At 34.8% G+C, this 144,179-nt stretch overlaps 6 protein-coding genes across 9 annotated transcripts; 4 read left to right on the forward strand and 2 right to left on the reverse strand.

Moving 5' to 3' along the window:
- Positions 1–7,325: 7,325 nt before the first annotated feature.
- LOC105828696 (A disintegrin and metalloproteinase with thrombospondin motifs 3-like) lies at positions 7,326–8,888 on the forward strand (the record flags this gene model as incomplete). The annotated part of the gene is made up of 1 exon (XM_012667166.3): positions 7,326–8,888. A coding segment is annotated over one exon (882 nt), but the record flags the coding sequence as incomplete, so codon positions are not given.
- Positions 8,426–26,230, reverse strand: LOC105828697 (dnaJ protein homolog 1). Its single transcript, XM_036290485.1, has 2 exons — positions 25,950–26,230; positions 8,426–10,386 (listed from the first exon to the last, which is right to left on the reverse strand). Exon 2 carries the CDS (start codon positions 10,366–10,368, stop codon positions 9,313–9,315), a length of 1,056 nt encoding a protein of 351 aa, XP_036146378.1. The 5' UTR covers positions 10,369–10,386; positions 25,950–26,230; the 3' UTR covers positions 8,426–9,312.
- Positions 26,231–43,637: 17,407 nt separating this feature from the next.
- Positions 43,638–86,211, reverse strand: LOC105836181 (cysteine-rich protein 2-binding protein). 3 transcript variants are annotated; one of them, XM_036290627.1, is made up of 7 exons: positions 86,087–86,211; positions 85,246–85,864; positions 80,017–80,165; positions 59,675–59,890; positions 58,477–58,794; positions 44,535–45,059; positions 43,638–44,071 (listed from the first exon to the last, which is right to left on the reverse strand). In XM_036290627.1, the coding sequence occupies exons 2-7, from the start codon at positions 85,641–85,643 to the stop codon at positions 43,716–43,718; spliced, it is 1,962 nt and encodes a 653-aa protein (XP_036146520.1). In that variant the 5' UTR covers positions 85,644–85,864; positions 86,087–86,211; the 3' UTR covers positions 43,638–43,715. The 3 variants fall into 3 exon arrangements, with proteins under 3 accessions (XP_036146520.1, XP_036146519.1, XP_036146521.1); XM_036290626.1 differs by having other exon boundaries at positions 85,982–86,202; XM_036290628.1 differs by lacking the exon at positions 86,087–86,211 and adding an exon at positions 84,535–84,978 and having other exon boundaries at positions 85,246–85,387.
- An 11,178-nt stretch (positions 86,212–97,389) lies between these two features.
- On the forward strand, positions 97,390–97,874 carry LOC118646837. Its single transcript, XM_036290629.1, has 2 exons — positions 97,390–97,721; positions 97,804–97,874. Exons 1-2 carry the CDS (start codon positions 97,409–97,411, stop codon positions 97,860–97,862), a joined length of 372 nt encoding a protein of 123 aa, XP_036146522.1. The 5' UTR covers positions 97,390–97,408; the 3' UTR covers positions 97,863–97,874.
- A 4,717-nt stretch (positions 97,875–102,591) lies between these two features.
- LOC118646940 (proline-rich receptor-like protein kinase PERK10) lies at positions 102,592–103,101 on the forward strand. Its single transcript, XM_036290892.1, has one exon. It carries the CDS (start codon positions 102,592–102,594, stop codon positions 103,099–103,101), a length of 510 nt encoding a protein of 169 aa, XP_036146785.1.
- Positions 103,102–112,468: 9,367 nt separating this feature from the next.
- Positions 112,469–120,818, forward strand: LOC118647047. 2 transcript variants are annotated; one of them, XM_036291182.1, is made up of 6 exons: positions 112,469–112,911; positions 119,191–119,320; positions 119,390–119,707; positions 119,780–119,948; positions 120,036–120,139; positions 120,521–120,818. In XM_036291182.1, exons 1-6 carry the CDS (start codon positions 112,897–112,899, stop codon positions 120,757–120,759), a joined length of 975 nt encoding a protein of 324 aa, XP_036147075.1. In that variant the 5' UTR covers positions 112,469–112,896; the 3' UTR covers positions 120,760–120,818. The 2 variants fall into 2 exon arrangements, with proteins under 2 accessions (XP_036147075.1, XP_036147076.1); XM_036291183.1 differs by having other exon boundaries at positions 112,470–112,911; positions 119,214–119,320.
- The last annotated feature ends 23,361 nt before the right edge of the window (positions 120,819–144,179 follow it).

A 144,179-nucleotide genomic window follows, 5' to 3' on the forward strand; every position in this document is an offset into this window, starting at 1 on the left:
TGTAAGGTAACTTGAAGAAAGAGTAGAGTTTTGTGGCCGCACGAGGGCTCGGACCGACCGGCCCCGAATAATTGATACCGCGAGTACGTCCCTCTCGGACTACGCCGGAGCCGACAGTCATAGGATTAGAATCATTATTACCGCGACTTGTTTCCGCCATTAGTGATTTTGTCTTTGTTCGAGCGGAGAGCCTCGTCGGCCTCCCGCCGCGTATTATCAATTCTGTCGTTTCCACATTTTTGTGTCTATAATTCGTTTCTGTCTCTATCAGAGTAACACACGGGAGTTAATTGTGTACAGACGCATGGAGTAAACTCCTTGCAGCATTGTTACCGTTTTTTTTTACTATCAGTATAGAAATACAGAATATTCTTTAACTGTTTAGTAAGTGAGTACCGAGTCTTTATACGACCTGCCTCGATCCGACATCTCCACACCTTCCGTCTCAATAAGAACCACGCCACTCTACCGTCTCGAGAGAAAGAGCTACCGGCACTTGTAACGCTTTCTAGTTGGTTACCGTATTATCGTTGATTATTGTGTGGCGCGAGAAGTCGCGCCTGGCGCCCAACAATTTAGAGTATTGGGAAGTTACCGTTCTTGCAAGCTACCGCTATCGTATCGAGAGCCATCTCGATCGATATTGGGGGATACCGTATACAAGATACCGCTATCGTGTCGAGAGCAATCTCGTCCGATATTTTGGGGATACCGTCTATAAGTTACCGTTCTCGCTACGAGAGCTATCTCGAGCGAGTGGGGGATACCGTATGCAAGCTACTGATACCGTATCGAGAGCATTCTCGAGAAATACTGAGGCTACCGTTCTCATAAACTATCGTATCTAGCTAGAAGAGCGTTACTCGTTACTGTATAGACAGAGATTTCCGTTTAATTGGGCGTAGCCCCCTCGGATCTGGCGTTCCCGGGGGAAATCTACGTTGCAGTGTCGCTTTGAAAATTTTTGCAATAGTCAAAAGGAACTTATTATTTTTTTCCTAATTTTTTGTCAATTTAGCAACGTTTTTTTTCGATTGTAAACTGTAAAAAATTTTTAAAGCGATCACACATATATACACTAAGAAAAAAAATTGCTAGATACAAATAAATATTTCTTTGAATAGTGATAATAACATATTTTATAGAAAATCAATAATATCTATTTCAAACAAGTAATATTTTCTAAATTATAGAAAACTAGTATTTGTTTTAAATAAATATTATTGATTTTTTATAAAATATGTCATTAGCCCTATTCAAAGAAATATTTATTTGAATCTAGTATTTTTTTCTCAGTGTACTGATTCAATAATTGAAATATGAATATTCTAAAACTAAGAAAACTAGAACTAATTAAAATTAAATTACAATGAAAATTATTAATCAAATGTAATTTTATAAAATAAAAATGCATAATAGAGAAAAAAAATTATAAAAATTCCAAAAGTATTCAAAATGTTCATTTTACACACACACACACACATACACACACACACACACACACACACACACACACAAGAAGTGCAAGGGAGGATTCGCCCCCCCCCCTTCCGAACCCACTTCGTCGGTAGTGGTGCCCTGGAAAGTCGCAAACCCACTCAGCCTGTTGTGCCTATTTTGATCTGTGCACTATCGGGAATTTACTAAATCTTTATGTGTACTATCAGGAATTTAATAAATCTTTATGTGTGCTATCGGGATAATGCGCTTTTACTTTGTGCGCTATTGGACTAATATGCCCTTTTTACTGTGCAATATATATTGGGGTGTGTGCTACCGGGAATTTACTAAATTTTTATGTGCGCTATCGGGATGTATGCTATCGAGAATTTACTAAAACTTTATGTATGCTATCGGAATGTGCGCTGTCGGGATAATGCGCTTTTTACTTTGTGCGCTATTGGGGTAATATGCCTTTTTTACTGTGCGCTATCGGGAATTTACTAAATTTCTAGGTATGCTATGTGCGCTATCGCACCGTAAGCTAACGGGACCCTCCCGTATTTTTGGGGTCGCTGAATCCGAATCCGTTTTGCCCCATCACGTCAGGTTTCGTCCTTAATCTCAAAAAATACCTCAAAATCGCTACAACGGCCCTTTTCAAGTTGAGAAATAAAGCATGACCACCATATCTATATGTTTTTGGGGTCGCTGAATTCATTTGCAAAACGCCATCACGTCACCATTCGCCTCTAACCTCAAAAAACAGGAGTGACTCACTTGGACCAGTACAATTGGACACAGTGTAGATGGACACGTTGCAAACGGACACAAACTAATGTACACGGTTTATTTGGACACAGGAATTTTGTACATCGTAAAGTTGTACACTGCAAAGTTGTAAACCGTAAAGTTGTACACCGTACATTTCTATACACTTCTGTTTAGGGCACCTCTACCGACGGGGTGAGTGCGGGAGGGGAGCCCCCTTGCACCCCTCCCCCCGTGTATGTGTGGCCACGGTTACGGTGTACAACTTTGTGGCGTACAACTTTACGGTGTACATTATTTTGTGTTCATTTGCATTGTGTCCAAGTGAAGGCCACTCCTCTATCGACAGAGTAGGAGAGAGTGACGTATACAACGCAGGCTGCGCGGCACTGATGCGCGGTAGGACGCATAGTGGAGGAATAATTTTCCCCTTCGGTGAGACAATGAAGAAGGCATTGAGGGGAAACGCAATAAATCGGAGAGTGGCAATGCAGAGCTTCTACTGTACATTTTTTAAAAGATATACCTGTATACCAACACTTATTTACCCAGCAAACACAGAACATTGCAGCAACATTGCGGTAATGTTGTAATATTGCTGTGATGTTGCCACAATGTTATAACATTGCCGCAATGCTGCTGCTATGTTCTGTGTTTGCTGGGTATAAACTTACAAATATTTTGTTAAAATTTTACTTAAGAGTTCTTTTTTTAAATTTATTCTAAATTTTATTTATGTAACATATAGCATTAAAAAAAATTGATATCATAAATAAATGCTTGGGTAAATAAAAAGCAACAGAGAATAATCTTAGCACAATTCCCAAACAGCACAATTAACTATTTGTCGACTTAAAGATGCTTTTTTTAAGCAGACTTGAAGTCGACTTTTCAAAGTTGACTTTTTGTTGTATGATTATTTCTTGATTTTAATTGTCAATTGTAAGTCATTTATTTTCAGAAAATTAAGAATCGTGTTTCGGCAAGCGAAAAGTTGCCACATAACATTGGCTAAAAATTGACCTTTAATCGCCATAAAGTCAACTTTTAAATAGACTTCTCAGTGAACACATTTTATAGCGGCAATATAACATGGAAGTTACATGTAATGTAACATTGTTATTCTTGTGATATGTAGGTGCTATATAACATGGAAATAACCTGTTATGTAACATTTCCCAGATAACACACGGACGTTCTTAGGATGTCCTCGGGACGTCCAGGACGGACTTCGTGGATATCCTGAGGACGTCCTGATTTTATCTCAGGACATCCTCAGGACGAGTGAGTCCCAGATGCGCACAGTAATAAACGGACACAGCAGGCTGATTGAAACGGACACACACTAAACAGACACAGTAATAAACGGACACAGTAACAAACGGACACAGACCAAATGCGTATACTGCACATGCGCACGGACCAAATGCACACACGGAAAGTCGCAAACCCATGTGATGCAGTGAATGCTTTGCACGCACACACACACACACACACACACACGGGGGAGTGCAAGGTTCGCCCCCCCCTGCACTCACCCCGTCCAAGTCATTAACCTATGTGGACTTTATTCTGCTTGCAATGTACATGGATTGCATTTGGTCCGTGCGCATGTGCAGTGTGCGCATTTGGTCTATGTCCGTTTGTTACTGTGTCCGTTTATTACTGTGTTCGTTTATTACTGTGTCGATTTGTTACTGTGTCCGTTTATTACTGTGCGCATCTGGGACGCTCCCCTCAGAACATCCTAAGGAATAGCAAACGAGCGCCATTTTTTAATCCTCAGGACATCCTGAGGACAGTCCACCGGACGTTCTAAGAATACCATAGATTTTCTCAGGACATCCCCAGGAATAGCAAACAATGACTACTTATTGTTAGATTTTTTTTAGAATTTTTGATAAATGTATTGATTTTTTATAAGAATTGAAATGTTTCTCAGAAAAATTTAAAAAATAAAAAATTCCGAATAATTTAGAAAATTTTTAAATATTTCTAAGTATTTTTAAAAGTTTTTGAGAATAAAAAAAATTTTAACAAAAAATTAAAAGTTCATATTATTTTTACGATAATTTTGTAAGAGGAAGAAGACTATACATGTTTCAGCCAAGCGACAGTCGTACCTGTTAAAGCATGTTTAATTTCTGTAGCCGAGAAAATGGTTACCCATCCAAGTGTTAACATCGCCGACGTTGCTTGACTTCGAAGACCGTACGCATCATAACCCTTCATGATGATCCATGAGTACTTCTTGTTTATGCATACATATTTGTTATAGATCATTACAATAAATGTTGTCAGAAGAATGAAACATATATAGTTAACTTATATTTTTATAAATAAATATAAAGTTTACAGTTTTTTAAAATCATTTTTACATATGCGCGCAAAATAGCATGTGGAATAACTTATTAAAAACACTGTTTTTGTGCCGTTTGTATAAAATAAAATAAAAAAATTATTTAATGTCATCTTTTATAATTTTTTAGTATTGTTAATATGCCATATTGTTTCAATAAGTGTAGACATTCAATCTGACTTTGAAGTCAACATTTTTATACATTTGATTTTGCAATACATTCTAGAAATACGTACGATATTCAAAGATTTCTCACTTGCTATATTAATTTACCCGTCTTTTTCAAAAATTAAAATACGTCCAGAATGTCCCTGAATACTGTTTTAAGATGTCCTGAGAACTGTTTTAGAATGTTCTGAGGACTTTCAGGATATCATATTTTTAGAACATTCTATGCTATCTAAAATGTCGTATTTATACAGTTATCATATTTAAGTTTACCTTCAGACATTTGTAGCTAATGAAACTTTTTATACAATATTTTAAGAATAACGTTTTCAGTTGGAATACATATATCCTCAAGACATCCCAAGGATGTTCTCAAGACACGAGTAAAATTTTAATTTATATTAATACTATTACAGAATCTAACATTCTAAACTTACTTTAGAAATCAAATTTATACATAAAATATTTATATAAAATATTTACAATAATACAACTATTATATCCTGACAAGATCCCAGGACACCTAAGGATATTCAGGATGATCCTGAGGACGTCCTGTGCTATCTGGGTTGTTATACGCAAGTAATATAACTATTATACATCGTTTTAGTGTTACAGTTATGTAACAAAAATTGTATAATCGTAACATAACATGCTCGTATCAATGTTATTACGGAACGATGCGTCGTAGTTGAAGTACTCAGAAATCAGACACTATATCATCCTGAATGAGAGATCCATTCGATATTTAAAAAAATTATCATAAAGATAATGTTTTCAAAAATAACGGTTTGTCTACAAGTACTGTGCACAAAAAAATGCACAAAATCTAATTTCATCATGTATTGAACAAAAACAGGATAAATGTACTATTTAATTTTTCTTAAAATATATGATCTATATAATTAACCATATAATTAACCATTTGAACGCTTCAAAGTATTAGTGCTAAATAGATCGCAATTTCCAAATTATTAAAATTATGGAAAAAAATAAATTTAACAATGAAATTAATAAGTAAATAAATTAATGCTATTTATTTTTAATGTTTTGCAAAATTTAATTGCTTTTATAAAAAATAATATAATTGCGTCAGTTTATAACATATAGGTATATGTAGACAATAACAAATACCCATATCGATGAGTCAAATTGGCGTAGCAGATAGAGTAAAAGGTTTGTCATCCTAAGAGGTCCCGGGTTCAAAACCTACCAGCGGCAAGTAAGAATAAAATAAAATAATTCAAATTTAATTAATTAATAAAAATTTGTCCTAAATTTAGTATATGTAATGTTGATAAAAATAATTTTTAAAAAATAATTTTTATTTTATTTTTCTCTAGTTGCAGTTTAAAAATATCCGATTTAAGAAATCTTTTAGATATCAGTTTCATGATATCTTTCTGTTCCCAAAAAACGGCGCATTGGTTAACATTCTTTACATCATTATGTTATCTTTTAGAAGTCTCTTTATGTTATCATTTTCAGAAACAGAATATGCGTATCATGCGTGAAACGGAACGCATATAACTGTTGTGTGACGGTTAGATAACATGTTATATTGCTGAGTCGGAAATTATAACTTACATGTAAGTTACGTGTAACTTCAGAGTAATATAACCTGTTTTATATTCGGTTATATTGCTGTTACATTGCTACTATATGACTGTGTTCACTGGGTTATTAACAGACTGTAGTCGACTATAGTTGAGGTATTTGCCGAAGACAGGCCTTCATTTGCGCACAGTACAATTGGACACATTGTAATTGCCCACTGTGCTATTAGACACGAAACATTGCACACTGTTCAATTGCGCACAGTTTGATTGGACACTGTCCAGTTGCACACCATTTAAGTCGCAAACCCATGTGGTGCAGTGAATGCTTTACACACACACATACATACACACGGGAGGGGGGTGCAAGAAAGGCCTTCGGTCCCCCTCCCGCACCCACCCCGTCCAAGTCGCTAACCTATGTACACATTGCAAATGCAGTTATAATGTATGAACATTTAATATGCGTTTGATTGAAGGGTGTACAATTGAACAGTGTGCAACTGAACGGTGCGCAATCGAACTGTGTCCAATCGAACGGTGTCCAATTGAATGGTGCGCAATTGAACGGTGCGCAATGTTTCGTGTCTAATAGCACGGTGGGTAATTGCAACATGTCCAATTGTATTGTGCGCCATTGAACCTCTCCCTTTGCTGAATGCTAATCAACTATAAAGGTGTCTTTTCGCGCTGACGCTTGACGCTCATTTTCAGCGTGTAAAGACATCGCGTGACTGAAAATAAAGATACTCATTCGTCATTTTTAGTCGTGATGTCTTTTGACGCTGAAAATGAGCGCCAAGCGTCAGCGTGAAAAGGTACCTTATGTCGACATCTAGTATGACTGACATTTTCTGCCGACTGACTTGATAAACGACTAACAATCAACTTATTGCTGTTTGAATTATTGCCGAATAGATTAAAAAAAATAATTTTACAATTATTATTCAAGCATTCTTAAATAAAAACAAAGAAATTTGAAGTAACATATTACTATAATTTTAAAACTACTTGTAAATAATTAAATAAATTATTTATCACTAATTCTAGCCGCATTAGGCATATTCGATAAAGCTAATTCGTTTTGTTTCATTTCTCAAGGAACTCAATGCGCGTCCGACAGAGAATGTCGTGGTGGAGAATGCGTACCCATTTCCGAATCACTGGAATTATTTGAGAAGCAAAAAGGTAGTTGGAGCGAATGGAAAGAAGGTTCCTGCAGTAGCGGTTGTTTGCAAAAGTCCAAAGGTGCCCGAATCAGACGAAGATTTTGTGAGAATCAAAACCGTGGAACAGCAAAGGATTGCAAGGGACTGTATCACGATGTGCTCTTGTGCAAAGACGAGAAACTTTGCAAAAAAAAACGCAGGACAATTGACGAGTTTGCTACGTTAAAATGTGGCCTGTTCGGCAAGAGATTATCCAAATTGGATGGCACGGCGAAAGGATTGCAGGTGCCCCATGAAGCCAACAGGCCATGGATAGCTTGCACTATATTTTGCCGACGAAAAGACATTGCCGCTTATTACACGCCACGCATAGAATTAAATGACCTTGGCCTCAACCCATACTTTCCTGATGGTACATGGTGCCACACCGAAGAGGACCAAGAATACTTCTGTCGTCAGCATCATTGCCTACCAGAAAACTTTCGAATTGGAAAACAATTGTCAATTCATTGGTACAAGGATAAGAATGAAAATGAGGAATTAGGATCGCAAAACGCGCAAAATAGATTTGGAATTGCCGATCGAGTCATCAAGTACCTAGCGTCAGGTCCGAATGGTTTACCTTTGCTAACTTCCGTGTCATATGGTATCGCTTCTCCGTTCGGCGAAGATGAATGGGACGACAAAGATTACATAGAGTTACCTCCATCTGTATCCGAATTATCTTATCCCATGGATTACTAGAATTATTAATGTAAAATAAGAAAATAAAAACAAGAATTATGACAGCTATGGGACAAGATCGCTACAAGAGTGAAATAGACACATTTTCTTTCGATTCTTTGTATAAGAGATATCTCGAGATACAATAACTACATCCATTTTAGGTGTCCCGATATTATATTCATATTTTCATAAGAGTAGAACAGAGAAATTGAGGACAATAAAGAACATATATGTTGTATAACTTAATATTTTTTATATTATTTAGCATACAAATAATTAATCATGAAACCTAGGAGCAATTACGCAACGGGACGTTGGCTCGATATCAAAATCACGAGCCTAATATAATATTCGTCAGTTTGTCTTGCAATATTTAATGTAAACAAAAATTCTTTTTATTAGATAGTATATGTACGACAAAAATAATCTACAAGATTCGTTGCAATATCTGAAATTTTTGTTTCACCTTTTTTTCGTTCTTGATAATTATGTACTAAATACGTCACAAATATGATCTTCATTTGAATGAAACGGATGAAATTTCTGATATTGCGTTTACATTATATCTTACAGTTTTCACATACACACCGCATATATACCTCTAAGATACATGCATACACACACTCACGCATACATGAATATATGCCTAATATGTATAATGAAGAAAACAAAGTGATCCAGACAACAACCACATCAAATTAACGATATAACATTCTACAGTGTAATTTTATAATTTAATATGTTTATATTTATAGTGTTTACTTCTTACGTTTTTAGTTGGATTGACCAAACTATTGTATTAAAGACCAATCATGCTATATGTGACATCAAGTTACTAAATTTTAACTAAATTGAATATAATATTGAAGAAAAAAATACATATTTATTTGATTTCGCTTCTAAAAGCAAATCGCGGAAATATTTAATCGTTCTTGATCCTTTCCCGTCGCAGTTTCATCATTATCATAGTTAACATCGTCATTGTCTACATTGACATCTCTTCATGTACTAGAACGTACATGAGACGTATTTGTCGCTTTTGTCGATCAAGCCGATTAAAGATGTAAAATTGTGCTGATATTTTTTACGTTATACATGTCGTTTTTCGATCGATAATGCAAGCTCAATTGGGTAACGTGTCATATAATATATCCTTGGCGCTTTGCGTTAAAGTTTCAGGAAATTTGATGTCAAATGACACGAGAAGATCGCCCTTACGAGACGGTTCTTTGGGGAAAGGTAGACCGTGTCCTTGAAACCTCTTGACTGTATTAGGCTTGATAATCTCTCTCGTCAGATTCAAAGGTATCTTTTCGCCGGTTAATGTAGGAACTTCGATGACAGTACCGCACAAAGCTTGCTTCAAGCTCAATTTGCACGTATATCTAATGTCACTGCCTTCTCTCCTAAATAATGGATGCGGCTTGTCCCTGATGATAAAAACAATATCCGCGGGTTCCCTTCTTGGCGATTGATCACCTTCCTTCTGAAAAGTGATCTTAGTGCCGGCTTTCCAGCCTGGTTTTACGTTAATAGTGAGAAGTTTGTCCTCTTTTTTGGTGCTACCGTCTGGTTGTATGGCCCGTCTGCATATCTTCATCTTTTTGGTGCAACCTCGCATAATCTCCTCCAGGCTAATGTATAAATCGTGTTCAATAGCCGGGTCCTGAGCGCGATCTTTGCCGGTCCCTTTACCAGTGTTCGGATTGGCAAAGTTAAACGAATGCGATCTAAAAGCGCCACCTTGTCGTGGTGGTCCCATGCTGCCGAGTCCGAAAGGATCCATGTCAATGTCCATGTCGTCGTCGCCGTGGAAGGCAAATCCTCCGCGGTTACCAGCAAACTCGAACAGATTGTGGAAAGGGCTGGCTGAACCGAAGAATTGTGCAAATGTCGCCCTAGGATCGCCATGGAAAGTGTATGTGGTACCTCCTCCACCTCCGCCGGCCGAAGCGCCTCCTTTTAAACCCTCCTCACCGAATTTATCAAAGACCTCTCTCTTCTTTGAGTCCGACAGTACCTCATACGCCTCGGCTATTTCCTTAAATTTCTCCTCGGCGCCGGGACTTCTGTTCTTGTCAGGATGATATCGCAAGGCTAATTTTCTGTAAGCTTTTTTTATTTCCTCATCGCTCGCTCCTTTGGCTATGCCAAGTATTTTGTAATAGTCCTTTCCCATCTCCTTCGTCGTCCGTTTCTGAAACATCATACAAACATCTAACATCTATCGCATCAATCTACAATGATATAAATAAATTTCAAATTCCGAGACGTATTTTCTTTCTTTCTCTTTATACGTGCACAAGATGTTGCAAAAAAAATCGGATCACAAAATATCTGAAAAACTGTAAAATTTATATAAAAATGTTTCAAATAATGTTTGTAGAGTTTAAAAAGATCTATTTTGTTACATATGCGTGGAAAATTTCTATGCGTCTCTTTCAAAAAATCGTCATTTTCCCATGAAATTTTACACAAATAATTCATTATTTCATCGTTTTTGTCCTGCTACAAATAATGAAATAATGCATTCCTACACTATTGTTCGGCACGCTTACCTTGATCAAGATTCAAAAGCATTTGAAATGTGTAATTACAATTACACGGGAGCGTAATTACTAGGGAACATCGATTTTTTGAATGGAAAGTGACTAGACGTTTTCGATAATTTTTTTCACGCTGAACACAAATCTGATCTCAAAAGTTGCGTATCACGTCAGGTTTTTAAAAAAAATTGAAGTCAAAGTGTAAAAAAAATGTTTTTGCCTATCTTTGAGAATTTATAGCGGAAAAACCCTATGTGTTATTAGACTTCCAAAGGTCTGAAGGTAAAGTTTAAACTATGTACTTTTACGTGCATTCTTTATAAATTTGTTCACATTTACTGTTGAAACACTGTCAGCGTTTTTTGTTTCTATTAAATGATTTATTATTTCTATTAAATGAGAAGGTCCAAAAATTAAAATGAAATAATTTTAAATCCATACAAGGCATTTAGCCACAGAATTGATACTTCTATCCAAAGTGCACTACATGGAGGCGTCAAGATTACATTTCTCTTTTATTAAAAAAGAGAATAACATAGTATCAATTCTGTAGCTAAATGGTCAATCTTGTATGGATTTAAAATTATTTCACTTTAATTTTTTGATCGTTTCATTTATTAAAAATAATAAAACAATTTCATGCAATAGAAACAAAAAACATTGACAGTGTTTCTGTTGGTAATTTCTTGTTTAATATTAGGCAACAACTAGGTGGCGCATCTAAGTATTCTGAGTTTCTCTATGCTCTATGCTCGTGTGACGCATGTGTTTGCGTCTTCGTCATCTGACTGTAGTTTGGTGTATGCTCAACTCGTGGTATGCAACGTAAATTGTTTGTTCAGTTGTATAAAATCCCGCCTAATAAAGTTATTCTGTCCGTCATCAAACCACACTTGTGTTTCAACGTTTGTACCCTACAATACTGTATGCTTACAGTCACTGCCCAAGAGGAAATATACACAGTCTGTTACAACAGGTTATGGGCCCAGGGCATCTATCATAGATAAAGAAAGAGCAGCGTCATCATCATGATGAACAACGTATACGTAAAGATCTAAAAGCTCAATAATAAAAACGATCAAGTATGGCAATATAAGATACAGTTACGAAAGAAAATCTATAGGACTTGGTGAACAATGAACGGCCGGCAGAACCGGATGCGCATCTTGGCGCATAAATGATGGAAAGGCTAAGACTACGATCGGTCTCCTTGTCAAGAAACGTTAACGCACATTCGAGAAGCAAGTTCAGCGAAGAAAGCCTGGAAGAATCTAAAGAGGTATCATCAAAAGTCATCACTAACTAATAAGGTATTTCTCTTAAAGCGAATATGCAGTCAAAAATTAACAGAAACCAGTAATATGGAAGAGCACATTAATTTTATGCAAGGCCTGACAAATAAATTAGCAGCGCTAGGGTTAGGTTAGGTTAGGTTAGGTTAGGTAAAAAGCTAAAACATATGTGCAAAGGGATAAGTATATCTTATCTGGGGCTTAGCGCACCTCCACTCCCGAGCTAAGGTTCTGAACTGGCCTCGTCTGCCAGTACTAATAAGTTTAAAATAGGTACTATATATGTAAATAAATTATAAATTATTGGAAATTAGGGCAGAATATATCCCCGTAGTCTAAAAGATAGAAGAGCTAGTGCTCTATGGATTCACTTGATAGTTTTCCCGAAGAAATAGCTCTAATACCGGGAAAGCTATTGAATAGAATCCGAGGTAGAAGGGACGATTGGGTGAGAGTTTTAGTGGGTAGGCTACACTGGCGTCAGTTACGACTGAGAGCCGGTGTAGAATCCCACATTACCCGAGAGTACGGGCTCCCGGGTGTCTTTCGAAGATTTCTCTCATCCGCGCAAAACAAAAAAAAAAGGTAAAAAACTAAAGGACGAAATGGCAGTATTGTTATCGCGATATTGTTATGCAATCTTCCAGAATCATACAATAACCTAATAATAGCACTAGAGAGCAGATCCGAAAATCAATTGACAGTAAATTTCGTAAAAGGAAAATTAATAGAGGAATATTTACGGAGAAAAAACATTCGCGAAGTATTGGAAGAAACGAGTGATAAAGTATCTATGCAAAAATGCATAAATTTAAGAAGAATCAAAATAGCAAGAGCAAAAAAACTTAAATTGTTATTTTTGTAAGAAAACAAGTCATATGAAGGATTGTATGAAATATAAATTCTGGAAAGCAAAACAAGAAAAAGTAAACCAAGTGGCAAAGGATTCCAACGGCGATGAAGAAATATGCTTTCAAATGAAAAGGACGCAATAATTAAATAAAATCTGGTATATTGATTCAGAAACTACAAGTCATATGACTAATGATAGAAGTTTCTTTTACGTCTTTCGAAACTAAATATGAGAATATAAGAATGGCCAACAGAGAGTTAACAAAAGTCTGTGGCATTGAATCTGATAAATTAATATGTTTTGCTGGAAATAGTGAAAAGATAATTATCATGATAACAAATGTAATGTATATACCTGATCTTGATAGCAGTCTCTTATCAGTAAGTAAACTTGTCAAAAAAGGTTTTGAAGTTATTTTTAAAAAGAATTGTTGCAAAATAATTAAAGATAACCGTGTTAAAGCAGCAGCGGATTTAATATATAACCTATATAGATTGAAGACAACACAGGTGGCGTTAATCACAAGTCAGCAACAGCGTAAGAATTGTCAACATAATTGGCACAGAAAATTGAGACACAGAGATATCAACGCTATCAAGAATCTTGCAACTAAAAAACGCGACAGGAATTAAAATTACAGACTGCGGACTACGTTCTGTATGTGAAAGCTGCATAAAAGAAAAGATGTTACGGAAGACGTTCCCTAAAAAATCCAAAACCAGGACAAAGGCAATTCTTGACTTGATTCATACAAACGTATGCGGGCCAATGCAAACAGCTACACCAAGCAATAACCGGTACGTACTTATCATTATAAATGATTTCAGTAGATATACAGAAGTGCATCTATTAAAACATAAGTCAGAGGTATGCACAAAACTAAGCATTTTGTAATTCGAATGGAAACTCAATATAATAAAAGACCAAAAGTTATAAGATCTGACAGGAGAATATACAACTAAGAAATTAAGAGGTTTTCTTAAAACCAAAAGAATTGAGACGCAGTATTCTACAGTATATTCACCGCAATAAAACGGAGTGGCAGAGCAAAAAAATAGATCTTTAATGGAAATGGCACGATATATTCTAATAGATGCGGATTTGCCAAATAAATATTGGGGAGAAGTTATTGTCACATCAAATTATTTACAAAATAGACTTCCCACAAATGCAACAAAAGAAACACCATATGGAAAATATGGTGTTCAAACGGGAGTATTCCGTTTAGACATGTAACGATTGGACACGGCTCCATTGGACACGCACGATTAGACACGGCACAATTGGACACCGCATTATTGGACACCTCATTATTGGACATCATACGATTAGACACCGCACGATTAGATATCGCATTATTGGACACCGCACGACTGAACACCGCACAATTGGACGCACCCCCCCCCCCCCCTCTCTCTTCTCTCTCTCTCTCACTCTCTCCTCTCTCTCTCTCCCTCTCTCTCTCTCCTCTCTCGTCTCTCTCTCTTCTCTCTCTCCCTCTCTCTCTCTCCTCTCTCTCTCTCTCTCTCTCTCTCTCTCTCTCTCTCTCTCTCTCTCTCTCTCTCTCTCTCTCTCTCTCTCTCTCTCCCTCCTCTCTCTCTCTCTCCAGCCTTTCCAATTTACAGTTCTCTCTCTCTCTCTCCCTCGGGTCTACGCTCTCTTCTCCTCCTCCTCTCATCTCTCACGCTTCTCTCTCTCTCTCTCTCTCCTCTCTCTCTTCTCTCTCTCTCTCTCCCTCTCCTCTCTCATTCCTTCTCCTCTCCTCTCTCTCTCTCTCTCTCTCTCTCTCTCTCTCTCTTCTTCTCTCTCTCATCTCTCTCTATCTAGATATCTACGTCTCTCTCTCTCTCTCTCTCTCTCTCTCTCTCTCTCTCCCATGTGTTTGCAGATTTCCAATACAATTCACATGGGTTAGCGACTTGAACGAGATGGGTGTCCCCCTTGGGTGAGAAGGCCCCCCCTTGCATTTCTCCCGCGCGCGCGCGCGCGCGCGTGTGTGTGTGTATGTGTGCGTGCGCGCGCGCGCGAAGCATTCTCTGCACCACATGGGTTTGCGACTTTCCACGCAAAACAAGATGCTCGTAAAAATACGTATATAGACGTTTGAAATTCACTTTTTTCTGCCAGATATTTCTAAGATCAGATAATCTGTCATATGATATATTAATGTTTTTCACTCTAAGATTGTGCGGTGTTCAATCGTATGATGTCCAATCGTGCAGTGTCCAATTGTACGGTATCCAATCGTACGGTGTCCAATCGTGCCGTGTTCAATCGTGCGTGTCCAATCGAGCCATGTCCAATCGTTATGTGTCCAAAAAAAGGTCACCCTGTTCAAAAAAACCAAATTTGGAAAACACCATGTATTCAGTACCAAAGCATATATTCAAATTCCAGAACAACATTGTTGCAAATTAGATAAAAGAGCCAAAGAATTATTATTTAAAAGATACTCAAAAAAATCAAAAGCCTATAGATTTGTGGACAAAAAAATTAATAAAATTAAAATAGAAACGTCATTTTTCTTAATGAACTTCAAGCAAGTAAAGAGGATTATAGAATCAAAAACAAATACGTTCCAGAAATAAAAGGAAAAGAAAAGGAAGAAGATCAGCAGGATTCATTCACTGAAAAAAAGAACAATGAAGCCAACATAATATAAAGCCAAAAAGATCTGAATAGAAAAACAAAGGAGTGTCACCGGAACGTTTTGAATTTGCTGGAAAAATATCCGAGGTTAACATGTTGAAGCCGGAATCGTTTGAAGAGGCTAATACAGAACCAAATAGCAAAAAATGAATAGCAATAAATGAAGAAATTCGTTCACTTCAAAAAATCACACATGGGAGTTAACAGATCCACCAGAGGACTCAAAATTAATCGGATGCAAATGGATCTATAAAGTAAAAACAGAGGCTGATGAAAACATACGGAAATATAAAGCTGGATTCGTGGCGTAAAAGAATTTACTCAAAGATACGGGTATAGCAATGCGAGACTACTTAAGTCTTTGTATCGGTTATAAAACAAATACCATCAGAACATTGCTATCAACAGCAGAAAGAAGAAACATGATTATAAAGCATTATAATGTAAAAAATGTCTTCTTAAACGATAACTTGAAGGAAGCTATCTACATGCGGCAGCCACAGTGATATAAAGCTGGCAAGAATAAAGTGTGCAAGTTACGAAAGGGAATCTACGGTCTAAAACAAGCGGCAAGAGCTTAGAATAAGGCCCTGGACGATATTCTTCAAAAGACGAGTTTTAAACAGAGCAAAATAGACCCTTGTCTCTATATAAATAGTTCGAAAGATAGGCATACTTATTTAATTGTATACGTTGATGATGGTTTGATTGCAGACAATAGTAAAAAATTTATTACATATGTGGAACAAAATGTTCAACATAACTGATCTTGGCGAAGTTAACTATTACTTAGAAGTATAAATCGAAAGATACGGTGTTTTCTACTTAAACCAATCTACATATATAAAAAATTATTGTATATGTACAATCTAGAAGACTGTAAAATTTCGAGGAAAATACCGTTAGATGTAGAGTATGAAAAGATTAAAAATAAAAGTCCTTATCCAAAAAATAATGTAATATATATATCAAAGCCTAATAGGAGCGTTAATGTATTTATCAATATTTATTCGTTAAGTATTACTGCGAGCGTAGCAATTCAAAGTAAAAAATTACAAGATCCAAGACAGTTAGATTGGATATAAGCTAAAAAAGTGCTACAATATTTAAAGGGTGTGATTGATTATAAACTAAAGTTCGGAAATTTTAATATTAAAAAAATGAACTATTAGGTTACTCAGATGCGAATTGGGCACAAAATGTTTCTGATAGAAAGTCAAATAGCGAGTATGTATTTCAATTTAATGGCGAAACCATTAGTTCGACTTGTCGAAAGCAATCTTGCGTCGCGCTTTTGTCGACAGAAGCAGAATGTATCGCGCTGACAGATGCATGTCAAGAAGCTGTATGGCTTAGATACTTACTCAAAGATTTTGGATATATTCAAGAGAACCCAACTATTACTTATGAAGATAATCATGCATTAAGTTAAACTACTAATCATAAGTTTAGCAAGCGTACTAAGCACATAGATACTAAGTTTCATTATGTTAAGCATTTAAAAGACACATCTACATTAAATTATTGTTATTGTGATACAGAACATATAATAGTGGACATGCTGACAAAATCTCTACAAGTTGTTAAACTACGAATTTTGTTTAAGTATATAGGACTTGTAAACTAATATATTTAATAATCTAGATTAACCGAAATTGTTGAGGGGTGTTGGTAATTTCTTGTTTAATACTAGGCAACAACCAAGTGGCGCATCTAGGCATTCTAAGCTTCTCTATGCTCTATGGTCGTGGCGCGCGCACGTGCGACGTAAATTGTTTGTTCAGTTGTATAAAGCTCCCGCCTAATAAAGCTATTTTGTCCGTTATCAAATCACACGTCTTGTATTTCAACGCTTGTATCCTACGAATACTGTACGCTTACAGTCAATACTCAAGAGGAAATATACAGTCCATTACAACAGTTTCAACAATAAGATTAAACAAATTTTAAACATTTATTGTAATATAAAGATTCGCTACTCTTTCCATTATTTTTTAATATTAAAATATCTTTATTATACTTCTTTGTCTTCTATCTAATGTTATTCAAAATATTTAAAATACTTCACTATATACAGAATCATATTATTGAATATAAATCTTTATTTTTAATATTAAAAAGTGATAAATTTTCTAGTTTGTTTAAATATCCATTCTTATAATTGACGCATTTTCTATATATTATTACTTTTGTAAAAAAAGATAACCTTTTTGTTTAAAATAATTTCTTATTTCACACACTTGGTTGTGTCAAATGAAATAATTTTGTACAAGATTTTTTGGAGCGTTTTTTGGACACCTATAGTTAGCTTTTTCTTAAAAAGTTTTTCTGGACACCATGTCTCATTAAATATCTTGCATGAATTGTGTACGCCGCTTTTGTTCCATTAACAAGCTGTTTTGTATTCCCTAATAATTACATAAACAATTACATATTTTTTTAATTTTAAATTTTGAATCACTTCTTTTCCAGTGCTTATTAATATTCCTTATAATTAATTAATAGTTATACTAAATCGTACAGAACAAAAGAGAATCTTATTTTAATGATGCGGGTATGGACGAATTGTAAAAGATCTTATAATGATCTTATCTTTGCTGGCCGGATAGTCTTTTATCTTGCCTTCACTGACCAAATAGCTTCTATAACTTTCAAGCTTTTTATTACTCAAAAGTTTAATAAAAAATATTTTATTATACTCTGCGTAACCACGCACGCACGCACACACACACATGTTTTGAAGTTCTCAAGGTAAACTACAAAATTGCGCAATAAAAAATTTTAAATTTGACTTGACTTTGATGACGTCAAAATAATAACAAACTGAAAGGCTAATAAGTATAGATCTTTTTAAACTATACTACTTTATTTTAAAAGTTTTTTTTAAACTCTTATATTTTTTAAACTCTTATAATTTTTGAGATATTTTAAAGTCCCAAAATATTTCTTGTTTTTTGAGCCTGCATAATATTATGAAACATAAGATTATTAAAGAGATGCTGATGTTAGTTTTATCGATTAACACAATATTTATTTTGCACCTGGCTTTTTCTTTGTTACACATAATCTACATAATCTACATAATTTTCACTAAGTAAATACTTTCATGAATTGAAGTCAGTATTGATCATCATATTAAGGTAAAAACCGATAAAAAATTTTAATTAATTTAAAAAATTTAGAAAATTTTGATCATTTTTTGTTTTTGGCTAAAAAATAGATCAGACCCATATATGTATATATTATCATATGTATTTTAATTATAACAAAATTATTATATGAAATTTATATAAAGTGTAACTCAGGGTTATATATTTATCTGTAAAATAGTTCAAATTTTACATAATAAATAATGTAAACTGTATAAAAAATGTGACCTATGTAAACTATATCTATACAGGGTGATTCAAAATAACTATATGTCCTTGCATAGACGTATTCTTAGTAATATTCTGAGTCAATTTTTTCTTTCGCAAAAAATGATCCAAAGCTTAGATTTCTAGATATAATAAGAAATAGTTTACGTATCCTCGGATCGGATGCAAGAGATAAGCAGGGGTGGCACAACTCACCGCTGCTCGCGGGCATCACGAGCACTGCGAGGCGTCTGCTGCGCTCAATAATCGATAATCATCTCAATTATCTTTAACACAAATCTTTAATACAGATTTAAAATTAATTTTCTATCATCTAAATAATTACGTAGAATATTCAAATTGATTGCTAGAATGTCAAATTTTTTGCTCTCCGGGTCTCCGTGTATGCATTTCCAACATATTCTTCAACAAATTATAATAGTAAATCATATTAATCAATATTTTTATTGTTAAGTTGCCGCGTTTCCAGACACATATTCGACAGTGTTACCACACAATAACCAATAAAGTCAATTGTCTGCTTGCTTAGCTGAGCTCGATGTCAGCTGACATCGAGTAACTAGTAAACACGCTGTGTGTTCGTCGAGTAAATACGCGTTTCTTTCTTCGAATAATTTTGACGCGCCGAGTGATTAGTAATGTTTAATAGTTAAATGTTTCGTACTATTTTTTTGATGTGTAAATAAATTCGGTCAAGTGAGTGAACAGAGTGTGTGTGTGTGTGTGTAAATGAGTGAACCCAGCAAACACAGAACATTGCAGTAACATTGCGGCAATGTTGTAATATTGCTGTGATGTTGCTACAATGTTATAACATTGCCGCAATGTTGCTGCTATGTTCTGTGTTTGCTGGGAAGTGATAAAATGTAAGAAGAAAGAAAAAAAGACTTTTAATCCGATAAACTAAAGGATGGATCGTGAGAACAATCAATTGATTGCAAGATGGTACGTGCGTAAACAGGTTCAAACAAGTTCTCTCCCCCCTCTCTCTCTCTCTCTCTCTTTGTCACCTATTCATTTCTTCCTTTATTACATAATATTCGGGTAATTCAAAATACTAAATACCATCGTTAAAGATAATTGAGATGATTATCGATTATTGAGCGCAGCAGATGCCTCGCGGTGCTCGTGGTGCCTGCGAGCAGCGGTGAGTTGTGCCACCCCTGCTTACCTCTTGTATCCGATTCAGGATACGTAAACTATTTCTTATTATATCTAGAAATCTAAGCTCTGGATAATTTTTTGCGAAAGAAAAAGTTGACTCAGAATATTAAGAATACGTCTATGCAAGGACATATAGTTATTTTGAATCACCCTGTATAATCAAGGTTGAGTAGTAAGTAGTTAAAAAAAATTACAAGTTAAAAATAAAATTAAAAAATTAATATCTTTAACTTAATTTACTTTTAATTGATTTAATGTAATACTGTCGATACTAAACTAGTCAAGCGAGCACATTCTCTCTTTTGAAAAGTGTAGTGTTTAGACATTACAACGCCGTACGAAAAACTGACTGCACATGCAGCAGACCACTTCACTTGATGTCCGATTTGTTTCGAAAATGTTAAACCCGTCCTCTGATTCTAAAATTCAAAATAAAAAACCGCGTCCAAAAACAAAAAAGTATTTCTACGGAAGGAAGAAAATGAGAGAAAAAGTTTTTCAAAGAATCAAGCAAAATCTAACCTCTTTTGCAGTGTTACCACGTTTACTAACAAGGGAAGTGTCACAAGTGTCGAACACCAATTTGATTCTCCTTGAAATATGTTGCCAAACAAATCTAATAGACACGTATTTTTTTTATGCGCGGAATTTTATGTTTAGAGGGTGAAACACCCTTTAAAAAAATTTTTGGAGCAAATATCATCAAAAGTATAAGATAAAAAAAGTTTTTAAATAAAAGTTGTAAAATTTAAAGAGTACTTTAAAAATTTTTCAAATATTGGTTCTAATAGCGTTCTTTTTATCGACTCATGAACATTGTCCCAATATCATTTCGGATTTAACACCTCTAGATAAACATATTACTACTATGATTATACCGAAAAATACTACAGAGAAAATACAACCATTAGATGTTTATGAATTTAGAATTTGGAAAATTTTACTAAAAGATTTTCAGATATTGTTTTATTATTAGAATATAAGGTTGTAATAATGTAGCTGTAGTAAAATGTTCGTGGTGCAAGAAGTCATTATGTTTAAAACATTTCTTCGTTGAATAGAGGAGAAGGTGGTGTATGGCCACCCATTTATATTTTATTTAATAACTTCGTTAATAATCAATGTTTAGAGTTGAAATTTTACAATTATATTCATCAAAGTGTTGCTCATTAGATTTTCAATTCAAAGTTATAAAATATTTATTATGTTATATATTATTTATAAAACGATGCTGCATAATAGGCCGAAGAGAATGGTATGGCCACCAAAGAAATAATTGTAAAAAAATTGGTTTTGTTTAAAAAGGTAACATTATTTTGTTATAAATATATATAGATATATATAATAAGTTGTTATATACAAACAGGTGATTTTTATTCACATTTAATGGAAGTTATATAAAAATAACCTTATATCTAAAGAACCTTATTCATATAAAGGATTTAAAAAAATTAACAGCCTTAAATTAAGCCTTTAATCGATTTATCAAGGAATTTTGTCGATATAGAGATCTCGAAAGTGATCATATTACTAGCACACTTAAATGGCCATATTGACAACATCCTATATCATCGTTTAATTTTGCATAACTCGAAATATACACTGCCGAATAAAGAGTTAAATAATAAGAAAGTTCTAAAGTGTACATACATTTGAGTGATAATGCGATTAAGTTTAAAGAGAATGAGAAAGTATGTGTAATTAAATGTTAAAATGTACCTCAAAAAATTTTCGAAATTCTTAAAAGTAAAAATGCCTTATAACAAATGTTAACTGTTGTGTTTTGTCATATTAGCATTATATAACAATAGGCTACTAAACAAATAATATCATAAATAATTACTGGAATTCGTCAACTAATAACGGATATAATATGGATGGCCATATTATCCGCACTGGCCATATTACCACTTTCTTCTCTATCATTATTGCAATGAGTATAATAAGTAAACAATACAAAATATATAAATTTATTGTATAAATATTAAAAAATTATTTTATTCATAAATGTTTAGAAATTATTATGTAAATCACAATCTTCTTATGTAAATAAACAAAATGTAAAAGCATAAAAACGAAAATATTTTAAGAAAATGTTCATAAGATATTATAAGGAATAATGTACAAAAATAAGTAAAATAAAAAATTTTGCTAGTTTTAAAGAGAAATAATAAAAACTATCATAATTCTTAATATTATTAATAATTTATCATACTAGAATCAATTATATTGATTTCTATTATATATCTTCTTGTTTAGACGATAATTATTTGCGCACATGGGCACAGATAGCGTATATATGGAAACATTTATAATTAATTCTCGAAAATGATATTTCGTAATATAACTTTAATATACATGGTTAAATTTAGAAAAAAAACCTTTTAATTTGGCAAAAAATTTTTAATTTAAAAAAAATAGGGTGGGGTGCTTTGTTAAACAAAAATTAAAAATTTGTTTCTTTACAACTTCAAAGTTTTAAAACTGTACAACTTTTATTTAAAAAAATGTTTTCTGTCTTTTATACTTCCGACGATATTCGCTCCAGAAAAAAAAAAAAAATTTTTTTTTAAGGGGTGTTTCACCCTTTAAATATATAATTTCGCACATAAAAAAATACGTGTCTCTTTAATTTATGTGTTTCACAACATATTTTAAGGAGAATCAAATTGGCGTCGGACACTTGTAACACTTCCCTTGTAAGTCATTGCCGGCTATCTGTAAAAAACAATTTTATATTTTGATTTCTCTATTGCTAGTTTCACAGGTACCCAATTCAGATTTTTAAGCCCTTAAAATTTCCGTATTTTCTTTTATTTACGCTCTAGCTATTTCTATCAAGATCTAAACAGTAGTTTTTGTAAAATACAGAATTAAATGTAATTTCCCATAAGACCCCATGTTAAACGCGTAAACATTTAAATGCTCATAAATTTTCTGCCGCATACCCTAAATCCACAAAAAATCACTCGAATCATCTTTATGACTCTAATATCTATTTGTATATCAAGTTTTATCAATTTCTGAACAGTAATTCTAGTAACGACAGTACTACTTTAATTTTTTAATTTTAAAACTTAAGTATTTGTTCTATATTATATTCTGTATTATTTCATTCACAATAACTTACATATTTATATTGTCTACATAAAAAACATACGTATAAATATCATGTAAACAACACATTACAAATTATATACAAGGAGTCCGAAAATGATTAATTAATATTTTACAAAGTGAAAGAGGATAAAATTTTGAACTAAGAGTTTTTACCAATTTTGGCTCAGATTATTATTAACAAATAAAATTGATCAATCAGATGGCGCACAACCGGAGTATGCAGAAGCATAACGTTCCATGGGGCTCTATCAGCTTATCACACATTCCCCCAATTAAAATTTTATTTTAATTTTTTATAATAACCCTAGGGAATCACACCTTTATTTTAAATCAAGAAGAACGTTCTGGGTCAATTTGATCCCTTGTACTTTTTTATTTGCTCCCATTTCAAATATATTCATCTGATTAGCCTGAAAAAATTTTTTAATATGCTTCAAACATTTTAGAATAAACTGATATATATTGTTAAAGTATCATTAGAAATATTATATTATTAACAATTATTAAAAATTTATTTCAAAAACTATCAAACTACTTTCTTAGGCCTGCCAATTTTAAAACTTTTTTAAAAATATTATCGAACAAAGTCAATGTATAGGTGAAATTGACTCAGGATTTTTGTTATTTTCAGAATTAAAAATTCTTTTGTATATTTATGTATACTAATAATAATGTTTCACATATATTTTATATTTCAGTTAATTGTGTTAATTATATAATTAAATCATTTTATATCATAAATTCTCCGAGGGTTAATGAATGAATAAATAAATTTAAATTAATGAGTAATGAAGAAATAAACAACTAAACAAACAAATAAATAAGAATAAATACATTTATAAATTATTTAAATTTCTATTACTTTTTTTTTATTATTTATTTGTTTACTGTATTCATTCAATTGGAAGCGTGTGCTAGTAGGTTAAAATAATTGTTTAATTCAATTAATTCTCATAGACCCGTTTTTATCAATGGAGATTAACTTTAACTTTGGTTAAAGATAAAGAATAAGTTATCGATGTAATAATTTGTAGAAATATGTTGATGTTTATATTAATATCAATTTACATTGCACACATACATAGGTAAATTTGATCAGTAAAACTGATGTGGAATTACAACCAGCTAAAAGTTACTGAAATTTAAAAACTGTAGATTTCTTAGATTTATTCTTGTTTTTTAATGAGCAATACAAATTTTGAGTGAATACTCAAAGTTTAGCCATAAAAGATGCAAAGTTTAAAATTCATTTTAATTTAAATGAATAATTTCTAATGAATTATGCAGTATACATTTTTTTGTTACTTTCAGAATTAAAAATTCTTTTGTATATTTATGTATATTAATAATAATGTTTTACATATATTTTATATTTCAGTTATATGTGTTAATTATATAATTAAATGATTTTATATCATAAATTCTTACAAAAGTTCACAATTTTTCTTGAACAAGTTCATAATTTTGAGTTACTACATATCCAGTTACATTTTTGTGTGTAAAAAATTTGATTTAATTCATATAATATTACTTCCTCATCAAATTTACAATACCATAAAATGCAATTTAACATAAGAATCAAGAGCAAAGAAAAAAAAATTAACTTTTAAATTAATTAAAGAATTGTACTTACAAATTGTTGACCGACTCAAATGTAATAATAGAATATTCTATAAAATTTTATAATTTTGATAAGGGTTTGTGATGTGTATAATATATATATTATAAAAATTAATCTAAAAATTGATTTTCTTACTATATAACTTTCAATAACAGATTCTCAATGCAATTTATATATGTATAATTTTCTCTTGTGTAAAATTTTAAACAATGAAGACTAACAAACACGCGATCAATGGAGCATTCGATCATGTATCTATTTTCTTCTAAGGTATAAAGTATGAGATCTCTTCTGGTAAAGGCAACTCTTTTAAGTTTGTCTTAATATTGATATTCTAATTTGAGATATATTAGTTTAGATTTAAGAGTTTACTGTCTACTTCACGTGCACGCATATCACGTTTTCATTATTCTCGACATGATAAAACTCATGATATCGCGAAGGAAATAAATGAGAGATCGAACACGACATGGTCTCTTTGAGAGTTACGATTTCTCGCACACTCGCTCGCGGTCGCTTTTACAGATGTGCATTTGCACGCACGCGCGCGTGTGTACGTGTGCGTCCCTGCGTCTGTCCATAAAAGCTATGTCGTAATGGAACGGACACGGAAACGTGACGCGATTTGTTCGATCTGTCAGTGTCGCCGTATGAATTTCCTGCCATTTTTTTTTCTTTTTTTCGCGTCGAGTCTCGAGCGATGGAGAACGATCGAGAATACAGCGTTCCAACACACCCACGTACGTATCACCGTCTATTTCTGGCAATGATGACCACGAATACGCGACGAATGCGGACGAATATTCACTCGTTCGTGCGATTCGAGCTGCAACGCAAAAATAAATACCCCACCCTTAGATTGAGTTCTGTGTCGTTACCATCGCCGTATCGTCATCGTCATTGTCACCGTGTCGTAGCCATCATTTATCATTATCGTCGTCACCGTTGTCGTTACCATTCTATCTCATATTTTACGCGTAAAATCGATCGACGTGTCACGTGAGAAGATCTACGCACAAGATAAATATACGGTCGAAGGCGTACGTGATCGATTCGCAAATGGGTCGAAGCAACAAAATGCGAATTAACTCCGAAAATCTTTTCTCCTTATGCTTATAGTTTTACTCTTGCCACTTACTTATCTCACGTCGTATTCTATCCCTCGAGGGCACGTATATATGATTTGTTTAGCACAAAACACACAAGTTAGACAACTGATGAAGAACAATTGCCAAAAAAGTTCAAGCGAACCTCGACACTCTACCGCGTGTACCAAATTGCACTAAACTGTCGCGTAACCTCGCCGTCCATATATATATAAACCTTCCATCTACTAGCTTCCGGAACTTTCGAGAATGAATCGACACGAGCTCGGCCAGCTTTGCAGTGCTCAGCGCTCCCCAGCGCTCCCTCGATGACGTCAATTCTCCAATTCGCCGCGCGCCAGTTTGGAATCACTTTTTTCCTTGTAAGGCCGGATCTACAATAGGTGTAGTAAGCCTTATGCCATAAGAAATTGACCAATTATAATTGAATGTGAGAAGAATAATCGAATATAATTGGTTAACTCCTTATGGCTTAAGGCTTACTACATCTATTGTAGATCCGGCCTCAGTCTTCTCACATTCAATTATAAAGAATTAACCAATTATATTCGTTTATTCTTCTCACATTCAATTATAATTGGTCAATTTCTTATGGCATAACGTTTACTACACCTAGGGTGCGTTCTTAAATTTGCAACGGATGTAGCCAGATACACAAGAATGTCATTCTATCTTTGTTCAACTTTCCGTAAGTAACAAAGATGGAATGACATTCTAGTGTATCTGGCTGCATCCGTTGCGAATTTAAGAACGCACCTCTATTGTAGATCTAGGCTAAGCCCGGATTTACAATAGTGTAGTAGGCCTTATGCCATAAGGAATTAACCAATTATATTCGAATATTCTTCTCATATTCGATTATAATTGGTCAATTTCTTATGGCATAAGGCTTACACCTATTGTAGATCCGGCCTAAGGCCAGATCTACAACAGCGTAGTAAGCTCTAAGCCTTAAAAAATTAACCAATTATATTTGTTTATTCTTCTCACATTCAATTATAATTGGTCAATTTTTTATGGCATAAGGCTTAGGCTACAGTCCACTTGACGCTACAAATGTTTCAAAGCATTATTTGATTGGTCAATTCGTAAAAATCTTTGTTTCGATTGGTCAATTAAACGCTTCGAAGCATTTGTAGCGTCAAGTGGATCGCAGCCTTACTACACCTATTGTAGATCCGGGCTAATTGGTCAGTTTCTTATGGCATAAGACTTTCTACATCTATTGTAGATTCAGCCTAAAGCGAGGTCTACAATACGTGGAGTAAGGGTGCGTTCCCACCGAGCGCATCATGCGTCACATCTCCCTTCGCGTCCAATCAAAACGTTTCATTTTATTATGTGTAACGTCTCAGTAGTAGAATTCTGGGGCTCTATTCTTGAATTTATTCGCAAGAGAAACGTATTCGCAAATTCTGTTCTTACAGAAAAGTTAGAAATTTATTGGCTATCGTATGGCTATTAACCAATAAACTTACAACTTTCTGTTAGAGCGAGTATTTGCGTATACGTTTCTCTTGCGAATGACTTCAAGAATCGGGCCCCTGTAACTCGTTATCTCGTCGTTATGTGTTATAACGACAGTTGCGCAGATATTTTATATGGTAAAAAAGCTGCGCAACTGTCGTTATAACACATAACGACGAAATAACGAGTCACAGAATTCCACTACAGACGTAACATATGATAAAATATAATGGATGTTTTGATTGGACGCGACGCATGACGCGCTCGGTGGGAACGCATTCTAAACATGGAGTAAGGCCAGGGGCTCTATTCTTGAATTCATTCGCAAGAGAAACGTATTCGCAAATTCTGATCTTACAGAAAAGTTGGAAATTTATTGGCTATCGTATGGCTATTAACCAATAAACTTACAACTTTCTGTTAGAGCGAGTATTTGCGTATACGTTTCTCTTGCGAATGACTTCAAGAATCGAGCCCCAGATCTACAATAGATGTAGTAAGCCTTAAGCTATTAGGAATTAACCAATTATATTCAATTATTCTTCTCATATTCGACTATAATTGGTCAATTTCTTATGGCATAAGACTTACTCGTAGAGCTTGTATTAATGGAGGGGCCATTGCCATATGCCGGAGTCCGCGCGGGAAGAATCGACAGAGACATGAATATATTCTCATATATTCTGTCTCTTTTCGTGTTGGCATCCCCACCACTCCGTTTTCTAGAAGGAAAGAAGCGCCACACATACGAGCAGTACGACAGGTACGAGCGGGCCTTGGGCTGTTACAATTAGTATAAAAAATTTTTACATACGAAAGTAATACTGTGCATTCATTGATTGGCATGCATCTTTTAGATTCTAAATTATGTACCAATAATAAATGCACAGTGTTATCTTTGTAAGCAATTTTTTTTCGTACGAGAGTTCGAGAATCGGGCTTCAGATTGTATAGTTACGAACCTGTTCCCACACGAAAAAAGACAGAATATATCCACCTCTCTGTCGATTCTCCCCGCGCGTCGCGATGCACCAAAGCCCCTCCATTAATACAAGCTCTATGGACGGGATTTATAGACCGATCTTAAGCTCAAGCATTGTCTTAAGTCTAGCTTCGAGCCGACTTGAGACTTACTTAACCAATGAAATAACAGCATTGACGTCTCAAGATCGTGCTTAAGCTGGAACTTGAATAAGATTCGACTATGAATTCCGGCCTATGACTGGTATTCATAGTTGAATCTTATTTAAAGATCGTCTCAAGCAATGTCTTAAGATGCTAATACGACTCTGTGATTGGCTGATGGCATCTTAAGACAGTACTTAAGATGATCTTAAATATAAGATCCGACTATGAATACCGGCCTACGATTCCGCAGCTCTATTCCGCACCATGTGATTTCAGCCTTATGGTATATCCACACAAACTTGCATAAGCGCATAAGCATATGCATAAGGAATTCGATTAATCTATTTTCTTATGTTTTCTTATGCTTGTGACCAATCAATTTTTTTATGTATATGCTTATGCAAGTTTGTGTGGATATACCATTACGCTTACGCTGTTACGCTCAGCCAATCAAAGCAGTTTGTTTCCTATCGATGACATTGCTAATTGGCTGTATTTCTTACGCATACTTTATCGTTTTAGGCTACATTCCAAAACATCCTTTCCGAGGAAAATTTTACTCGATGTAATATAGGATACGTTACGTGTATTATATATTTCGAGTAAAATTTTCCTCGGAAAGGACGTTTTGGAATATAACCCTAGAATAAAGACGTAGGTCCAATGGAGATAACGTAACCATAACCATAAACGTAAGAAGTTGAAAGACTGGTAATTTATTAAAGAGTCTACAATGCCGATGAAGCTATCCGTAAAAGTTGATTAATTCGAACTTTTTTGGTTACAGTAACAGAAAGAGGTTAGATCCTTGGAGAGACGGAAATCCATTGGGCTATTAAGCTATTAAGAGGTTAGATTTATCTTACAATGGACCGCACAGAACACCGTTTAATAGAATTAGTAGAAAAATGTACACATCTGTACGATAAAAAAGTCCTGATTATAAGGACTATGAAGACTAGAACCAGGAGACCGAACTAAGCCTAATTTCGCCTCCAAAAGTGAGGCGAAAATCTGTCAGAAATGTAGTACCAAATGGTGGCGCTGGCGACAGTAATTTACCGGAAACAATATAGAGTATAACGACAAGCATTTAACAATAAATGCAAATTTATAATAAAAATCTTAGCAATTTTACATTTAGAGTACTCATCTCAGTTTTTTTATACCAATACAACAACTGCATACAGCCTAGCACCACTAGCACGGCTGATTACGATAAACATAGACTAGACGATTGTATCTAGAATTGAAATATATTCCGGTTTATCCCGGTGTACCAGCATCGTTAGCGCCACCATTTGGTACTACATTTCTAACAGATTTTCGCCTCACTCAAAACCACAGAGATCGGTCTGCTGGTTCTAGTCTTCATCCCAGCTAACCATTTGCTGCCAAATTGTCAGCAAACTGCTAAAAATTTCTTGCGGAATTAGGCTGCCAAAACCATGGCCTACTGTGTCCTTGAGTACGCCCCAATTGCAAGCAAAAATTGTTATCAAATCCTGATATCAAATTGAGTGCAACACCAGAGCAGATCTGTCACTAGCAATACAATGATTCACGCAGCAAATTGAGAACAAATGTTGCAACGTAAACTCACAGCAGATTTGCGCCAAATATGCAACAAATCTGTATTCATAAATGATGACAGATTGGCGACAGATTTGTCGAATCTTTTCATTTCTTTTTTCATCACAGTTATAATTTTATTTGAGAATCGATATAAGCAATCTCCTGGGAAGATTTATTAATTCAGGAGTAGGAACAGATTAAATAATTTACCCAACCCTCTCCTTAGCATCTAATATTTCCTATAGAGAGGCCTTAATTGACCTATTTTCTTCCTTTATATCGCAGGTATATCTATTCTGCAATTAATTTCATTAAATTTCTTTGTAGTTAAATCTCACTCCAAAAAAATGAAAATACTAGCAGTTCTGTATCATAAAAGTATAATGTGGCGGTCTTCCGTCACATCGGACTCCTCCGCAGGTGCAGCGAAGGAAGATAATTTTTGCTTACCTTAGTCGCGCTGCGAGTGGTCTTTATGTAGCGAGTCGACTGCATTTTACTCCCGAGAAAGTGAGCCGCCTATCGACGGTGCCGCACTTTTTATTGTCAATTTGACATTTCGACAGATCTGCTGCATTTCTGGTATCAATCTGTCGCGTACTTTGACACACAAATGTTGTTGCATTTCTACAGGCAATTTGCTGACATTGTTTGCACTTTGGTGTTTGTCGTCAATCTGTTATCAATACTTTCAATAAATCTGCTCGCAGTTTACTATTATTTTATGTATTCTGATGACAGACGTTACTAAATATTTGTTGAATATCTGCTAATAGTGTTTGCAATGACAAGATATGTTTCTCATTTGTCGCCTTTTTGGCAACAGAATCTGTTGCCAACATTTGTCACAGCAGAAATGGTTATAGGGGATAATAAGGACAAAGTAAAAACGCAAAATTCATGGCACAGTATTGCAAAATTATTGAATGCAACAGGTATGTATGTGTTATTACTGTTATTTATTTATTTAATTTATATAATGTACTATAATTAATTGTACACTTATTATACAGCTGCTGACTGTGAACATCGTTGGACCCAACTATGAGAACGTTTCACTCGTGAGAGACGAACGTTAAAAGCTGGGCTTCCATCTGGTTCAGAATCCTCGCAACAATTAACTGCTAGTGAGCTGTATAAAGCTCTACAATTTTTAGAACCTTACATTCAAAATAGAAGGTATGTTATTTTATTAATTTATGTATCTTTACAAAATTTATTATATTATGCACATTTTTTATATACTATGTCAATGCAGTTTGCTGAAAATACATATCTCTGTAGTTAAAATACCTAACAGAAAAACATACAAATATGAATAGAACCTTTTATGTGCATTTCTTAATTAAAGATAGTCAATAATACCATTTATAGAACATGATATACTGAACAATTTATACCCTATATGCAATAGAATAAATAACGCATATAAAAAAAGTATTTTTTAATTATTTCAGAACACGTGGAAATATATTTAAAAGAAGCTTATCTGACAGCTTGTTTGAAGACGTTACTACGTGGAAAACTCTAGAGGATGATCTAGAGATGTATTTGAATATTTGAAAAGTATCGAGAACAAAAGCAAAAAATGTGAAATGCCAATAAAAAATAATCTTAAAGAATCGGTAACTGATTTAACAAAAATAAAAATGGAATCGTCGAATGAAAATAATTCCAATTTGCTAAATGTTGATAAGCTTTTACTTTTACTAAAACAGACGTAAATAAAAAAGAAAAAATTGTTGTAAATCCCAATGAGAATACTTTGCAAATTGTTTCTGAAGCAGTACAGAGTGTGAAAAATCTATGTGGATCTACTGACAAAAGCGATGATATTTCCTATAACTTTTGCATGACTATGTACAGTCAACTAAGAAACATGTTAAAGAAAAAACAAAAAATTGCTTGTGCCAAAATTAATAATATGCTAAATTTGGAGTCTGACTCGGAGTAAATAGTATTTTACTTTTATTTTGTTTATTATTTTGTTTTTTATTATATACAAAGAATTTTTTTTGTTTTTTGTTTTTTTTTACCATGAGCACTGTAATAAATTTTAAACATACAAATTTTAAACATTGTGCTATTTAGTTTGTAGTTTATCCAATACCTAAAATGATTACTTATAAGTAACTGTAACATATATATTATGTACGTCAAGTATAAATTAGCATTTAGTAAGCGATATATAATTATAAAAATGTAATTGAGATTATCCAAACACTCGAGTAATTTCTGATGAATACTCAAAGTATTCCAAATAATAAATCGCTAAGTATTCATTGCAATGAACTCTTAAGAAATACTTCAATGTGAACTCATTGTGACTAAATCCTCAAGAATTCTTTATGTATTCATTTTTCTACTTCGCCAAGTATTCTTTAAAATGACTTCTCTATGAATACTCTAAATATTCCAAATAATAAATCGTGAGGTATTCATTACAATAAACTCTTAAGGAATACTTCAATGTGAACTCATTGTGGCTAATTCCTCAAGTATTCTTTATGTATTCATTTTTCTACTTCGCCAAGTATTCTTTAAAATGATTTCTTTAGAAATTTCTGTTCATCTCTGTTATCTGGATATATATATATATATATATATATATATATATATATATATAAACAATTTTAGATACGTTGAAAATTGCTTTTAAATTAACAATATTAAAACTTTCAAATTATCTCTAACGTAATTTTGTGCAACTCACACATACACAAATTTCTTTTTTTAATTTAATATCTTGTAACTTATGTAAAATATTACAAGTGCAATAGTAATTAAAATTTATAATACAATTAATAAAAATACTAATGTATTTCTTTCTGAATGTGTAATACTTGATATTAAAATTATTTTAAAAATTTTAAACAAAAAATTGAACATTCTGCAAAATAATGTCAATGTTTCGTAGCTATAATTAAAAATGTATTGAAACATTGGTCGAACCCAATATTTCCTTTTGGAAATCTTTTTCTTTTTTTTATGTAATAACAGCGCAATAATTATTAGTAAATTAGTAGCCGCAAGTATTTTTTTAATACGTTGAATATCCATAGTAACTACTTAAGTTTTTATACTTAGAGAAACACAAAGGTTAGGATGAATTAATAATACGGATAACGATTCGTTACGTTAAGATTACGGACTCTCATTGTAAACAATAGGTGATTTTGAATAGGATACGGTTATGGTTACGGTTTAAAGTTACGGATCTCTATTGGACCCGCGCCTTAAAACTGTTGTAAACATAGAGCTTGTATTAATGGAGGGGCCTTGGTACATCGCGCCGCGCGCGGGGAAAATTGACAAAGAGGTGGATATATTCCGTCATTTTTCGTGTGGAAACAGGTTCTTAACTATACAATCTGAGGCCCGATTCTCGAACTCGTATGAAAAAAAAATTGCTTACAAAGATAACACTGTGCATTCATTAAATGATACATAATTTAGAATCTAAAAGATGCATGCCAATCAATGAATGCACAGTATTACTTTCATATGTAAAAATTTTTTGTACTAATTGTAACAGCCCAAGGCCCAAATAGGTAGGCTCGTACCTGTCGTATGTGTGCTTCTTTCTTTCTAGAAAACGGAGTGGGGGATATCCAACACGAAAAGAGACAGAATATATGAGAATATATTCATGTCTCTGTCGATTCTCCCCGCGCGGACTCCGGCATATAGCAATGGCCCCTCCATTAATACAAGCTCTATGGTTGTAAATAAAGACCTTGTTGTAAGCATCTTACGGCATAATCGTTACTTCTACTCTTATGCCTTACTCCAGATTCGCGTACACTTGACCGGAAGTGAACGTTTTTTTAAATAATTGCTATATGTAATCGTTTGTATTAAGAGTTTTGAAATGCAATTAAAAAGGTTTGTGAGTCATTCGTTTATTTGTAATTAATTAATTATTTTTTTACCCGACACTTAGCCGGAATATATTAATTGAACAAAGTTATTATATGGAATTGTTTGAAATTTGTACGTAGAGTTATGAAGTTTGATTGAAAAGGTTTGTGAGTGATCCAAACACATTTTATTTAATTCGTGAAAGTTAGCCGAAATTTACTGACAATATGTAACGGCATGAGCATGTGCAGCGGTCACATTTGCATGCTCTGTAGGCACAATTATGCAAAAAGTGCGCGAAATTCAAATGTGTATGTATTTAATGAGAATCTCGAGCATCTCGTTTTGCGTGGAAAGTCGCAAACCTATGTGGTGCAGAGAATGTTTCGCATGCACACACGCACGCAGACACATACGCACGCACGAACGCGCACGCACACACACACACACACGCGGGGGGGGGGGGTGCAAGGGGGGCCTTCGGACCCCCTCCCGCACCCACCCCGTCCAAGTTGTTAACTTATGTGGACTTTACTTTGCTTGCAAGGTACATGGGCAATCCATGCATGTACATTGCAAGCCGAGTAAAGTCTCTCTTTCTCTCTCTCTCTCTCCTTCTCACTTTCCCTCTCAAGTACTACGTACACAAATACAATAAATATTATCACTTTTAACAACATTTCTAGTTTGTACTATTCTATTTCCATTTCGTGTAATTTAAATAAAATTTTAACAATGATTATTTCTTTATATTTTTATTATTAAACACGCTCGAAAAACAAAATTAGCGAAAATTATCACTAGAACTGCGATAAATAATCAGCACGATACTTTCTGTCTGAATGTCATATCGTGTTTAATGTTAAAAGTGTTAAAGAAATTGTTAAAATTTTATTTAAATTACACAAAATGGAAATAGAATAGTACAAACTGGAAATGTTGTTAAAAGTAATAATATTTATTGTATTTGTGTACGTAGTACTTAAAAGGGAAAGTAAGAGGGGGGAGAGGGAAAGAGAGAGAGAGAGAGGGAGGGAGAGAGAGAGGGGGGGGGGGGAGAGAGAGAGAGAGAGAGAGAGAGAGAGAGAGAGAGAGAGAGAGAGAGAGAGAGAGAGAGAGAGAGAGAAAGGTGTCTACTAAAATGTGTGAAATACTTATCCATAATGTTACACTCTTTGTAATAACACATAGAAAAATGCCCCCCTGTTGATGTGACGATTTCACAATAGTGTTGCGCTTCTTGCGTCGCGCTCTCGCACTTACCAGTTCTACAAACTCTGTACACAATTGCGGACTCCCGTGCGCACGAAATAGAATAGCACGCTTTCTTAAAAGAACGGAATTTATTCAAAGCACTCCGATACACGAGCTTGACAGCTCGAGAACCGACATAAACAACAATACGACAACGCTCTTTCCCATAGCAACGAGCTGACTCGCGTCCGGGCGACGCGTGCAGTACGCGTGCAACTATGAAGACTAGAACCAGGAGACCGATCTCTATGGTTTTGAGTGAGGCGAAAATCTGTCAGAAATGTAGTACCAAATGGTGACGCTGACGATGCTGGTACACCGGAATAAACCGGAATATATTCCAACTCTAAATATAATTGTTTAGTCTAAGTTTATCGTAGTTAGCCGTGCTAGTGGTGCTAGGCTGTACGCAGTTGTATGTTTAATATAAGAAAACTGAGATAAGTACTTTAAATGTAAAATTGCTAAGATTTTTATTATAAATTTGCATTTATTGTCAAATGCTTGTCGTTATACTCTAAATCCGAACAAAATTACCTTTTTTAAAAAAAGGTAAAAAAAGGCGCCAAGTGTGTGTATGTGCGCCCCTAAGAAAAAACCTATTATATTAGGTAAATTGTCTTATTGTCTTCTCTACGCAAATAATGATATAAAATAAATGCGCCAATTATAAGAATATTTATACAAAATTTATTTATTAAAATTTTTTATTAAAATATTTAATAATAAACGAGCTTGATAATCAAATAATTGAATGATTAAAATCAACTAACGGGATTATAGTGAAGCAAAAACTTGGCGTGCCCGGGTCGTTAAATCGCAATAAACCATTAATGTTAAACAATAAAAATATGGAAATTATTTGTACAAATAAAATAATGAAAAAATGATAACCCATCAAAAATTTTACAAAGAAAATATGTCAAGTACATAAACGCATTCGAAAATGGGACAAGATCAATACAATCAGACAAGTATATTTAAAAAAAGACTTAGAAAAATCTTATACAATATATTAAAAAATTATTTAAATTATTTGTACAAATAAAATAATAAAAATGATAACCCATCAAAAACATAAACACATTTAAAAATCGGATGAGATTAATTAGCCAAATATATTTGGTAAAAAGACTTAAAAAAGTTTTATAAAATCTATCTAAAAGTTATTTAACAAATGGAAATGTTATCAATAATAACTGATAATCAAGCAAAAACTGATAGATAGTAAAACAAAACCCAAGCCACATTAATCGCATTCTTGTATATATACTTATTGATATCAATAACATAGTCTTGGAAATATTGAAAAAATGCGACCCGGGCACGCCAAGTTTTTGCTTCACTATAATCCCGTTAGTTGATTTTAATCATTCAATTATTTGATTATCAAGCCCGTTTATTATTAAATATTTTAATAAAAAATTTTAATAAATAAATTTTGTATAAATATTCTTATAATTGGCGCATTTATTTTATATCATTATTTGCGTAGAGAAGACAATAAGACAATTTACCTAATAGGTTTTTTCTTAGGGGCGCACATACACACACTTGGCGCCTTTTTTTTACCTTTTTTTAAAAAAGGTAATTTTGTTCGGATTACTCTTTACTTTAGTTCAAATAAAATAATATTTTTATGCAACACACATTCTTTTGTAATTATGGTATTAATAGTTTTTTTCTTAGGAACGTACACAAGCATTTAGTACCTTTTTTAACTTTCTTTTTAAAAGGTAATTTTGTTAGGTATGTACATAGTATATATAAAAATAAATACATATATGTATATAAACACATTATTACACTGGAAAAAAAGTAATATATTCAATAAGATATGTTATTGCGGGCTGCCAATTACAGATATACTTAATACAATAATATATGCTATTGCAGTATCAACATTGTACTTGCATTAATAGCAAATATTATTATATTATTGTTGTTACCTGATATTCTTCCTTATTTCTTCTCTCTCTCTCTCTCTCTCTCTCTCTTTCTCTCTTTTTCTCGATATTTCTAGGCAAATTCATCTTGAAAATATTCATCGTTTTCATTATCAAATGATAAAAACTATATTTTATAATATTCAGGGAAAAACATACATATATACATATGTATATAAATATTATTACACAATGTTATTCTTTTCTCTCTCTCTCTCTCTCTCTCTTCCTTTCTCTCAATTTGACAATAACACTCTTTTTAACATACATTAATTATAATTTATTTATATGTATATATATGTGACTTACTTTATTTTATTCTTCTTACTTTTCCCTCTCAATTTTTCTTAACTATTAAAATTTTTCTTCTTTCTCTCTCTCTCTCTCCTTACCGATTCTTTCTTTCTTTTATCTATTCTTCTTCTATTCTACTTTACCTTCAAATACAGTGTTTCTTTCTCTCTTTCTTTTTTAATATATAACTAAAAATAAAACATGGCACAAAGTATATTGACTTATCTCAAAATAATTATTTCCATTAAAAAAATGAAAATTTTATATAATATACTTATCTAATTGTACAACAAATAGTACGTTGTACTATAATCTCCTACCGCAATGCGTACAGAAATAAATAAAAACTTGCTCGTCATTAACCTCGCACATCATTAATCCCGAACTGTCACATTATCGCCGTGAAACTCGCCGCGGACTCGTCTGCTAACGTCAAAGTATATTGGACTACGAACGCGCACTTCTCATCGGATCTACGAGACTTTTCTTATAAGAAATTATTAACCGTACGATTTACAGATATATTACTTAATATTTATTCTTTACTCTCACAAAACGATCATATCACGAATGACAGCAATTAATCAACATATAAATATGCAGTATATATTTTATAAGAAACTGTCACAAGTAAATCTTAGATTAGAAGAGCCCTCTTGTGTTGAATTCGTGTACTCGACAAAGACCGACGACGTATCTTAAATGAAAAATTTACATTTAGGACTTTGCGTCGCTATATCTCTGCTCGTAGAGCACGCAGAAGAAAAATGAAAACATTTTATTTTATAAATCAAACCCAAGCTTTCGATTGAACCTAGTTAGAACTCGATCGGTTAAATCGTTATTGAGATCTGATAATCTCAGGTGCTCGCAAGTCGCGTACTCGCGTAAATGTACGGTGGTCTCGCGCTGCGCGTTCACTTGGCGCGAGACACTACCGTGTCTCTTGATATTGTTTCCGGTAAATCACTGTCGCCAGCGCCACCATTTGGTACTACATTTCTGACAATTCTGACAGATTTTCGCCTCACTTTTGGAGGCGAAATCAGGCTTAGTTCGGTTTCCTGGTTCTAGTCTTCATACGTGTAACAATAGATTAAGCACGATGCGTCTTCTGCGATAATTATGCTTAAAGATTAACGTTCAACATCACGTATTGTCAATACAACTCTAAGTTTTCTTTCATGACGATAGAAAACTTAGAGTTTCTTCTATCTTTAATTGCATTATTAATTACGATAGATTTTCAGTAATTTATTTAAAATAAAAACACGAAAATCTAATTGATTTCTATTTTATAATCCATCACTTCTCTAAATCAAAAAGAACAAATTTAAAGAAATGATATCATTTTCTATCGTTCTCGCATTTTCTGTTAGAAAAGGTTGTTCCATTATTGCATCATTTTGATTAAATATGAAGAAATATTTATGAATATATCGTGTAAGAGAAAAGAGATAACGATGAGAGAACTCGATGTGGCAAATATTATAATAGACGGATAAAAAAAAACTATCAATTTGAGAATCAATCGTAAATTTATGATAATGATTTTACGAATTTTTATCAATGTTTTCATCAAGGATTTAACAGTACAATACAATTCGATAAGAAACAAAGTTAGAATTGTATGATACTGTAAATAAGATACTTAAGAAAAAGAAAGAATATATCGTCAATGTACCGAAAACTTTCATTAATTTACTATATTCACAATTATTAGAAATTAGATTATTTAAAGATTCCATAAGTTTCTGTCGCTTTCTCTCTTTCGACTTTCTCAGTCACAGAAGTTTATTACGGTTTTAATTTGTCCCTATCTTTACTAAATAATTTTGTCAAGTAATTGCGAATGTGCGTAACGACGCGAGTCTAAGCGCGGTGGGATGCGAGAGCGGCCATTGATGCGAGTCTAGACGCGGTGCGATGGGACGTGAGGGCGGCGAAGCACAGGCAGCGGCGCCGCTTTTCCTTCTTCCCCCCGACGCCGGCATCCAATATTTGACACAGTGGGCCGCGCTACGGCTCGAGCAGCTCGGCTTTTCCTTCGGCGCGCTCTCATTCGCACAATTTGAAAAATTAATACCTCGATTATTTGTAGACCTAACCCAAGACAATATTGGACCTTTATGTTCATTTCGATCCCTTCTACTTTTTAAGGAGAATTGACCTATGTGCTTTGGAACACCCTGCAGATTCACTGTTCGTTTACACTTGATTTATGTTCCATAATTAATAACGCTTGGCCGTTCCGAACGTAGCCATTTCGGACGTGGCCGTTTCGAACGTGGGCAAATTGAACTCCGTGCAATATTTCACGTGGCCATTCCGAACGTGGCCATTTCAAACGTGATCAAATTTACGCGTGGTCATTTCGAACAGGGTTGCCACCAGTCCCGATTTTTCAATCTTTGTCCCGCGTCCCGGCACAATAGCGGCCGGGACGCTAAAAGTTCCGAGTTTCAGAAAATGATAAAATTCGTAAGCAAAGTGCAATATGTAAAGAGAGCTTTAGAGGCTTCAAAGCCTTGTTTTATCATCTGGAATAAATAGCCTCTGATATCAGGTATAACTGATATTATTAACTTAAATTGTTTAACTGATAGAATTAATGTTGTTAATTTTGTTTTATTTAATTTTATTTTAAAGCCTTTATTTTAATGTTTAAATCATTTCTATGATTGTGTAATAACATGAAAATAAACTGATAAAAAAGAAAAAAAATGTATCATGTAAATAAACTTGTAAATATTTATCCCCCCCCCCCCCGCTAATTGAAAAGTCCCGATTTTTATTAAAAGAAAAGCAACTCTGATTTCGAACGTGGGCAAATTATATCCACTCGTGTCCATGTATGCGTGAGCGGTCATCTTGAGTATCCACTTTTATATCCGTCGGCATCGCTGAAACCAAATGCTGTCTCCTCTGATTCTTTACTTTGTCTTTGGTCCGGAGCCCGGCCCGGAAAAGTAACGTGGCTACTTCAGACATAGAGAAATAAACAGGAGAGAGTCTAACAAGGCAAGGGGTATTGACAGCGAACGGAAGGGATGAATAGACGCGAGACCCCAGTCAAATCCAAAAGTAATTATAAGGATATATATTGGATATTGTTAGAGATACTATAACAGAGATTTGCCAATGTGCCGTCTTGGGGTAAAACCGGATATGACGTTTTCGATGGCGGTTTATTTTGATTGTAAATGCAAGAATACAAAATATATATATTTTTATTTGTAGTTATTGATATTTAATAATCGTGAACAAAATAAATATTAAAACACAATATATTTAAAAAAAAGGTTTAGACATATTTTATTAATTTTCCCATGTAAGGTTAAGTAATATAAATTGATTATTAAGAAATTATATATTATTATACATAAATACAAAATAAATATTAAAACACAATATATTAAAAAAAAAGGTTTAGACATATTTTATTAATTTTCCCATGTAAAGTTAAGTAATATAAATTGATTATTAAGAAATTATATATTATTATATATAAATACATATTATGTTTATATACACATTATGTATTATAAATATAATTTAAGCATTGTATTTAAACTCGTAGAAAAATATGTGCAACCTCAGGTTTCTCTATGATTTTATATTCTATTTGGTAGACACGTAGACACTCTGTTTTCTTTTGACAGGTGACAGGTTAGGTCGGCTAGGCTTTCTCTGTCAGTTATATCTATCTTTCTCTCTCATACTTCCGGTTATACTCCAAGCGACGGGAACCAATCAGAAATCGTTAACGCATTGGCGAATCTCTGTTATAGTATCTCTAGATATTGTGTTTGACGTCATAGGGTATCAGGAGGAAGCGTCCCAGATGCGTACGATATAAAAGACAGGGATTCACTCTATCAAGATAGAAGAGCCAATCAAGTTTTTTACCTCGTCTCTCGCAATTTGCAATACCCCTCTCGCCCTAAAACTCCCTCCTGTTACTTTATTCCTCCATGACTTCAAGAGTGTAGTTTAATCTTCTAGAGTTAATAATCAGATTGTTCTTTGTCGCTACCACCAACATAAAGCATGGACTGTGCAATGTAAATCGAAACTAATTCCAACTATGAAAGGACAGCACGAATTATCAGTCAATTGTCTTTTTCTAGTCATGAAAAAACCGAAGACAAAGCTAATTAACGGCCATTGCTTTTTTTTCTAAATCTAGTTTAGCATACAAATAATATAGAAATAACGGTAGTGTCCAAGATGCGCACAGTAATAAACGGACACAGCAGGCTGAGTGAAACAGACACAGTAACAAACGGACACAGACCAAACGGACATAGTAACAAATGGACACAGTGCGAAACGGACACAGACCAAATGCGCACCGACCAAACGGACACAGTAACAAATGCGCACAGACCAAATACACATGGACCAAATGCACACGGACTAAATGCACACGGACCAAATGCGCACGGACCAAATGCGCACAGACCAAATGCGCACAAACTTACCACATGAGTTGCAACTTCTCAGGGCACCCCTACCGATGGGATGGGTGCGGGAGGGGGGGGGCAAAGCCCCCCTTGCACCCCCGTGTGTGTGTGTACAAAGCATTCTCTGCACCACATGGATTTGCGACTGTGTCCCTTTTGCACTGTGCGCATTTGATCCGTGCGCATTTGGTCCGTATGCATTTGGTCCGTGCGCATTTGTTACTGTGTCCGTTTGGTCTGTGCGCATTTGATCTGTGTCTGTTTCGCAATGTGTCCGTTTCACTCAGCCTGCTGTGTCCGTTTATTACTGTGCACATCTGGGACTCACTCGAAATAACGCAATCCATGCTCTAATAGCCTTTTTCGGGAGCGATTAATGACGTCATAAGGTCAATCACAGCCATTCTTCTGAACAAAAGGTCAGTTCTAGAGGAAAAGAACCTGAGACAAGTTAAGGTGCCTTTTTACGCTGACGCTTATTTTCAGCGTCAAAAGACATCACGTGACTAAAAATAAAGATACCCATTCGTCATTTTTAGTCACGTGATGTATTTTGATGCTGAAAATGAGCGTCAAGCATCAGCGTAAAAAGGCACCTTTAACCCAGGGCAGCAATCATGTAACTTTTTCCTTAGGACGTGAAAAGTTTCATGTAACTATCTTTTTCTATTAGTGTTAAATAGAAAGAGATAGTAACTTGAAACTTTTCACTTTTCACATTTCCGCCCTAGGGGAAAAATTACATGATCGATACCCTGGACCGGTCGAAAACGCCATATATCGATGATTGCTATAGAGCACTAAAAAAGTAGGTATTCTCACGTCCGCCATTTTTCTTCAAACTAGCAAGTAACTAGCATGTTTTACATATACATATAATACATCGCAATAACCTTTACAGTCTCAAGATCATAAATATCATGTCTTCGTTTCATTGTCGCATAAAGTTTGGTGCTTCCAAAGATTATTGACGTATATATATACAAAACATACCTAATTTTTCATGCTAGTTAGAAGAAAAATGGCGGACGTGAGAATACTCACTTTTATAGTGCCTTAATTGCTACACTGCTGCACTGATGCAATTCGGCATCGATCGAAACGCCTTCTTAAGCGGACAAAGCTAGAAACTCTGACAGGTTTCAAAGTAGTTGTTCAAATCGTTTTGGAGTTAAAGGAAATAATTCTCATTTGCAATTATGGCTGAAAAAGTCGTAAGAAAGAAAAAGAAACATTGTAATTTGCTCTTCTGCATCTCTAAGAATACCAAAAAACGTATTTATCACAGATTCCCGAATCATGAAGAAATTAAAAGATATTATCCCACAGTACATCAAATGATTTGCATTTTCTCTTTCCACATAGCACCTTACTCCATCACCCATGTATCCTACTAATTTACTAATTGATAATAAAAACATCATTTTTGCAACAACCAGTCATTGATGTTTGTACATGTGCGCTTTCATTCGATATTTGAACAGCTACTACTTGGAAACTCTCAGAGTTTCTAGTTTTTGTCTGTTTAAGAAGGCGTTTCAGTCGCTTAACATGCCAAATAAGTTAGAATGGAAAAAACAAAAAAACAAATATACATTTGTCTATTCTAACTTATTGCACCAAGGCAGCAGTGTAGCAACAAAGAACAAGCCAAATAATTATAAAAATGATTAATTGTTTATAATTATAAATATCTTATAGATGTCGAAGTTAAGAAAAGCACTAATAATGCACATAAAGGCAGATTTATTAATCAATGCTCAACAGATTTATTAAAAAAAACTTTTTGCTTATAATCACACTAAGATTATCTGCTTAAACGTAAAAATAAAGCGTGCTTGCATTCTTGCGAATTTGATGGCAAGTATTTGTCATAAAAGTCCTGAATAAATTCTTCCACCTTAAAACCAAATTTTTGGTACAATATTAAAGCAGAATTCGTAGCCGATACGTGTAACGTAACGTCTCGCCCCATGCAAGTTTGTATCAAATGATACAACATAAATGTGCCAATGCCAGACCTTCGCCATTCTGGGCGTGTAAAAAAAAAAGAGATATAGGCTTCATTAAAGCCAACGTATGGCACCAAAATTGCAAAACCTATGATTAACTTCTTGTATAGTACAACGCATGTGAAATCTGGATATTGCAAACATTCGGTCACTGAAATAGATATTAATGATAAAAAATCTTGATACATTAAAATAAATAAACCTTCAAATAGTTCCTCAAAACAACATTTCTATGAAAATAAGTTAAAATATATTAGTTTCGATAAATTTTACAATTATAATTTCAATTAATTTTTTAATTGGAAGTAAATTCCTGAATCAATTTTCCAAAACAGAAGATATAATTAAGATGATTATATATATATATATATATATATATATATATATATATATATATATATATATATACATCGATAATATTGAAAGATGTATCAAACTGTTACAATTTATACACGCAACTTTTTGTTATTAAAAAATGTTGAAATTTTGATGCAAGTTTTAAATCGACAACTTATTTTTATTAAGATAACGATGATTAAGACATTAAAAAGACATCGTTTTGAGAAATTATTTCCAAGTGGAATAAAAGTCACTCATCAAGTAATATCACTTACAATCTATACCAGGCCAGAAGAATTGACAACAGAGACTGTTAATTGCGGGAATATGTTGAGGTCTGACATAAGAATAATCGATGGATGCTCTGGCCGGCGCTTTCCATTGTGGATTATTTCTGTTTACTTTTGCACAAAGCTCTTCCATGATCCGCAACCATAACGGTTGACAATCGGTCGCTCTTCTTATAAATGGCTTCAAAAGTCTATTCGTGTATGGGCTGTGTACAGATGTAGGTTCATTGTAACCCTGCAATCTGTGCTCAAAAATACATCTTAAATCATCACTAAAAAATCGATCCAACACCCGATCGCTTTTCAATGGAGTCACGAAAGCTCCTGATTTAGGTCCAAAACAATCAACATCCAATAGAGGAAGTCTGTATTCTCTCTTCGTTTTTCGCACGGCTAATTTTCGATATAATCTTCTAATAGCAGTCGAAGCTTTGTCGAGATTATTTTTATCGATTCTTTGAAGCATATATATTTCTTCTTGACGAGTCATGCGTGATATTTCTTCTTTGTCTGGAATATATACATTTGTTACATATTTTATAAATGTATATACAATTATATATACACAGCAGTCAAACTGTTTGTTACTTTTGGACTTTTAATGCAGCCACTTAAAATAAAACTAGATCAGTAGTATTACAATATTAAATACATTATTAAATTAACTAAAAGATCCTCTTACACTAAAATATTTAAAAAATTTATTACTAAACATAGTACTTCAACCAAGATTTAAACTTAGCTCTTCCTGCATCGTTTTAAGTAACTGCGTTGAAAGTTTAAAAGTAACAACGCACAGTTCAAATAAACTAAAAAATGTACAAATTACACAAATAAGTATAATTAAGATCTGCTATAATTATTTATTTGCCTATTTCTACTTTTATTTTCTCTAAGTTTCTTTTTAGGTAGCATAACATATAGCATATTCATAGGATGGTTTAAAAATTTAAGAACAGATTTGGGCAATACAAAAAGACCAGAAATTAAAGTTACATTTGAAAATATTTTGATAACAATAAAATGACCACAGCTAACGACAATATTAGTTAACATTCTAACTTAAACACTTGAATAGTGAAACTATGTCTTCGAGGTGATTGCAAAAAAATCAAGTATATTTTTTGCATGTTTAGCAATTGTTTTTATTTTTGTTTTTTCTGTAGCAAAACAAATTTTATATCAACTGTGTCGCTTATCTAGCATTTGATTTGTGGTGTAACTGCAAAGTTATCAAATGAGACAGTTAATAAACAGCAATTGTTAAAAGCACAAAAAAATGAATTGTGTAAACGTTTATATTTTATAAATTTTGTCAGTTCAGAAAAAAAGTAATTATAATGACTTATTTTGAACAACAGTGTTTTTTTATTGACTTATAAAAAAAGTGACAAAGTAACTAGAGTTAAGGGAGTTCCTCTGCTCAGACCCAGTACAATAAGTAGCACAGGGGTTCAAGTAAAGAAAAATATTCAAATGACTATTATGTTGCCTTCTTTTTTGCTGTATATGATCTAAAGTTAATAATGATGAATATAAGAAAAAATCGGCTATAAAGTACTACCTTCATTACTAAAATAATTTTTTTAAAAATTGAGAATAAACATTTTTCACTATTATACCACTCTTAGATAACTAAATTCAACAATTTAAAATTCATGTTATATTACTAGCAAACATGTACCACACTTACATGCTGTATTACTTCAATTATTGTAAAATTTTTTTATCTTATTAATTATTTCACTCAAACGTGCATCGTTTCAAAAATTTAACAGTATTTTTCTGGACAGCTAAGATGTATTATTGTAAAGTTTCACTAACATCTGTTCATTACTGCTGTTTAATACGACAATAAAAACTAAAAAATCCTGAAAATTTGATTCCCATAGAAGCCCATGTTAATAAAATATTTAATATCTAAATAACTAGCTAGTTCAACTTTCAGAAATTTTGACAGTCAATTTATATCACAAATTTGAACTTCTCTACAAAGTTTCATGAAAATCTATTCATTTTGATTTAACAGCAGAACTCCCTTAAAGAAGTGCTCGTCAAACTTGAGGTCAATAAAAATTAGTACACATTATTAACAAAATTTCATATTTCATATTTTATAGATTTGGAAATCTTTCCAGAATTAAAGTACATATTAATATCAGTCTGTAAATTGGACTTTATATTGGGAACAAAATTTTTTTATGTTGATCTATTTATCGACTTTTTGGGTATGTAATCTAAATTTTTATAGAATGATTTTATTTCAATTAGCCTAACTTTAAGAACACATTATTTGTTTGTTGAGTTACTAATCTAGAAATTCGAATTTCATGAGTATAAAAGTGCAGATCTTTTATATCAAGCAAGTATTGTTACAAAGTGACAATTCCAGACATCACACTCAACTATATATATGACTTTATTCCGCGCTTCCAAATGGAGGGGCGGGGTGTTTTCAAAGGGGACCACCAAACCCCTTTACAATCTCCTCCTCTCTTTATTCCTTTTTACATTTTCAACATTACATTCCTTCAATTACCAATGTTAAACAATATATTTCTCTTTACCTCCCTTGCGCCCTGGCCATTGTGCGACCTCACAACTGTTTACCCGTCCTCCCTTTCATGCCCCTCTACCAAATACCTAGATCATACAATACTTGCATCTCTTCTCCCTCGCGTCCTGACCATTGTGCGATCTTACAACTATTTTACCTCCCTCCCTTCCACGGATCTCTAACAAACCTCACCTTCTACTCTCCTCTCTTTCCCTTCCTCTCCTTTCTCCCTCAATTTCTCTTAAAACCATCCCGACCCCTCTATACTCCCTTTCTCCTTTACCCCTTTATTCCCCTTCACCTTCTCTCTATCTTCCCCTTTTTCCGTCCCAACCAATCTTCTGTCCTTTACCCACAACCTTCTATTCGTTACCTCCACCCTTCTGCCCTTTACCCTCTCCCTTCTTGCCGTCTCCATAATCCCCCACCTCATCCTTCTCTTCCATCGTAAAATCCTCGTCCACGTCCACCCCCATATCCCTTTTACCTCCCCCCTCTCACCAAAATCTCTGTCCTCCTCCCCGGATATTTCTGTAATTAGCACTCATCTTTCCCCTCCTCCTTCTTTCCTCCACTCTGTCTAACACTATCCTTCTTCCCAGCACCCTTTCTATTATGCCTTCCACAAACCATCTTCTCTCCTCTTCGTCATCTTCTTCCCCTCTCCAAATCACGTTCGTCTTTCTCCTCTTCCTATCCTCTTCTTCCCATTTCACTCTCTGTCTATCCTTCCGCGTAGCCCTCTCTTTTCTTCTTCTTCTTTCACCCGGATGGTTTTCTGTCCCTCGCGAGACACAGTACCACTATTTAATTAGTAGTTGAAACCGCATTCATGGGGGTGGACTGCGGTCTTTAGATTAATACTTCTTCTGACCATAAAGTGACTTGCCGACAGGGGGGCCACAGATCTTCTCAGTAACCTGAAAGGTATCCCCTAGCAGAAACTCAACAAGATTTGACCTCGGTTAACAATTCATATCATAAACCAATATTATTATCTATAACAATATATTATATTATCTATAACAAAGCTGATAATGGCCCTAGCAATTCCTTTATTAAGATTGATCAATAAACATTCCATCGTGAAAGGTGCAAAAAGTTTGAGTCAAAAGAGTCTACTGTAGAGCTCTTTCCTAGGGTTTATGTGTGTATTTAGGACAAGCCCAGAAAATGTGGTTTGTCTTACCTTATCCATCCACATTCACAGGCCGAAGACTCAAGTAGCCCAAACTCGTATTTAGTCGCATTCGTGTAAGGATAATCAACAATTATTTTATTTAAAAAATACAGTATTGTTCACGCGTAAATTTAAATTTTGAAATACACTCTATTTTTAAACTGGATAAATTTTCCATGTAGTATTTCCCGGTACCAATGTTAATTTTACTCTGGAAAGCCTCATCATATCCCTCATATATTCCTTTTAGAGTTGAAAGAAACTCAGAAAAGCCCACCGTATTAAAGATCCTCTCTCCTATCAGGGCTCCATCTTTAGCTGCCATGTAAGCCTGCTCATTCCCAAGAATTTCCTTATGTGCTGGGCACCATGTAAATCGTATGTTAATATTTCAATTTCTTGCTTGATAAATTTGTAGTCTGATGTCTTCTAACCATGGGTTGAGTTTCTTAGTAAAATTTTTATAAATGTCTGTAGAAGAATTAATGATGTCTAGATTACTTCTAGAATCCGAGCATATGTTGATATTCATCCAGTTATTCTCCACGCCCATTTCAATTGCTTTATAGATTGCTATTGACTCGGCCGAGAAAGAACTCGTGTAGCTGTTTAGCTTATATTTGCAGGAAAGATCCAATGATGGTATACAAAAGGCACATCCCACCAGTAAGCTCCCATCTTCCAGGGTTGTTCTGGACCCGTCAGTGAATACAGTTATCTCATCCTCTGAGTCTCCATGTAAAGCAATAAGATTGTTAAATGCAAGGTTAGGGTTATTACATAACAAGGCCATCGAACCCGATCTGCAGTCCACTTCAATCTCCTTCGTAGGCGACCAAATAAGGTATGTTGGGTGGCAATTCCAAATATATAAGTGTCTTTCATAAGGCCGTACCGTAGGCCATCTCGATATGATAAATGGGATATTCCTTTTAGCTACTTTCCTTGCTTGTGACACTATATACAGATTTTTATTTCTGTTTATTATGGCATTATTTTTTAATTGGATCAACTTGCATAGATATTTATCGGCCTTGTGGCTGATCCTTCTTATTAAGCTTTTCTGATTAGAAAACTTCTATGATACCCGATTAGGGGTAGATCTTGGTAATCCCAATGCAATTTTATATACCTGGCAAAGAATATTATACAGCGTACGGATATAGGATAAACCCGCATTCATAAACCATAGACTTCCCCACTCCAGTTGGGCTCCCACAGTTACAAATTTTAAACAGTATGTCGGGTTGATTCCCCAGGTGGATCCAGATATCCGCTTTAGTATATTCGTATAACATAAAGTCTTAAATTTCAAATAATTGATGTGATTTTTCCATCTGAGGCCCTCATCCAATATTACACCCAAGTACCTGACCTCCGTTTCACGCCGAATCTCCCTAGAATCCACTGTCAACGTTTCCAAGTTGATTCAAGATCTTTTTCTGTTAAAAATAATGAAATGAGTCTTCAGAATGGAAATTTCCAAATCGAGAGAGCTTAGCCATTTCTCAATGTCCACGAAGAATGAAGACAAAGAGCCTTAATTTGTTTCAGGCCACCACCGGAGCAGATTATTGTAATGTCATCTGCAAATTGTATAGTTAGAAAGTATGTGGGATATGCCACAATATATCCTTCACGTAAAGGTTAAATGACAAGGGGCTCAATGCCGATCACTGGGGGAGACCTCTCTGAATCCATCTTCTATCACACCACAGACCTGACTCATAAAATCCCGCATCTCTGGGAGTTAAGAAATTTAGGAAATACTTTTTATACTTAATAGAGATTGGCAGTTTGTTAATTTAAGCAAACATGAGTTGAAGATTTACGTTGTCATATGCTGATTTTATATCCAAAAATAGGGCTCCAGAAACCTGTCCCCTTGAAAAAGCTCTGTACACTTCTAAATTAAACATGGCCAAACAGTCTTCGCAAGACTTTCCTCTTCTAAACCCGTATTGAGTTTTTAGAAGAATATTGTTTATTTCTATCCATCTATTAAACCTTTTCAATACTATTTTCTCCAAGATCTTGGAGGTATTAAATGTGAGAGATATTGGTCTGAAATCTTTTTTATGGTTCTTGGGGATTAAAATTACATCGACTTGTTTCCATTCAGCTGGAAAGGATCCGCACTCATTATTCGATTAAAAATTTCCAGCAGGGCCTCCCAAGCGTTTAATGGAAGCTTTAGAAGAGAATTAGAGATCATGTCCGGATGCGGTGAACTATTGATTTTAAGGTTGGAGATAACAGACTTCAATTCATCCATTCCAAAAGGAGCACCCAAGTCATCACTTAGACTGGAAGTTATAAATTTGTCAAAGACATTACTCATTCAGTCGGGTGCTATGCTGTCGGGTGCTATTGTGTTTTTTATCTTTATCGATTTCCAGAGATTTGGTGGGTTTATAGGATTTAAGAATGCGCATCTCTTGAAGGCGTTAATAGTTTGCCAGAAGTTCCTTGTGCCAGTGGTTGCATTTAGCTCATTAATAAACGATTTAAAGATCTCTTTTTTCTTTCTTTTAATAGTTTTCTTGGTCTCGTTTGAGATTTTTCTATAATTAGCCAAATTCAATCAAAAGTTACATTTAACGAGCTTGTCGTATGCCTCCTTCCTTTCAGATACCGCATGTGCGCATTCTTTGTCCCACCAAGGTTGATTTCTTGATTTGTTAGAGGGTTTATGAACTTTAGACCTAATATCGCCTTTTTTACGGTCGAAGGTTATCTCCCCTTCGCCGTCAAAAACGCGGCCTCCAGCATGAATAGCAGTTATTGCCTTTGACCAAGATGCATACAATTCCGCACCCGACGCCTCCGATCCAAGAAGACTCTCAATCCCTTCAGATATGCATTCCATGAAAGAATCTTTCTTCATGCTAGACGTGTCTAATCTTCTTTTCATTTTATTGTCCACAATCTTTCTTCCTTTAGATCTTTGTTCTTTGCTTAATTTTGGAATAATTATTTCAATCGGCACATGATCACTGCCCAAAGAGTCGCCCCATGTGGACCAAATAACTCTCGAACGAGAAGGGCCTGATGCTAAAGTGAGATCCAGGACACTGGGATGTATCCTGCCGATATCCTAGTGAAGGATCCATCATTTAAGAGAACAAAGGATGATCCATCAATTGCAATGCCCAAGGACCTGCCAACCGCACTTGTATGGGAGGTTCCCCAAACAATATTCTGCGCATTAAGATCTCCACAAATATATACATCATGATGTTCCGATAGTTCTGTTAAAATGTTCATTAAACGAAAGCATCCTGTTCGATTAATATGCATATTAGGCGGTCTATACAAAGAAATTATCATTATTTTTCTTTTTGAATAAACATTATCCTCAACCAAAATTGCCGTATATTCAATTGCCACGTTCCTTGGAAGATTCAAATCAAAGTATATCGCGCTGATATTTCTCCTTATCACAATCGCTGTACCTCCACCAAAAAGATTCTCCAGTCTATCATTCCTAAATACCATGTAGTTATTGCATTCAAATTTGTACTTTGGATGTAGCCATGTTTCTTGAAGGCAGATTATTTCAAACTTATTCATTAGGTTTGTAAACTCCTGTTTTTTCCCGACAATCCCTCTACAATTCCACTGTAGAATTTTAAGGTTCATTGCAGTAGACAGTTAGATGTATTTCTGCCTTTAACTTACTTAGATTTACATTAGATAGTGTACTCTTCATAAATAGCTGCAACATAATAGGTAAGATCTTTAAATAATTTTGTTATTTTTTTCAGAGAAAAGAAGTTTCTTTACATCGTTGATTACAACATCTGCATCTATGTTTCTCTCATCTCCCAGATTTCCACATGAATGCCCGGAGGCACGATTCCTTGAAGCCACCAAAGAACCGCACAATGTGTGAGAACCTCTTCTTTCGTTTTGCCACCTAGGAGGAAGAGGTGCCCTAGGTTGTTTTGATTTCCCACTTCGGGAATCTAGGGGTGTCCTAGAAAAGCCCTCAGCTATTTGGTTTGGGTCATTGTCAGTCGATCCCTCAACGTTACCCCGTTCGATATCCGCCATGTCCACCCGGGCATAACCCCGGACTACGCCAACAATTCATGGCGCGAATCGACATGATGTCATTATTTATTAACGTGTCCAAAGCAGTCGGAGGATCCTGAGTATACATATTGTTCCATTCTAAATATGCATGTGATTTCATGAGATGGTGAATCTGTGATGGATTCGTTATTGCTTTGTTTTTGATGTGCCTTTTGGCGCTAAACTTAAAGCAGTTAGCATAGGCCATTACATGATTAATTAATTTATAATACCGGAGTGCCGGGTAGATAGGGTCCAATGAGGCGTGATTGCCTCCACAGTTAACGCATTTTGGAACTTCACTTTTACACTCACTAGCCTCGTGATTCTCTCCACAGATTGGTCATCTGATGTTACCTCTACATCCTCGTGAATAATGGCCCCATCTACAGCATCTAATGCACTTCCTCACTTTATTAATGTATGGTATTACTCTATGCCTTACCTTGTATAAGTATAAATATTCCGGTAGCAAACCTGATTCAAAGGTTATTTTAACTGAATTAGAAGTCTTCAAAGAATTATTATCATTTCGATCTATGTACTTTAATCGTTCCACCCCATGGATTTTAACGTTGAATCTTGATCTTCCAGAGCCCTCAAGTCCTTCCAGCATTTTTTCTTCCAAAATATCGTCATCAACGTCTCTTATGACTCCAGTGCGATAAATCTTAAAATTGGGTATATAAGCTAACCACTCATCAGAGATCAATTTCTTATTCTCCACAAAATTATTGCCCTTTTCGTAAGAGGAAAGAAGCACACACTAACGAGATTTCTTCCCTTTTTCCTTATGCTCAATATGTTATTATACATGAATCGACATCTTGTCTCTCTCTTCCTTTCATAGAGTATCCGGCCTATACTGATAGAATGCAAATTTCCAATATTTCTATTGGTAGCCTCTGGAAAGATCTCGATGTGAACCAAATATGGAGCCAGACTTGTCTTAGAATATCTGTTTAGTTGTTGATGTTCAATAAATTTTTTCCTGGTAAGAAAAGTATCTTCTGTGTAAGTACTAGTCGTTGTCATCGCCTCAGTTGTCACTGTAACTTCTTGAGCAACTGTATTGAGAATGGAGTCAGAAAGAACTAAATGATCCTTTGTACTCAGACCTTGAGATTTCTTTGCTCTGTTGATATTTTCTTGAGCCGGAGAAATATCTTTCCTTTTTTTGTTGCTAGTTGTCCAATTCCCTTATATTTGTTGTCATATCATAATTTCCGTGAGAGGAATCACTCCTATTGTGATTTTTTCCATTGTTCTTTGACATTCTTCCTGTTTAGATTTAACTATCTTGAAGTCCCCACGTATGTCTTTATGATTTACAACAGGGTGGGGTTCTTATCTATAGAGTATGATGAGGTCTCCCGAGAATTCGATCAAACAAATATTAGTTGAACTATCGAAATAATAGTAAATAAAGTAAATGAACTGTTAAAGCTATTAGATGATGTATTTCCAGTAGGTATCCTTTAATATTCTAACGTTCACGTGCAATCGACTATTCAGAGTTATTATTATTTCAAATAAGTATACTAACAACTTATGCTGGATGTTGGTTATCAATATATAATTATTGCGTGGAAAAATTCTCGACTTGTAGGCAAGCAATTCAAAAATGCGCCAAATCACAAGTTTAGTAGAGAAGCATATACGACAGTTGATTTGCCGTAGCGTATTGTAATCACTGCTTTTGCAGAATTTAGAGTACAATAAATACAATTATAGTCTTAACAAAAAGAGAAGAATAATAAATAATAATTCAGTAGATAAATCACAAAAATGAGCAATATATACACTTTTTCATTTCAAAATTAATAAATATATATATATAAATATGAATATACAAAGATTTCTTTTTTTTATATTAATTTCGTTTTATTGTATGTTAAAGCGTAAATGTCGATTAATTTTAATATTTATTCAACAAGAAAAAACTGATAATGCTGTCAGGTGAGGTAGTTCCAATATCAGGTATGTTTTAATATTCTAGCATTCGCATGCAATCGATTAATCAGATTAATATTATCTTAAAATTCACACAATATACTAACAACTCATGCTGGTTGTTGGTTATCAATATATAATTATAACGTGGAAGAATACTCAACTTGCAGGCAAACAATTTATCAATGCACCAAATCACAAGCTTGGTAGAGAAGCATATACGACATTTGATTTGCCGTAGTGTATTATAATCACTGCTTTATCAGAATTTAAAGTATGGTAAATACAATTATGAGCTTGACAAAAAGATAAGAATAATAGATACTCAATAAATAGATACATCATAAAAATATGCAATATGTACAATTTTTCATTTCGAAATTAATAAATATATAAATAGAATAAATAGATATGTATAAACTATGTATAATTTTTTCTTTAATACTTTATATATTTTTATTTTTTGGATTTTTCCCTTTTTTAATTGACAACTTGTAACACAATTTTAATGTGGGATTCAGTTCCCGTGATATACTGTAAGAATAATTAATTAATTGAATCCAATCTACGCTTCAATAATAATAACGACGTATATTTTATATAACAGACTTAAACATCTTTCAGTGCAAACAGCCTTTTAACCAATTATTTGTATAAATAGTGACAATTGTATGATACATTCTATGTTCAAAATTAGAATTATGATTATATTACTTTAATTAATTGTTATCACAGATTGAGATTGGTCAGATATTTCTTAGTATATCTTCTTCGCCGATTTTTCAAAACATGTTAAAGGTTGCGAGCTTTGGCGAGATTTTATTAAAATATTGCATTAGTTCAGTCTTATTAATATACCGTAATTGAATTCAAATGTACCTTTACAATTATAAATAACAAAGGAAATATTAGTTAAAACAATATAATTCAACATTTATAATAATGTAGTAACATAAGAGAAGACCTTCAGAAAATAAGAAATTAAATAATCGAAATTTGATCTTACTTTCTCAAGTCAACTCTGGTCTTTCATGAAATTGACCTTCCAATGTATTCATATGAAGAGAGTAAACATGCCTCTTATATATAAAACTCACGGATCAGTTGTGAAATTCAACCTTGACGCATAATTGTTACATTTATTTAGATTTCAATACCTATTAAGGTCTTTCAAATTAAGGTTGAAATACCTAACACTTAGTGTAGAAATTGTAAAATATTATAAGCTATACATCTTTTATCTTAGAAGGAAAGAAATACAGGGTTAAATTTCACACTAATGTAGTAATGTTCATAAGACAATTTAGATACTCCTCAGCAGACTCGTTCGTTCAGTTATAATAAAGTAGCTTATATGCAGGTCATTATCATGCATTAAATTCAAAATTTAAATATATCTTTGTATGAACATGAAAATATATATAAAGAATTGAGATTTATTGTATTGACTGTGTTCTTGTTGAGTAAATGCAGTGGGGACCCACCTTTTTGGTTGGTTACGAGTCTCGTGGTATTTCTCGTATAGCTCCGAGTTGAAATTGTTTTACTAGGCCTAATTTGAATTTTGAAGTTCCTTGATATCGCTCTCTATGATTAAGTTAGATTAGGTTAAATTATGTTAAGTGAGCTGCATGGATGTTGTCTCCTTTAGAATTATAGATGAGTTTTGATGGTTTTAACTTCTCTTGAGCCAGTAGCTTATTATTCGTTGTTCTTCTTGTGATATTCAGATGACCATGCGGTTAATACGCAATAAGAGCTGCACAAGATGGCCGGATGGTTTAGCGAAATTTCGCCGCCTGCCTCTCCAGTCAAGCGCCGAAATAGTTGTACTGATTTCCGGCAGCAAAAAGTTTTGGTTGATCAGTAATTCAAGCGCCAAAAGAGTTAAAAAGGACAATCACTGATTTTAAGATATTTCAATACTGTATATAATATTCGTGAGTAACTAGAGAGAGGTATCGGACCACGTCCTTTCTTAACGGCAGCCCAGAACGAAGTCCAGCGGCTAGACTCCAGCCCTCTCTCATCAATTCTTTTCCTCGTCTTCTTCATTTCTTTCTTTCTGTCGAACCCCTTCTTCCTCTCCTCCTCCCTCCAACAATCCGCCAGCTAATCGCCCTCCTGTTTTCTTCTTTTCCCTCTCCTCCTTCCCTCCATTGCCACTCCTTCTTCTCAATACCTCTCTCCAATCGTCTTCCCCTCCTTCCTTATTTTCTGTCCTCTGCATTACCTCTATCTTTCTCCTCTTCCGCTCACCTCATCCTGACCTTCCTTTTTTGTTTTTCTTCCCACTTGCTCTCCTCTTTCTTTTCCACTACTCTCCGCCATTCCTCCATCCTCTCCTTCGTTGTCTCCCTTGTCTCCTCTATCTTCTCCCTCCTCTTCTCACTCCATATCATCTTCTCATCCCTCTTCTCTGTCTCCTTCTCCAAACTACATTCTGTCTTCTTACTTTCTTTTGAATCCTCTCGCATCACCCTCCATTTCTTTTCTTCCTCTTCTCTCTTTTTCCCCTGCTCTCTGTCCTCTCTCTTCCTTCTCTTTCTCTTCTACTGCATACTTGCTCGCACATCTTTCTCATCAACCTTTTTTTTTCCATGCTCTCTCAGCCCCCTCAGCTCTCCCTTCATCTCCCTCAGGTCAACACTAATTTCCCTTGCTGCTTCTGTCACCTCCATCCTCTCTTCCTTTCCCTTACTTTCCTCACTAACCACGCTTTTCATACGTGTTTTCTTCCTCGTTACCATTCTTTCAACTTCTAACCTCCACACCATGTGAACCTCTCCACTCCTCGACATCGATACATCGACCCGTCTTCATCTTGCGTTCCCCTCCAATCGCTGCTCTCCTTTCTCTCCACTCGAAGAATCGATGTATCGATGTATCTATTACCCGGTTTATGGCCATGCATGCACTCTCCCCTTTGAGTATATATACATGGAGGAGGAATTGGCTATGGTTTCATGTAGACCGAAACTGTGTCCAAGAGTGTGCGAGAGAGAAAGGTATATCATGATACTCGCTTTCTCTGCGCATGCGTTAATATCATTATCTGCACCACAGTTTCAACACTTTTTGTGCACTTCTTGTGCACTTTTGTACTTATTTACGGATTGTATGTGTGTGTAAAACATACAATGCCAGCCATTGTACATATAGCGTTTGACGCATGCGCAGAGAGAGCAGGTATCATGATATACCTTTCTCTCTCGCACAGATCTTGGACACACTTTCAGTGCTGGCATTCCTCCTCCATGTATATATATACTCAAGACTCTCCCTCGCGATTCTTCTCTCCCCATTCCTCCTACTCTGCATCACTCCTCTTCTTATCATTCCCCGACTTCTCAATTAACTCCTCCATCTTCTGTAATTCCTCTTCTTTAGATATTCTCTTTTACTCTATCCATTGTCACCACTCTCTTTGGCGGAACATGTGTTTGAAAACGCAAGCGCTTTCAAACCCGCTACCACCAATCCTTCTCAGTCCTACCAACACAAATCTGTTCTTCTCATTCCACTGCGTGCACCACTCTCCTACCGCCCAGTACCATCTGCCATCATCTCTTCCATCTTCTACCACTTTTCCTGTGCCTCTGTGCTCCTCTAGCCTTCCTCTTTATATCTCCCGTCTCCTCCTATACTCCGACCGCATCTGCGCACTGCTTTCCTCACCACATCATCCTCTTTCCTGCCTACTCCGATTTTTCTTTCTTGTCTCCTGCTTCTTTTACCTCCTCCGCCCATCTCCCTCCAATACCCGGACTTCCTTTTTACTTCCGCTTCCTCTTCATCACACTCTCCTCTTTCTCCGCCCCTTATCACTCCACTTTTATCACAAAACTCCGAGAGAATCTCCGGAAGAACTCTTCCGCCATTTTTCCACACTCACTAAAAATACCACAAATTAACAATTTTGTTCCATTTTCGGTATAAATTCCATAATGTAAACCGATAGTAATGCGTAGAACGTTTTAATTCTAGAAAAGGATTTTCAAATCTATAAAAGAAATAAAAAGACGCATTAGAAAAATTGTCTTTTTATCAATAAAACAGATGTCTCCAGCATTTTTTTATGGTTGGATGGCAGCAACGCCGTTATAATATGTAATACAGATTTCGTGCTACGCATGCAATTAGTAATAAAAAATAACTACTGTTAATGAATGACTTAGCCCAAGGTCGTGGACGGCGTTTTGTTTCTTTAAACCAAGAAACTGGAGGCTGCTCTTGTAGCCATGTACTCATGGAAACTGGGCTGTCGTTACTGTCCTCATCATATCTTTCTTCCTTAATCCTTTTAATTTCGTCGCCACTATTTGGCGATAGAGTATTACTCGTATTATTCAACCAGTTATCCATCAATTGTACTAAATTCAAATTGCTGTTTTCAGCTTGACAGTCGCGTATCGAATTGGAGATAAATGGAACATCATTCTCGTCACGTAACATTATATCATCTTCGAGATCCATATCTAAAAGATATTTTTTTCAAGTCAATATATACAACTTGTTTTTTAAATAACGCTAACTATATAGTGTTATTTCTTATAAAAATCTAACAAGGAAACCTTGCAAACCCGTAAATTCTGATTTTAATGAAACTTGGCATAAATGTAGAGGGGGTAAATACATGAATTTAGAAATTTTTAGTTTTGGTGCCCAAAAACGGTTTGAAGGGGTAAAACCACCATTCAAAGTTCAGACATTTTTGCGGTTTTTCGATATATCTCGTAAACTGAACAAAATATTAAAAAATGTTTCATACAAAAGTTTTACAGCATAAATACCTCCATTTAACTACGCTATTCATTTTTTGAAAAAGAAAAATTTTTTTTATAAAAAAATTTTTTTTTAAATAAATAGCATAGTTAAATAAAGGTATTTATACTGTAAAACTTTCGTATGAAACATTTTTTTATATTTTGTTTAATTTACGAGATATATCGAAAAACCGCAAAAATCGTCTCAACTTTAAAGGGTGGTTTCACCCTTTCAAATCGTTTTTGGGCACCAACTAAAAATTTCTAAATTCATGTATTCACCCCCTCACATTTATGCCAAGTTTCATTAAAATCTGAATTTTCGAGTTCGCGAGGCTCCCTTGTAAGTCAAAAAGTCCTTATTAATGGGTGTTATTTCCCTGTAACAGAAACACCCTATATATGCAGGCTATTGATCAGCTGATTTTAGTGCTAAAACAATTTCTTTTACATTTGCTAGTATATTCAATCGTTACTTTTAGACTTGAAAGCAGCTGTTAAACCAGAATAATATCACATATATTTAAATAATTGTGTGTAAATTATAGTTTCTCGCAATGCATTTATGTTTATTATGCTTTCTATTACAAACCATTTAACTCATCTTCTTCGAATAAAAAATCAGATAATGTCTCTGTAGGTTGAACGTATGCATGAGTATACATTGAAAAACTTTTATTTTTGAATAGTTCTCCACTGTTGCTATCCTCTCCGATCGAGAGACTGGAATCTGATGGTACAGGACTGTCCGATGACTTGCACGACTTTGCGCCAACATGTTTTTTCCTATCCATCATCACTTTGTTATCTAAAAAAAGAATCTGTGTCATTACCGATGTTCTCTATAAATTACATTATGAAGGACATTATTCATATATTCAGATCTATTGTACTACCTGCTAATAGCAGATTCCTGAAATCATTTAAAGACAAGAATTTTAATACTAAAATGTTGAGACTTTATAAACGTTTTCAAGAATTTTTAAATATCCAATATTTGCGCGTTCAGGTCCATTAATAATGAAAGTGCTCCTACATATTAATGTTTAACTATTAATATAATTTTGCATGTACATTGGATTTTTTTCGTAACTTTCAATAAAGATAGAATTTTAAAATATTAAAACAAATTTTCTTGCTTTTGATGCAAAAAATGCAATATTATTCTATTAATATTAATATTCATTGCATTACTCTTTCAACATAATTATTATATACAAAATTTTAAATTTTGATGTATAATGTTGTAATAATAAATCTGTACATACCTTGTAAAATAATATGTATTATATTCGAGCATAATTATATTTTCTAAAAGCAACATGTCAAGAATAATTACACAACACACAAAAAAAAGTGGTTGGTTCAGCGTAGAGATACTATAACAGAGATTCGCAGATGTGCCGCCGTCTTGGGGTAAAACCGGATATCGGATAACCGGATATGACGTTTTCAATGGCGGTTTATTTTGATTGTAAATGCAAGAATACAATATATTTAAAAAAAAGATTTAGGCATATTTCATTAATTTTCCCATGTAAGGTTAAGTAACAAATTGATTATTAAGAAATTATATATTATTATATATAAATACATATTATGTTTATATACACATTATGTATTATAAATATAATTTAAGCATTGTATTTAGACTCGTAGAAAAATATGTGCAACCTCAGGTTTCTCTCTGATTTTATATTCTATTTGGTAGACACGTAGACACTCTGTTTTCTTTTTTTTTTTTGTTTTGAGAGCTTAATGTGCCAGATCTTCTGCAGATATACGGCACGTGTAACACTGGGCTTTCTCTCGTACTCTTTTACTGATTTTACTGCACTGAATGTTGTGTAGGTGTGTGTATGTGTATGTGTCGTATTTATGTAGATGGGTCAGTTATGGATGAGTGTATGTGTATATGTTTATGTATACGTGTTTGTAAATGACGGTGCGGTACAGTCACCCCTGCACGTCTGTTTTCTTTTGACAGGTGACAGGTTAGGTCGGCTTTCTTTGTCAGTTATATCTATCTTTCTCTCTCATACTTCCGGTTATACTCCAAGCGACGGGAGCCAATCAGAAATCGTTAACGCATCGGCGAATCTCTGTTATAGTATCTCTAGTTCAGCGGACCAGACTAGTCAATCCTTATGTATTTTGACCCGCTGAATCCGTATCCAAGGTCAAAATTGCAAAGTTAGCTCATATTTCTTAACCTCAAAAAAAATTTTTTTTTAATGTTGGTCCGGCGGACCAGAGTAGTTAGAGTGCATTCCGATATTCACTAGGATGTATTTGTGTGATGTAATTATTAGTTGAGTGATTACTAGGATGTAATTATCTTCCTTAATAAATTCCTTAATATTATTTGATCAACAATCAGGTTACACAAAAAATCGGTACTTCCTATGTGAATGGGATAATAAAGATCAAACAAACCATTACATAAGAAAAGAATGGCCGACAAGGACGGCTTTGCAACCTGAGTCTAAAAACATCATAAATGAACCGTTAGTTGAGCCTTCAAAAGTTCTTCTTTCACCACTTCATATCAAATTAGAGCTCATAAAACAATGGGTAAAAGCTCTAAATAAAATGGGTAAATGCTACCAGTATTTACAAGAAAACTTTTCTAACATCTCTGATGCCAAATTGTGAAAAAAATTTTCGATAAACTTCAAATACGTAAAATGTTGAGAGACGACAATTTTGTCACCAAAATGAATAAAGACGAAATAACAGCATGGCTGAGTTTCAAAGGTGTTACAGAAAATTTTCTAAGAAACCACAAAAGTCAAGATTACAAAGAAAGAGTAGCGAAAATAATGGAAAAACTATAGAAAACTACCCCCCTTCCCGTGTGTGCGTGTGTGCGGGTGCGTGTGCGCGCGTGTGTGTGTGTGTGTGTGTGCGCAAAGCATTTTCTGCACCACATGGATTTGCGACTGTACGCATTTGGTCCGTGCGCATTTGGTCTGTGTCCGTTTCACTCAGCCTGCTGTGTCCGTTTATTACTGTGCGCATCTGGGACTCACTCGTCTGGTTTGCCGGACCAATATTTAAAAAGAATTTGTTCATTGTAGATAATACTTGAAAAGGACCCAAACCAAGGGTCGAAACGTAATATTTGTAATTAATTCAATAAATTGGCCAGTTGGGTCGATAAAAAACTACCTCACTGTTATTTAAAAAGAATTTTTTTTGAGGTTAGGGAAAAATGAGCCAATTCAACAATTCTGACCTTGGATTCGGATTCAGCGGGTCAAAATACATAAGAATTGACTAGTTTAGTCCGCCGAAACCACTTTTTTGTGTGCCTGTGTTATTATTCAAACTGTTTTTGATGTGTGTATAAATTATTATAGAAAAGTTTCTATATTAATATATCCTATATATCCTATATATCCTATATATATATATATATATATATATATATATAATATATAATATATCTTATATATCCTACATTAATATATTTAATCATTATTATCTTATTATATAAGGAAAAATTGTTTAGTAATTAATTATGACACTTATGATATACTTCATATGACGTATTTTACAACTCAATGTGTAAAGATAACTAGATGTATTCCAAAAACATCCCATAAAATATGTTTTATACTGCTATTAATTTTGCGTTATCCAATATATAATGTATTATTATATATAGCATATACGGCAAGTTAATTAAATAAGAAAAATTATGAAAAAACAATTTAAAAGTGTACACAAAATTATTTTAAATTTAACATTGAAACATTAATATGAGGTTCATATTAACTCCATTTTAACCAACTCCAATTAATTTTAATCATTGGATAAAGAATACCCAACATAACAAAATAATTCAATGTGACCAACTAAATTTTTGAAAAAAGATTAGATTATTAGAATATTACAATGCCAAAAATATTGGTAACACTGAATTATTTTATCATGTTGGCAATCCTTTAATTAATGATTAAAATTAATCGGAGTTGGTTAAAGTAGCCCTAAGGGTATCTTCATCGGGTGCTTTCCATTTAGTGACACAAGCGACACAAGGGGAGTGGTTCATTTGGACACAGTACAATTGGACACAGTGCAAATGGACACAAAATAATGTACACGTTTCAAATGGACACGGTTTATTTCGACACAGGAATTTTGGACACAGTAATTTTGTACACAGAAAAAATAAATTCTAGACAAATTGGACACCATAAAAATGTACACCGTGCAATTGGACACGTAAAATTTGTACACCGCAAAGTTATACACCGTAAAGTTGTACACCGTAAAATTGTACATCGTTCATATAGACACGTAAAAGTTGTACACCGCAAAGTTGTACACCGTGTATATTGTATTGGAAATCTGCAGACACATAAACTATACTTTGTTTGCAATGTACAACATGGGTTAGTGACTTCGATGGGGTGGGTGCGGGAGGGGAGGGGCGAAGGCCTCACTTGGACCCCTCTGTGTGTGTGTGTGTGTGTGTGTGTGTGTGTGTGTGCGCGTGTGCGTGCGTGCGTGCGTGTGTGTGTGTGTGTGTGTATGTGTGTATGCAAACCATTCTCTGCGTACAACTTTGCGGTGTACAACTTCGCGGTGTACAAATTTGCGATGCACAACTTTGCGGTGTACAACTTTGCGGTGTACAACTTTATGCTGTATAACTTGACGGTGTACAAATTTTACGTGTCCAATTGCACGGTATACATTTTTATCGTGCTAAATAGTAATTTATCCATAATTTATTTTTCCTGTGTACAAAATTATTGTGTCTAAAATTCCTGTGTCGAAATGAACCATGTCCATTTGAAAACTATACATTATTTTGTGTCCATTTGCACCGTGTCCAATTGTACTGTGTCCAAGTGAAGGCCACTCGACACAAGCATCGTTCTATCTTTTTTCATGTTCAATGAATAACAAAGATACTTGTGTCGACTTGTGTCACTAAATGGAAAGCATGTTTTATCTAACAAATTTAAACACGTAAATATTGGAGACAATTCGATTGGACATTATTAACCTTCAGAGGGCACATATAAAAAAATCCTGATTTAGGCACACGAGTTTCCCTAACCCTATGGTTTTTATTTCTAAAGAAATTTAAAGAAAAAGAATATTTCAGTTAAAAACCCAAAGAAGTTATAGCACAAGAGATATTTTGCAAAAACTAAAAGTAGATTCTTTAAAATGCTGACTTCGAAAATTTATCCGGGTTACGCTAACCTAGTGTGCCTTTTGAGGGTTAAATGCTTCCAATTTGAAAATTGCTTTGTAGTGTCAATATTTTAATATTAAAATTTTTGTCTTTAAATGATTAAAGGATTCTACCGTAATAAGTAGTGCATTAAATTCGGAGTACTTTTTATATACACACGCACTTCTGCAATTTAGAGACAAAAATATTCTAATATACATGCAGACACGCGCGCGTACACACACGTATGTGTAAAAATACTCTGAAAAATTAAGTAATCAAATCATATAAATCTTAAGATCGAAGTCAAATATTTTAAAACTTTTACAATTAAAACTTTGGTAAAAAAACTGCATAATAGGGACCTATACGAGAAATCAATTGAAAGGTAGTAGATCTTATGTATTTTTGTTCCCTGAATGTTCGGTCAGCGCGGACAGGTTAAAGTCCACACTGCGTTTAATGTTTCACAATTTCTTTATTTTATGTTTATATCAACGCGCACATAAAGTTCACATTGTTCAACGCGTACATAAAGTTCACAATGTTTTGTAGTATAATGTTGTGTGCTTACAATGTTATTATAAATGACAATGCTTAGAAGCACGAATGCCCTAATTCGTTTGTTCGTGGTCATTCCACACGCGTATATATTTTACGGTAACGTCTAGGACGCGTATGCCTCGAGCCGATTATCCAGTGACGACGCCTAGGGATTCTGAGTCATTGTTCACCAATGATGCCTGGGGTGCGTACACCCTGAATCGGTGTTTGGCGATCATGTCACGCATCATGTCGACAACGCCTGGGGGTACATCTACCTTGAGTCGTTTCAGCGAGTTTCGCGAAGACCTTACTCGATCGTTTAATGCGCGAGGACTAAACTCGGCAGCGCTCCGATTTCGAATGCGTTCTCGTCCACAGGACAAGGCCCTTTTATATCCAACAATCCTTATTTTTCCGAAATTTCTATTGGTCGGATCCAGATCAAACAATCCGTCGACCGTGTCGCAACGCACTTCCGGGATCCCGCCAAAGCGAAGCGTTGCGCCGTCAAGACCGCGACACCGACATCAATGCCGCGAGACGGTCCGACTTGAACCAATCGTGCCGCCGTGCGACCGAAGTAGTCGTGGTGTCGGTGACGGCCTCAGTGGACCCCCCGTAATAATTACCGCAGTTTTCTTCAAAATATCGGCTTTTCTTTGAAGCGATCCGACCGGTCTGCCCGTGTGCTAAAATGTGCGCAAACGTGTTCGCACTTTCTTATATCTATCGTGCACGATTATGTACGCAACACTGAGCCTCTTCCCCGCCCACACATTTTCTGAGAATATATATTGTGTATGTGTGTGTATTGTACTTCGTTAAACGCAATATTTACTGTTTTTTGTTATTATCATGATGATATCTTAAAAAATGCAAGCAACCCCCTAATTCTAACAATAGTTTTGGATTCAGGGACCAAAATACATCAGATCTACTGCCTTTCAATTGACTTCTCGTATAGACCCCTATTATGCAGTTTTACCAAAACTTTTCATATTAAAGATATGTTTAAACTGTTTAAAGTCACTTCAGAACTGAAAATATGTTTTCGTTCTTTTTCTCTACTGTCTAAATTATCTAAAAATTCAAATTAGCTTATTTTTTAATTTGTCTATTTTCTTTTTACTTTGCACTATTCAAATTATTCGTATACAACATGTTCAAATATTTTAAGTCCTAATTTTAAAATGTAACTATAATTACTTCTACAAATTAACTTTCCTAATTGCAAATATAACTAAGATTTTACAAGATTGTGTAAATTCTATATGTCAAAATGTAATCAAGATATAATCTTGAAATATAGTGTCACGTTCTGATTCAAATGTCCGTTTTGGGTCAATACATTTAAGTAATTTACCTGACGATAGAGTTGTGAGGTTAATTAATCTTCACCGAAAAAAATACGATTTTTATGAGCTTAATAACGAGGATCTGTTTTCTTAATAGTTTTAAAATGCGATAACTTCGAAATCAATCTTTTTAAGTTTATATTTGTTTTGTTCAAAAGATTTTGCAGAAGTTTGGGTCAGAAGTTTATCTAATTCTGCTATAAACATCAAAGGATCGTGATTTGAGATTACAGCTTGATTAATTTGATATCTCAAACTCTTAATTCTCACACGTTTACCATCCTTTTTAGGCATCTAATATTTAGACGTTAGGTCTAAAATTCTCTGTTGCCACACTTTGGGCAGAGACAGAATTCAGATGATCTGTTGCCACGCTGACGTCAGCGACAGGACCCGAAAGATCTGCCTCTCCACTTTCGGCAGCAACAGAGTTAAGATTAGAACTGTTGCCACACAATTAGCAGCAACAGAATTTAACAAGGGAATTTTAAATAAATTTAAAAGGAAGAGTTAAGTTAATTATCTTTATTCCGAAAACTGATTTCGAAACAACAAACCGTAAGGTTTTAGACCCGGCTAAAGCTACAGTCTAACTGCAGATTAGCAGAGTCGTTCGGTAAAAAACTAAGATTTAATTAAAAGACTGCTGATTGACCGACTACATTACTAACTACAGACAAGATTAAAACTTAGACAAGACAAGAAAAGACTGAGCTACTTAAACGCTTTGATTCCCTTATTTATACGTAATTTTCCTCTACATTTTTTCCCTTACGCAAACTTATTTCCTAGTAGAGGATGAAGGTTTTATCTCAGAGTGTAACCCTATGCTTAATCGATTCTGATTCCGATATTGCCCTGCGCCTGGTATCATCAAAAACCAAATAAGAAATCAATATTTTTCTACTGTTCGCTGCATTCCAATGTTTAAGAGTGAGTTTAAAATTAATTTAATAAAACCAAAATTTATTACTTTAAATATATTCACGCGCATACATAACAATAGAATTTACACAGTCCAGTCTTATAAAATCTTAATTATATTCAGAATTAGAAAAGTACGTATTTCTATATGGATCTCTATAAATTTTTTACTATTATTTTGGTAACATTACTTTTTTATATAGATAATATGCAATTTATTGTAAATTAGATAACTTAAAATACAATACAGAAAAAATAATTAAGTATTTTAAAATTTATTTTAAAATTAAAATTAATCCTTAAAGTACACCTTAAGTCAAATAAAGTGAATAAAATTGCGTTGCAATATCTCCATTAGAAATGCCAAATAAAGTATTTAAAACGTAAAAGATGATAAAAAACGTGTTGTCAATTCTTCAATTATTCGAAAAATTGATTATTCAAATAAATACCTTTTTTTAAATGTGCACTATTATGCACGTATTTTTGCTCAAAAGTATATTGTTTCGAGAGTATGTGATTAAATTTTTGCTTAAAAATATTGAAAATTGAAAAAGTTATCTAATTTTATTGTAAAAAAGGGAAGTTTTCGTATTTTTAATAGAATTTTAATTTTTTAAATTATTCAAATTTATTGATATCCTTTTTGGAATGATTAGACCTTAATCTTGAATGTTTAAAGAATGTATCTAATTTTTTTCAGTCCAAAAGAATTCATTTTCTCGTTGCAGTAATATTAAAAGTGGCGCCGATTCATTTTGATCTAGTGTGTACTTTATATTTCACAGAGATAGTGTGTATTTTAAGAGTTAAAAATAAAATTATTAAAAATTAACTAACAAGGGAACCTCGCGAACCCGAAAATTCTGATTTTAATAAAACTTGGTATAAATGTAGAGGGGGTGAATACATGAATTTAGAAATTAAAAGTTGGTGCTTATAAACGGTTTAAAGGGTTGAAATGACCCTTCAAAAATTTTGAGTTTTTGCCTTTTCTCAATATATCTCGTAAATTAAACAAAATATTAAAAATTGTTTCATACAAAAGTTTTACAGTATAAATACTTCTATTTAACTATGTTATTTATTAAAAAAATTTTTTTTAAACAAATTTTTTTTTCTTTGAAAAAAAAAATTTTTTTGAGAAAAAATAAATATGGTAGTTGAATAAAGGTATTCATGCCGTAAAACTTTTGTATGAAACATTTTTTAATATTTTGTTTACTTTACGAGATATATCGAGAAAATGCAAAAATGTCTCAACTTTGAAGCGTGCTTTCACCCCTTCAAGCCGTTTTTAAACCAAAATAAAACATTTCTAAATTAATGTATTTAACCCCTCTATATTTATGCCAAGTTTCATTAAAATCAAAAAATTTTCTGTTTGGTCTTATAAATGGTTTGAAGGAGTGAAACTACCCTTCAAAGGTTGAGATATTTTTACTTTTTCTCGATATATCTCGTAAACTAAACAAAATATAAAAAAATGTTTTATACAAAAGTTCTACAGCATAAATACCTCCATTTAACTACGCTGTTTATTTTTCGAAAAAAAAAATTTTTTTTAATTAAGATAAATTTTCAATAAAATTGCCTTTTATGTATATAGCATTTATGAAGTAATTATACTATCTTATACTACGTTTTATTTATATCATCTATGTATGTGTATATTATATATGTTATATATTATCTACGTTATAATACTATACATTTATATTATCTGCATCCTTGTATGTATTAGTTTTTATCTAACAGTTGCGCAATATTAGTAGTCACGTTGCTTTCACACAGTGTTCATTCTCTCTACGTCACATATTTCACATTCAAGTTTTATATTCGTCATGTCACGGTATGTATCATATATGAAATCACGTATTAATAAAAGTTTGGTATCTTTATTAATGGTGTTACGCGTCATTTTCACATCAGTGTCAAGTCTAACGTGTGCTTGATTTTTCTGTTAGATTATTTAATTAAGCAAAGCATAATGTTACACGTAAATGTTGCGAATGTTCTTAATATGTTAATTATTTTATTTCAAATTACACATATTCTACCAACGCCTATAAATGAAAGAGAAATACAATTACGTGATGTGATAAAAAATATTATAACAAATGCAGTGAATGACTTATCATTTGATGTACACACTCATTTTGCTTTAAAATTTCAAAATTATTTGGAAGTGGATTTACCTGACATAGAATATGTAACAGATAAAGTGGAAGAATTTTTAGAAAATGATAATGTTGATTATGAACCTGATAATGAATATAATTGTGAACCAGAAGACAAAATTTTAAATAGTAGCTATAAAAGAAAAGCCGTCGAATATTGGAGAAGTGATAAAAGGCCCATACTCTCTTTCAGGAGTAACGGTGCAACGTCGCTTTAGAAAGGTGAAGTCCCTACCACAATTATCATTAAAAAAAATTCTTCTTCATCATTTATTACATATTCTATGTCAGGTAAATCCACTTCCCAATAATTTTAAAATTCTAAAGCAGTATCAGTGTGTACATCAAATGATAAATCACATTCACTGTTATAATATCATTTGTTATAATATCCTCTATCACATCACGTAATTGTATTTCTCTTTCATTTATAGTTGGAATATGTATAATTTGAAATGAAATAAGTAACATATTAAGAACATTTGCAACATTTACGTGTAACATTATGCTTCGCTTAATTAAATAATCTAACAGAAAAATCAAGCACATGTTAGATGTGATACTGATGTACTGATCAAGCACACGTTAGATTTGATACAGATGTGAAAATGACGCGTAACATCATTAATAAAGATATCACACTTTAATACGTGATTTCCATTTCATATATAATATATACCGTGATATGACGAATATAAAACTTGAATGTGAAATATGTGACGTAGCCAGAATGAACTGTGTGAAAGCAACGTGACTATTCTAATATTGCGCAACTGTTAGATGAAAACTAATACATATAGGGATGCAGATAATATAAATGTATAGTATTATAACATAGATAATATATAACATACATAATATACACATAGATGATATAAATAAAACGTAGTATAAGATAGTATAATTATTTTATAAATGCTATATACATAAAAGTCAATTTTATTGAAAATTTATTTTAATTAAAAAAAAATTTTTTGGGGAAAAATGAACAGCGTAGTTAAATGAAGGTATTTAGGCTGTAAAACTTTTGTATAAAACATTTTTTTATATTTTGTTTAGTTTACGAGGTATAGCGAGAAAAGGTAAAAATATCTCAACCTTTAAAGGGTAATTTCACTCCTTTAAACCGTTTATAAGCCCAAACGAAAAATTTTCTAATTTTAATGAAACTTAGCATAAATGTAGAGGGAGTAAATATATTAATTTAGAAATGTTTTATTTTGGTTCAAAAACGGTTTGCAGGAGTGAAACCACACTTCAAAGTTGAGACATTTTTGCATTTTCTCGATATATCTCGTAAACTAAACAAAATATTAAAAAATGTTTCATACAAAAGTTTTACGGCATAAATACCTCTATTTAACTATGCTATTAATTTTTTTCAAAAAAATTTTCTTTTCAAAGAAAAAAAGTTTTTAAAAAAAAATTTTTTTGAAAAAATAAATAGCATAGTTAAATAAAAGTATTTATACTGTAAAACTTTTATATGAAACATTTTTTAATACTTTGTTTAGTTTACGAGATATATCGAGAAAAGACAAAAACTCAACATTTTTGAAGGGTGGTTTCAACCCTTTAAACCGTTTATAAGCACCAACTTTTAATTTCTAAATTCATGTATTTACCCCTTCTACATTTATGCCAAGTTTCATTAAAATCAGAATTTTCGGGTTCGCGAGGTTCCCTTGTAAGTTAAAAATTATCTTTTTAATTTTATCAATTAACTTTTAATTTTTTAACTATCTTGATTTTTTAACTAAATGTAGTTGTAGTTTTGGATAAAGTTTCGATTAAGTCGGACCTCCAATTTTTTTGGTCCGATAACTAATGTATTTTTATGTATTGTCGCGTTGATTACGAATATGATAGTAAAAATGGCGGAAACCATAAAAAACCATGATAAAAATGATGGTTTAAATTTCCGTAAATAATGGGGATTTTTTTAAATATTTTAGATAAAAGTTGTAGGATCTTATAGAAATATACTTTATGTACCATTGATTTTTGCCATAAAGATAGTTTTTGAGAAAAACTACGTTAAATGTTCAGAACTTTATATAACCCATTCAACACAAATCGCGTTTTATTAGTTAATGCTTACTCAAACTACTCTAAAAAATTATAATATTCAAGAGGATATTAGAGAGGGTGAGTGGACCTCGATACGCGTGAAAAATCGCAAACCCATGTGATGCAGAAAACACATGGACAGAATGCAAGAGGGTACCATGTATCATATTGGATGGGGTATATAAAGTTTTAAACATTTAATATTGTTTTTATCAAAATTATTATCTTTATGGCAAAAATCAATGAAACATTAATTAAACTTTATTGAATTCCCCTCAGGCTTACAAGGCGTTTTTGACACAGAGCGTTCCCGAACCGTTTACATCCATATCATAACTTTAACCTTCGACTCGACCTGACCATTAACGACCATTACATCTTAACATCCACCCACCCCTTCTCGCACGTCAAAATCCGCTCCCCCCCTCATCGTCCGTCCCTACTTTTCCTCGCCCTCCTCTCCATCTCATCTCTCTCACGGTCCACTCCACCGCTGTCATCTCCAATCCACCGTATGTTCCCCTTCATTCTTCTCTCATTCATCCTGCCTCTCAGCTTCTCTCCTTGCCTCCATTCAGGTCTCGCTGCTGCTCGTCCTCTATCCGTTTCTCTTATCCTCACCTCCTTGCACCTCCTTGCGCCTCCTCCCGAGCCGTCCTTCTGTCTCCATCTAACAATACAAGGCATTATTATCTCCTCCATCTTCCCCGCTCTCTCCCTCTCCCTCCTTTTCTCCTCCCTCCTCCTCACCCCCTCCCCTTTTTCTTCTCCACCACATACTTTCCACTACTTCCGCTCCTTATTCCACTCCCATTCTACCCCGTTCATCCACATACTTCTTTTCCCGATTCCTCTCCTCCCTTGTCTTTTCTAGCATCCGCCACCTGATCGTCCATCGATAGATCTTCGTCTATCCGTACTTCCCATCTCTGTCTAATATCCGCCTTCCTGTTTAGCAGCCATTCTCTGTCCTTATTTCGCAACACCTCCACTAGCACTAGTACCCCTCCCCCTTCTCTCCTCTGTCACCTCCACCTCCCTTCCTACCTCGCTCCTTATAATACCTCAATCACCCTTCTTCTCTCCAACGCACCTTCCCCATCCACACCCCTCCAAATCACATTTCTCCTCTTTAACTCTCTCAGCCTCCTCCCCCTTTCCCTCGCTAACCCTCTCTTCACTGCTTTCTTCCTCCTCTTTGGTCCTTATACTTCTCTTCTCCTTGGCCACGTTATCTTCCACCCGTCGCCCCTCATCCTCTCTTCTGCTTTGGTATCTTTGTTTACTCTCGCCCTTTGTCTCGTCCACTTTTTCCAATTTCTTCTCCATCCTCTTTTTCTTCTCCTTGTTTTCGCTCACTTCCTGGCACCAGTCTCCAGTGTCTCCGCCTGCTCCCTTCATTGTCCTTCTCATCCTCATTCCCTATCCCCATCTCCTCACACTTGCCATCGTCCGACTATATCTTCCTCTCCTTTGCATTCACCTCGATCGCCCTGTTCACCCCCTCTCCTCTTCCTTTCCCTCTCTTCTTCCTCATCCCGTTCCAAGCCTTCTCCTTTCATTTCCAGATACTCCAGATTTCTCAGTCTCTCCCTAACCTAACCTAACCTAACCTCCTTTAGTCCTCTCGTCATCTCCATTCTCACCTTCCTCAGTTCTCTTTTAACCTCTTCCATCCTTTCCCTATCCGCACTTCCTTCCCTCACTTTATCCTTCTCCGCCTCCTTTCGTCGTCCAAACACCTTCCCTCTCCTCTTGAATGCCGCCTCTATCTCTGTCTCACACCGCACTTACTCTCACTCACACTGCTCTTAATACCACTGCGCCGGGTATCACCTTCTCTTCGACGGACCACGTGCTAAGATACTCAGCGTTCCCAAAGCTCACTACCGTCTTGCCGCGTCACTCCTACCAAACTTGCCCATCCTTCTATTACACCACTGCCAAGTGGGTTTACCAGTCATCGAACGCCCATATACTAACGTAAATGGAGCTTTTTGAGAGAAGTAGCTAATTTTTGCGGTAAGGGAAGAGTCCATGAATTTCGGTCAAAGGGTTCGAGCGTGATGACGTGGATTGTCGGAGTTATATCCGCTCTCTCTCTATGAGCTTCGGCGTTCTCGTCGATCTCTGCAGGCTCTCTCTCTGCTCTCTCATATGTTGCTCCATCTCTCTCTCCTCTCCTCTCTCTGAGCGGCGCTCGCTCTCTCATCTCTACTTACTCTCTTCTCTCGTCACGTCTCCGAGATGTAAGAAGAAGCGCGTCTTCTCTCTAGATCCTCGCGCTGCCTTGATCTCTTCTCGCACTCCGCTCTCTCTCTGCTAGACTCGATCTAGCTCTCTCTCTCGTCTCTCTCTCTCTCTCTCTCTCTCTCTCGCTTCTCGCGGCCCTGCAGAGTTCGCGTCTCTTGCTATCTCTGCTCGTCTTCTAGTTCTTGACTCTCTGCTCACTCTCGCTCATGCGCTTCAAGTCATCATCCCGTCTCTTCTCTTCTGCGTTCATCTTCTCTCTCTCTCTCTCTCTCTCTCTCTCTCTCTCTCCTTCTTCTCTCTCTTCGTCCTCTCTCTCTCTTCTCTCTCTCTCTCTCTCTTGCTCGTCTCTCTCTCATCTCTCTCTCTCTCGTTCATCCTCTCTCTCTCATCTCTACTTCTCTCCTCTGCTCTGTCCTCTCTCGGTGCTCTCTCTCTCGTCTCTCTCCTCTCTCTTCCGTCCATCCTCCTCTCGGTCTCCTCCATCTCTTCGCTCGGTCTATCGTAGTCTTACTCGTCCATCTCTTCTCTCGCTCTAGGTCGTCTCTCTCGTCTCATCTCTCACTGCTCTCTCTCCTTCTCGTCTCTCTCTCTCTCTCTTCTCTGCTGTCTTCTCCATCGTCTTCTACTCGTTCGTGCCTCTCGTCTCTGCTCTCTTACTCGACTCTCTCTCCTTCGATCGCTGCTCCCGCCTCATCTCTCTCGACATCCTCTTCTCTCTCTCTCGCTTCTTCATCTCTCTCCTCTCTATCTCTCGCTCTCTCATCTCTCTCTCCTCTCTCTCTCTCTCTCTCTCCTATCTCTCTCTCATCTCTCTCTCTCTCTCTCTCTCTCTCTCTCTCTCTCTCTCTCTCTCTCTCTCTCTCTCTCTCTCTCTCTCTCTCTCTCTCTCTCTCTCTCTCTCTCTCGCTCGCTCACGCTCTCTCTCTCTCTCTCTCTCCCTCTTGCAGTCATATGTCGAATTATTAGTCGAATATTATCGAGTGTACCCGAATTCAACCGAAGTTCATAGAGTACCTCTTCACCCCAAATATCAGCCCCCTCTCGTCCTAAGTGATAGGTAATGCTCCGTCTACGTTAGTCCATGAGCGCCGCATTCTGTCTTCCTCCAGATGGCGCCCTTCCTCATTCTTCTCTATCTTCACTATCAGCGCCACTCCATCTCCCAACCGACTTCTCCTTTTCCTCCTGGCGCCCTCTCACTGTCCTCTTCTTCTTCTCCACGACCACCTGATTCCCATATTCATCTCTCTCGCCTCCGAAACTCCTCCGGCTCATAACTTCCCTCAATTACATTCCTCCTGCTTCCCTCCAATCACTCGTCACCTTCTTTCCATTTTTTCACATTGCGACTCTCCCTCTCACCTCCATCACTAACTCACTACCCCTCACTCCGGCAATATCACGACCACTTTCACCGGCGCTATTTTTTCCCCCAAATCAATGAAACATAAAATGTGTATTTCGATAAGATCTACAACTTTTATCTGAAATATTTATCAAAATTCCCATGTGCGGAAATAAATAGAAAAAACTTTTTTTTGTTTTTTTTTTTTCATGGTTTTCATCATGAAAATCAAATTCGCCAAAATACATAGTACATAGTTCCAAAAAATCGGAGGTCCGATCTAATCGGAATTTCAGCTATAGTTGCTATGCAAATGACATTTTATACATAATTACACATATAGTTTACATTGTTTACGCGTAAATTATAAATCTACATTACATGTATATAATGTAAACTATGTAATTTATGTGTTTATGTCTGCAAATAATAATCAATGGATCAAAAAAGATTTATATTTGATCAAAAATAATGAAAATTATATCTTATTTCTTAGTTTTAATATTGTACACTTTTATTTTATCAATATATAATCAATATATTATCAATTACATAAAAACCTAAAAATTTTAACTATTTTCTGTGGTCTGAAAAAAACTTGTGGTTTATCTCATCACGTTTTCGACAAAAATAAGATTAAAACTCAAAAAACGTGTTTTAGGTAATCTTTAAAATTTCGTAACTGACAAACTTGGTGTACGAGAGAAACTATAAATAAGTATAATAACTATAACTCAAAATAAGTTTAAAATACTTGAACATTATACTTTACAATAAAAATATCGAATTTTTTTACTGGTGGCATCATCAAATTTCTGGGGTACTTTTTAGAGAAAGAGGAAGTACGCTCGCGGTACAATTACTTTATTGTGTTATTACACATAATAAAAATTTTAATAATGGATTTAATACATGAGATTAAAGGTGCTTTTTATCAGGATAGTAAATTAAAAAATTAAAAGTTAATGATAAAATCAAAAAGTTAATAACTTCTAACTTAATTTAATTAATTTTAAATGATTTAATTTTTAACTTTTAATAGTTATTTTTAAAACATAAACTTTAACTTATTAACTTTTAAAACTGAGTTTAAAAATTTTATCTGCGCAAAAAATTAAAAAAGAAAAATACCTACATAAAAACCATATTTTTTGTTATTTTAAATAAACTTAATTTACAAATAAAATATTAAATATATTTAATGATCAATATTATTGCGTTGATAATTTTACTTAAATAAATTATATGGTTTTTTTAATTTAATATAAATAATACTTCTCAAAATTAACTTTCCTTTACTTGAGTTAATTTAACCTTAACGTACCTTTAATTAAATTAATTTTTTGTTCGTGTAACTTTTAACTTAATTAAATTAATTTTATAATTCATTAACTTTAACTTAATTTAGTTTAAAAAATATATTAACTTACTTAACTCTGCTTCGCATAATAAATTTTTTTATTTATTTAAATAATTATTGTTTAAATATATCAAAAACAATTTTAAAAAATAACTTTGCAAAAAGTTATCTTTGTAATTCTCTTGTACGGAAAATTATTTAAAATGATTTCAGATCCATTTATTATTAAATTTTTGTACATTATTTTATTTGTGTAACAAAACATATTATTCGTAACATTTAGCTATTTAAAAATTATAAAATAAGATTTGATGTAAGATCTTCCTAAGCGTATAACTTTTTCGTGTAATCATCGCAGCTGTAAAGAAACAATTCCATATTTCTTTTTCAGTGTATAGTATCGATACTATTATAGTATCGATTAAATTAATAACGGTTTGAGGGAAGGAATGATCTCAGCATTTTTTATATAAATACTTCTCAACAATGTTGCGAGAAATGTACAACTCGGGATTTCCATAAACAAGAAATGTTCCATGAATGTATACCTTCGAGCATGTAGACATGGAAAAAAAATGGTGGACTCAAGATATGTCCAAGAATTGTGTGAAAGAAAAAGTTGTAAGTTCCTAACCGGGCGAGAAAGGTTTTTTAATCGTTATTTTTCAAAAATTGTTTAAACAATTAAAGAACACTTTTATTAGGAAAACCTTCAATTCCATTAAATCAACTATTAAAATTTTTATTATGCGTAATAACACAATAGAACAATTGTACTATACCATAAGTGTATATTCTCTCTCCTCCCTAAAAAGTGCGACAGAGATTGATGATGTCGCTGAAAACTCTTTGTATGGTGAAACCATTATAGCTAAAAACACTACTGGAAACAGAATATATCAAGCTCTTAATATTGTACTTTACAATAAAAATATCGCATTTTTTAATAATGCGCATTATTTTGAGCCAATTTTGAAGTATCTCACACAGCAGGTTTGTCAGTTACAAAATCTTAAACATTTTCTAAAACCTATTTTTTTAAGGCTTCAACCTCACTTTTTTTGAAAACGTAATGTAATAGAATATTTCTTGCAGATTCAGCACATAAAAAACTACAGAAAACCACAAGACCGCAAATTTAGACAGGCTTGTGTTATTTTATTTTATCAATATATTATATATTTTTATTTTATCATTCTACAGTCAGATTATTGTGTTATCCAATTTATAATTTACATTGCTTGTATCTATATTTAAAAAATTTGTGTAAACAATACATAAATAAACCATGTATACATAGTTCAACGAGAGACACACCATACCATGCTTTCCCAGATAGCACAGAGATGAACAGAAATTCATAAAGAAGTCATTTTAAAGAGTGCTTGCAGAAATAGAAAAATAAATACATAAAGAATTCTTAAGGAATTAGCCACAATTAGTTCACATTGAAGTACTCCTTAAGAGTTCATTGTAATAAATACCTCGCGATTTATTATTTGGAATATTTAGAGTATTTATAGAGAAGTCATTTTAAAGAATACTTGCAAAAGTAGAAAAATGAATACATAAAGAATTCTTGAGGAAAGGCTGCTTGCCAGTGCTAGCAACAAATAATTCGTGGAGCCACAGAAATATTTGGCATGCACGTAGCTCGATTAGGCATATTAATAGTTAGCAATTACAAGATGTGAAATTATTACTTAAACAAGATAATCGGGTGACAGCTGAACATTGGAAGAATTTTGTTAAGCATGTTATAGAAGAAGAGAAAAAGATGTGGAAGATTGATCATATAGTTGATACAATGATTGACAATATACTTCCATTAATAATTAATGGTATAGGTAAAACAACTCTGACCGCGATTAATTTTGTAGTTTTCATTTCGTAGTTTTAATCAAAAACTTTAACTGTCATCTCGAATTTCGAGATTTCGACACCAGAATCGTTATCAGCAACCCCAAAAAATCTTTGTATAAGAGTCTTTGTTGAAATTTTTGGTCCGTCATATTGGAATGAATAGGAAGCAATTATTCATGACAATGAACATTTACACAAAAAATATTGGCCATATTCGATCCGCCATCTTGAATTTCGCAATTACAACTACGGAATTGTTATCAGCAACCCCAAAAACCTTACAAAAGAGCTTTCATCAAGAAGTAATAAAATTAAAAATTTTCAATCCACCATTTTAGATTTTCAAAAAATTCAAAAATGCTTATAGTGGTTTTACTAACTTCGATCTTATGCCACGAATGAAACACTTCCCATAGCTCCACAATACACAGTTTCTTCTTGGCTGTTAATGAGTTAAGAAGGGAACCTAATTTAAAATATTTTTAAGCAATTTTCAAATTTTGCTTAAATTGATAGGAAATTTCCTCTAAAATATAATAAAAAAGTTAGAAAGTGATCAGACTTCTTTGTACCTTGTTTAAAAATTAATAATAAAACGGTCGAATTGGACGGAGCACTCAGGTAAACGAGCGCTCGTCGGGCACTCGGTCTTTCGATCCCATAATTTTTAATAAATTTAATGTTAATTTCATGTTCAACGAACAGGAAGATCTGCTCTATGTCCCTGGAATCAAAGATTAGCAAAAAACTGCGATAAATTAAAATAAATTACGATTATTTCACGTTTTTTGTTACTCGAACTTTAAATGCGTTTTTTTCGAAACGCAAAATTTCGCACACCGTGTAATGTAGCTCAAAACTACTAATCTTTCAATCTTTATAAAATTTGGTACAAATATTCTATAGGTAATTGACCATAACATAACGTACCGATTTTTATTTTTTTAATTCAAAACGTTGTTATTAACAATTGTTCAAAAAAAGAAAATCTTTTTTTCAAAATTTCGCCATTTTTGCAAATTTGCAAATTTTAGTAAAATAAAAACGTCATGTTGTACGTTTTTGCATAAATTAAAGAATCCTAAAACTAAGGAATTTTGAATTTTCTGTTTTAAATTATTTTTGTGACTTGTACGCTGCACGGCGCATTTTCCAGACGCCATTTTCAAGCCGCCATTGCACCGTTATTATTGCAAATTAAAGTTTGAAAAATATATATGTTTTACATTATATATAACGTCCATAAATTGTACCTTAAATTTTTAATCAATCTACGCATTACATTTTTCAAAAAAAATTCTTGAAAAACAGGCCGTTTAAACCAGATTCCCTCCTTAATAAATTGACAATGCTGTAATAAGATAATAGTCATGGACCCGAGCGCGCCCATATAACGGTGTCAAGTAAGGTTATGCTCCCCACTCTGACCTTAGCCGCTATTGTGCGCACTCCGAGCGGCGTCTCTCGTTGAACTAAGTATAGATAACCATAGACCTGTTTTTGTCGCTGCACTGATGCAATAAGTTAGAATAAGACAAATATTTTTTTTTTTCCATTCTAACTTATTGCACCAGTACAGCAGTGCAGCAATAAAGAACAGGCCCCATAACATCGGCACAGTCTTACTGGTTATGATTTATTCTGAATGCAGCTCGTGTTGATAAATAAGTTTGAACATAAAATAGCTGTAAAATTATTAAATTAATTATTAATGACACCAACAAGTATAAATGTAAAGTTAAGTTAAAAATGAGAAAAAGAAACAAATTTAAATTACTGTTCCTAAAAAAATAACTCTAATTGTAACTACAAATAATGAATTACTTCCCAAATGGTAATATTACTTTTGGCGATCAAAACTTCAGGAGGATCATTGCCCAATAATTTCCACCATCCAGATTCTCCTAATTCATTGGTACCAGATTTAAAAAAGATGCTGCTGTAATGGGACAATGTACCAGAGATGGTGCCAATCCAATTTTTTTTCTTTTTCCTAAGTAATGTCAATTTTACATTTTAAATTTTCGATCACATAAGATAAAAACACAATCAAAATTGTAACAGTAACAGACAGGATGTACTCAAATTTTATTTTAAAAATTCTCTAAGAATTCCTGTTTTTTTCCAGGCATATGATACAAAATTCCAGGCAAAAATTAGAGAATTTTTTAATAGTTTTGAAATAAATTTATTTCATTATATCTTTTAATGTTTTTTATAACCCTTTCCTTAATCATACAAGGAAAAATCACTCAAGTTTTAAACAAGTATTAAAAACAAATAGTATGGACTAAATAGCATATAATGATTTTTCCGCAATAGTGTAGCATATTAAAAGTACAGAACACGAAACGTGATTAAACATGCAATGCGAATTAAAAATGTATTGTCTTTTATTGTCACTGATTTTTTAATAAAACCATGTACATGTATATATATTTTCGTGAGTCACACGAGAATATATATATGACATAAATGTACATCCCATATTTATTATTATTATTAATCAATTTTCAACATTTTATATTATTAAAAATTATTGAAGAAGAAACATCAAAAGAAATAATTTTATCTGAATAAGAGAATTTAAATTTAAAAGTAAAATTTCAAAAATTTCTGAATTCTGATAAAATTCTCATAAAAATTTATATTTTTACTTTTTAAAGATAACAAAAAAATTCTAGGATTTCTCAGTTTTTCCAGATAGACACCTTGAAACTATTAGACAATATATAATAATTATAAAATTTTTTTATAAAAAAAATAGTTACGTACATATTTCATTTTAATATATGTATATATGTGTATATGTGTTTATATAATTATGTGTATATGTAATTATATACATGTGTTAATATAAAAGTTATAAAAAATATTTACAAGTTATTTAATTTAGCAACATCAGCATCAATACTAATAAAATTACGCTTAAAGAGATTTTAAAGTTGACCTATTTTACCAACTGACAAAATTGCAACTTTTCATAAGTATTACTTTTACAAATTTCAAAATCCTTTTTTACAATTGAAGTATATGAATTAATACGTATCTATAATATGAATTTTATGTCAACAAAAAATTTTTAATTTAGATTTTTTTACAATTTTTTACATTAATATAGCATCTAAAATTATCAAAGTAATAATACACTCAGTCGAAAAAAAAACGGTACACCTAAAATTTGTCAAAAAATCACTAAACTTCCAATGACGATAACTACGCGAGTAATAAAGATAGAAAGGTTTCTAAAAAAAGAAATTAAAGCTTCAAATGTCTACTTTAAGAATTAATTTAGTAAAATTTTGCATAATTTTTTTTAAAATGGAGTATGACAAAGCGAGAGCATGCGAAATTGAAAAATATTGGTCCGAGTTTGCGACGATCTAGGGCGTGAGGCAAGTATCGCAACTTAATGGGATAAAAAGCATGCGATAGTACCAAGTTTTCCCTTCAAAATGCTTGTTACTCGTCTCGATACGATGATTTTTCGCTGAGATATGCGCATTTAAAGTGAAAAACTGCCTTTTTATTCAAATGCGCATATCTCAGCGAAAAATCATCGTATCGAGATGAGTAAAAAAGAATTTTGAAGGGAAAATTCTGTACTATCGCATGCTTTATATCCCATTAAGTTGCGATACTTGCGTCATGCCATGGATCGTCGCAAAATCGGACCAATATTTTTCAATTTCACGTGTTTGTCATACGCCATTTTGAAAAAACGTATCACACATAACTGTGACATAAAATTTTTTTAAGTGGCAATCCGAATCTTGAAAATGCTTCTTGGAAAACTTTGCTAGCTGTATTAGGTGCTGAGATATTCAATTTTGAATTTTTAACAATGCCCATTTTTGACTATCGTAAGAATAAACATTCCGGGTTTCGCAACAACTATGGTTAGTCTTTATTTTAAAACTCGAAACCGTCCTCGGATTGTGAACGTTCGACGTACATGTGCATGTGTATTGCATAGCTGACTTCCCACGGAATTTTACTACTCCAGACTCACATTAACACAAGCAAATTTGAGTAGTTACGCGAACGAAGCTTTCCCATTAGGGAATTTTGATATTCAATTTTACCACATAGAAAAAGTTCATTGGGCTGTAGTCAGTTCCAGGAATTGCGATATCTAATAAAAATAGACGACTTTCATCCGACTATTTTTTATAAGAGAGAAAGGGAGAGAGGGAGAGAGAGGAGGAAGGGAGAGAAAAAGAGAGGGAGAGAGGGGGGAGGGGAGTGTGGGGAGAGAGAGAGAAAGAGAGAGGGCGAGAGATAATATTGCATTAATAGTGTGTATGACCACCTCTTGCACGAATAACTTCCTCCATGCGACGAGGCATACTCTTTATAAGAGTTTGAATTTCAGCTTGCGTAATGTTCGTCCATTCATCTCTCGCCCTCTCTCTCTCTCTCTCTCTCTCTCTCTCTCTCTCTCTCTCTCTCTCCCTCTCTCTCTCTCTCTCTCTCTCTCTCTCTCACGCATAGATTCACGCTTACACACCCTCGCGCTCACACACACGCACACACACCCAAAGAAAGTTTGGAGTCACAAAATACCGTGGAACTGACGAACCACGGGGTCCTTATCCTTGAGGTAAACACCCCCCCCCCCCCCACACACACACAAAACGGCATTTTTCAGAGTGCCATGATGTGCAAATTCCGATTGCGCAACCTCCCCGTGGTGAACATTGGGTAACGCTAATGCCGACGGTAAAACCTTTTAATAAAAAATAGTCGGATGAAAGTCGTCTATTTTTATTAGATATCGCAATTCCTGGAACTGACTACAGCCCAATGAACTTTTTCTATGTGGTAAAATCGAATATCAAAATTCCCTAATGGAGAAGCTTCGTTCGCGTAACTACTCAAATTTGCTTGTGTTAATGTGAGTCTGAAGTAGTAAAATTCCGTGGGAAGTCAGCTACGCAACACACATGCACATATACATATACATATACATATACATATACATATACATATACATATACATATTTCAAGATTATGTCTACATTACCAGATATTATATAATGTAAACAATAAACATTATTTATATTTATTGTTCATATTATATTTAAACAATTTTTTTGTAGATAATGCAAGTAATGTAAATTATTTTAAATTGGTATATAACTCAATACAGAAAAGAGTAATTAAGTTATAGTAATTGTTAATATATCTAATCTTAGAATTAATAAGATAAATTTTAATATTAATTTTGATATTGATAAAATAAAAACATATGATATCAAATTCTGATAAAATTTAAATTTTCTATGGATGTTTACATAGATGACATAAAACATGACACATTTAGTTTACATTGTATACACATGCAATATAGATTATTTATATTTTACATGTAAATATTGGATTAGGCAATTATTTATTTACACAATCTATATCATATGTAAATACATCACTTTTTTATGTAATCTATATACACAATCTATATCCATTCTACATATCATTGTTCATATTACTGTTTAATTGCATATTATACATATATATATATATATATATATACAGGATGTTTGATAAAGATTTATGCAATCTTTATAAACAGGTAGAGCGCATTAAACTGAGCAGAAAAGTCCTTTACCATTTTGCAATTTTCGCAATAGTTAATAAGTTGTTGATTACACAGGCACTGATCATATTCTACACAAAATAATTGTACACGATCAGAATATTCTACAGAAATATATTGTACAAAAAAAATTGTACATGGAAAAACCTTGAGAAAAACTGTGCACAAGAATTATTCTTGAATTAAAAATTGCACACGGATATATTATGTATAGAAAAACTGTCCACTTCACAGTTTTTCTATATATCCGTGCACAATATATTGCACAATATATCCATGCAATTTTTAATTCAAGAATAATTCTTGTGCACAGTTTTTCCATGTACAATTTTTTTGTGTACAATATATTCGTGTAGAATATTCTGATCGTGTACAATTATTTTGTGTAGAATATGATCGGTGCCATTACACAGGCACACAAAAAAGTGGTTGGTTCGGCGGACCAAATTAATTGATCCTTACTTATGTATTTTGACTCGCTGAATTCAAATCCAAGGTCAGAATTGCTGAATTGGCTTATTTTTTCCTAATTTCAAAAAGAAACACCACTTTTTTGTGCACCTGTGTACCTGTGTAATCAATAACTCGTTAACTATTGTGAAAATGGAAAAACGGTAAAGGACTTTTCTGTTCAGTTTAATGCACTCTACCTGTTTATAAAAATTGCATAAATCTTTACCAAACAGCCTGTATATATATATATATATATATATATATATGTATACATATATCAGCAGTTTAACAAAATCAGTATCAAAGTTACCTTGCATTATCGTTTATCAGCAACAGCATTATGTGGTTTCATAAATTATTATGGCAACATATAAATTTTATATAAATTGACACCAGTATAAATTTTAATGATGATTTTAAAGCATCTGGTAAATTGCTATTTAAAGTTGTCATATTGTGTAAGTATCAATTAATGAACAGACTTAGTTGTCATTGCTGCAGTTCTGTTGCAAGCAACATACAGATATGTTGGTACTTGAGATTTATCATAAATTCCAAATGAATTTCAAATTTGCCAGTGAATTGATAAATAAATCAAACAAGTGTGTTAAGTCGACACAACTGGCACTATTTTATTGAGTAAACTTCACGACGTTTCAGCCATAGTTTTTCGCTCTTCTCAAGTGTATTACAATTTACTTGGTTGACTCACAAAAATCTTCAATTTTACAATCATGTGCTCAGACGTCATAATCTGAAAGAAATTTGTGCGTTATTATGTTTATTATTATTATTTCTGGTGACGCACAAATTTCTTTCAGATTATGACATAGTCTGGGCACATGATCGTAAAATTAAAGATTTTTGTGAGTCAACCAGGTAAATTGTACACTTGAGAAGGGCCAAAAACCATGACCAAAACGTTATGAAGTTTACTCAATAAAATATTGCCAGTTGTGTCGACTTAACACACTTGTATGATTTATCATAAATATCATGTGCTGTTTGAGAAAGTACTTACACAGTTTTTTTGAATAAGTAATCCCAATTTCTATCCACAAAAGTACTGATATCTGACTTCCAATGAAAGTATCCTCTTTTACTAATGCCACTCGATTTTTCACGCAGATTGTAAAGCGTTAAGACAATGACGTTGAGCCACGGCATTTTGTCGCGCACAACCGTTTCTTTGCTTAAGGGATTACAAGAGGCACAATTAAGTTCAAAGAAAACATCTCCCACGAAAGAAACTGGAACGCTGCCTCTCTTTAGGCAGTTTGTATGTATTCTCTGATTGCATCCACCGCTACAACGTAACGCTGGTTTAGCATAAGGATCACATGTTTCTCCGCAATTTTTGCATTTTTCATTTGACTCTTCCAAATGCGTCTTTTCCATGTGTTTTACAATATCCGACATTTTAATGCTTTTCAAGAACAAAGATATATATAGCCAAAAGGTACATTCGTTTTGAACAATCACACGCTTAGGGTCCCCGTACAGACTTTTGTTTAAAGCATCAATTTCATGAACGCTAGAAACCAGTGGCAAATAGAGATCACATGACTAAATTTGCTGCTTGTCTAATGGAGGTAGAAGTAGTGGCAAAACGTGCACATCGTAAAACCGCTGCTTATTTCCTATGTCCGACAAAAAAAATTATTAATTATTTAACATATCCAACTAATCCAAACATAGCTCTATCTGTCTACAAAAGTTATTTTAATCATTCATATATATGCAGATATCCAACTAACCTAAAAATGTAGTTATCATGACTTATTAATACCCCAAAAAGCAGCATATTTATGCACAAGAATGATAAAAATATTCCACATCTACTATATTATTATATTACTTACTTCATTCTCGTAATTGTTCATTGTTAATTACAAACACTGTTAAATTTCGCGACACGTTGAAATCGAATTTACTACTTCGACAGTGTTACTAACCTGCGGGAATTGAAATTGTATTGCCTAAAGAATTTTGTTGGTACCAACATTTTCACATCGGCACAAGCATAGACCTAGGGTGTTTACGATAACTATCCGAGTAATTTTCTCTAGGACCGAAATATATGATAAGCACAACCATCTACTATCATTATGATTCGTGACAACTCAATGCTGTCCGGTATAGCCATAGACCTTATAGATATAGGCCGGTATTCATAGTCGGATCTTATATTTAAGATCATCTTAAGTACCGTTTTAAAATGCCATCAACCAATCACAGAGCCGTATTAGCATCTTAAGACATTGCTTGAGACGATCTTGAAATAAGATTTGACTATGAATACTGGCCATGGACCGGCAATTGCCTACAGTTTGTGTATAAAAAACGGTGTCCAGAAGAGATGCGAGAGAGAAACAGACTTTTTAGTACTTCTTTCTCTAAAGTTACCGGAAATAACTATCGCGCATGTCAGCACACATGCATACATATGTATATACATATATATAAACACACATAAGTTAAAACACGTGACCAAAACGTATCCAATCATTGGATTTCAATGTATAATATGTACAAGCATGCGCGAAACATATTTCCGAACTCTTTAGAGAGAGAAGTATGGACACGGTTTCGCTTGGTATTGCCAGTCCATGGCCGGTATTCATAGTCAAATCTTATTTCAAGATCGTCTCAAGCAATGTCTTAAGATGCTAATACGGCTCTGTGATTGGTTGATGGCATCTTAAGACAGTACTTAAGATGATCTTAAATATAAGACCCGACTATGAATATCGGCCCATATCTATGTATCAGGTCTATGGGTATAGCCCATCGACATATAGGACGGGATTCATAGACCGATCTTAAGCTCAAGCATTGTCTTAAGTCTAGCTTCGAGCCGACTTGAGACTTACTTAACCAATGAAATAACAGCATTGACGTCTCAAGATCGTGCTTAACCCATTACTTCCCAAGCGGACATTTTATAGTCGATTGGGTTTCGACTCAGAAAAGTGATGAGATCACATGAAAACTTAAAACAAAATATGCTCTTTTACGTAAAAAGAGTTGCTCTTTCAGATTCCGGGGTCAAAATTTCAAAATTTTCTATTGGAAATTAAATATGGCGGCTCAAAGTTGATATAAATTTTTTCATCGACTATTGACTTTTTATAGTAGAAAACTTTGAAAAATTTTGTCCATGACTGTTGTAAACGATTGAAGTGACGGAGTTTACCTTTTTAAAGTATAAACTGTGATTATTAATTGATTTTTTTAAGTAGTTCAAGTAGTTCAAAATAGTGGATGCAGTATGGCGTCCAAATACATGGAAATCATATTTTATTGCGATATATGTGTGTGAATAGTCATTTCTTACATTTTCGAGGTCGCTGAGTACAAATCTTTGGTCAATTATTCATTTTTCAAAATGGCGGATACAATATGCCATAAAAATCATACTTTATTAAAAACTATGCCTCCAAGTACTTATTTTATGTATTTGTGAGACCGCTGAGAACAAATTTTGGGTGGTTTTTATTTTTTTAAATAACGGATACAATATGGCATCAGAATACACGAAAATTATGTTTTCCTGTGAACTATGTGCGTGGGTACTGATTGTATATGTTTTTGAGGTCGCTGAATACGAATCTTGAGTTTGATTTATATCTTTCGAAAGGCGGATGTAATATGATACACATAGTTCGCAACAAAATCTAATTTTCGTGTATTCTGACGCCATATTGTATCCGCCATTTTGAAAAATGACTAATTGACCAAAGATTCGTACTCAGCGACCTCGAAAACGCGAGAAATGACTGCTCATTCACATATATCATAATAAAATATAATTTCCATGTATTTAAACGCCATACTGCATCCACTATCTTGAACTACTTGAACTACTTAAAAAATCAATTAATAATCATAGTTTATTACTTTAAAAAGGCAAACTCCGTCACTTCAATCGTTTACAACAGTCATGGACAAAATTTTTCGAAGTTTTCTACTATAAAAAGTCAATAGTCGATAAAAAAATTTATATCAACTTTGAGCCGCCATATTAAATTTCCAATAGAAAATTTTAAAATTTTGACCCCGGAATCTGAAAGAGCAACTCTTTTTACGTAGAAAAGCATATTTTGTTTTAAGTTTTCATGTGATCTCATCACTTTTCTGAGCCGAAAACCAATCGACTATAAAATGTCCGCTTGGGAAGTAATGGGTTAAGGGGATCCAGGAGTGCCTCTGAAATTTGATCGAGGTCGATAATGTAGAGTCATTCGTGCACATCATTATGAGATTTCATATGTAATTCTTGTATAGATTTAGAAATCCTTTTCCAGAATTAAAGTACACATATTAATATTAATCTATAAATTGGATTTTATATTGAAAACAAAAAAATTGTTTCTTATATTGCTCTACTTATCGACTTTTTACGTGTACATAACCCAAATTTTCGTTTTTTCATTTTCCAATTTGCGGAATGCGAATCTTTTTTTCTAGGATTCTAATCTTATTTCTAATTGCACGATATTATTCCTGAGAGTTTTTTCTAGGGGGCGACGTGATTATTTTATATATATAAACTATAGATTTTTTGTATGAAGCAAATATTGTCGTTAAGTGACTAATAAATAACAATTTTTATTTATTTATCAGAACAAATTGTACATCGCCCCCTTCATTTTTGTGCGTACTTTAATCCTGTAAAAGGATTTTGCATTCTGTTACTCCAATTCAAAAATCCAAGTTCCCAAAAAAATGTCGGTAACTCTGTCACTCCCGGATCCCCTAAAGCTGGAACTTGAATAAGATTTGACTATGGCCGGTATTCATAGTCGGGTCTTATATTTAAGATCATCTTAAGTACTGTTTTAAGAAGCCATCAACCAATCACAGAGCCGTATTAGCATCTTAAGACATTGCTTGAGACGATCTTGAAATAAGATTTAACTATGAATACCGGCCTATGAATTCCGGCCATAGAATGGACTGAGCATTGCGATAGGCAAGCGCGCGCCTGCTTTAGAGTGAGAGATACTACATCTGAGGCCTATTTTGTCTCTCTTGCAAGCTTCTGATTTGTTATTTCGTCCCCCTCCATTCACGGAGATTAAATCAGAAGCTTGCAAGAGAGACAAACATAGGCCTCAGATGTAGTACCTCTCAGGGTGCGGTCCCATGAAGCGGATTATGCGGAAGCGGAACGAGCGGATCACCAATCGCGAGATCATTCTAATAGAACTCTCAAAGATTCCGTCGAAACGGTTCTGTGATTGGTGATCCGCTCGTTCCGCTTCCGCATAATCCGCTTCATGGGACCGCACCCTCAGGGTGACGTCCCATGGCGCGTATTGCGATACGCGCGTATCGGGCGTATTAAATTTCGACCAATGACAGACGATCCGCCGTTTTTGATACGTTGACGATCCGCGGAAATTCATAATCGAGCGGATCGCACACATATATATGCACAGTCGTATAATGTTACATGGCGTGTGCACTGGGCGGTGTATATAATTTACTTCTTTTTACTATAACCTCTTCAGATTTATGAGTACTACGCGTGGTACTCCTTCTTGTCAGGGTGACGTCCCATGGTGCGTATTACGATACGCGCGTATCGGGCGTATTAAATTTCGACCAATGACAGACAATCCGCCGTTTTTGATACGCTGACGATCCGCGGACATTCATAATCGAGCGGATCGCACACATACATATGCACAGTCGTATATTGTTACATGGCGTGTGCACTGGGCGATGTATATATTTACTTCTTTCTACTATAACCTCTTCAGATTCATGAATACTACGCGTGCTACTCCTTCTTGTCACTTTTTGTGTACTTCTTATGGGCACGAAAAGGTTAGAAATGGCCACGCATGCTTGTGTGTGTGTATGTTCGATACGCCGAAATGAGGCTCTTACGTCCCATGGAGCGGATTACGCGGAAGCAGAATCAGCGGATCACTAATCACGGGATCGTTCTAATAGAACCTTTTCAAAAATTCCGTTGAAACAGTCGCATGATTGGTGATCCGCTCGTTCCGCTTCCGCGTAATCCGCTTCATGGGACATAAGAGACATATTTCGGCGTACTGAAAGCAGCGGAATGTCTGTGATTAGTTGCAGAGTTCGATACGCCCGATACGCGCGTATCGCAATACGCACCATGGGACGTCACCCTCACTCTAAAGCAGGCGTGCGCTAACCTATCGCAATGCTCAGTCCATTCTACAGGGTGTAATGTAATCGGAAGCCATCCCGTAATGGAAAGATAGACGGGATCGAGATGAACATAAAAGTCCAATATTGTCTTGGGTTAGATCTATCAATAATCGAGATATAAATTTTTCAAATTGTACGAATGAGAGCGCGTCGTGTGAAGAGCCGAGACGCTCGAGCTGTAGCGCGGCCCACTGTGTCGAGCATTGGCTGCCGGCGCCGGGGGGAAGAAGGAGAAGCGGTGCCGCTGCCTGTGCTTCGCCGCCCTCGCGTCTCACTGCACCGCGCCAATACTCGTGGCAATGGCAGCTATGCACATTCGCGATTACTTGACAAATTAGGACAGTTAGCAAAGATATGACAAATTAAAACCGTAATAAACTGCTGTGATTAAGAAAGTCGAAAGAGCGAAAGCGATAGATACTTATGGAATCTACAAATAATCTAATTTCTATCGTAATTGTGAATAAGTAAATTAATAAAAGTTTTTCGTACATTTACGAAAGATTCTTTCTTTTTCTTAAATATCTTATTTACAGTATCATACAATTCTAACTTTGTTTCTTATCGAATTGTGTCGTACTGTTAAATCCTTGATAAAAACATTAATAAAAAATTAACATAAATTTACAATTGATTCTTAAAGTGATAATTTTCTTTTATAAGTGTATTATAATATTTGCCGCATCAAATTCTCTCATCGTTTCTTATTGTTTTTTTTCCATGGAATGTTAAATTAACAAAGGTTTATCACAATTAATATCTACGATTGATTCTTCATACATTCTCATTTCGTAAATATTTAATTAGAAAATTATAAAATGCGCGATATATCCATATAATATGTTACACTCATTGTTCATAACACGATAGAAAAATATCTCTTGATGTAACGATTTCACAATAGATTATGCCTTCTACGATAATTATGCTTAGAGATGTTCAATATCAAATGTTATTAATATAACGAAGAGTTTTTCTTTCATAACGATAGGGAACTCGGAATTTCTTTTATCTTTAATTACATTATTAATTACGACAGATTTTTACTGATTGATTCAGAATAGATATCAAGAAAAATACAAAAATCTAATTGGTTTCTCTTTCGTAATCCATTACTTGTCTGAATAAAAAAAAAAAATAATTTCAAGAAGTGATATCATTGTCTATCGTTCTCTCGTTTCCTGTTAGGAAAGTATATTTTCTCGTTGGAATATGACAAAATATCTACGGAGACATCGTGTTTAATAGTTCTGTTGGAATATTTCGTAAACTTAAGTTCTCTATTGTATAATAACGAAAGAAAACGCTTTGTTGTTAACCATACTGGTGACATTAACATCTCCAAGTATAATTACGATCGTATCGTATAATTTAATCACGAAATCGTTAGATCAGGCATGATACAAGATATTTAAGGAAAAGAAAGAATCTTTCGTGAATGTACGAAAAACTTTTATTAATTTACTTATTCACAATTACGATAGAAATTAGATTATTTGTAGATTCCATAAGTATCTATCGCTTTCGCTCTTTCGACTTTCTTAATCACAGCAGTTTATTACGGTTTTAATTTGTCATATCTTTGCTAACTGTCCTAATTTGTCAACTAATCGCGAATGTGCATAGCTGCCATTGCCACGAGTATTGGCGCGGTGCAGTGAGACGCGAGGGCGTCGAAGCACAGGCAGCGGCACCGCTTCTCCTTCTTCCCCCCGCCGCCGGCAGCCAATGCTCGACACAGTGGGCCGCGTTACAGCTCGAGCGTCTCGGCTCTTCACACGGCGCGCTCTCATGCGTACAATTTGAAAAATTTATATCTCGATTATTGATAGACCTAACCCAAGACAATATTGGACTTTTATGTTCATCTCGATCCCATCTATCTTTCCATTACGGGATGGCTTCCGATTACATTACACCCTGTATATGTCGATGGTATAGCCAAATCATAACGAGCAAGTTGCAAGTTGCGAGTTCTGTGAGTTTGTAGCAGGTAACCTAAAAAGTACGACATAAATAATTTGATTATTACAATTAAAAATAATCTGTTTTTAATGTATGATAAAATTATTAACTTTAAAATAGTAATTATATGTAACACAATCATGTATTTTTAAAGTATTGTCTAAAGTAATATCAGAGATTTTATTTACAAATATTTATTTTGTCTACCAAGTTTCTATCATAACGGTATTATTTCAAAACCTAATATAATATTTTAATTAAACATTGATTCTCAATAAATGTTATTATTTATTATTAACTGACATATATATTAGAAAAGTCATCTTTTATTAAACGGATGGTGTTAACACTTTGAAACAAATGAGATAAATTATGTAAAATTACTAAATAAATCATTAATAATATTTTTTAGATTACAAGTAAAATAAAAATTTAAGTATAAATATTTTTCTTTCTTGTAACAACTGTTAATGATAAAAGTTGCATGGTGTTATCATTATTTTAAAAAATCATATATCTTTATGTATAAATATTATGCATGAATATTTCACTAATGTGAAACTAATAATAATGTTTACAATAAATTTTTTTAATGTGTAATACAAGTGCATAGTAAATTAAGATATACTGTAAATAGATATACGTTAGATATGCGTTAGATATACGTTATAATAGAAACTTGATACGCGATACGTGCGAGAGTTTAAAAAATTGATACGGGATAAGCATGTCGATCGACTTGATCGCATCACACGGCAGATTTGGTTATGTGCGTCATTCGACGTCTTAAAAACGTCTTTCTCAGACGTCGTAAAGACGTCTAAATGGCATCTCAAAGAAGATTTCTTAAAAAAGACGTATTTTAGACGTCATAAAGACGTCTTTTGGTAAAGTCTCAAAGACGTCTCTTTTAAGACGTCTTAAAGACGTCTTTTAGACATGCGTGTTGTCTGGGAAGTTGCATGGTGTTATCATTATTTTAAAAAATCATATATCTTTATGTATAAATATTATGCAAGAATATTTCACTAATGTGAAACTAATAATAATGTTTACAATAAATTTTTTTAATGTGTAATACAAGTGCATAGTAAATTAAGATATACTGTAAAATTGTAAATAGATATACGTTAGATATGCGTTAGATATACGTTATAATAGAAACTTGATAGACAAATTAATAAATAAAATATTTGTAAATAAAATAATCTCTTTAATATTACTTTAGACAATACTTTAAAAATACATGATTGTGTTATATAATTACTATTTTAATGAAGTTAATAATCTTACCATACATTAAAAACAGATTATTTTTAATTGTAATAATCAAATTATTTATGTCGTACTTTTTAGGTTACCTGCTACAAACTCACGGAACTCGCAACTCGCAACTTGCTCGTGCTGATTTGGTTATACCGGACAGCATTGAGTTGTCACGAATCATGATGATAGTAGATGGTTGTGCTTATCATATATTTCGGTCCTAGAGAAAATTACTCGGATAGCCATTATCGTAAACACCCCTAGTTTACACCGAGCATTTGGTACGCGTATCAAATAGTAAATACCCACATAGAAATGAAACCTCCAGTAGACGTCTAATGGACGTCTGCCATGGAAGTTTAAACTTCCAGTGGACGTCCATTAGACGTCCAATATAGAGCCATTAGAAATCCACAGTTCCGCACTGTGGACGTCTATTAGACCTTCAATAGAGGTCGTCAAAGAGGTCTATTAGACGTTGTGTGGATCATTAACAGAGGCTTCACGGAGCCTCGATGGATGACTTACGGACGTTTCGTGGATCATTAATAGAGGCTTCACGGAGCCTCGATGGATGATTGACAAAATAAAAATTTTAAATAAAAATTTTATTTCTTTTAAATTATTTTTATCAAGTACATACTAAATTTAGGACAAATTTTTATTAATTAATTAAATTTAAATTATATTATTTTATTTTATTCTTACTTGTCTCTGGTTTTGAACCCGGGACCTTAGGATTACAAACCTTGTACTCTATCTGCTATGCCAATTTGACTCATCGATATGGGTACTTGTTATTGTCTACATATACATATATGTTATAAACTGACGCAATTATATTATTTTTTATAAAAGCAATTAAATTTTGCAAAACATATTAAAAATAAATAGTATTAATTTATTTACTTATTAATTTCATTGTTAAATTTATCTTTTTCCATAACCTTAATAATTTGATGGAAATTGCGATCTATTTAGCATTAATACTTTGAAGCGTTCAAATGATTAATTAGATAATTTTAACTATATAGATCATATATTCTAAGAAAAATTGAATAGTACATTTATTATTCTGTTTTTGTATTCAGTACATGATAAATTTAGATTTTGTGCATTTTTTGTGCGCAGTAATTGTAGACAAACCGTTATTTTTGAAAACATTATCTTTATGATAATTTTTCTTAATATCAAATAGATCTCTCATTCAGGATGCTATAGTGTTGTCTGATTTTTGAGTCAACTACGACGCGCATGGACGGCTCAAAAATCGGACAGCATTGTGATATCTTTTATGAGATATTAAGCTGATACCATTTAGCTGTGATATCATAAGGATAACATTTTCAAGAAACTTAAATGAAACTCTTCCATGAGATATCTCAAAGACCTCTCTTAGTAGACGTCTCTGATAAATGTTACCATTTGGACATCATTTCCAAGATATCTAAATGTTTTCTTTAAAAAGTTCTCTTAAAGTTTTCATTCTGATAAGCGTATTGTCTGGGTAACTTCTACCATGAAAATAAATGTTCCATACAGCTATGGAAGTTTAATGGATACCTAATGGACGTCTATCTAACTTTCATCATGGAAGTAAATGTTCCATAGAGCTATGGAAGTTTAATGGATTCTTAATGGACGTCTGTCTAACTTCCATCATGGAAATAATGTTCCATAGAGCTATGGAAGTTTAGTGGATCCCTAATAGACGTCCATCTAACTTCCACTGTGGAAGAAAACATCCAATGGAGCTATGGATGTTTAATGGATCCCTAATGGATGTCTATCTAACTTCCACCATGGAGGTAAACCTCCAATAGAGCCATGGACGTTTACTGGATCTTTAATGGACGTCTGTCTAACTTCCGCCATGGAGATAAATCTTCAATGGAGCCATGAAAGTTTACTGAATCCCTAATGGACGTCTATCTAACTTCCGCCATGGAGGTAAATCTCCAATGGAATTAAGGAAGTTTACTAGACCTCTAATGGACGTCCATCTGACTTCCACCATGGATATAGACGTCCCATGGATCTATGGAGGTTTAATGGACGTCCATTGGACATCCACTGGATGCCAATTTCTATGTGGGTAACTAGTGAATGTGTTTGTTACGTGCAGGACAAGCACGCGGCCAATTATGAAATCGCGGCTACTGCCCTGCATTCTGATGTGATTATGCTCTAGTTTATACACCGAGCACTTGGTATGCGTATCAAACAGTAAATAACTAGGTATCAAATAGTAAATAACTAGTGAATGTGTTTAATCATTGGCTGATCAGCTTAAATTCATTACTTGATACGCGTACCAAGTGCTCGGTGTAAACTAGAGCAATGACTCGTGAAACTGGACAAATTTACCAAATTAACAAACCGGATCTTCAGAGATCGCGACGATAGTAGATTCGGTAAAGTCAGTTGGAAGATCGTCGCTCTGTTCAAGATAACGCAGGAATCCCTCAAATATGCTAATACAGGCGCGACACTCGTGTAAGATACTGCGGGTGACTAATAATACATTACAAACCGAGCAGTATTCTTGGCAGTCACCGAACCCGATATGTATGTAGTGGCGCAGTTTGTATGTGTAAAGCAAGTGGGTCTCGGGGAGAGCTTGGAGGTAGCAGCTATCGCACAAGTAATAAGTTTTATCAATTCAATGTTGATAAAACAATGACGCGGTCACAGTTTAGCTATAACCAGTTACGACAGTACAGTCGGAATCTTTGATGTTTATGTTACCTAGTCACGTGACCATTCGCCATGTTTTGGATTGTAAGAAAGCGCGTTATTCGAAGATATAAAACAAAAAAAGATAGTAAAAATATTTCTTATGATTCGTGTCAAATTGTTATTAAAGAGATAAGTGAATAAATAAAAAAAATTACAGAAAAAGTTAAAAAAAGTTAAATTCTGAAATGAGGTTAAACAATAATAAATAAATGGATTTTTTGGAAAACAAAAAAATTTTATTCCTGCGTTTCGTCCAGATATGTTTTTACACATGACACAGGAAAATCCACCTTTACTAACTTTACTTATTATTATAATTTATTTCAAAATAAATGATTATGAAAAAAACACTGAAGATGATCTTCATTAATAATCTTTTCAAAATAATACCTAATTAATATCGCTTAATATCACTGAAAAATTATTCACACAATATAACCTTTAACACGCAATTATCACATGTCTAGCTCATAGCTTCGTACCGCGTGGCTTGCCATGTCCGCCATATTTTAGATAATACAGTTGACGCATGCGTCGTAAAATATTATACGAAGAATTTCGCTGACTGTCGTAACTGGTTATAGCTAAACTGCATATATGTAATACTACTATATTGCTAGTCAAGCTGAAATACGAGCGACAACACCACGGTGCAGACATATAGGCAATCTCTCACTTCCACAATTCGTGTACTATGAGTCACATGCGCATGCGCGCGTTTTAATGAATTAAAATGCTGCCAGCGCCACAAATTTAAACACGACGTAAGATTAGGTTAATATTTTTGTTTACTTTCATTACATGAACTGTATGTGCAATTGGAAACAATGAGATCGTGTTACATATGTGGAAGATTTACATCAAAAGCGGAAAATATTTCTTTACACAAGTAAATTAACTGAAAAATAATAAAATCAAGTATACTATTGCTTAAGAAATAAAAATTAAATTAATTTTTAGATTTCCAAAAAGACCAGAAATGCGTAAAAAATGGGTCGAAGGACTGCAGGAAGGAGATGATGTATCTCGTTTATTTATTTGTTCACTTCATTTCAAGTTTACCTCAAAATTTAATTATACAGGAGAAATGGAAGTTACCTTCTGGAATTGTACCGAACAAAAAGATCTCTGATGTGACAACAATTAACGTAACAACTTCATCAGAAGTATCTTTGTTAAATTATCCAACAACTACATTTTCAAATGCGCCAATAACAGAAAATACTAATATATCCAAATTAGTTGAAATAAAAAGTACATCTTTAACTATGTTTGATGATATAGATTGTGATAATCAATTAATATCAAAAGCTTCCTCTTCTCATTTAGGTAAGTTATTATACAGAAAAAAAATATATACTATTATTACAAAGAAAAATAATAAATGTTATTTTTTATAACAAATATTTAGATTCTGAAGAGGATTTTTCTTCCCCTCCAAAAAGAGTGAGTCCCAGATGCGCACAGTAATAAACGGACACATCACGCTGAGTGAAACGGACACAGTAACAAACGGACACAGACCAAACGGACACAGTAATAAACGGACACAGTGCGAAACGGACACAGTAACAAACGGACACAGTGCGAAACGGACACAGTAACAAACGGACACAGACCAAATGCGCACAGAGCGAAACGGACACAGTGCAAAACGGACACAGACCAAATGCGCACAGAGCGAAACGGACACAGTGCGAAACGGACACAGACCAAATGCGCACACTGCACATGCGCACAGACCAAATGCATACACGGAAAGTCGGAAACCCATGTGATGCAGTGAATGCTTTGCACGCACACACACACACACACACACACACACACACACACACACACACACGGGGGGGGGGTGCAAGGGGGGCCTTTGGCCCCCCTCCCGCACCCACCCCGTCCAAGTTGCTAATTTATGTGGACTTTACTCTGCTTGCAATGTACATGGATTGCATTTGGTCCGTGCGCACGTGCAGTGTGCGCATGTGCAGTGTGCGCATGTGCAGTGTGCGCATTTGGTCTGTGTGCATTTGGTCCGTGCGCATTTGGTCTGTGTCCGTTTCGCACTGTGTCCGTTTCGCTCCGTGCGCATTTGGTCTGTGTCCGTTTGTTACTGTGTCCGTTTCGCACTGTGTCCGTTTCGCTCTGTGCGCATTTGGTCTGTGTCCGTTTGTTACTGTGTCCGTTTGTTACTGTGTCCGTTTGTTACTGTGTCCGTTTGTTACTGTGTCCGTTTATTACTGTGTCCGTTTGGTCTGTGTCCGTTTGTTACTGTGTCCGTTTCACTCAGCCTGCTGTGTCCGTTTATTACTGTGCGCATCTGGGACGCTCCCTCCAAAAAAGCGCTGTTTTGCAGAGCCTAGATATGTTTCAGAAATTAATACTTCTGATGTTAGTACACCGAGAAGAGCAAAAAGAGTAATTAGTTTTATTAAAAAAGAAAATGGAAAAAAAACAAACAAATAAAGTCCTTACAACATCAAAACAGAAGGCTTTTAATGCGAATTGCTACATTAAAAAATTTAATGTCTCATTTAAAGAAATCAAATTTAATTTCTGATGATGCTAGAGATCATTTAATGGTATAGTATATTTTGGAATAATAATCACATATTTCTGTAAGATTACAGTTGTTATTACACGTTATTAATATACGATTGTACATAAGTATTTAAGAAAATTACAAGTATGTCCAAATTTAACTCTATAAGCAATTAAATAAATCATGTAAAATGTTTTAAACATAATGTTAATATTAACATAATATAATATTTCTATTTTTTATTTAGAACATGCTTCCAGAACCTATAAAGGCAGTAATATCAAGAAAATTGAATAAATGTGGTACTTACCCAGGTAGCAAGGTGACGTCTAATTGACGGCATTTTTTGGTCATTTTATGACGAACCAGACGTCATAATGTCGAGATAAAATGACGTCTAAATGTCGTAAAACTGACGTACATTTGTCTCATCTTAACGACGTCATATATTGACGTCAAAAATACGTCATTATTTTCATATTATTGACGTCATTTTCAAGAAGCTAGTATCGTACATTTGACGGTATTTTATTGTTATTTTTATGAAAAAACATAGGTTTTTAGGTTACATTTAATAAAGACGACATTTTAATGTCATTTTTATGACTATCCCAGGTAGTAAAAGCCGTTATTTTGACGTTTTAGAAAATATTTCGGGTACATGTCCTATATATGCAGTACTTGCATTATGAAAATATCGAAATAACTTAATTATAATGTAAAAAAAAATCTACGTTGTTTCTCAACAAGCATCACGACCCACCATACCATAGTCACGTTTGGAATTGCCTAACTTCCGCGGTCACTCATCCAACTCTGAACCGCCGTCGACGTTGCTTGACTTCGAAGATCGTACGCTACTTAGCCCTTTGTGATGATCCATGAACACTTGATGATCATGAATACATATTTGTTATAGATCATTTCAATAGATGCGAGAAACATGAAACTTGTAGTTAACTAATATTTTTATAAATAAATATAAATTTACAGTTTTTTTCCTGATTTTTACATATGCAAAATAACATGTGGAATAACTTATAGAAATATGTTTTTGCTCTGTTCTTTTGATAAAGCTAAATTATACCTCAGACAAAACGCAATATTTATAAAATATTTATAAAATATTTATAATATTTATTTAAATATTTTATAAATATTTATCTAAATATTTTATAAATATTTATCTAAATATTTTATAAATATTTATCTAAATATTTTATAAATATTTTTGTGGTCTTAGATTTGACAAATCATAAAGATTTATCATAAATATTATAAAAATATTTATGAAATATTTATAAATATTCACAAAATATTACTTATACAAATCTTTATCTTTTATTTATTATAAATATTATATAAAATATTTAATTTATATTTTAATATGTTGAATAAAGATTTTTTTTTCGTATATATAAAATATGTGTAAAATATTTATATAATATTTTGAAAAAATAAATATTAATAATGTTACGTTCGATGAAATCTTTCACCTGTTTCATCTCACGTCGCGCACCGCGCTCTCGCGTGATCCGCCGGAGCACCCGTCTCACCGAGCGCTCCCCTCCCCACGAAATCAGACGCGCGGGATATCAGCGCGTACATCCTACGCTTATACTCTTTATTAATTTTATTGTTATCACGTGCGTAATTATTACCTCAATTGTTAAAGCTCAAATCCTTCGAATCATGCCGCGTATAGTTAAAAATTTCATTAAAAGAGTAATATTCTTTCGTCACCTTTCTATTTGCTATTAACAACAGGGTGCAACCGCCACCCCTCAACTCCCTTGTTAATTAATAATACTGCAATCCGTCGCAGTCATGCTATAACTCTTTCACATTATTAACAACCTGGAGTAATGTGAATATTTTTCAACCATGCGGTTCACGCGTGACACTCTCGCGCTGCCGAAGAGTCGGTCCAGCCGCGGAGCGCGTGTACCAAGTGGGATAGCAATAGCTCGAGCATTATTCCGATCGGGAAGTATGAATGAGATAGCATGAGTAAAGTAATTACGAAGGTATGCGGTTTAATTACTCCGCTCACAGAGGTGATAGGAGAAAGGCGAAGGAAGCATTCAAACGTTAATCACCCTGGCTACCTCTTGACCGAAGTTTCTAATAATCCGAACAAAAATTAGAAACCATAAAATTTCAAAAATAATAGCTATTTGTCGCGGAATTTTCCATGGATTTGAGCTTCCCTACACCCGCGTACCCCTAGGACCCCCTAGTTTTGAGGTATATAAGGAGCGCGAGATCCTCAGGAAGTAGCATTTTCGCTCATATAACGAGTCGCGCTGCCAGTAGGCATAGACGTTACTCTGCAGGAAGAAAGTGCTATCCGTGTAATAATTATTAGCCTTCGTGCTCTTACAAATAAGACTACTACCAAGTATACGACATTGTGACCATTAAATTCTTGATAGAATTTAACAAGAACCGAACAGTGCGTAAGTAACATCTCCCTTATCTACAAAACGCCGTAAAATTCATTCTTATAAATTATCAAATGTAAGCTCACTCTACTTTATTTAAAACAAAGTTTTTTTTTGTGTATTCAATATCATTCTTTAACAAAAATTATAATAAAAATTATACTTAGTAACTAAAAAGAAATTTCTTACTTGTATTATTAAATTAAGTGGGGCAAAAATACGGGGCAAACCATCCTCGGTGCTCCCTAAAATATTCTGAAGCGAAAACAGCGACTTCCCTGAATCCTCATCCTGGAAGCAGGGCGCTACGATTCAGGCGTCTGCTTCCTCCCTGAACTTCAAGCCAGGGGCGCCTACCGGGGCGCTTAAGTAAGGAGGTGTCCAGGGGACAACGGGCGCCTATTAAGGCGCTTTTTACCCTCTACGTCGTCCCTCCACCTAACTGTGCACCACAAGGCAGCCCATAGGGCGCTCTCCGTCACAAACGCCCCCCCATCTTTCCTTGGCGTGGGATTTGTTGTGCCCTCCCTGGGCGCTTCCCCCTCACGCTCTCTACACCTTGTCGCAAAATTGTACGCTCTTCCTCTCATTAGCATCCGAACAGTACCCACAAAAGAAAAGAGGTACTCTCCTTTTTTTTTTATTATTTTTGGCCTAAATTCATTTCCTAAAAAGCACCACTAAGAACCGCGTCGTTCACGTGGCAGGCAGTAACTACGCAAACAATAACAATAACTATCATTGATCTCTCTCTATCTCTCTATCTCTCTCTCTCTCTCTCTCTCTGTTCACATACTCTTGGTCCGCGTCCGTGTGAAACCGAACAAGACGGGTAAGAATAGAATCCGAGTCGATCCCTGGCTTACACTCCGTGGGATGGTACGGGCTGCCCACTAGGGCGCTTATCCCCCACACTCCCCTCCCTACTCCATGGGCAATGGGCTCGCCTATTTGGGCGCTTTATCCCCACGGACTCATACTATTACAAAACTAGGCAGATTGACTCGGTTTCTCATCTAAATTACGCCGATTAAAATATTTCTTAAAAACTAAAAGAAAGGGAAATAAATATTAACAAAGAGAAAGAGAGGAACATTACACAAATTACATGACTCTTACCACACTCGCTTATTAAAAAATTTATCTGCCTGACACGTGTCTTTTATATAATCATGGGCTCTTTTAATAAAATCGGTTTACAACCAAACAGTGCGACATCATGCCACGGTCTCGCCGAGGGGGAAGGAAGCGGCAGATCAAGCGGTTAAAATGGCGTCTCATCGAGGCAGGAACGTTCGATCCTCGCATCTTCGATCGACCTCCGCCCCCCGACGCCTCCCCGAGACGCCACGGATCACCGGGCCCGTTTGAGCTGCCGCCTCCACAGCCTACCCCCTGCACCCGACTAGTGGCCCCGGCACCACCCTGCCATAACGCACCACCACCAAACCTCGCTCCCTTCAGGCGCCCGCCGCCCCGGCTACCCCCAGGGACCGACACCGCCCCTATACGAGCTCCCACGCGTCCCGCAAAGGTGGACCGCCAGGCCCGTCCACCCCTGCGGCAAGGCCCCCGCATAACAAGCGACGAGGCCTTCGTCGGGTCGCTCCCGAAATTCGCCTTATCCGGCAAGGCGACCCCTCGATCCATAGAAGCTTATAAAAGGCTTCTCAAGCCCCTCGAAGGAGCACCACCTCTTAAAAGAAGAAAACAAGCGGGAGAACAATAATAAAAATAATAAAAGAAAATATATTCTATAACCGGATCCAATTTTTTTTTTCCTTTTACCCACAAACTCACAAACAGTTACGCTCCTGGGGAACCACGGGTTACGCTCGGCTCCGGTCACTTCCCCTCTCCCCCAGGACGTAACAAATAAATATTAATAAATATTTATCATAAATATTATGTGCTGCCTGGGATGATTCTAAAATATTGATAGTATTAATTATATAAAATATTATATTAATTTTAATAATGTTGTTTATTAACCAATCTTTAAATAATGATAGTTATAGGTAGCAAGGTGTCGTCCACTAGACCTCAATAATTTGTCATTTGAGGTCAAATCGTGAATTATTACAAAGAATTATAGTTAACGTCAGTAATTAGTCACTAATAAAATCTTATTAATACGTCGTAAAATGATCAATTAACTGACGTTATTAATTAGTCAAGAATATGACGTCGGAAATACGTTGTAGGATGGATAAATGACTGACGTAATTAATAAGTCAAAAAATGACGTTACTATTACGTCTTAATTTGGTAACATGACGTCTGCGACCTTAAATGACGAATTATTGACGTCGTATTAACGTCACCTTGCTACCTGGGTATTCTCCTGAAATCCGTAGTTTTGCATTAACGTTGCATTTTTATTCACCTAAAGCGTACAATTATGTACGAAGAACGTGGGATAATTTATTACCAAATCCTTCCACGATACGGAATTGGTATCGCGTAGTTGATGGATCTCCAGGTTTTACAAATGAAGCATTAAATGCCATTGCATTGCACAATAATAATTCTAAACCTCTTATTATTAATTTAGTTATAGATGAAATGGCAATAAAGAAAGAAGTGGTTTTTGATAAAGAAAAATTCCATGGTGGTATTGACTATGGTACGTTAGAACATGAAGATAATAATAAAAACATATTTGCTTTTACTGCTAAAAATGTTTTAGTATTTATGGCAGTGTCTCTGAACAATAGTTGGAAAGTCCCAATTGGATATTTCTTAATAAGATCATTAAGTGGCACCGAACGCGCGAATGTTAACTCTTGCATTTGAACAATTACATAAAATAAATTGTAAAGTTTTTTCTATAACTTTTGATGGTGCTGCAAGCAACATTAATATGTGTACTGCTTTAGGTGCAAATTTAACATATGGAAGTAATTTTAAGCCATATTTTATAAATCCAGTTACATCGGAAAAATGTTATATATTTTTTTACTTTTGTCACATGATTAAATTAGTAAGAAATACGATAGGCGACAAAAAAACTTTAAGAACATCAAATGGTGATAAAATTGAATGGAGTCATATAGTTAATCTTCACAATTTACAACAACGAGAAGGTTTAAAAGCTGCTAATAAACTTACTAGTAAACATATAAATTTTCAAAATAATAAAATAAATGTTAAATTAGCAGTACAAACTTTAAGTGAAAGTGTATACAAGTCATTTATGTTTTTATTAATGTTACCAGATCCAACAATAAAACGTCAATTTGCTAATTGCAAAGCAACTGCAGAATTTTGTTTAAACTTTAATAACATAGGTGATATATTAAATTGCAAAAACAGATTTTCTTGTCATAATTTTAATACACCATTAACTTCTGAAAATTATGCACATTTACAAATGCATGTTAAATACTTTGAAGAATATATTAATACATTACAAGATAAGACAGGCACGCCTATTTTAAAGACTAATAGAAAAACGGATTTTCTTGGACTAATTATATGCTTAAGAAATATATTTGCTTTATTTGATTGTTTAAAATCTTTAGGGATGACATATCTGTTAACGTATAAATTATCACAGGATTTTCTTGAAACATTTTTTAGTGCTATACGAAGTCGTGGAGGCTTTAATAATAACCCTAATGCAAATAAAAAGTGCATACAAACGGCTATTAATCAGGCATGAATTAAAAGAGTTTGACAACGGCAATTGTCTTTCTGATAGTTTGGAAATTTTACATGTATCATCGAATTCAAAAATGTTTAAGTGTCCCATAGCAAATGAAGAAATAGAAATTTCTGATGAACAAACACTCATTTTCAATCATGATTATATAAACTCATTTTGGCAACTCACACCATATATAGATAACATAGTTCAATACATAGCAGGATATATTTGTAATAAATTATACCGCATTATAAACTGTGATATGTGTAAAAATCAATTATTAGGCGATAAAATGCCTTTGTTATCAGAACTAAAGAATAGAGGACCATATTTAAAACCATCTGATGATGTATACAGAATCTGTAAAATATCAGAGACAACTATCCGGCAATATACATCAAATGAATTGCAAAAAAATAAAATAAAACAGTTTTTAACAAATACCATATATCGTAGATTATTATCTCCATTTTCTAACGATATTATGCAAAATCATATACTGTCTCAAGATATACTTGATAATCACAGATCTGTGTAAACAAATAATATCATTATATTTAAATATAAGATTGTTTCACGAAGCCAAGAACATGTGTAGTAAAAATGATTTTATTCAACAAAAATATACAAAACTTATTTTATTTAATCATCAATAATAATTTTTATGTATTATGTTTATTTAATTACTTAAAGCTTTATAATTTTAATAATATATAAAATACTTTTTTATGTTTATTAATTATATTCATATTTTTTTATAAAGTCTATATTTGTTTATTTCTTTATAAAATTTATTCATTTATTTTATATTACATGTATAAATTTTATGTTTATTTTATGTAATATGTATTTATATAATACAGAATAAAAAGAAGCATTATTAATCAAAATATTTTGTTTTTTTACTCAATGCATGGATTAATTTTTCTATTTATTTATTTTACAATTGTATTTTATGTTATACAAACTCACACGTTACAAAATTAATTTTGTAGAAAGTAATTTTATTATTATTAACATATTTTTAATATTTTTAGTTACATATTTAAAATTAATTGTATTTATAATTAATATAACAATAAAAAAACAAATTTATTAATATAATTAAATAATATACATACCAATAATTAATAAGAGCAGCTTAAGTTTGAGAAACAATTAGAAAATTGATTAAAAATTTAATTAATTTTTTAATATATACAAATATTAACAAAATAAAAATAAATTAAAAAATACACCTCATCCTACTTATCGTCATCATTTATACATTTTTTTTTTTATTATAATATTAATTTAGTAAAAATCTCATTTTTTAACTTTTTAAATTAACCTCTTCTGTCAGAGCATGCGCATAACGTTCGTAGTACATTATCGCCTATATATATTATATTTCTGTCTCGCTTTCTCGGAACCCGTACCGCTTATTGGAGAGATAGGTGGTTAGCAATATAATAGTATTAGAGTGACGTCCCATGGCGCGTATTGCGATACGCGCGTATCGGGCGTATCGAACTCTGCAACCAATCACAGACATTCCGCTGCTTTCAGTACGCCGAAATATGTCTCTTATGTCCCATGAAGCGGATTACGCGGAAGCGGAACGAGCGGATCACCAATCATGGGACTGTTTCAACGGAATTTTTGAAAAGGTTCTATTAGAACGATCCCGTGATTAGTGATCCGCTGATTCTGCTTCCGCGTAATCCGCTCCATGGGACATAAGAGCCACATTTCGGCGTATCGAACATACACACACACAAGCATGCGTGGCCATTTCTAACCTTTTCGTGCCCATAAGAAGTACACAAAAAGTGACAAGAAGGAGTACCACGCGTAGTACTCATAAATCTGAAGAGGTTATAGTAAAAAGAAGTAAATTATATACACCGCCCAGTGCACACGCCATGTAACATTATACGACTGTGCATATATATGTGTGCGATCCGCTCGATTATGAATTTCCGCGGATCGTCAACGTATCAAAAACGGCGGATCGTCTGTCATTGGTCGAAATTTAATACGCCCGATACGCGCGTATCGCAATACGCGCCATGGGACGTCACCCTTAGGGTGCTTTCCAACAACGACACGATGCGACACAGAGTATCATTCTATCTTTGTTGTTTACTGGTATTGAAAGAAGATAGAATGATATTCTGTGTCGCACCGTGTCGTTGCTGGAAAGCACCCATACATATATGCTAAACTGTGACGCGGTGCAGCATGCAGTGCCAATCAAAATAGCCGCGCGTGGTGGGCATCGGCTCGACTAATCCGGGAGGAGAATAGTTAATAGAATTAGTAGGGCACATTTTCACGGAACATTGCGAACGCGAATGGGAATTTATTATTATTAGAAAATGTGCGAGTTGTTATCCTACCTTTAGGTGGCTCTCTTGATTGGCTGTCAGCTTGGTCGGCTCAGGAGGCGTCGTGTTGTGGCTACCTCTCGGTGTAGACCCTTCTGTGATTGGACGGTCGCCGGAAACGGTCTTCACAGTTATGGTGAACTCGCGTGATATACGTTGAACGTGATTTAAGGAATGTTGAAATTGAATAACAAATTCGAGTCACTGAATCTATCAGTTTATTATAAAAGTAAAATTATTGGTTACAATTACACTTAAGGTTAAATTAGAATATAAAAGTTAAGTAGCTAAACAACAAAATTAATTATTTAAGATTTGAATTAGAATTAGAAGTAGAATTAGATTTGGAATGGAATTGGAACTTGAACTAGAAAAGTGAACCGCTCGCGAGAACTAACTACTTCTAACTACGCGCCTTATTCTAAGACATGGCGTGGGGACGCCGCTTAAGATATCGCCACTCCCATTACGCGGGGTCGCGTTACATTGCTCTAGTTTACACCGAGCACTTGGTACGCGTATCAAGTAGTGAATTTAAGCTGATCAGCCAATGATTAAACACATTCACTAGTTATTTACTATTTGATACGCGTACCAAGTGCTCGGTGTAAACTAGAGCATTGGTCTATTCAAGGGTGGCGTCTGGCGTCATTGGCTTAGTTTACATCGTGCATTTGATACGCGTATCAGGTACCATATTCGTATCAAATTCGTACTAAATATTTAGTACGCACGATGTAAACGCTGCCGGATCAATTTGGTACAAGCGTATCAAGTAGGAGTATCGTACTAAACTGATACGCGTACCAAGTGATACAAATGTCGATGTAAACGCATAAAACGCATTTTAGAGAGAATTTAGCAATTGAGCATAACCTCAGTGCTAACATCTAAAAACCGGTGTGAAAATGTCTTAGTAGGAGACATCAACATGAATTAAATTTGTATTATATTTTTCACAGTACATGCTTAGTACATTCGATGTAAACGCGCCCGTACTAAGGCTTTGGTGCGCACCAAACTTAATACGCGTACTAAGGTTTTGACGATGTAAACTAAGCCATTGTGCGCGTCATGCCTGGCGCTTTTAAGTGATTTTACTTGTTAATGGGAGGAAAAGAAATGTCCATAAATTTGGACAAATAGTTAGGACGTGACATGCTTAATTAGAGCATTATAAAAGTAGGTATTCTCACGTCCGCCATTTTTCTTCAAACTAGCAAGTAACTAGCATAATGTTTTATATATATAATACATCGCAATAACCTTTACAGGCTTAGTTTACATCGTCAAAACCTTAGTACGCGTATTAAGTTTGGTGCGCACCAAAGCCTTAGTACGGGCGCGTTTACATCGAATGTACTAAGCATGTACTGTGAAAAATATAATACAAATTTAATTCATGTTGATGTCTCCTACTAAGACATTTTCACACCGGTTTTTAGATTTTAGCACTGAGGTTATGCTCAATTGCTAAATTCTCTCTAAAATGCGTTTTATGCGTTTACATCGACATTTGTATCACTTGGTACGCGTATCAGTTTAGTACAATACTCCTACTTGATACGCTTGTACCAAATTGATCCGGCAACGTTTACTTCGTGCGTACTAAATATTTAGTACAAATTTGATACGAATATGGTACCTGATACGCGTATCAAATGCACGATGTAAACTAAGCCATTGTCGCATAAAGTTTGGTGCTTTCAAAGATTATTGACGTATATACAGGGTGTTACAAAAGCATCGGATTTGCTTAGCACCGTGCGATAGAGAATAAAAATTTAAGAAGAAAAGTCTAATACTATTTTCCGATACGGTAAATAGTTTCGCCTTAATTTATCATTGTAATAAGTTAATAAGCGCGGAGGTACAAGAGAAAGTCAGTGACGGAGAATGCGTGAAGTTGACTCATTGATATTAAAAATTGAAAAATGCTTTTAATGCTAATAATTATTGATAAAATTCTTTAGAAAACTACCAAAATTTTCAATAAAACTGTCGGTTACCAAAAAATATTTCCATTTTACGGGACTTAGAAAAATTTCGAATTTGTATCTTTAACTAAAAAAATTTTTTATTCCGCAGCTTACAGCTTTGAGTGCTAATAATTATCGATAGAATTCTTCAGGCGGCTATCAGAACTGCCGATTACCGAAAAAAATTTTACTGCTATAGGTCTTACAGACAAAGTAAGAAAAAATTCAATAGTAATTAAATTTATTTATTATAAAACGATAAAACATTATAACAAGTGCTTCTTATAACAAGTGCTCAAAGTGTCCACCATTAGCTTCCAAACATTTATTTGCTCTATTTATGACACTTTCTGTGGCATGTCGAATGTGGTGTCGTTGTACATTATTAAATGCTATTTGTATTTGCTCCTCCAATTCGTCCTGCGTTTCTATGCGATTAAAATATATTTTTTCTTTTTGTGCACCCCATAAGAAAAAAGCACAGGAATTCCAATCTGGTGATCTTGGTGGCCATTTCTAAAAAGGTGCTCCACGACCCATCCAATTATCTCCAAATGTGTTATTGAAATATCGCCGGACAGGTGCTATTTGATTAAAAGTAACATTTTATAAAAATAGTATTGATTTTTATTAAATTTTATTAAAACGGAAAAATTAAAATAAAAAATTAAATAAATTAAATTAAATTTCTTTAAAATTAAATTTTGCGAAAGTACAAACATTAAAATTATAATGAAGCATTATGTGTCTATTAGAAAGCAAAAGTTTAAAAATTATTAAAGTTATTTTATGATATTTGTGATAAAAAACATTGCAAAGTAATATTAATAATTGTAAATTCTAATGATAATAATAATAATAATTTTAATAATTTTTAAAATTAATTTATAGCATTTGTAACCTGCATAATGTGCTGGACATCCATCATGCATAAAAATAATGCTGCGTCGAAATAATGGCATATCGTCGATAGCAGCAAGAGGAAATAATAAATTTGGCAACTCATCGCGCAAAAATTCTATGTAATTGAGATCGTTTATCCTTTCCGGCAAAAATACTGGTCCAATCTAAAAATAATTATTTGAGATTCGAAAATTTGAAAATTTTTTAAATCCCGTCAAAATGGAAATATTTCTCGGTAACCGACAGTTTTATTGAAAATTTTGGTAGTTTTCTAAAGAATTTTATTGATAATTATTAGCATTAGAAGCATTTTTCAATTTTTAATATCAATGAGTCAACTTCACGCATTCTCCGTCACTGACTTTCTCTTGTACCTCCGCGCTTATTGACTTACTACAATGATAAATTAAGGCAAAACTATTTACCGTATCAAAAAATATTATTAGACATTTCTTCTTAGATTTTCATTCTCTACCGCATAGTGCTAAGCAAATCCGATGCTTTTGTAACACCCTGTATATACAAACATACCTAATTTTTTCTGCTAGTTAGAAGAAAAATGGCGGACGTGAGAATACTCACTTTTATAATGCCTTAGTTTAATCATTGGCTGATCAGCTTAAATTCACTACTTGATACGCGTACCAAGTGCTTGGTGTAAACTAGGCAATAGACATAAGGTTTGTTCTTGGTAGTTGCACTGCTGTACTGGTGCAATAAGTTAGAATGAAAAAAAATATATTTGTCTTATTCTAACTTGTTGCACTAGTTCAGTAGAGCAGCGACAAAGAACAGGCCTATAGTATATCTAAACCGAGGATTGTCCCAAATTTCAGAAGTGGGGGTAAGGTTTACGTACGATATAACAGGTATTTCCTTCTCTCTTACACACGCCTGCGTGTGAAAGAGAAGAAAATACATGTTACTAAAGACCTATAATCAAAGATTTGTCAATGGCGAACACAATTTTGATTGGTCACTTGAGTCACATGGTTTATTCGCCATTGCGTACCCACGCTGGGCGAGTGAGTCCCAGATGCGCACAGTAATAAACGGACACAGCAAGCTGAGTGAAACGGACACAGTAACAAACGGACACAGACCAAACGGACACAGTAATAAACGGACACAGTGCGAAACGGACACAGTAACAAACGAACACAGTGCGAAACGGACACAGTAACAAACGGACACAGACCAAATGCGCACAGAGCGAAACGGACACAGTGTGAAACGGACACAGACCAAATGCGCACAGAGCGAAACGGACACAGTGCGAAACGGGCACAGACCAAATGCGCACACTGCACATGCGCACGGACCAAATGCATACACGGAAAGTCGCAAACCCATGTGATGCAGTGAATGCTTTGCACGCACACACACACACACACACACACACACACGGGGGGGGTGCAAGGGGGGCCTTCGGCCCCCCTCCCGCATCCACCCCGTCCAAGTCGCTAACCTATGTGGACTTTACTCTGCTTGCAATGTACATGGATTGCATTTGGTCCGTGCGCACGTGCAGTGTGCGCATGTGCAGTCTGCGCATTTGGTCCGTGTGCATTTGATCCGTGCGCATTTGGTCTGTGTCCGTTTCGCACTGTGTCCGTTTCGCTCTGTGCGCATTTGGTCTGTGTCCGTTTGTTACTGTGTCCGTTTCGCACTGTGTCCGTTTTGCTCTGTGCGCATTTGGTCTGTGTCCGTTTGTTACTGTGTCCGTTTATTACTGTGTCCGTTTGGTCTGTGTCCGTTTGTTATTGTGTCCGTTTCACTCAGCCTGCTGTGTCCGTTTATTACTGTGCGCATCTGGGACGCTCCCTGATAAACTAATGTAAAATTAATTACATATATTTTACAGAATCTTTAGAAACAAGTGGATTTATACCATTACATGATTATGGAAAAAAAAAGAAATCTGCGGAGTTATGTTTATTGATGACTCTTTGGTTCCTCAATAATAAAGAACCACATCGAACGTTAGTCAATCTTTTTAACATATCATTATTATCTGTATTTCGCATTATACGTCGAATTATTAATTGGCTAGTTACTTTAGTGCCTGAAGTTGATACCTGAAGGAAGTAATATAACTAAAGTATCTGCAAAATTTCAAGAAATAGCTGGTATTCGTAACTGTATTGGGGCCATAGATGGCTCGCATATCTATATTAATAAGCCTGAAGAAAATGGTAGACAATATTTTAATAGGAAGCAATGTTACTCTATTCTTTTACAAGCTGTTACCGATAGTAACATGAAATTTATTAATATATATTGCGGTGATCCAGGATCTTTTCACGATGTTCGTATGTTGAGAAGATTAGAGTTATTTCGCGTTGCTGAACTGGAAAGAGAACACATTTTTCCAAATAATACTTTTTTATTAGGAGATAAAGGTTACAATGGGGTAGCAAAGAAATGGATTGTCTCTCCTTTTAAGGTGCGAATTCATGCAGCGAGAAATCGCTGGCGACTTTCCCCCTCCACATAGACATTGTGTGGTAGCGACAAATTGTCGGAAGTTCGTCCTGTCCGAACAGCATCGACAAGTCGCCACATCGTGCCTTTCAAAGAGCAATATTTGAATATTCACGGGGGAAAAGAGAAAAAGGGGCAATATGAATAATTGCGAGGTTAGTATAACATCAAAAATATTAATAAACTGATTAATTATTATATTATATTTGCTTGTGTTTACAACCGCGTATATCTAACCTATAATTTGAGAACATAATTTTGATGGGGGGTTAATCGTGAGTTCGTGAAGAGGACGGATGTGTGTGAATCGTTTAGTAATTATAAGTGCTGGATACTAAGTGATTGTGAGAAAGGCGATTGGAGAATAGGGAGAGGAAGTTCTATAGGAGAGAGAAGGAGAAGGGGACTAGAGGAAGAACGGAAAAAAGTAGGATAAGCGTAAGAGAAAGAAGCGAAAGTAAGGTTAGAGGCCGAATCTTGCGATTCGGCCTCGGCAAAAGGCTAGCAAACAGAACATGCGGAGGACAAGAGAAAAATAGAAGAGATGAAAAAGAAGAATTGGAGGATCTGAAAATAGTGAAACATAGAAAAATAGATACAGAAGAATCTAAAGAAGGAAGAATGGAAGGTGAAAAGAAAAACGAGACGATCAGAGACGAAATTAGTATGGAAGAAGGATTACAGGAGAATGAAGATCAAGAAGAAAGGAAGGAGACATATAGTGGTGCTAAATGGAAGATTAAGAATGAGTATCTCAAAGACATTAAGAGGGAAATAGATATAAAAGGTAGTTATGGAAAATTATTTAAAATAAGGAAGGATGCAATAAAGGAAAATGTTAGAAGAAAGGTTTGCAATAAAGAGATTAGTAAGAGCGGAAGAGATAGAAGCGAGGAAAATGAAATGCAGGAAGTAGAAATGAGGGAGAGCGAAGAGGAGGAAGAGGAAGATAGAGTAGAGAGTAGGGAAATAAGTAAGGAAACAACAGGAGACGAGGTAACCAAAAAAGTTAATAAGAACAAAATGATTAGATCAAATGGTAGGTTAGTTTATGAAGGTGATTGCAGGATAGATGATAAAGATAGAACAATTGAGAAGGAAAGGTTTAAAATAAATTATAAAGGAGAAATAGGATTAGAGGCAGTAATACAACAAAAAGGTAGGACAAATAATAAGGCCCACAACGTCACTAGGATAGCAATGTACATGGTGAAAAAAGGATATAAGGTACAGGATATAGTTAGTATAGGACATAATAAGGCTATGTTTATTTCAGAAACATAGAAGAGGCAAACAGATGTTTGGAACAGGAAGAGAAGGGAAAGAGAGAAGACAAGATGGTAAGCTTTTCAATTCCTAACAGGTCAAAAAGGTGTAAGGGAGTGATATCCGACTGGGACAATGAAATGTCTCTGAAGGATCTATATGAAGCAATTGAGGACAAAGAAAGGATATTACAAATAGAAAGAATGAAGAAGAGAAGATACAACAAGACTACAAAGGAAATAACAGAGGAATACCTACATCAGATAATCATAACATGGGAAGGAGGAGAAAGGCCCAGAGAAATAAGTTTATGGCAAGGTCTAATTAAAATGAGAGTCAGAGCTTTTGTGGAAAATGTAATCCAATGCTATAATTGTTATGGATTTGGCCATATAAAGGAAAGGTGTTTTAGAAAAAAGATCTGTATGATATGTGGGGATTACTACCATGAAAAATGCGAGAGGAAAATAGAATGCATTAACTGTGGAGGAAACCATAGACCCACCGATAAGAAATGCCCAATATACGAGCATAACTACCAGGTTAAAAAGGTAATGGCAGAAAGAAATATGTCATTCATGGAAGCAAAAGATGCACTAAGAAAAGAAAAAGGACAGCAAATTAGAAGAGGAGATATCCAGGAAGAAAGATGGCCAGGAATAACTAAGCCAGACGAAAGAAGACCAAGTGTATACTATGAAATGAATAGACCAAATGGAAGTGAAAAAGAAACATATGCACAAATAGCGAATAAGACAAGAATAGAGAAGCCAAGGGAGGAATACAGTAACATAAAGTACAGAAAGGAAATGGAAGAAGGATATAAGGATAGAGAAAGAAAGAAAATAAGAGAAGAAAGAGAAAGAGAAGGTAGGAAAGAAAAAACAGGAATGAAAGACTGGCATGGTTATGAGAATTGGAGAATGGAAGAAATTAGAAAGGAAAATTACGGAATTGTAATGAGAAAATGCGAGAAAAAAAACTTGGAGGACAGGGAAAAAAGAGAGGAAGAGGAAATCATCCGATGCTTACATACCATAGAAGGATGGGGAGAAGACATACAAGAAATGAAGAGAAAAATCCAAAAAATACTCGAAGGAAATGTAAAGGAAAGACAAGAAGGAAGAGGAAGAGTGAGAAGTGTCAGAGAAAAAGACCAATTTCAAATAAGAGAGTTATACAACAAAAGTGAACATAATGACTATTAAAATCCTCTTGTGGAATATGAGAGGATGGAGAAATAAAAAAGAAGAACTAATAAAGCGAGTATGGGAGTATGATATATTGATACTGACGGAGTTAAAGATTAAAAAAAGGGAAAGTATAAGGATAACTGGTTATGACTCAGCAGTATATATAGAAAATAGACAGCTAGGGAGTGCAGCAGGAGGAGTAGCTATATTAGTAAGACAGGAAATAAAAGAAAAGGAGGAAATAGAAATAGATACACATTCTAATAACATTGAAGCAGTGGCAGTCAAGATCAAGCTAAAGGAGGAAAAAGAAGAAATAGGAATCATAGGGATATATAGAAGGCCTGGAGCCACTGAAAACAAAGATGTTTGGACCAAAATCGTGCAACAAATGAAGAAGGTAAAGTCACTCATTGTTGCAGGAGACTTTAATGCGCATCATAGAGCATGGAACTGCAAGAATACGGATAGAAATGGAGAGATCCTATTAGAAGAAATGGAAGAAAGGGAACTGTTCATAGTAAATAACGATACAGTGTCAAGAATGGGAGAAGGAGGAGCGAATGATTCAAACTTAGATATTATATTCGCAACTAAAGAAGTATATGAAAAGCTGACCTACAACATAGAAAAGGATTCGTGGGCGTCGGATCACTACCCAATAGTGTTTGAATTAGGATGGAAAAAAGATATATATAAAAAAAGAACAAACAGAATATCTAAGAGTAAAACTAAGTGGAAAAAGTATATTGAGTATATGAAAGAGGAAGAAAAGATACTAGAAGAAGCAGAATATAGACAGAAGAATGAGCAAGATAAATATACAATGATTACAGAAAAAATGAAAGAAGCAGTAATAATGGCAACGTATGGGAAAAGAAAGGAGCAGAAAAATAAGGAAAAGGAACATGAGAGAGAAGAAAGAAGAAAGAAGAATCCGGTAGAATGGTGGGATGAAGAGTGTGAAAGAGTAATAAAAGAGAGAAAAGATTCTCTGCAGGAGTTTAGAAGAAGGAAGGATTTAAACAGTTTTATAGAATTTAAGAAAAAAAGAGCAATAGCTAGAAAAACGATCAAAAGAAAGAAAGTGGAAAACTTTAAAGACTTTGCAAGTAAACTGAACAAAAACAGTAATATAAAGTATGTATGGAACAAAATGAAAATTATGAAGAATGCGTTTCACAAAATGGAATGGAATAAATGGCAAAACAAGAAAAGAGAAGAGACAATAAGAAAAGAAATAGAAAAGATTGCAGTGGATTGGGTGGAGAGAAAAAAAGAAGAGATAAGAGAGATGGAAGAAGATGAGGATGAAATGAACTTACCATTTAGAGAGGAGGAAATGATGAGAGCAATTAACACTGTTAGAGAAAAATCAGCACCCGGAAAGGACCAAATAGAGTACAAAATGATTAAATTATTGACGAATAGATTTAAAGAAGAGGTACTGAAGTTATTTAACTATTGTTACGAAAACAGTGTTATGTTTAAGGAATGAAAAGAGCAACAGACCATATTTATAGATAAAGCTAATAAAGAAAAGGTACGACCAATAACGCTGTCATCATGTATGGGAAAAATTCTTGAGAGAATGATAAACGAAAGACTAATATGGTGGGCAGAACATAATGAAAGAATGGATAAGAACCAGAACGGTTTCAGAAGAGGCAGATCGTGCATAGACAACTTAGTAAGAATTGTAGCGGAAGTAGAAATTGGAATAAAAGAAAATAAAGTACCAGTAGCGGCGTTCCTGGATGTGTCATCGGCATACGACAACGTTCTGCGAGATATATTAGTAGGCATGTTATACAAGGAGGGATGTCCAACAAGAATAGTGAGATATATTAACGAATGGATGTCAAATAGAATAGTTTCCTTTGTGGTTAATCAAGAGGAAGAAATTAAGAGACATGTATATAAAGGGTTACCACAAGGAGGAGTGTTAAGCCCTATACTATATGCCTTGTACACAAGATACATTACAAGAGGACTAAGTTATAGAGTAAGGACCCTTCAGTATGCTGATGACATAGCAATTTATACGATTTGTGATACAGAGGAAGAGAGTATAGAACTAATAGAAGACACTATCAAAAAAATATGGATCAATTTAGATAGTATTGGATTAAGCTTAGCGCCGGAAAAAACCAAGTGCATAAGATTTAATAAAAACAAAGAAGATAATATTATAGGATTAAGAATATTCAATAAAATTTTAAGATCGGTGGACTGTGCTACTTTCTTAGGAATAACAATAGACAGCAGATTAGAATTTAAGCAGCACCTAGTAAAAATAGAAGCAAAAGTAGCAAAAGGAATAAGTATATTAAAATATTTGAATGGAATAAGCTGGGGAATGGAGATTAACACAGCCCTAATGATATATAAAAGTTATATTAGATCACTAATGGAATATGGCATTATAGTATACTACCCTAGGGATTGGAGATCAAAAGAAAAAATGGAAAAGATGCAATATAAAGGAGTGAGAACTGCACTAGGATATCGAAATTCGACACCAACAAACATCATGATAACGGAAGCAAGAGTCCTACGAATGGAGGATAGGGCAGGAATGATAGCAAGAAACTTCTGGCTAAAAGTATGCACATACAGTAATAAGGAACTAATAGGAATAATGAATCGGCTAGAAATTATAGAAAGTAGAGAAAGATTTACAAGACCAAGAGGTAGACAGGATGTCCTGATAAGTTCATGGAGAGACTTTAATAAATATAGAAGAGAGATCGAATGGATAGGGAAATATGAAATATATTGTACAAAATATGAGGCCTTAACGAGTAAAATTAATATAGAAATAGAAATAGGAAAACAGAGGAAAGACAATATAATGACAGATAAAAAGTTAGTAGAAAAATATGAGTGTAAATACGAATTAGAAAAAGACTATGAGATTATTTATACAGATGGATCGAAACAGGAAAATAGAATAAGTGTAGGAATAGGAATAGTAGTTGAAGGAAGAGACGAGGCATATAAAGTTAGTATAGATAATAGGTGCTCAATATATACAGCGAAAGCAATAGGTATAGAAATGGCAGTAGGATGGTTAATTGATAATAGAATAGTCAGGGACACATTGATACTTACTGATTCAAAAAGCGTATGTGAAGCACTAGAAAACAACAGTTTGAGAGTAAATAAAAACAAACACATATATAGAATAAGGGAAAAGATACTACAGTGGAAGGAAATGTGTAAAGGAAAAGGAATAAATGAAAAAAAATTGGTTATCGGATGGATTCCAAGCCATCAAGGAATCAAAGGAAACGAAGTGGCAGATGAACTAGCAAAAGAGGCAACAAATGAAGAAAAGGACGTAAGAATAAAAATACCCAATCAGGACTGGAAACCAATTATTAAGGCAGAAATGAATGATAGAACAAGGTGGAGAATGGAAGCAGAAGGAAAATACAAAGGAAGGAAATATTTTGACAAGTATTATAATAAAGAAGAAAGTAAACCATGGTTTAACAAAATAAATATCCATAGAGGAATGGCTACAATGATAGGAAGATTGAGAGCGAATCATTACAATCTGAGAGAATCACTAGCGAGGAAGGGATATATAGAGGACGACACATGCGAATGTGGAAGGGAGAGCCAAGACATATACCATATAGTGTTTAGATGTACCAACTATATCGACCCGAGAGAGGTATTATTGCGAAACCTAAAGAAACTGAAAATTCTGGAACCGTACAACTTGGACGAATGGATTAGTGGAACAAGGATCGAAGCGTTGGAAGAGATATGGAGGTTCACTAAGAAAATAGGGAAAATCATATAAAAATAAAGGAGTAAAGAGTGTGATAAGAATAAGGAAAACCATACAAGAATAAGAGTACCAAATACAGGAAGGAGTAAAGAGGTGTCAAATAACCTACAACGAAAGTTCGGTTGACGGCACGTTAAATCTTAAAAAAAAAAAAACATAATTTTGATTTTCAGTTAACTGTAGTTTATACCTGCAGTATGTGCGAAACAATTTGTCGTTTAGACGAGATTAAAGATCATCCCTGTTTGGAAGGATTTACAAGATACATTATAGATCAAAATAATTATTTTCATCCGCAGTGCGGTAAGTATAGTGAAATTACTGCAGATGCTAAATGTTAGATTATGTGTTTATATCTTCATATTTTTACAGATGATGGATCGATTATTAGAAAAAGTCTTATTGGAGGACAAGAGGTTTTCGTCGAAGAACAAACCGAACAGGAAGAAGCTGAGCAGGAAGAAGCCGAGCAAGAAGAAAGCGATCAGCTAGTAGATACGAATGTCGAGGGTGACTGTTGGAACAGCAATCGTCCGATTAATCTTTTAACGAGGAAACTACATAATGAAGAGATTCTTATAGAGGAAATACGGAAACGACCACCTCTTTGGAATTTTAAATTACACATTTCCGAAAGGGGCGCCCGTACTAAGAAGAAACTATGGAAAGAGATTGCTGTTAGCATGAAAGGTATAACATTTTTTAATTGAGGCATGAGAGCCATATCTGTTATAAATGTATTTATCACGTTTTTTATCTTAGGAGAAATGACTGTAGCGCAAATAAAAAAGAAGTGGAAGTCATTGTCCGATATGTTCAGGAGACATCGCAAAGGTAACATTCAGCCTAGTGGTTCTGCGGCAGCCAAAAAGGTTAAATGGATCCACTACGAAAGGCTTAGTTTTCTACATGACATGCAACTTGAAAACGTGTACGTAAATGCACTCTCATACGTTTTATATAAATGTAGTTTGTACAGCGGTTAAAATGTTATTATTTTAACTTCTTTCTCTTTTAGGACAATATCAAACATTGCCGATCTCTCCAACAGTCCGGATGTTTCGCAAAACAGCACAGAAACATATGACCACAGTAGCAGTACATCGCAAAATAGTAGATCACGTAAGAATATTTCAATTATAATTGAATTAATTACTGTTTAAAAAATGCATGCACTAAAATTACTAATTATGACGTTCTTATATTTTTAATAAATGTTAGTTTTGTAGAAAACATTTATAACATTGTACTGAAACAATTGTTACAATAAATAATTTTATTGTAACAAATGTTTTAATGTAATGTTTAAATAAATATAGTATATTTATAATTAAAAATACACATTTACCATAACTAAATATTTTTAAGAAAATAGTTAAGAAATATTATAATTGACTGCCAGTACTGAAAATCTATAGTTCACGTATACTGTAAATTTTTAGTACTGGTAGTCAATTTTGAAATACAGCCATTGTCAGTTAAAAAATAACAAATTGATTTCAGAAAGTGACTCAGGGCGCGAGAGGTCGGTCGAGCCTGGAGCCATTATGGACAGAGTGGAGGAATTGATGAATGAATCTGTTTTGGTTGATGTAACCGGAGGCCTGCCTAACGATGAATTCACTGAGTTCGGAATGATTGTCGCCTCTAAGCTGCGAGCTCTCAGTGCGGATGCGAGTGAATTGGGAATGATTGAAATATTGAAGCTTTTGCGTGAAATAAGAAAAAACGACCAAAAGTAGATTTTTTAAGAATATTTTTATATTTTTTAATATTTTTATAATAAAACATGTTAATAAGATATGCAAATCAATTATTTGTGTCTATTAAATTGCCACAGTATTGATCCTTCATTACAAAAATAATCGCGAAATTCATCACGAATTGCCATGCAGTATCGAGTACTTGTGTTGGTTCCACAATTAGTAATGTCTTGAAATGCGCATCCATCCTCCATTATTCTCCGCCAAGTACCTGGTTGAAAAGTATTTAGATCTGCGCTTTCTTCGTCGATCATATTTAGGGGGACATAAATATTTCTTCCGATGTCTTCTTTTCGGAGCCAGTTATGCAAACACACTGTTGCTTGCACGATTGATATAGCAGTTTGTGGCATAGCAATAATCGGTTTACGATACACTCGCCATCGACTCGCTAAAATACCAAATGTATTCTCGACCATTCTTCTTGCACGACTTAACCGATAGTTAAAAATGTCCTGCTGCGGAGTCAATCCATTTTTGCCTGGGTAGGGTCTAAGCAGATATGGTTTTAAGGGGAAAGCCTCGTCTCCCACAAGAATGAATGGTAGAGTTCGTCCATTTTCAACAGCTGCTAGCTTCGGCACATTCATGCGTTGAGAGTCAAAATTTCTCCCTATAACACTGTCTCCAAAAAGAAGCTAGAAGATGGCGTGGTTAAGAGCAGAGGTGGCACAGAGAGCTCCGGAGTGAATAGTGTTGTGAGGGTGTAATGTGGGAGAGAGGAGAGAAAGAAGTAGACAATTGGGAAGAGAAGATCGGGAAATAGACGGGCAATTGGAGGGAAGTAAAAGGAGGATGGAGGTGAGAAGATATTAGGATGGAGAAGTCGGGGTAGGCATCGGAGTAGCGAGAGATGAAAGCGGGGAAGATGGAGGCAGGAACGAGAAGAAGAGGTCAGAGAGAGGGCGTTGGAGAGATGCGACGTAGAGAAGAGTTTCGATGGAGAGGAGTAGGGGTAGGACGGAGGGCAGATGGCGGTGCGCGCGGAGTGCGGTAGCGCGAGCGCGAAGAGAGAAGAGGAGCGTCAATCTAGTGGAAGGAAGGGAATGGCAGTATGGGGTCAGGGTTAAGTTGGCAAGAGTGGGGAGTATCCCGTTTGGACACGTAACGATTGGACACCGCTCGATTGGACACGCACGATTGGACACGCACGATTGGACACCGCACGATTGGACACCGCACGATTGGACACCGCATTATTGGACACTGCACGATTGGACACCGCACGATTGGACACCGCATTATTGGACACCGCATTATTGGACACCGCACGATTGGACACCGCATTATTGGACACCGCATTATTGGACACCGCATTATTGGACACCGCATTATTGGACACCGCATTATTGGACACCGTACAATTGGACACACACACACATTTACGTGTGTGTATGCAGATTTCTAATACAGTTTGCATGGGTTAGCGACTTGGACGGGGTGGGTGCGGGAGGGGGGGCCGAAGGCCCCCCTTGCACCCCCCCGTGTGTGTGTGTGTGTGTGTGTGCGTGCGAGCATTTTTTGCACCACATAGGTTTGAAACTTTCCACGCAAAACGAGATGCTCCTAAAAATACGTATATAGATATTTAAAATTCAATTTTTTTTCTGGCAAATCGAAGCTTTTTTCTGCCAGATATTTCTAAGCTTAGATAATCTGTCATATGATATATAAATGTTATTCACTAGAAGACTGCGGTGTCCAATAATGCGGTGTCCAATCGTGCTGTGTCCAATCGTGCGGTGTCCAATAATGCGGTGTCCAATAATGCGGTGTCCAATCGTGCGGTGTCCAATAATGCGGTGTCCAATCGTGCGGTGTCCAATCGTGCGGTGTCCAATCGTGCGGTGTCCAATCGTGTGGTGTCCAATCGTGCGGTGTCCAATCGAGCCGTGTCCAATCGTGCGTGTCCAATCGTGCGTGTCCAATCGAGCGGTGTCCAATCGTTACGTGTCCAAAAGGAGGTCACCCGCAAGAGTGCTAGGGCAGGATGGTAGCGTGTTTGGGAACGCGGATTTCCGTACACGTGGTCCATCGGTGGCACATGTCGACAGTGTGATTTTAACACAGGAGGAGAAAGAACGTTGCAGGAAGAAGATAAAGAGAAAGTGCGCAGGGAGAGAAATTGCCGGACTCAGAGGAGAGAATTAGCGTGGAGAGGAGAGAAGCAAGGGAGGAAGAGAGGATGGAGGAGCTGGGCAGAGAGATGAGGAAACTGAGGTTGGAAATGACAAGGCGACTGAGGGAAGTCGGAGAGAGACTGAGAGGCTTAGAAGAGAGGTTAGAGGCGCTGGAAGGAGAAGGTATGAGAAGGGAAGAAGAGGTAGCAGGTGAGGGGGAGGAGCTGAGGAGTATGAGGGAAGCGAGAGGAAGAGGCAGAGAAGAAGAGGAAGCACAAAGGGACAGCGACGAGGAGGGAGAGATGGAGAAGAAGAGGATCGGACGGGACGACAGGAGAGAGGGAAGGAGAGGGAAAAAGGAACAGGTGGTTGGAGAGAAGAGGGAGGAGAGGATGGGGGAAGGCGAGAACGAGAGGAGAAGAGAAGTGAGGGAAAAGGAGAGGAAGGGGCGGAAGGACAGAGTCGAGGAGAGCTGGTAGCAGGAGACGAGAAGAGAAGAGGAAAAAGAGAGGAGAGGGGGCGAGGAGAGAGGAGAGGTCGAAGGAAGCAGCCAAGAGGGGAGGAGATCGAAGGAGGGACAGGCAGGAGGAACTGGCAGGGAGGAGAGGAAGGGCGCAGAGAGAGCGGAGGAGGAAGATGGGGAGAGAAATGGGAACGATGATGGTAAAAGGGGGAGGGGGATAGAGGCATGGAAAAGGGTGGAAAGGGAAATGGAGAGGAGGATGAGGGAAAGAGCAGAGAGAGAGGGGTGGGAAAGAGTGAGGGGGGCGGAAAGGGAGAGAAGAGTAAGGGAAGTGAGAAGAAGGAACATAGTGTGGAGGGGTGTGGAGGGGGAGGGGGCGATAATAGAGGGGATTATGAAGAGGGAATCGGGAAGGGAAGTGGAGTTAGGGGTAGTGTCAGAAAGAGTGGAGAAAAGGGGGATAGTGGTGATAACGGAGGTGGTGAGAGAGGAGGATAGAGACTGGTTGCTGGAGAGGAGGGCGGAGATAAAGAGTCGCTGGGATGTAAGGTTAGACGAGGATTTATCAATGGAGGAGAGGAAAATCAGGTGGAGGATGTTAGAAAGGGCAAAAGAGGAGAGAAATAAGGGAAAGAAAGTGTACGTAGGGAATAGAAGCATGTGGGTGGACGGGATAGAATGGGTATGGAATAAAAGGAAAGAAGACTGGGAAATAGGAGAGGGAGAGGGAAAGGAGGAAGGGAATTAAAGGGGAGAGGAGCTGGTGGAGATAATTTATGTCTTATGTTTTATGTTACTAGGAAGAGACGGAGGAGAAATGGAGAGAGACGTGGAAGGGGAGAAGAGTGATGAGAAAGAAACAGGAGAAGCAGGAGGGAAGGAGAGAATGAGAGAAAGCCTGAAGAAGTTGGGAAGGTAAAGCAGGGAGAGCAGAGGAGGCAGGAGAAGAAGAGGAGGAGGAGAGGTTCCAGAAAGGAAAAAGAAAGGAGAGGCTGGAAGAGAGCTGAAGAAAATAATGGTGAAGAAAGGGGAAGAGAGAAGGATTGAGTGGAGGAAAAGGGGAGGAGGGGAGTGGGGGGTAGGGGGGTAAAGGGCGTGCGAGAGGGGTGGGAGTTCACAGAATGTAAGGGTCGCTTATGGCCAGGTCGGTTCGGGAGCAGAGGGTTTAAGTATTTGTGAACGGTTCGGGAACGCTCCGTGTAAAAAGCGCCTTGTAACCCCATTTGGGAAACAATAAATTCTATTCTATAACACTGTCTCCAAAAATTCCGCCATCACTTCGTCGGCCGTATGCTTCGATGTCCACAAATCGGATAATATAATTTGCATCACAAATACACAATAGAACAATGCTGTGCGATTGTTTGTAATTGAAATAGGTGGAACCGGCATTATTGGGACACTGAAATAATATCGAATGGTTATTTCAAATAATGCAGCGTAATGGATTTTTAAAATATTTTGGGTAAAGAGTATACATTGCTTATAAAGGATATTATCACTCTAATTCTTGTTACGTCAGAGATAAATATTTCTAAAAAAATACAAACCTGTATGGTCACATGTTTGCCATCAATGGCGCCAATGCAGTGGGCAAAATTTGTTTTATCCTTGAAGTCCTGCGCAATATCTAACCACTCTGTTTCAGTTAATGCAGGTGGTAAAACTAGTGGATGTAAGATATCCCAAATCGCTTTGCACGTCTCTCCAATTATGTTGTTTGCTGTGCTAACTCCTACGAGGTATTAGTATGACATTGAGATCATCGAATCACCAGATGCAAGATATCTGAAACATTGAGAACATAGAAGCAAACACTAAACATATTTTTGTACTATTACATATTATATATAATAAAACGTAACAAATCTTAATGTTAACGCCAAGCGTTCTTTAGGTCCTATGCACTCTCGAACAACATTCATTTTTTGCAATTGTGCTCCAACTAATGATAACGATAGCGAGTGAGCGTAGCGAGAGAGTAGGGAGGAGCGACGAGAGATAGCGTTAGTAAGAGCGAGAGTGGCGGCATGAGGCTGCGCGATGTGAGGACAGTAGTGTGTGAGCGAGAAAGTAAGAGAGAGCAGTGAAAGATTTGGCGCGAAGAGTTTCGGATGTACGACCGAGCGATTTAGAGAGAGTGTGAGAGATTCGAGTCTTGTAACTGCGTGTCGCGAGGAGAGTGATTACGAGTTACTCGATTGGTTATTGTACCGAGCTAGACAATATATTTATTTGTGCAATTGAACACACCGTAAACTCAGTAGACTATCCCTACGAGCCAATCCCGACATCCCGACATCCTTGAAGCGAGAATACCGAGAGTTACGAGTGAGCGAGCAAACTTAGCAGACGTAGAGTCTCTATATACCTCTTAGTTAACATTCAGAAGTGGGATAGGTCTGAAAAAGATACGGTGATTGTGATCGGTACTGTGCGATGGCGTCGAGAAAGGATCCAAGTGAAGACGCGAACGATACTTCCCGATGGAACGATCTAGAAAGCACGATTCGGCCACAGGATCAAGATGGCGGCGTAGCATACCGGAAGACAGAGAAGATGGCGGAGAGGCGAGAATATTCCCGGAAGTGGTAAAAGATTCACGGCGGTCGCGAAGAGGATCGATCGATGAGCGACAGAGTGTGATTACCGTCGATGAAGTCGGCGACAACGACGAGGGTGCGCCGGGCGGATCGTCCACGGACGCGCCGACGCAATCGGTACTAGAAGATGTAATCCGAGCCATGAAACGGCGAAGACGGCGGGAACACCGACGCCATGTTGGTCAAGTTGCTCGCACGCGCGCTCTTGAACGAACAACCACGTAAGGAAGTACCACTGTATCATGTGATACCAGACTTAAGTAAGAACATCGAAAACTTTACGGGTGACGGTAAAGGAGTGCGACCTAAGGATTGGATAATTAATATCGAGAGTATGCGCAAAATTCATAAGTGGCCAGAGAATTACGCGTTAGAAACGGCACGCATGCACTTACGAGGAGGTGCACGAGATTGGTATCGCGCACGCGCTTCGACTTTGGTGGACTGGGAGACTTTCAAGTTGGCATTTGAGGCTACGTTTGTGGTGCCAGATAGTACTTCCGATCGATGGCAGAAAATGATCGATCGAGTGCAGTTGAAGGACGAATCATTGAGTGCATATTTTCATGCGAAGACAAAGCTTTGTATAGATCTGCGACTAGACTTTCGCGACATTAAGGAGCAAGTGCTCGATGGGTTGTGGTCAAGAGAATTGTGTATCTCCGTGATGGCGAGGAATCATTATTCGCTAGACGACTTGCTACATGATATTGTGGCTAATGAACGTGTGTTATCCCAGCGTGCAGCTAGAATACGCTCTGGTAAGCCGAAGCCACAAGGAACTCCATTAACAAAGACGGCGAATACCGATAAGGAGAGCAAGCCGGGATCGTCATCAAACAACACCAAAGCGTCCAATCCGGACAAGCGACCCCCCGTAAAGAACGACGAGGGACAACCGAAGTGTTACAACTGTAAAGCGTTCGGACACATTGCACGTGATTGTCCCGAAGAGCCACGCGAGTTAATCTGCCGACAGTGCAAGAAGAAGGGTCATACACAGCGCCATTGCCCTGAGGCTAAATCACCGAATAAAGCAGAGGTGAACACAATCGACGAGGTGAATAGTAGCACGATCGAAAAATATGTGAAACTAGTGAAGATTAATGGCCGACAAGTACGAGCGTTGATTGACCCTGGAAGTTCCGATTGTACTGTGAAAGCAACGAGAGTATTAATCGAGAGATTCGAAGTGATACCCGTGCAGTCAGAGCTGAAGGGTTTCGGACCGGCCCATTACGTAGTGACATCGCCGGGACTTGTTAAAGCAGAATTAAACGTTGATGACGTTGTAGTACCGGACGTGCTAGTGCGGGTAGTGCCGGACGATACGCAGAGCTACGACATGATCATCGAGCGCTCGTTCACCGAACAGCCGTATGTGGAATACCGCAAGAGTGGAGACGAGTTAACCTTCACGATACGAGAGGATTCGTTTCTATCAAACATTGAACCAAGCGAGACCGAGAGAAGAGTGAAGTGCGTTACTGTAACGAATGACGTGATAATACCACCGTCATCAATACAACTCGTTAACGCCATAACCGACACTGAACGTCACGAACTGATGGTGCTAAATACAGGAGTCTCTCAAGGAACTGTGACCAAAGGGCAGCGTCTAGAGCGAGGCGACGTTACACGGATGCCCGTAATACCAAGGATGGAGAAGAAGGAACCCATCACACGTCAGGACTTGATCATCGGAGAGGACCAACCAGAGGAAGTGATTGAAGAACTCGTGCGTATCATGAACGAGTACCGTGACTGTGTCGCAATCAACCTTTCGGAGTTGGGCCAGGCGACGAATAGTGTAATGGACATTGAAGAAATACCGGGTAGTAAACCAGTGATGTCAAAACCCTATAGAGCTAGTAATTCCGAGCGAGAGGAAATTAAGCGTATCATTCAGGAATGGCGTGACGCGGGAATAGTGCGGAACACAGACTCACCGTATGCGAGTCCAGTGCTGTTAGTTCGAAAAAAGAATGGTGAGGCGCGACTAGTAGTAGACTTTCGAAAGCTTAATCGGTAAACGGTTCGCGTACCTTTTCCTATGCCAAATCCGGATGACCATCTAGAACAAGTAAGAGACTGCGCCTTGTTTATTACACTCGATTTGGCACACGGTTATTTGCAAATTCCGTTGACCGAACAGGCAATGCCGAAGACTGCGATAATTACTCCGGACGAAACAGTAGAATTCACGCGAATGATTTTTGGATTATTGAACGGACCAGCGTATTTTACGCTGATGAAGAAGTTTTAAGCGATGAAGAAGGCATTAGGGCCACTAAGAGAGAGAGTAGTATTATTCTATTTAGATGATATATTTATACCAGGACGCGATTGGATTGATTTGCGCGAGAGATTAGTACTGACGTTACAAGCGTTACGAGAGGCGGGATTAACGATTAAGTTAAGTAAATGCAGATTTCTCCAGAGACGAGTTAGCTACCTAGGATTTGAGATATCGAGCGAGGGTATTGAACCGGGAGAGTCGAAGGTGAAGGCAATCATTGATTATCCGACCCCGATGAATGCTCACGAGACGCGACGATTTATAGGTATGGCTAGCTTCTTTAGGCGATTTATTCCAAGATTTGCACAATTGGCCGCGCCGTTACATGAGTTACTAAAAGGCGAAGCTAAGTTCGAGTGGGGCGAAAAAGAACAACACGCGTTTGAAAAACTGAAAGGATCACTGTCGAATAAACCGGTATTGCAGCCATTCAATCCCGAACGAGTAACTGAGTTACATACCGATGCTAGTGCTCTGGGACTAGCGGCGATGATGTTTCAACGCGACGAACATAAGCGTTTACGTTTAGTCTACGCGATTAGTCGACGAACGAGCGAACCCGAGAGGAATTATCATTCTAGTAAGTTAGAACTTTTGGCGATCGTTTGGGCGATTACGCGATTGCGACCGATGCTAATAAACATTCCGTTTACCATAGTCACAGATTGTCAAGCGCTGTTATATTTAAGTACTCAGAAAACTGTAAACCCGCAAGTAGTTCGTTGGAATAACACGTTGAGCGAGTTTGATTTTAACATTACGCATAGACCGGGAACGAAACTGGTACATGTAGATGCGTTAAGCCGAGCGCCAGTAAGCAAGAGCGAACAGATGGACGAGTGTGGTATGTTTACGTTAGTGAATGAACACGACGAGATTGCGATGAATCAGCATAGCGATGAAGCGATAAAACGGAAAAGTGCTATACTTAGAAAAACCGCGAGCGATAGAAGCATGAAGTAAACGAGATAGAGGATTATGAGCTAGTGAACGGAATAGTATACAAACGACGAGGGGACCGATTACTCTTTGCAGTATCACGTACGATGAGGAAGAGCCTAGTTATACGCTTCCATGATTTAAAAGGCCACCCCGGACTGGATCGGACACTAGCAATGCTAACGGAACATTATTATTATCCAGGAGTGAGAAGGTACATACGTCAACACATTGGAGCTTGTCTACAGTGTGCGCTGACGAAAATCAAGACCGGCAGACAAAGCGGATTGTTGCACCCTATCCCACCGGGCGAACGACCATTTTCTGTAATTCATGTGGACCACACGGGACCGTTTGTGACAACAAAAAAGGGCAACAAGTACATATTCGCAATAATCGATAACTTGACCAAATATGTAATTCTACATGCAACCAGAGACACGAAAGTGAGTGGAGTGATACGAGCATTGGAAAAATTCGTTTTGGACCATGGGGCTCCGCGTAAAATAATCTCGGATCGCGGGACATGTTTCACGTCCAACCGGTTTGCTAACTTCTGCAAAGAACATGGAATCCATCATACTCTGAATTCGCCACGCCATCCCCAGGCCAACGGCCAAATAGAAAGGATAAACTTTACCTTGATACCAGTGCTACAAGCGAGCTTACGAGACGATGAAGGACGAGATTGGGATACCAAATTACCAAAGGTTCAACAACAACTTAATGACGCACCTAGTGCAACGACTGGGCGAGCACCTTTCGAGCTATTTTATGGTTACCAGGCTCGACGGAACGAAGGGGAAATACGGAAGATAACGGACGAGAGTGCGACGTACACGAAACCAGGGGAACTGCAACAGGCAGCCCGAGAGAAAATTGACAGCGAGCAACAACGAGTGAAGGAGCGCTATGATCGGAATCGCGCGAAGAACGTTCGATACAACGTTGGGGATATAGTACATATGAGGGTTGCACCCACCCCGACCGGCGAGAGCACGAAATTACAGTGTAAATACCGAGGCCCACTGTTAATTACAGAGAAACTACACGAGGACACCTACAGAGTAGCTGATCTGCGACAAGAAGAGCCAGGACGTCGATATGCCTCCACGGCACATGCTAGTCAATTAAAAATTTGGCGACCACACATAGAAGACAATAATACATCTGAAGATGAAAGCGACGAGGAATACGAGCCGCCGGATTCAACCGAAGATAACGAATCTGCACAAGAGGAAAACAGGGATCCAGAACATACCGATAGCAGGGAGAGTAATACGACACAGGCAGGTGGTAAAACAGAAGAGGAAAACGCCGAAGAGGGAGTGAATGGAAAGTCACAGCCACGACGTTCGAGAAGAGATAGACGAATTCCTACACACTTAAAGGACTACAAGACACAATTACCCGAGGACGAGTAATTACTAGGATGGCCAAGTGATAACGATAGCGAGTGAGCGTAGCGAGAGAGTAGGGAGGAGCAACGAGAGATGGCGTTAGTAAGAGCGAGAGTGGCGGCATGAGGCTGCGCGATGTGAGGACAGTAGTGTGTGAGCGAGAAAGTAAGAGAGAGCAGTGAGAGATTTGGCGCGGAGAGTTTCGGATGGACGACCGAGCGATTTAGAGAGAGTGTGAGAGATTCGAGTCTTGTAACTGCGTGTCGCGAGGAGAGTGATTACGAGTTACTCGATTGGTTATTGTACCGAGCTAGACAATATATTTATTTGTGCAATTGAACACACCGTAAACTCAGTAGACTATCCCTACGAGCCAATCCCGACATCCCGACATCCTTGAAGCGAGAATACCGAGAGTTACGAGTGAGCGAGCAAACTTAGCAGACGTAGAGTCTCTATATACCTCTTAGTTAACACTAATAACAACAGTTCTTCTAACTGCGTTGCTGACATTCGAAAATAGTTATAATAACGTATGCCATCTTCCAACGTCAGTTTAGAAATGGACACATGAAAGAAGCTATGCTTCTGACGGTCTTTTAAGTATGGAGCTACCCAATACTGCTTCTTTTTGTACTTTCGCTTCTTTTGTATTTTTTACAACTCCAACATTACAGCAGTTGCAATCGCTATCCGTCGCTTCTTGATGGTTTTTGTTATCGCTATTTTCAAATTATTTGCACACTGAGTGGTATACACCCCGTTTGTACGTACTGTCACCTTCATTTTTACTCACTACTTTTTATTTTTTATTACAATAATTATTTCTCTGCAATAACCTATAACTGACATTAAAGTCGCTAGCGATTTGTCGTCACATGAATATGTACCGGGAGAAAAGCGACGGATACTTGTCGCTGGCGTCACTTTTCCCCCACTTCTCCCAAGTCGCCAGCGATTTCTCGCTGCATGAATTCGCACCTTTAAAGATAATGGTAATCTTACGATAGAACAAATAGAGTTTAATAGAAAAGTTTCAGCAACTCGAATAGTAGTTGAGAGAGCTTTCGGTATTTTAAAAGGTCGATTCCGACAATTACAAAAGCTACCGTTACGTGATACTTATTTTATGACTCGAATTATAATAGCATGTTGTGTGCTTCACAATATATGCTTAAATAACGGTGATAATGGTGAAGATTTCTATATTGAAGAAAACTTAAAACAAAATGAATTAGAAAACTATGACGAGCAAAGAGACAAAAATGCACACGCAGGAAACCTAGACCGTCGAACATTATTATTTCAGGAAATGTATTCTTGTAATAATTAATCATGTAATAATCTAAATTATGACGTTTATGTAAAACAAATAGACTTATACTCATAATTGATGTACAGATATCTGTATATATTATTTAAATAAAAGTTTTAATAATTAAATATAATATTTTAGAATAAAAGAACAGGAAGAAAGAAATAAAATAATTATCAATACTTATATTAATTGTTTTTATTTTATTTACATTTTACTTATTTAATAAACATAATGTAATATTATTTTAAATTTTAAAAATAAGCATGTAATATCACATAACTTCAGTCTAGTTCTTTAGTCTAAACACAATCTAGTTTAATTGATAAAATATATTTTTTTACTTTTAAAAATAAATGACTTAGAAAATGTTAATATAGAAAAATTAAATTACTGAACACATTTTATATCACTTTATATATAATGTTCTCTTTTTAACTAAATTAAAAAAAGTTATAATATAAACAGAAATATTTTAAACTTTAAACTTTTATTAAATAAAAATCTTAAACTTTTAAAATAAAAAATAAATCAAAATAACATTTGTTATTAAATATTCTGATTAAAAATACTTCGGAGTTGAATCATATTTCTTAATAAATCACATTTTTCTTTTTCAATCGAAATTTTTTCTCGATGTTGCTCTATCATTTTATTGAATTTTATTTCTTGTAACATTACTTTTTTTTTTTTTAAATTTAGTTCTTCCCTTTTCAATTCTAGTTCTTCTATTTTTCTTTTATGTCTATTTCCATCATGACTTCTTCTATCTTCATATTTTGTTGTATGATTTTTAAATGTTCTAACCACTGTTTCTCCAATTCTAATTTTGTACAAGCAATTTTAGAGCCTGTTCCATGTACACTACGTTTTCTTCTTTGGTTTACTTTTATATTATTCTGTCCACTATTTGATTTTTTTTCTACATCAACATTCTCTGAGCCTGTTTCATGTACGGTATGTTTTTTTACTTGGTTTATTTTTATATTATTCTGTCCACTATTTATTGCTTCTTCAATATTAATATTCTCTGAGTCTATTTCAGGTATGTCATGCTTTCTCATTTGATTTATTTTTATATTGTTCTGAATATCATTAATTTTTTTTCTATATCAACATTTTCTAACAATATTATATTTTGTTCTTGTGATTGATTCAATGAAGTTCGCTTTAATAATGGTGAATTAAAAGAATTTTCTTTAATAGTATCACCACTTTTATCACCTAAAATTTCTTTAATTCGTTCTTCAAATTCATCAAGAGCCTTTGGAGCATTTCCACTAGTACGATTATGATCTCTTTTTTTATTATATGACTTCTTTAACGCGTTAAATTTCCATCTTATTTGATCACCAGTTAACTGTAAATTAGAAAAGTAAGTAAATGTGATGTGTAATACTGTTAATATAAATATATAAAATGTATATAAAATAAAAATACGAATATATTAACAATGTAATTTATATATATAAATATCAATTATTGCTGACCCAGGTAGCAAGGTGACGTCTAATTGACGGCACTTTTTGGTCATTTTATGACAAACCAGACGTCATAATGTCGAGATAAAATGACGTCTAAATGTCGTAAAACTAACGTACATTTGTCTCATCTTAACGACGTCATATATTGACGTCAAAAATACGTCATTATTTTCATATTATTGACGTCATTTTCAAGAAGCTAGTATCGTACATTTGACGGTATTTTATTGTTATTTTTATGAAAAAACATAGGTTTTTAGGTTACATTTAATAAAGACGACATTTTAACGTCATTTTTATGACTATCCCAGGTAGTAAAAGCCGTTATTTTGACGTTTTAGAAAATATTTCGGATACATGTCCTATATATGCAGTACTTGCATTATGAAAATATCGAAATAACATAATTATAATGTAAAAAAAAATCTACGTTGTTTCTCAACAAGCATCACGACCCACCATACCATAGTCACGTTTGGAATTGCCTAACTTCCGCGGTCACCCATCCAACTCTGAACCGCCGTCGACGTTGCTTGACTTCGAAGATCATACGCTACTTAGCCCTTTGTGATGATCCATGAACACTTGATGATCATGAATACATATTTGTTATAGATCAGTTCAATAGATGCGAGAAACATGAAACTTGTAGTTAACTAATATTTTTATAAATAAATATAAATTTACAGTTTTTTTCCTGATTTTTACATATGCAAAATAACATGTGGAATAACTTATAGAAATATGTTTTTGCTCTGTTCTTTTGATAAAGCTAAATTATACCTCAGACAAAACGCAATATTTATAAAATATTTATAAAATATTTATAATATTTATTTAAATATTTTATAAATATTTATCTAAATATTTTATAAATATTTTTGTGGTCTTAGATTTGACAAATCATAAAGATTTATCATAAATATTATAAAAATATTTATGAAATATTTATAAATATTTACAAAATATTACTTATACAAATCTTTATCTTTTATTTATCATAAATATTATATAAAATATTTAATTTATATTTTAATATGTTGAATAAAGATTTTTTTTTTCGTATATATAAAATATGTGTAAAATATTTATATAATATTTTGAAAAAATAAATATTAATAAATATTAATAAATATTTATCATAAATATTATGTGTTGCCTGGGATGATTCTAAAATATTGATAGTATTAATTATATAAAATATTATATTAATTTTAATAATGTTGTTTATTAACCAATCTTTAAATAATGATAGTTATAAGTAGCAAGGTGTCGTCCACTAGACCTCAATAATTTGTCATTTGAGGTCAAATCGTCAATTATTACAAAGAATTATAGTTAACGTCAGTAATTAGTCACTAATAAAATCTTATTAATACGTCGTAAAATGATCAATTAACTGACGTTATTAATTAGTCAAGAATATGACGTCGGAAATACGTTATAGGATGGATAAATGACTGACGTAATTAATAGGTCAAAAAATGACGTTACTATTACGTCTTAATTTGGTAACATGACGTCTGCGACCTTAAATGACGAATTATTGACGTCGTATTAACGTCACCTTGCTACCTGGAGATATGTTAATATTTTCATTGTATATTTTATATATTATTAATATATATACAGGGTGTCCCAACGCATGTAGACCACCACTCGTAAAAAGGTAGAAGGGATCGAGATGAACATACAGGTCCAATATTTTCTTGGGTTAGGTTTACAAATAATCGAGATAGCAATTTTTTTAATTGTGCGAATGAGAGCGCGCCGCGGCGCGCCGTAGGAAGAGCCGAGCCGCTCGAGCTGTAGCGCGACCCACTGTGTGAAGCATTGGCTGTCGACGGCGGGGAGAAGGAGGAGAAGCGGCGCCGCTGCCTGTGCTTCGCCGCCCTCACGTCCCGCAGCACCGCGTCTAGACTCGCATCAATGGCCGCTCTCGCCTCCCACCGCACCGCGCCTAGACTCGCGTCGTTACGCACATTCGCAATTACTTGACAAAATTATTTAACAAAGATAGGGACAAATTAAAACCGTAATAAACTTCTTTGATTGAGAAAGTCGAAAGAGAGAAAGCGATGGAAACTTATGGAATTTTAAAATAATCTAATTTCTATCGTAATTGTGAATATAGTAAATTAATGATAGTTTTCGGTACATTGACGATATATTCTTTCTTTTTCCTAAATATCTTATTTACAGTATCATACAACTCGAATTTTGTTTCTTATCGAATTGTATCGTACTGTTAAATCCTTGATGAAAACATTGATAAAAATTCGTAAATTTATTCGTCAAATCATTATCGTAAATTCACGATTGATTCTCAAATTAATAGTTTTTTTTTCGTCTATTATAATATTTGCTACATCGAGTTCTCTCATCGTTATATTTTTTCTTTTACACCATATATTCATTAATATTTCTTCATATTTAATCAAAATGATGCAAAAATGGATCGAACTTTCCCAACAGGAAATGCTAGAACGATAGAAAATATCATTTCTTTAAATTTGTTCTTTTTGATTTAGAGAAGCGATGAATTATGAAATAGAAATCAATTAGATAAGTGAGCAACAGTGATTGGTGTACACGAAATAGGATAGCACATTTTCTTAAAAAAAAAACGGAATTTATTCAAAACACTCCGATACACGAGCTCGACAGCTCGAGAACCGACATAAACAGCAATACGACAACGTTCTTCTCTATAGCAACCAGCTGACTCGCGCGGCCGGGCGACGCGTGCAGTAAGCGTGCAACAATAGATTAGGGGCGCTGCATCTTCTACGATAATTATGCTTAGAGATTAACCTTAACTTAGAGATTAAATTAGAGATAACGTTCAACATCACGTATTGTCAATACAACTCTAAGTTTTTTTTCTGACGATAGAAAACTTAGAGTTTCTGCTATCTTTAATTGCATTATTAATTACGATAGATTTTCAGTGATTTATTTAAAATAGCAACACAAAAATCTAATTGATTTTTATTTTATAATCCATCTCTAAATCAAAAGGAACAAATTTAAAGAAATGATATTATTTTCTATCGTTCTCGCATTTTCTGTTAGAAAAGTTTGTTCCATTGTTGCATCATTTTGATTAAATATGAAGAAATATTTATGAATATATCGTGTAAGAGAAAAAAGATAACGATGAGAGAACTCGATGTAGCAAATATTATAATAGACGAAAAAAAACTATCAATTTGAGAATCAATCGTGAATTTACGATAATGATTTGACGAATAAATTTACCAATTTTTATCAATGTTTTTATCAAGGATTTAACAGTACGATACAATTCGATAAGTAACAAAATTTGAGTTGTATGATACTGTAAATAAGATATTTAGGAAAAAGAAAGAATATATCGTCAATGTACCGAAAACTATTATTAATTTACTATATTCACAATTACGATAGAAATTAGATTATTTTAAGATTCCATAAGTTTCCATCGCTTTCTCTCTTTCGACTGTCTCAATCACAGAAGTTTATTACGGTTTTAATTTGTCCCTATCTTTGTTAAATAATTTTGTCAAGTAATTGCGAATGTGCGTAACGACGCGAGTCTAGGCGCGGTGCGGTGGGAGGCGAGAGCGGCCATTGATGCGAGTCTAGACGCGGTGCTGCGGGACGTGAGGGCGGCGAAGCACAGGCAGCGGCGCCGCTTCTCCTCCTTCTCCCCGCCGCCGGCAGCCAATGCTTCACACAGTGGGTCGCGCTACGGCTCGAGCGGCTCGGCTCTTCCTACGGCGCGCCGCGGCGCGCTCTCATTCGCACAATTAAAAAAATTGATATCTCGATTATTTGTAATGAGTGGTGGTCCACATGCGTTGGGACACCCTGTATATATATATATATATATATATATATATATATATATATATATACAGGGTGTTTGGTAAAGATTTATGCAATTTTTATAAGCAGGTAGAGCGCATTAAGCTGAACAGAAAAGTCCTTATCGTTTTTCCATTTTGGTAATAGTTAACGAGTTATAGACTTATAAAATTTTCTGTATTAGCCCGGCCTACCGGCAAATGCAAGCGCGCCGAGCGCCCAGCCGCGGTGGCCGCCCCTCCCTAACGTTTGAACCTTGAGATTGCTAGGCGCGCGGGGGGAGTTGTTACAACAAGCGGCAATGGCTACACACAAGCGACGCGTAAAGCTGGATTTTTCCTTTGAGTTATGATAGTTCCTTACTTTTTTTAATGAAAATAAAATTTTCTAACGACAAAAAGTATGTGTGTATGTGTACATACATGTGTACAAAAAAATATCAGTTCTAATGCTTAAAGAAGCAATTACTAAATTAATTTTTTTTAATAAATAATGATTATTTTTAATAAAAAATATTTTTTTGATGATAGTCTTAAACGTCGTAAACTGTCATTATAAATTTTATAAGAAGCTATTATCATGTGCTGAAAAAAAATTTATACTTTTTTAAACAACATTAAAAAATTTTATCGATTAAAATAGAAATAACAACCAAATAAAATGTTTGTTTCAACTTTATATTCTTAATTAAAAATTAAATAACGAGGATATTTATATTTTTAATAAAATTAATCCTTGTGATAGACTTATAATACACGGAAAAAACTTTATGGTAAAAATTACTATGTTAAGTAGTAAACGCGTGCTAAAAAGGAATTATGAAAATTTTTATTATGTTCTTCATCAAATTACGATAATATTTACACTACTTATATAATATAATTCGCTGAAATTTCTTCTTACAGTTCGTGGTTACTATCATAAATGATAAATATTACATAATTTTACTATAAAATTTTCCCCGTGTAGATTTACGAATATATGAATTTATTAAATGTTTGTAAACTTATAAACAATATTTATTTAATTTAAGAAAATTTTAGTATGTAATATGTGTGCGTGCGTGCGTGCGTGCGTGCGTGTGTGTGTGTGTGTGTGTGTGTGTGTGTGTGTGTGTGTGTGTGTGTGTGTGTGTACGTACCCGAGAAAAGAATAATCACTTTGTGACAGGAAAATGATTATTCCTTAGTTCGTGATTTTATATCACTGTTATTATTCATGCTGATTACTATAATATACAATACACGCACACGTAGAAAAATATGATTCTAGTTTTAAGAAAATCAATTATTCACTTTTAATTTTATTCTTTTTTAATAATTATCTTATCTTTAATGGTTAAAAAAAATATTCTGTTGATAATAAACATTTCACTTTACATAAAAAAAAAAGTTTAACATTTTCGTGTATGTACACACACACACACACACACACACACACACACACACACACACACACACACACACACACACACACACACACACACACACACACACACGCGCGCGCGCACGCACACACACACACACACACACGCACACACACGTACACACACACACACACACACACACACACACTAAAATTTTCTTAAATTAAATAAATATTGTTTATAAGTTTTCAAACATTTAATAAATTCATATATTCATAAATCTATACGGAGAAAATTTTATAGTAAAATTATGTATGATTTATTATTTATGATAGTAACCACGAACTGTAAGAAAAAATTTCAGAGAATTATATCATATAAGTAGTGTAAATATTATCGTAATTTGATGAAGAACATAATAAAAATTTTCATAATTCTTTCTTAGCACGCGTTTACTACTTATCATAGTAATTTTTACCACAAAGTTTTTTTCGTGTATTATAAGTCTATCACAAGGATTAATTTTATTAAAAATGTAAATATTCTCGTTATTTAATTTTTAATTAAGAATATAAAGTTGAAACAAACATCTTATTTGGTTGTTATTTCCATTTTAATCGATAAAATTTTCTAATGTTGCTTAAAAAAGTATAAATTTTTTTTTGAGCACATGATAATAGCTTCTTATAAAATTTATAATGACAGTTTACGACGTTTAAGACTATCATCAAAAAAACATTTTTTAATAAAAATAATCATTATTTATAAAAAAAAATAAATTTAGTAATTGCTTCTTTAAGGGAATCCGGGAGTGACAGTTACCGACATTTTTTTGGGAACTTGGATTTTCGAATTGAATTAACAGAATGCAAAATCCTTTTACAGGATTAAAGTACGCACAAAAATGAAGGGGGCGACGTACGATTTGTTCTGATAAATAAAAAAAAATTGTTATTTATTAGTCACCTAACGACAATATTTGCTTCATACAAAAAATCTATAGTTTATATGTATAAAATAATAACGTCGCCCCCTAGAAAAAACTCTCAGGAATAATATCGTGCAATTAGAAATAAGATTAGAATCCTAGAAAAAAAGATTCGCATTCCGCAAATTGGAAAATGAAAAAACGAAAATTTGGGTTATGTACACGTAAAAAGTCGATAAGTAGAGCAATATGAGAAAAATTTTTTTCGTTTTCAATATAAAATCCAATTTATAGATTAATATTAATATGTGTACTTTAATTCTGGAAAAGGATTTCTAAATCTATACAAGAAATACATATAAAATCTCATTAATGATGTGCACGAATGACTCTACCTTATCGACCTCGATCAAATTTCAAAGGCACTCCTGGATCCCCTTAAGGGGATCCGGGAGTGACAGGGTTACCGACATTTTTTTGGAAACTTGGATTTTCGAATTGGAGTAACAGAATGCAAAATCCGTTTACAGGATTAAAGTACGCACAAAAATGAAGGGGGCGATGTACAATTTGTTCTGATAAATAAATAAAAATTGTTATTTATTAGTCACTTAACGACAATATTTGCTTCATACAAAAAATATATAGTTTATATGTATAAAATAATCACGTCGCCCCCTAGAAAAAACTCTCAGGAATAATATCGTGCAATTAGAAATAAGATTAGAATCCTAGAAAAAAAGATTCGCATTCCGCAAATTGGAAAATGAAAAAACAAAAATTTGGGTTATGTACACGTAAAAAGTCGATAAGTAGAGCAATATAAGAAACAATTTTTTCGTTTTCAATATAAAATCCAATTTATAGATTAATATTAATATGTGTACTTTAATTCTGGAAAAGGATTTCTAAATCCATACAAGAATTACATATGAAATCTCATAATGATGTGCACGAATGACTCTACATTATCGACCTCGATCAAATTTCAGAGGCACTCCTGGATCCCCTTAAGGGGATCCGGGAGTGACAGAGTTACAGACATTTTTTTGGAAACTTGGATTTTCGAATTAGAGTAACAGAATGCAAAATCCTTTTACAGGATTAAAGTACGCACAAAAATGAAGGGGGCGACGTACGATTTGTTCTGATAAATAAAAAAAAATTGTTATTTATTAGTCACTTAACGACAATATTTGCTTCATACAAAAAATCTATAGTTTATATGTATAAAATAATCACGTCGCCCCCTAGAAAAAACTCTCAGGAATAATATCGTGCAATTAGAAATAAGATTAGAATCCTAGAAAAAAAGATTCGCATTCCGCAAGTTGGAAAATGAAAAAACGAAAATTTGGGTTATGTACACGTAAAAAGTCGATAAGTAGAGCAATATGAGAAAAATTTTTTTCGTTTTTAATATAAAATCCAATTTATAGATTAATATTAATATGTGTACTTTAATTCTGGAAAAGGATTTCTAAATCTATACAAGAAATACATATAAAATCTCATTAATGATGTGCACGAATGACTCTACCTTATCGACCTCGATCAAATTTCAAAGGCACTCCTGGATCCCCTTAAGCATTAGAACTGATTTTCTTGTACACATGTATGTACACGTACACGCATACTTTTTGTCGTTAGAAAATTTTATTTTCATTAAAAAAAAATAAGGAACTATCATAACTCAAAGGGAGAATCCAGCTTTACGCGTCGCTTGTGTGTAGTCTTCTTCTTCTTCTTAAAAGGCCCCTTTTGGATTTCCGACCCAATGAAGGGCCACAGTACCATGCGTTAACCGGGTTTACAACCCAAAACTAACCCCTGAGGCAATTGGGTTAGTTATAATCCAATAGATTTTATGATTCTTGCAACTCATTGCTTATTGATCATAGTATAAGAAGGGATCTCTTTTATCGATCCTTCCAATTTACCGTCAGAGTAGAGAGATTCAATAAAATGGATTTCGATAATATAATGTTAATATATTGTATATTTTATTAAAGTTAGAGATTTAATTTATTATCTGTAATAAATTTAATAATTAGCTTAGCAATATTCCTGTTTACATTTGATATCAAATAGTTCATAGAAAAAGGAGACTGCAAGCCATTAGCAAAAAGAGCTTTTACAAATTGAACTCTATTCACATGCAATAATGGACAAGACCAGAAAATATGATTCAAATCCTGCTCCTGAGTGCCACACTCACACATTGGAGAGTCAAAGACCCCTATTTTAGCTAAAAACTGATTAGTGTATGCATATCCAGTGACTACTCTGTTAAAAATGGTGATCTCTCTTCTTTTAAATTTACATTTTTTCTTCTTTAAAAAAGAGATGTCAATATCTGAGAGAAAATTCATGAAATTATTACCGGTGTTAACATTAATTTTCAGTATAAAATTTGAATCTATTAACATGTAATGTTCTTTGAGAGAAAACAATACCTGCTTGAAATCTACTTTATTAGAGGGTATTTTATTTAGTTGAGCTGCATCCTTGGCCGCTCTGTCCGCTGTTTCATTTCCTAAAATGCCCTTGTGAGCCGGACACCATGTGAACCTAATGTTTTTGTTCAATGTTGAAGATTGGAGTAATTTAACTTTTATATCCCGAACCAAATGGCAAAGAGGAAATGGTTGAAAGTCTTTAAGTTCGAGAGCATTCAGACAGCTCAAAGAGTCCGTGCATATATTAGCATAATTAAAATTACTGTTATTAATAAACTCTATTGCTTTTAAAATGGCATACGCCTCAGCTGAGAAAGAACTAGAAAATTTATTCAATTTAAATTTGAGTGTTAAATCAAGTTTCGGTATCCAGATTGAGCATCCCACCTCCGGTATTTTATCCGCACCAATAGAGCGTGAACCGTCAGTATAAATCCTTAATTCATCAATTGATAATGATTCAGAATTAATTAATCTCAAAAAAGTACTATTGGGATTGCCACTTGTTAAGGCTTGATAGCCTGAAATATTGTCAACGGTAATACTAGTTTGATTCAGATTGAGTGGATATGATAATGAAGGATGTAAATTCCATATATATAAATCTTTTTGGAATTTAAAGATTTCCGGCCATCTCTTAGAAATGAATGGAATATTTCTCGGAGCAGTTCTACGCGACTGTATGAGATATGCTAAATTTTTAAGTTTTAAACATATAGTTTGTTTGTTTAATTGAATAGCTTTGCAAATGAATCTGTCACATAATTGAGATATTCTTCTTTCTAACGAATGTTGGTTGCTAAATTTCCATGTAACTCGATTAGGCGTAAATTTTGATAAACCTATTGCTATCTTATACGAATACCCTAACAATCTCTCCAACTCACCGAAATACGAGCCAGCTGCATTAACAAACCAAAACGAGCCCCACTCAATTTGAGCCCTTATTGTGGCGTTAACAAATCTTACGCAATCAATAGGGTCTATACCCCAAGAGGATCCTGCGAGCCATTTCAAAATATTAAAGAATTTTTTAATTTTTAATTTTAGAGTTTTTAAATGAGCTGTCCATCTCAAGCCCGAATCCATTACCAGACCGAGATACTTTATATGTCGACTTAATTTAATTGGTAAGTTTTTAAAATATACAATATCCGGTATAATCAAGGATTTTTTCCTATTAAAAATTATAAATTGATTTAATTATAAATTAAAATTATAAATTTTTTCTATTGATAGTTTAAAATTTATTTGATCAAACCAAAGTAACAAATTAGAGAAAACTTTATTTAGATTGGCTATTAAAGTATTATAATTTTTATTAATAGAATAAATTACAAAGTCATCTGCGAATTGCAATGAGAAGCTATTATAATGGATCTGTTGTAAACAATCTTTAATATATATATTAAACAACAAAGGGCTCAAAACAGAACCCTGAGGAAGTCCTTTATATAGAATACGTCGACATATAAAACTTCCCGATTCATAGAAATCTACCGTTCTGGGGCCAAGGAAATTTCCAAGGAAGTTCTTATAACCGACCGGAATTCTAAATTCATTAAGATGATTAAATAATAATTGTGGTATCACATTATCATAAGCTCCTTCGATATCCAAAAAAATTGCTCCCAAAAGCTCATTTTTTAAAAAGGGTCTATAAATATCCAAACCCAAAATTGATAAACAGTCATCACAAGAGCGTCCTTTCCTGAAACCAAACTGAGATGTAGGAAGTAACAACTCCAGCTCCACAAATCTGTTTAGTCTTTTTATTATGAGTTTCTCAAAAACCTTGCAAACAACAGAGGCCAAAGCTATCGGGCGGAATCCCTTTCTACCAGGTTTTGGTATCAAGTTCACATCATAAAGTTTCCAAGACAGAGGCACAGAGCCGTCCAAACGTATCAAATTAAAAGAGCCCAACAATATCTGAAGGGGTCCAGATGGAAGAAGTCTTAAAAGAGTATTATCAATCAAATCCGGACCAGCAGCTGAATTTATTTTAGACGATAAAATAGCATCTTTCAACTCATATAATTGAAAAGGGTCATCAAACAAAGCAAGATGTTTTAAATGTTTTATCTTCACAAAGGGAGAATCGCACCATGAAGGAGCAATTTTATCAATAGTTAAATTTATTAAATCCTGATTAGAAACGTTTGAAGGAATAA

The sequence above is a fragment of the Monomorium pharaonis genome, chromosome 8 (genome assembly GCF_013373865.1).
Source record: "Monomorium pharaonis isolate MP-MQ-018 chromosome 8, ASM1337386v2, whole genome shotgun sequence".
NCBI lineage: Eukaryota > Metazoa > Arthropoda > Insecta > Hymenoptera > Formicidae > Monomorium > Monomorium pharaonis.

Bases quoted from the DNA above. Each gene is read 5' to 3' on its own strand.
- LOC105828697 (XM_036290485.1), bottom strand. From the start codon at position 10,368: ATGGGAAAGGACTATTACAAAATACTTGGCATAGCCAAAGGAGCGAGC.
- LOC105836181 (XM_036290627.1), bottom strand. From the start codon at position 85,643: ATGTCGGATATTGTAAAACACATGGAAAAGACGCATTTGGAAGAGTCA. The intron at 80,166-85,245 runs GTAAGTACTTTC...GACATTACTTAG, and splicing joins TACTTATTCAAAAAAACTGT to GAAAAAGAAAAAAAATTGGA. The intron at 44,072-44,534 runs GTAAGTGATATT...TATCTATTTCAG, and splicing joins CTTCTGGCCTGGTATAGATT to TGACCGAATGTTTGCAATAT.
- LOC118646837 (XM_036290629.1), top strand. From the start codon at position 97,409: ATGATGTATCTCGTTTATTTATTTGTTCACTTCATTTCAAGTTTACCT. The intron at 97,722-97,803 runs GTAAGTTATTAT...ACAAATATTTAG, and splicing joins AGCTTCCTCTTCTCATTTAG to ATTCTGAAGAGGATTTTTCT.
- LOC118646940 (XM_036290892.1), top strand. From the start codon at position 102,592: ATGCCACGGTCTCGCCGAGGGGGAAGGAAGCGGCAGATCAAGCGGTTA.
- LOC118647047 (XM_036291182.1), top strand. The intron at 119,321-119,389 runs GTAAGTATAGTG...ATATTTTTACAG, and splicing joins TTATTTTCATCCGCAGTGCG to ATGATGGATCGATTATTAGA. The intron at 119,708-119,779 runs GTATAACATTTT...TTTTTATCTTAG, and splicing joins GATTGCTGTTAGCATGAAAG to GAGAAATGACTGTAGCGCAA.